This window comes from Lygodium microphyllum, chromosome 21 (assembly GCF_053477565.2).
Source record: "Lygodium microphyllum isolate KBCC chromosome 21, Lygodium_microphyllum_v1.1.10, whole genome shotgun sequence".
NCBI lineage: Eukaryota > Viridiplantae > Streptophyta > Polypodiopsida > Schizaeales > Lygodiaceae > Lygodium > Lygodium microphyllum.
Genome location: NC_141155.1, coordinates 76,089,206 through 76,233,384, shown reverse-complemented (window position 1 = coordinate 76,233,384; position 144,179 = coordinate 76,089,206). Strand labels below are relative to the sequence as shown.

At 40.2% G+C, this 144,179-nt stretch overlaps 1 protein-coding gene across 2 annotated transcripts; it reads right to left on the bottom strand.

The window, feature by feature from the left end:
• Window positions 1–42,565: 42,565 nt before the first annotated feature.
• Window positions 42,566–105,271, bottom strand: PRXIIF (peroxiredoxin IIF). 2 transcript variants are annotated; one of them, XM_087662043.1, is made up of 5 exons: window positions 105,045–105,265; window positions 43,680–43,709; window positions 43,421–43,579; window positions 43,245–43,339; window positions 42,566–43,086 (listed from the first exon to the last, which is right to left on the bottom strand). In XM_087662043.1, exons 1-5 carry the CDS (start codon window positions 105,225–105,227, stop codon window positions 42,981–42,983), a joined length of 573 nt encoding a protein of 190 aa, XP_087518169.1. In that variant the 5' UTR covers window positions 105,228–105,265; the 3' UTR covers window positions 42,566–42,980. The 2 variants fall into 2 exon arrangements, with proteins under 2 accessions (XP_087518169.1, XP_087518168.1); XM_087662042.1 differs by having other exon boundaries at window positions 43,245–43,579; window positions 105,045–105,271.
• Window positions 105,272–144,179: the final 38,908 nt, after the last annotated feature.

Genomic DNA, 144,179 nt, shown 5'->3' with positions numbered 1-144,179 from the left:
GAGAAGGGTGCCCAACTTTGAGTGGAAGCCCAAACTCAAAACACTATGTATAAATCCCAGAAAGTGAATGAATAAGCTTATTCTTGCATATGAAAACTTGAGAGCTCTCTTCTCTTTGCTTTTGTCCTATCTTCTTGTGCATCATATTGAGAATGAGAGAGAGTAAAAGTGTGAGATTGAGGCAGTGAGTGAGAGACTAGGAAAGTAAAGCTTCTCTATTGTCTCACATTCTTCTCTTCTTCCCCTTCTTCTTTTGTACTTTGGAGGGTAAGAGGTGGAGTTGAGGTGAGGTTGAGATATCTCTCTTTTTTCTTTGTGTTTCCTCTCTTTGTTGGAGCACTCAAGGAGTGGATCATTTGCAATAGAGAGGTGGAGTCAATTGAGGGAGCTACACTTGGATTGTAAGGCCAACCTCAAGCTTTCAAATGCATTTGGACTGCAATACACAAGGTCGAGAAGATGAGTCTATGGCTATGAGATTAGATTATCAACAATAGACTGTGTGAGAAGTAGTTGAGTCCAAGAGCATTGAAGCTCTTAAAACAATAGGAGTTCCATCCAAGTCCCACTTGTCACATGTGTAGCTTGATACGGTGGATACCCAAGAAACTCTATGCAAGATCAAGAGATGAAGAGAAGACTCACCATGACTCTCTTGCCCGTTTTATGGTCAAAATGGTTTAGAAGAAGCTCAAGATGATCTCTAATCCTTATAAGCACTCCCCCAAGCTCTCCTTAATCCATCCATTGTAAACTCTAAGAGTGAGAAAAAGGGAAGAGAAGAAAAACTCAAGAAAATGGGAGATGATGCCCTCTCCCACTCTCACTATATCAAGCTCACTTTGTCACTTGCATACACACACTCCTGGGTCTCAAGCTCAAGAAAATGGTAAGTGATAGAGAAGAAGATGATAGAGAGGAGAAGCTTAGATAGCACCCATGAGAATGACTCACATGCTCAAAGTAGACATACTAGAATGATAGGAAGAGATTGAGTGGGATGTGTGCATCCTAGGTGAGAGGTAGGAAAACCAAGATTGGTGGTAGATCCTAAAGGAATAGAAGTGTCCATCAAGTCCCTATTATCACACCTTTCTTAAAGGGTATGAAAATGATCTCTTGAATATGTAATCAAGACATAACTTTATGTCCTAGCACATTTGGTAATAAATTAAGGGAATAATCAAGTAATCATTGTCAAAAAGTATGAAATAATGATAAGTTTTCTCAACTTTTCTATGCATATTCAATAAGCTATATTAGATACCTTTGAATGGGAGAGTCTAGCATTTTTGTGCATATGTATCCATGCTAATTCATTTGTATTCTTACATATTTGACCTAATGAATCAAGAAACCATGCATTTGTTTCTACTTAATCAAATATTAATGGCATTACATTTCTAAATTTATATCTTTCATTAGATAATGATACTCGCAATAGCAAGAATCCTTGCAAAGGAACAAAATCAAATTATCTATAGACATGTTTATCTTGTATTCTACATACCACCATCATAAAAAGTCAAGCACCACTAGCATAAGATACTTATTATCCATCATGCTTATTGCCACACTCAATTCTCAGTACTACCTTCTTGTACTTAATTCTCACTTCAACTACCATTCTATTTCACACTTAGTTCACTATCCCAAGTATTCGCTACCCTAGGTACTTATTATCATACTCATTCTCACTACTACTTTCACACATGTAATTTACCTAAAGATTTAGTTTGAAGTATACATTTAAACTTGTCAAAATAAGGATAAAGAAGGAGAGTATATTACACTAGCAATACTCGTACAAGGGACCAAAGTACATCATATTTTTGTGATCATGGTGGGATTCACCTTCCTAGGTTATTTCTCTCTTAGGCTAGCCCTAGCTTTGTGTATGCCTACAACTTGACTAATGTAAGTATTTAGTAAATTAGAGCATCGATTTTCATTGGTGTTCTATCAAACATTAAAACCGACTACCTCTTCAATGCATTCATTCCCAAGTAGGTTTGTGTAGTAATTAATAGAAAGAGTAATCATACTTCATAAATTGTATCCCATACATACATTAAGCTTCTTTTTTTTGAGTCCATTGGAAATCACTAAAAGTATATTTTATGTGACAACATAGTGAAACATTTCTTATCCTTTTGAATTGATAATTGATTTTATTTTACCTTTATTGTTTACAGTTCATTTGTTGACTAATTGGCCAAGATGGCTCAATTAGAAGAGTAGATGATTGAAAAGGATTTGCCAGAATCTTAGTTGACTAATTGGCCAAGATGGCTCAATTAGAAGAGTAGATGATCGAAAAGGATTCTCCAAAATCTTAGTCTCAAAGAATAGTATCATGCTAAGCTAATGATGTAAGACATCAGGTAATAATCAAGAATTTTAGTGAGAAGGGCTCAATCAACCTAAAGGATGTAGAGAGGATATAGAGGTGCATCCTTGACTTTAGGAAGGTGGAATCAAGATCTTTGACTACCCTTTGGGAGTGAGAAAGAATGTAACTCATGCCTACTTAAAGGCAGTTGATTAATGTAGATTTGTGAGTTTGTGCATTTTGATTCTTTCTCTTTCTCTTTCTCTCATGGCTTTCAATCCCTATAGACCCTAGGTAGCTAGAGTTAGCATATTTAAACATGGTATTATCATTTGATGCATACTCTCTACTTTCTCAACCATTCACTCATCATTTATCAAATCCATCAATTCTAATCCACACTCATTCTAGCTCCATCAAGACATAGCCATAAGTGATATTTCTAAACATAGACAAGTAAAACAATTTATAGCTCACGATATCGGATGGAAACAATCAAGCTATAGCCTCATAAAAAGGCCTAGCATAGGAGTTCAAGAAGAATTTGTATCCCCTTCAACATTGATCAGTCGAGATGGACATTTAAGACCTCAAACTCCAAATACTTGTAGGATAGCCATAGCTAGTTTAGAGCAAGGTCTAATAGAAATCATATAACTTTTTGTTGAAGCAACCATTTCAAGAAATCTTTAGATCAAAACAAAGAGGAGTAAAAGAAGCATATTTTCCTTCAAATAAAAATTTGATGGTATGCACTACAAATAAGATACTACCAAAAGATTCGAAGAAGGTACATATTTCATTGTTGATATGCTATTGTACATGAATTCTCTCTCCATAGCAATATTAAGGCACAAATTTTTAATTTACCTTGCTCCATGTATTAAAAAAGCTCATGCTCAAATCTTTTTCAATTTGGTTAAGTGTGGAAGTTGCATGATATCCTTTATTGAGGGTGCTCTCTAGTAGAAATTCCAAACTCCATGCCACTAAAGGTACACTTAGGTTTATCTAAATTTTGGATTTCTATGTCATTAATTTGAAGTGGATAAAAGCATAAATGAGCTAGTTCATTGAGTATGAGACCTTTGTAAATAGACAAGAGAGGAGAGAGGTGAAACAACCAAGAGCACATACTCTATGGAGACTTGAGCACAAAGAGAAGTAGGGTTGAAATCTTCTTCTTCTTCTTCTTCTTATTCTTTCTTCTTCCACATAAAAAAGTAAGTCTACAACATGATAAAAGACTAATATGGAAGTACTAGAATATATGTACACATAGTAACTAAGTGTGAACTTGCTAAGGATTGATGAGGTGGGACAATGAATGTGCCATATTCAAGAGTAGACTACATGGGTGTAGTCCAGTCATAGAACCACTAGCATAACCACCATGTCAGACCTAATGAACCAATGAACACAGTCTTGCCACATCAACAAGGTGTGTATTATCTCATGTGGAGCTTGACACCTCAACACTCCCCTTTGAGCTTAGCATAAACTCATGCACTCGAAACACAGTCTTAAAGTGATGGAGTTTATTAGATCCCAAGGCCTTGGTGAAAATATCTCAAGCTTTATTTTGTGTACTAACATAAATCAAGTCAATATGTCCTGCTATCTGGAATGAAACGGTAATGGGTCTTTATGTGTTTGATCCATAAATGATATGCTAGATTCTTGGCTAGTTGAATGCTACTAAGGTTATCACAATAGATGATAGCCTTCTTATCCACTTGCAACCCCCCATACCACCAAGTAGCTTGTGTAGCCAAGATGCCTCACATGCTATAATTGCAACATCCACTTACTTTGCCTTAGTATTAGATAGTGCTATTGTAGGGTGCTTCGTGTTTCTCTAAGCAACATCACTGCTCCCAAAAGAAAATATAAACCCAGTGGTAGACCTCTTATCTGAACTACTACCAGTCCACTTTGCATCTATGTAACCATGCAAGTCCAACAATACATTTGCAACATAGAATAAGGCATAGTCCACTATAGACCTGACATAGCACAGTGTGTGTTGCACTGCATCCAAACGTGGCTTTCATGGAAGCTATATAAACTAACTATCCAAACCAAGTTTTTAGTTTAGATCTAGCCTTGTGATTGTCAAATAAATAAGCTACCCACAATTTTTTGATACATAGTAACATCCTCAATCACATCACCCTCATGTGTTACACTAAGCTTAGCATTGCCCAAATGTGTCAAGATTAGCTTACAATTAGCCATGCTTTTTGTGCATATCGAAAGTATAATATCTTTGTAAAAATCATATATCCTCCGAAGTCTTGATTATCTCTATACCAAGAAAATAATGCATATCTCCTAAATCCTTCATTCTAAATGTAGCCTTGAGAAGACTCTTCACATGGTCAATCTTTATCTCACTATCACCCACGATAATCAAGTCATCTACATATATACTAATGATCACAATATCCCACATCACTCTCACATATGTAAAGTGAGTAATCAACATGTGCTTTATGAAATTTGATGCTAACTAGATATGCCACAATCTTGTCATGTTATGCCTTGTGTGCTTACTTCAATCCATATAAGGCCATACGAAGCTTGCATACATAAGTAGGATAAGGATGATTGCTCAACATACACTTCTTCTTGTAACTCCCCATGTAAGAAAGTATTTTTAATATCCATTTAATGCATGATCCAACCCTTTGATGCAACCATTTCTATGACAATCCTCATAGTAGCCATTTTAGTGAGTGGAGCAAAAGTCTCCTTATAATCAATACCATGAGTCTACGCATACCCTTTGGAAACTAGTATTGCCTTATAGCACTCAATCGATCCGTTGAACTTATGCTTCACCTTGTAAACCATTTGTAGCAAATAACTTTCTCACCTTTGAGTAAAAGTACCAAATCCTATGTTTCATTTGCCTGAGGTGGTGTGCAACCATTTCTTCATCCATAGAATTATCCCAATGATTTCTAACCATTGCACCCTTAAAATTGATGAGCTCTACATCTTGTACAACATTATCCATGTATGCATAGTGATGAGCTATGTAGCTATCATACCCCAACCGCTATATGGGCTCTCTTACTCTAATTGAAGTGCATGGACCTAGACCACTATGAACTGCCCTAGTACCCCAACCACTATATGGGCTTTCTTACTCTGATTGAAATGTGTGGGACTAGACCACTATTAGGTGCCCTAGTACTTCTTGTATCTTCCTTACACCAATTGTCTTAATAGATAGAATCCTATACTCTTCATCCAAGCTTTGCTCAAAACTATTTGAATCCACATCAACATGAGAGAAATCTATTGATACATTAGATATAATAACAGAGTTTCCAATATTCTCATTGCCTTTTCTTAAATACTTGTGATGTACTTGGTGGTAATCTACCACTCCAAGGTCTATCATACCCATGACTAGAAGACTCCTATGGCCCACTCAATGTTTGTGAATGATTGTTGAACTGTTTTCTATACAGCCACATTCTCATGCACATCAGCCCCAATTGTATCCTACACATTGTTATACTAGCTACTCATTTGATCAAAGATAATATACTAGCTAACTCTCAACTCACATATAACAAGGTTATAGTATCTGTATCCCTTTTGCTCAAGAGAGTATTTCACGAATACACAATTTTTTGCTTTGGGATCCAATTTGCTACACAATTCATCAAGAATATGCACATAAGCAATACGTCCAAATACTCTTAGATGGGACATATTTGACTTTTTTACTTGTAATACTTCTCCTAAAGTATCATACCATGTACATTCGCTATAGATGTCCTATTCATACTATATACAAAAGTAACAACTGCTTCAACCCAATACTAATGCAACAAGTCGCTTTCAGACAAATGCTCAAGCAAGCTTTCACCTAAGATGGACCAACAGTTTCATTTTAGTCTTTTGAGACTTCATAAGTGGAAAAATTTAGGGTTAGAAGCATCATTCCTATTTGTGTTTGAGTCAACATAATCTGTGGATGGAGAGTCAAAGGCAATGTCTATTTCTTTATTATGTATTACTACTTCCAAATTGGGAATTAAGTCCAAGGAAACTAAAATCGTGTTCATTCATAATCTAGTACCTCTAGATACTTCTACCATTTCAGCCCTTGCTTTGAGTTTGACTATATCGACATCTATGAACAATCATTCTATTTGGGAGGGCTTAGGTTCCATCAAAATTTCTCTATTGTTTGATCATCAATGTTGTAATCAATGAAGTCTGTATCGAGTTCCTCTTCACTTTCATTGTTTGTTAATTCTTCCTCTTCTAGTTCACTTTCCTTCTCCATCTCCACACCCTATCTCACATTGGAGAGACAAAGAGGTCATTATGGTAATCAATTATAGGACTTAGTGGAGATTTGTCCATTTCTAGTTGGGTCCATGAAGTAGTTCCTCAACAATCAGGATATTTTCCTGAAGTTGACCACAAAAAGCATGGTTTTCATTGGCTCAATATTTTGTGAAGCTTGTTTATGGGTTGGGATAACCCTTGGTATGACTTATGATGTTGACTCAAGGCCATCCTAAAGAGGGTCACTAATAAGGCACAATCCAAGCTTGTTATGACTTGGTGGGATAGCCCTTGTGAATTTGTGAAGTTCAAGCTTGTTTATGGGGTGGGATAGCCCTTGGAATGACTTGGTGGGATAGCCCTTGGTATGGCTTGGTGATGTTAACTCAAGGCCAACCTAAAGAGAGGCACTAAGGCACAATCCATTTGAGAACTGACCATGTGTCCTATGGGTTCTCATGCTCCCTATTGATTCATGCATTTGTATGCATCTTGATGTTCTAGTTCCTTTATGAATAGCAATTCAAGAGTAGCAAGCATATGAATCCAATCCTACTCATCCTTAGGGCGCTAGATGTATCTATGGAGAGGTTGCTGGGTAGGAGAGTAATTGGTATCTCCATGCAACATGCTAGAGATTTTCATCAAGATAGATCAAAGAGGTTCTCTAAGTCTCCATTTCAATGTGTACAACTTGTTTCCTATTTTTGAGAAATATTAGAATCTTATCCTAGTCCTCAATTAGTTGTAGGTTGCATATCCAAGGATATCCAAGTAAAAGTCATAGTCAACTCCTTTCACGACAATAAAATTGACAAAGAATTGCACTTTGGAGATATTGTCTTAAGCACACCCTATAGGGAGACCTTGAATCCATTTACAATAATCAAGTTGAAATGCATTGGTTTAGTAGGCCATTTTCTTATGCGTAGAGCACATTCTAGTTAACTATGCTTATCCCAACTCTTAAGCTAATAATTCCACATCTTATGGAGCTATCAAGGGCTTCCATCAAGAGTACAATATATGGTTGGATCATTCTGACCTTATTTTTGTCCAAATATCATATTTGGCACTAGCCAATAATCCATCACGATAGGATATCCCTCTTCATCATAGCAAACAAAGAGATTCTTGCACTCCTTGTCCATCACTAGTTCGTCAACATAATGAATGGGAGCATTACTAGGAGGGTGTCTAATGACCACATCTAGATGTTTAGGGATTCTCAAGGGATTGATTTTAGCTCTTTGAGCTATTTAGCTCTACTCCTTGGGAGCCGATAAGGCAATTATTGTGGTAACTAAGGTTTTCTTGGATAATTGAGATCATAAATAAATTATTGATAGCCGTAATTTTGATTAAGTCCTAAGAGCCTTTGAGGAGGTCTACAATAAGTAGCTTCATGCCCAAAGAATCAACGGTTAATGCAAGTGTGTGCTAGCCTTGAGCATTATGAAGGGAGATAGTCTCCACAAAAATGTACGCACTACATGTTCTAGCGGTAAGGTTGTGATAGCTTCAAGGTTTCAACCATCTTGCATCAAAGATCTTGTTGATGCTTCTTTACATCCACCACAAGGTCTCACATGTCGTGCACCCTAACCTTATCTCAATTCAATTGAAGATCCTATTTAGTTATCTATGGTTTTCTTGATTACTTCTTTCCTTACATAGATCATTAACAGGGATAGCCTTGTCTAGAAAAATACTAATACTAGAGTAGTTAAGACTCAAATTTCCTACCATGGTCTCATAGATTATATCATTTTGGATGCCTTTGATGAATGCATTATTCACAACCTTGGGAATGGGTCTCTTTGAACTATGATTTTCTTAAAAAGGTTTCTCACTTTGAAGATATAGTCTCTTATGCTCTCCTCTTCTTGTTACTCAATGTTCATTAGCTAGATGATGAGGTTATCATGATAAGCACATTCCATGAAGCACTTAATTGAGAGATCTTTGAGAAATGTGAATGAGGTTTTTTAATGGCATCAAGCCCAATGAGCTAAGTTCAAACCTTTTCTCATAGGCACAATCCAAATGCTCACACTTATGTAGGATCACCCATAAGGTTGTTCACTATGCAAACCTGCTCAAACTATTCGATCAAGCTATAAGGATTGTTCCTAGCCCTATTTCTTTGCCATAAGAGGGATCTTTGCTTGATCCTTAGTCCTTGGTATATTCCTCACCTTGATCAAGAGGGTTTGAGTGAAGGGAGTTCCTACTTGAAGCATGACTATGCATTCAAACAGGTATTGATGCATGAGATCCAATAATAATCTTATAAGGAATGTTTGCCTCTATGTTCAATCAAATCATTCAGATGCTATCCATCTCTACTTTCATGTCTATAAGCTACTTTCTTGTATTGTTGTTGATGTCCGTCAAATTAATTAACAGTGTTTGTGCCTTGGTCCTACAACTTTATGAGCTTTCATTCCATGGCATCAGTAGTAGCCTGAAAGTCATCTAGGAGGGCTCATCTTGAGTTTTTGATTCTATCCATTGTGCTAGGTATAGTGCCCACAGTCTCTACGCTGACTAGTCTAATGACTTGGTTAATGAGATTATGGATAGAGGTGTTCTCAATATCAATTGGCCTACTAGGACTAGGGTCTTTGCTTATTACGAGAGATAGAAGTTCAAGTTCACTTCTCAAGCACATGCACCCACATGGACGTTTTTGAGACCTAGGCCTTGTCTTTTGTGATTTGGATAGTCTCTAGGTTTTTGAATTGTCCTTGTTTTTGGTCCCTACATCTTGCTGTTTGTTGCCCTATAGTAGGATTCGAGTATGAGCTTTGTCATGCACTAGTGCATTTGTGCAAGTGTTGGTGCATTAGGGGCATGCTAGTGGGTGTGCACTAGAGTGTAATGAGATGAGTGCTATGATATAGTCAGGTGTAAGTGTACGAGTGGATTATGGAGTATAAGGATATGTGCAGAGTATAAGGATATGTGCAACACTACAAGGGCGTGCATAAGGGGTGCACACAATGGTGACAGTATTGAAATGAGTGCAGGGTGGTGTACTAGTAGGCATTTGCACCAATGCATATGTGTACTGTGCTGTGTAGGGTGTGCAACACTACAAGGGTTTGCATAAGGGGTGTACACAATGGTGACCGTATTGGATTTAGTGTAGGTGGTGTACTAGCACGCATTTGCACCAGTGCATATGTGTACTATGATGTGTAGGAGATATGCAATGTGCACTAGTGCACATGCATAGTGCACTATGTTTTTGCTAGACAGAACTACTATTTTGAATGGGCTGGTGCGGTAGCAACTCCTGGTACTGTAGCTGTGGGAACAATGGTTTGGTACTCGTTGCTACGGCTGAGCTGGTGGAGTTTGATATACCCCATTCGATGCCTTCGTACCTTAGAATTAGTGAATTCAACTTTGCATTTTTTGCAAAAATTGGAGGATTCTTCCTCATTGTCAAAGGCCAACTCAGTAGTTTCCATCACCTATCCAAGGTTAAGCCCTGGTATTTGACAGGGGACTTGAGAAGGCCATCTCTAATCAAAAGAATCTATGACAAGAAGACCAACGTCACTTTCTTGTCGACTTAGCTACCAAATTATGGGCCCTTAAACTATGAAAACGACTTTCACATGATGGCGTAGGATAAGGCAAACTTCATATTCCCTATCTAACCTTTTGGAGTCAGTAGGAATCGATCGATTCCGCTACTTCTTTGAAGTATTCAAGAATCAAAATCAAGGAGAATCCTTCATGGGTTCTTCTATTTAAAAAAAAAGCCTAACAAAACAACCCATTGCATTCATGTTGGCTCTTCTCCAAACAATCAAATGTCCTCTGCTTACCTTGCAAGTGGTGGACTCAAAACTAGCTGCCAAGCCAAACAAAGTACTGCTAATACCTTGCGGGAAAATAGCTCGATGCCAGGATGAAAGAAAGAAGAATGTAACAAGCCAAAGAATTTCCTTCTATTTGAAATTGGATTTTCCAGTTCGATTCGTCATAGCATTCATAATGATCCACTTTTCTTAGATCCCATTGAATTCACACACGGCTGGATCTCGATAAAACCAAGATCAATCATGCTGAGTAGTGGACATAGTATGTATCCTCTATAACGATAATTTTTTTAAAAGGAGGAATATCTAAAAAATCAAGAGTATGAAGTTCCTTCATGAAAGAATAGATTATATTCTGCATATTTTCTGAATAGGGATGCATGTACTAGAAGTGCACTAGAATGTTGGGTGGACTATGCACAAAGATGTGCACTAGGATGTGTGTGCTGAGGTAGTGCAAGGAAAGTGCACTAGTGTGTGTGCATTAGGGCAGTGCATCCATGTAGTGATGGTGCACTAGTGGATGTTGCACTTGGGGGTGCACTTACTCTTTAGTTGATGAATAATAAAGTGATGGATCTTAAATAGGAGAGAGTGTGCATCATATAGAATGGTGGATTTAAGAATAGAAAACAATCTCAAACATTAAGATGCATAGACATGTGGAGTGTGAATTTAATCATAGTTTGTCAAGCAATAATCCAAAGAAACCCCCCCCCCCCCCCCCCCCCAGTAATTGAATCCATAAATTGAGTCCCTCTCCCCCCCTCTTAACTCTTCTTCAACCCTCCCTTGCAAATAGGGCAGGAGTCAAAGAGAAAAGAAGAGAGGGAAGAAACCCACTTAGAAACTCCCTTGCACCCTTCTCTTTGACAAGTACCATAAAAGCATATGTTATGCTCCTTATAGCTTCCACTCCCCTTATCATATTCTTATGGTGGGTATTGTGACAGTTTCTTCCCCTCATGTCATAGCTCCTCCCCTCTTGTAATGGCTTGGGAGGTGGTGCTAGATTGAAAGGGTGGAGAAAAGGGTAGTGGTGGACAAAGAGGTGGTTGAAAGAAGGGTATGGGGTATTGTTGGTGGTTATATAGGGATGGAGGAGGGAGAGGGGAAGGGATGGTTAGGTAGTGGTGTAGCTACAGGTGAGATGGAGATTTGTGGTGGGAAGATAAATCAAAGGAGGTGAGGTATTCATGGCAAGGGTATAGAGTGGGGATAGAGAAACTATGGTAGAGAAGAAAGAGGTGAAAAGAAGAAGAAGGAAATGGTGGAGATGAAGGAATTTAGAGAAGAGAGGACGAGAAAGATGATGGCCGAGAGAATTCATGCTTTAACTACACTTGTCGATCAAGAACCCTCATCCCCACCCATGACGAGTTTGGCAATTTCTTTGATCAATCCGACTAGATGCTAGTCTATAGAGTTCACAAATTCTAGGCCCACAATTAATAGGCAACCAATGTGCTCCAATGATGGGCTTGATTTACTACAAATAGATGTTGATGCTGCAAGGAACATGCAGCACTAGACCGATCAACATCTACCTCGTATTTGGCATGGACATTGCAACTTGTTGCAAATGATGAGATGACCTTGGCAACAATGTTGATCCTCCTAACTACACACACAATCATGCATTGATTCTAGGCTTCTTTGATCACCATGATGGTCCCCCAAAGTGTGAATGATGTGCAAGGATTGCAAAGTGCTTACTTCTACCAACAATGGTCTATGGATTTGATGAAGCATCGATCTACAAGGTGCGATTCTCCAATGATGACAAGGTGTTGAACATTGTTGCACAAGATGATGAACCTTATATTGTGCATGGTGCTATAAGCAATGATTTTGGCTTTAAGACGGCATCTAGGGGTAACATGGAGTAGGTAGCATAGCAAAAGGACACTTGGGCAGCAACCACGAAAGATGGAGTTAACCCAATAGACCAATTGCTTTGTTTATTTTTATTTTTATTTTTTATTTTTTAAAACAAAATGAAAAGATGGACATAGTTAGCTTAATGCATGACCACATGGCCTCCCTTATCTCACACTTGTACCTCATGCACATCTAGGAGGGCTTCCATGTTGGACTTCATCCTTGCACACACACACACACACACACACACACACACACACTCTCTCTCTCTCTCTCTCTCTGTGTGTGTGTGTGTCTCTCTCTCTCTCTCCACCACTCCTACTATGAATCCAAGCCCTCACACAAGTTGAGAGGGGTCACTCTTTTTCCTCCACAACTTCCTCTCCCATTCCCTTCTTAAGAGGTGGGACTTGAAAATGCAGAAGCGCCTATCATGCATTGTACAATCCATGATATTTTTAATACATTTTCTCTCTCTATTTTCTATTCACAATCAATGGTGCATACATTCCATGTTTTCTGTCTAATGTTCTTGAAAAAAGTGATTTATGCATCTTGTATACGCCTTCATAACCTCTCAATAAGTTGTGCCACAATATTCTTTTAGCCAAAGGACAAAAAACACAACCTAACTATTTGCACACGTTTCAAATTTGGCAAATACACACCACCTCTTGGTTAGCAAAATGAGGTTGCATGTAAGTGACTTCATAGCTAATGTGTCCTTGATCTCAACAATGGAACCAAAATGTTGCACTATATGAGCTCAACATGGCACCATTAGAGACATCCTTATTGTTTTCAAGGGGCATAGACAAAGTCCACAACTAGCTCTCACCTAATTTGCTCAAATGCATAAAATACAACTATTGTAGCTTAAGTCTTACTCCTAATGTGTAAATAACTTTGTGAACATTCTAACCTTTAAGTTGCTAATCAAAATTACTTACAATTTGCATGAGAGGTAGCCTAGCCCTCAATTATTCACATAAAATATCCAAGATTAATAGTATAATAGCTAAAAAAATTTATTCCAAGAAACTTGTGAAGGCATGTTGCACATTACAGTTAACAATTTTGTATGTAACGTATTTAGCTAACTCCAATAAGGCATGCATATGGACTAGGGTGCACTCTCCAAGGTATAGGGATCACCTTTACCTTGGCTCCTCATAAGGGGAGATTGGACTCATGTTTGGGCCTTTTAGTTTTAGAGAGAGAAAGCCTCTCAACCAATAAGGAGAGAGATATTGTTATGGTAAAAATGTAAAATTTTGTTTTTTAAATGCCTTATCTCATTCTTATAAATTTCTAACATAAAACATATTTAGGTGTTTTTAAGGAAAAATTTGTTGAGGTATAGAAACAAAAAGGCTCCCGAACAATTTAAGAGGCTAGATCGTGATATTTTTAATTAGTCTTACACACCCTTCCATTCTTTCTATCGTTTTCCTATACTTTTTGAATATTACATCGAAATACTCTCTCTCCATTCCAATATCTCTATCTTTTTCTTGAAACTCTCTAATATTAAATGAAGTATCTCTCATTTCAAAATGTTAAATGTGATTCTCTAAATTTCATTTACTTTGTTTTCTATTTCAATGGAAAGCATATATTCTAGATATAGATGACCAATGGTGGATTCCATGGGGGAGGCTTGGGTTGGCATAATGCAAAGAGGGGTCCCCAAGATTGTTAGAGGATCCCTTTGGTGTTTTACTAGCCCAAGGTCCTCTCACATTATGCTAGCCTAGATCCAACACAATGCAGGGGGGGGGGGGGGGGGGGCGAAGGGATCCATTATCTTGTTTAAAAAGTTCTTATCACATTTTGAGCCATTCTAGATATGAAAATCAATTGATAGGACAAAATAAACATTTTGGATGTAGAATTAAGCAAAATCAATTTTATAATTGCGTCAATAATGGCCCAAAACACGCATTTGGGATTTCAAAATGCTCAAAATGGACATCATGAGACTAAGTTATGAGAAAATGGAAAAGATACCTTAGAGGACTGGTACAATATGAGGAGGATCTCCACCAAAGTTGGTGGGGGACCTCCCTTGGTTCTCCTAGGTTGATATTGTGGGTGGAGAAAAGAGAAAAATGGATGGTGTCATTGTGTTTGGATTGGCCCAAACCCTCATCTCGGGTCCAAAAATACTCAAAATGGACACAAGAAGGCCAAGATATAAGAAATAAAAGTGTCATTTGAGAGGACCCACACAACGTAAGGGGTCCCCCAACAAAATTGGTTTTTGGGGGGGGGGGGGGGGGGGTCTCCTCCTGTTGTGCAAGTCCTCTTGAATTGACATTTTGGTGGACAATTTAGCAAAATTGATGGTGCCATTGCGTCCAAAATGACCCAAAACCCCCATCTAGGTTCAAAAAATGCCCAAAATGGACATGGAGAGACCAATATATGAAGTCAAAAAAAGTCACTCAAGAAGGACCTGCACAATATGGGGCCCCCCCACCAATTTTGGTCTCATATCTTGGTGTTCTATTATCCATTTTGATAATTTTTAAACCCCAAATATAGGTATATCTTGAATGGTCCAAAAGCCTAGTAGGGTGTTAAAAATTGCTTAACATAAACACTAGCAAACCAATCTATAAATAAGCTTGTTTGTAGTGACCTATGCAATGTGATAAGGCCTTTCCAAATACAATGGTGGACTCCCCCTTGAATTGTATTGACAATAGACCTGCACAACACAAGAAGGGGGGCACTTAAAAATCTTGAGGGCCCCTCTCGTGTTGTGTGGGTCCATGCTTGCATTGGATCCATACAACACAAGGACCCTCGCATTGTGTTGTTCCTCTTTAATAACTTCCTTATTTCTCTATATCTTTGCATGTTTCTTTGTATCATGGGTATATTCCTTATTTCTTTTAACAAGTTTAAAAAAACAAGGGGGAATGATTGATACACGATTATCCATATGTATTTTAGACAGATCTTATTGAGATTAGAGGAAACTATCTCAATAATCTAGGAGGCTATTCTATTTCTCCTATCAAGTGGTATAGTACCATGGCCATGCATATGTGTCTCAATATAGAATGATAATAGATTCCAATATCAAGTATATCAATTTTTATTCTAATACAATGGCCTTAACGTAGAAACATCATAGTGTCTCCTATTATGAGATCAACCTTTTCACTAAGATAGAGTTTGAAATGATTTAGTGTAAATTGAATATTTCTCATATGGAGAGAGTGGGAAGATCACAAGATTCTTTGAATCCTTCATCCATCAAGGTTAAGGAAGAAAGTACTCTAGCATGGAGTGATGCTTTTCTTATACTTGAGAAGAATCAAAATGTTTTTGTACAATGAATTATATCGTGATTTTGGTATCCATGATGCTATAATTAATTGTAAATATTTTAGTATCCGTTATGCTTCCTATCAATGCCACTACATGTGCTAAGAGTTTGCTTTGGCCAATGCTTGGATTAGATTCCTTCTTTTGTTTAATGGATGCGATGGAATTTGAGTGGTGATATTGTTTTGAAAATTTTATATATTTTTGCACCTCACATGTATAAGATTATGCACATTTTCACCCTTTTTAACAACTTTGATTAGAAATAAATTAGAGGTTCATGCACATTGTATACACCATGAAGGAGTTAAACATCCAAATTAGGTTTTACTTGTCTGATTGAATTTTCCTTATAGTTATGTGTAATTAAATTTCATGCCTAATGTGTAACATTTTTTTACTACACCTTAGGTATAATTTAAGCATGTTTCTCATAATTAGGTATGTAGAATTTGAAAAGTCATTTTTATGAAGGATTCCTCATTACAACATTAGAATTTGAGACACTAGAATATTCCCTTCCTCCTTAATTTACTTGGAAAATACAAATGTGTTTGGTTGAATTTATTTTTGAGGTTTTTTGCTTATATACAAGGTAGCACTACATGGCTCAGAATGTGATCTAAGGGTTGCTCTCCACTTTTATATTTCTTTGATCATTAAGAAGCAAAGTAAACAGAGGGAAGCCCCCCTTCAAGTTAAGAATAGGACCATGGATGCCATCCCATCGAATAGAAGAGAACAAATTTGGAAAGTCTTAATCCCTACTAGTGTGATGTGAGAGATTTTGATTGATTGCCTAACATATACTGCTACGTTAATGCTCCATTCAAAGGATGTGGTTATGTGTTGTGGAGCTTTACAACCGCATAAAAAGCTTGGAATGAGAAAAAAGGAAAGGATTCTAACATAAATGAAAGCCAAAACTTCAACAAACTAGAGCCCAAATATGCCCCAACAAATAGTTGAAAACTAATCTTCTTTTCGTGAATAAATGTCAACAATGTTTTGGTTGGCCATGGACTTTAACTTAATTTGTTTATTTCTACCTCTACCTTGCACTTCATGCCATCATCCCTCCACATTTTTTTATACTTTAGTCTTCATAATATTCTCCATCTTGCCCCCAAAACTCTCCCACTTCTACCACACCTCTTTTCTCTCCAAAGCTTTCCTCATCCTTAGAATGACATTCCAACAACCTCTACTTTGGATACATTAGCAATCCCCAAAATTCCATAAAGGTCCATGTAGAACATCACATTAAGCTTTCTCACACTTCCTAATAGTTTATTAAGCAAATCCATAGTAATGAACATGAACAAAGTGGATTGGATGACCGAAGTGTATGGCAAATCCAACAGACAACACCTAAGCAATTATGTATAATTTCATTTCTTATCTTTTCAACCTTTCCCTTTTGATGATAAACTTTAGGTTTCTTCATTAAATACATATTTCACCCTAGATTTTGATGCATATTTTATGTAAGGCAATGCAAATGAGTGCTAGCTCAACTAGCAAGGCATGTGAATGAGTTAAAAGACATATCTAGGTCAAATCCCTCAACTAGCAAGCTCCATAGCACACTATCCTTAAGGGTGAAAACTATGGAATTTGACCTTCAAATCCAAACTACCCTATGGAATGAAGAGTTGGGATGAAGCACTTTTCAAAAGTAGTCTAAAATTTTTAATATCTAGGGACATAATTACAAAAAGAGGAGGACTTCTAATTCATTGAAATAAACTCTCCAACTAATGAGCACTAGTGCTATTCTTGTGTTTCAAGAGTCTTTTACAAAATGGAAGGACTACTTTTTGTGAGTTATGGCACACAAGTGGTTGTCCCCATCTAGCCACTACTTCAATTGCAAAGTATTGATAGTGATGCTAAAATCATCAAGGGTGGGACATTCCTCTCAAAAGAATACATGAGTTCTTATACCTTTATTTTTTTGACTCCTCTCCTTAAGTCTAGGTCAAACCCCCCCTCCATGTGTGTGTGTGTGTGTGTGATCAACATTAGAATAGTTTCTTGGAATGTCCACTAGAGTCCATATCCTTTTGGCATCATGTAAGTAAAATGTTGTTCATATATCACACCATCCAACGTTTTAAATCATAGTAATTATGCCCATGTTCGATTCTAAAAGTTCCATATGTTAATTCTTCTAGCAAATGTGTAAGATTCTAGAAAGAAAAGGTTTGGTACATAGTGGTAGGCATTGGTAAGTCTAGTACGAAAGCGATAAAGTTATGTAAATATACAAAGGGAAGATCGGAAAACAACTCAATGATACTTTCAATTATGATTGGATATCCACCAAATGATCACAAAATACACTTTTTTTTCCCATAAAGTCTCTATGATATGTGAGCTTGCATGATCATTTTAAGCAATATTGAAGGGTGTATGAAAATTATAATAAGCAAATAATTGCAATCTTTTGGTGGCTTAAGAAGAGACTTGTGAGGTTTGTGATTCAAATCCCTTGAAGTGATGACTCCATGACGAATTATTTTTATTGTTATTTGATCCTTTAGAGTGAATAATATATGATTTTATGTGACCAATAAAGTTTCAACAATGTCTCTCACACAAAAACCAATCATGTACAATCAAATTGAAAGAGAGCGATCTACCTAATTCATAATAATCATTGGTTTCTTTTGCAATGCAAATGATCAAGGTTATCATATTATTGATTGATATTCGCATGCATGTGTATATCTTTGAGATAGAACATGTATGCATGCATTGTAAAAGGCATTAATTAATTCTCTTTATGAAAATTTAAAAATATTGATTTACTAGACATATTGGACTTTATCAATTTTAAAATTTTCTATGTAAAATATTGGAGTTTTTATTTAAAATTTTTATAGTTTGCTTGACAAAAACCTTGATTTTTTGTGAACTCAAAGCATGTGCATCTCATATAAAAAAATAAAGAGTATGTTTTCACTTAATTTGTCACAACTTACACATGAAGAGAATTCAAAATTGATAAAGAGTGTGGGTTGATTTAAACCATGGGATTCATACATTCTTTTGTTATAGCTTATTGCAATCAACCACCTTTTTCAAATATGTACCACATACACAGGATTACAAACAAGATCATGCTTGGATGATGGACTATTTGTTGTGATCATTAATATAATACAATGATTGATAAAATGTTCAATACATGTAACTTAATGCTTTTAACTCTTTATCATAAGATAAGACTCACAATCCGAATGCTGCCAAGGAGGGCACCTCACTTCCAAATATTAGTCAAGGGAGGAGTCAAGAACAATGCTAACATTATTGGTGTCCACACATAGGCTAGCCTACAAGTCAAATGACCTAGTCACCCTAAGGCCCTTCTCCTCAAGGATCATTGAAAGAGACTAATATACCTATCTTTATAGCTCCAAACTTTTAAGACTTGTCTTAGATCATTTGGTATTATTGTCACAAGAGAAATATATTTGTGGTAATCATGAGTTTATAAAACCTATGTCATAATTTTATACACTTCTCAAATGTTCATACTATTATGTATTTGGTTCTATCATTCTTAATAACATTGTAATGAAAGGATTCTAGAAATCCATCAACTTGCAATAAAATTGTTTAATAGTAAATGGTTATTTTCATAGACTGTAAATCCTTAGAAATTCAAAGATAGGAATCTAGTTGGCTAGTTGTTTTTCTTCTTTAATGTTAAGGCATTTGCACCATTATCACACTAAGGATTCTAAATAGATTGAGCTTACCTTTAAGCTTCACCCAAAAAAAAGAGATGGTAAAAAGAGAGGAAAGCAAAAGCATCAATAGAGAGGTACAATGTGAATCCTTTGGCATTTTGTAGCCCTCCCACACATATGAACGATATCATTCTCAACTAAATAGAGAGCTACATACACACATTTATTGTAGCTTCAATCTCTACAAAGAGAGAATACTATAAATATCAACACACACACACACACACACACACACACACACACACACACACACACACACACACACACACACGCACGCACACGCACGCACACGCACATGCACACGCACACGCACACGCACACGCACACGCACACGCACACGCACACGCACACGCACACGCACACGCACACGCACACGCACACGCACACACACACACACACCCTAAATGTTAGGGTAAAGGACAATGGTCAAAGGATGGGTTGGTACCCCTTGAACTAGTCCACATTGAAGAGCATATATAAATGAAGATAATGAAGAATAAGCATAAGTGAGTACTTATTAATGAAGATAATGAAGAATAAACATAAGTGAGTACTTATTACAATCTTATTGCATGCTTTGCTCTTTCTTTCTCTCACCTTCTTTCTCTCTTAATCCATTGATTTTACATCCCAACATCACTTCCTCTCAATTGTAGTAAGCCATCATCCATGGGAGCTCTTTATTGGAGTGAGGAGTGCGAGGAGTCTAGGTTTCTTGTAAGGTTGAGGAGTCAATCTTTACCGTGACACATTGATTCTTGTTGTCTGGATTTGAAAGAGATGCATATCTTATCAGCAAGCTCTTCAATTTAAGTCAAATAAGAGCTTCAACTAATGAATCCATTGAGGCTTAGTTTGGGAACTTCCATAGCCTAACTTTGAGGTGTTTGGATAGCCAATATTGATTGGAAATAAGGAAAAATTTATCGATAGAGGATTTGGCTCATGTATTGGTATGCAAGCATGTGGGTTGTTTAAGCACATGTGCAACTTCTTTCGAAAAGGGGGGGCGGGTGTTAGGTGCCTGTGCCTAGCTACCTATGTATTAGTTACACTGACAGTACCCGCATACTTGCACACCTATACATTGCAGGTGGCGGGCACCCATCACTATCACTTACACTCTTGCTCCTTCCACCAGAGCTCTTGCTTCCGCTCCATGCTTCCACTTTAGGGCTCACCTCCCATCAACTAGTATCAGAGCCATCTTCCTTGAGAGCTTGAGCCTAACCCAACATTGCTTTACCTTGTGGAGAAAAGCTTCACTTCACAGTTTCAATGGTAGCCATGGATTCTTCACCTCGAAGTATGCATTGAGCTCTATCTTCTACCTGGCTTCATGCCCCCCTTTGCAACTTTTTCCAGGGCACCACTTAGTTTTCTTGAGCACCTTAGAGTGCTCCCAAGGCCTCAATACTAATAGTAAGAGCATCAACAAGAGCAACAAAAACAAGGTGAATTGTGCCTATTGCTGTTGCCCACTCCCCGGAAATATTAGCTCCATCCTCCAACTCCTAGTACTCCTCTCAACTCTTTGCAATCTTTGGAGTCCTCCCCAACATCTTTGGCATGAGTTTGGGCATTAGTTGGAGCTCTTGGGATCAGCCATTGATTCATAGTTTTTCTGACAGTTTGCTATCATACAATTTAGGACAATACTTCATTCATTGTCTGGAGGTCACTTATGCTTCCCATGATGTCTATTTGATGCTAGATCATATGGGGATATTATGCAATGTATTGGAATGCTATGGGACTAATTTGAGCACTCTTTAACTTAGTTTTATAGAGGTTTTTTACTATTGTAATAACCAAGGTTGAAGCTCATTCAATCAATGAAATACATGCCTATTGATTTTGAGTGCTTATTGACTACTTGAATTGATATACTGATACTTATGGTTCATGTCCTATGCTTGGTTATGCTTCTAGATTGCATTTGAGCTAAGATTGGAGCTTTAAATATTGACATCGATAGTCATTCATTATTATGTATCGTTATTTGATGCTTCAGTAAAAGAGCTTTGCAAGTTACTTGGGTCAAATGCTCCTGGATATATGCTACTTGGATCTTGGATGCATGGATGGCTTCCACATGATGTTTTGAGTTTTGTTTGCTCATCTGGCATTCAACTTTCATTCTAGTGGGAGCCACTTCTTGACATTTAGATATTACATTGAGCATTTGGTTATGCATTTGATCTTGAAAGTCTTACAGTGAGACCGTGGGACTTGGTGACATGTACATGCTCTTGTCATGCTTTATGTATGCAGTTGATGCTTAGTGGGCTGATTTGACATTACTTTTGGGCCAACACCTATCTCTATCATGATGTTGTGAGTGATGTATGCATCTTGGTTGATTATGTATTGAGCTCTCATTACATTGCCTAGTTCATTGTGCCTCTAGTTGGTCTCTTCTGTTACATGTGGGACCCACTCTATTTATGATGGTTATGTCTATGGGATGTATCTCAATCTCTCACACTGATTCATTTATAGTTCTTGGTGCCAATCACATATTCACTCACTACTAATTGGAGCTATTCCCTGGCAATTGCAGTTGATCTTATATCAATGGTTACCCCTCTTTCGCATTGCTTTCTTATTGGTGTACTTCATCTTCAACATGCTATAATTGTAGTTTATTGCACTGTTTATGTGAGCAATCACCTTCATTTGACAATTATTTGCATTGAGTTTGTGGACTTGGCCAATACACCTTGTTTTCAACTTAATTTTGCAGTGGTTTTAAAGTTATTTGCAGTGATTACAACAACTTGCTTTGACAATTTGTGCACTTGTTTGCCTTCATTCTGGCTTGTGGCTTGAGGGATAATGCCATGTTTAATATTGACAAGTTGGATGGCGCCAACTACAGCTACTGGAAGGTCCAAATCTGGAAAGTTTTAGTTCAAAAAAGGCAGGTTAGGCCTTTGAGACATAAGGGTGTCAAGCCCGAACTCATTGATGCAGAGGTTGGAACTAGATGAGCTATATAAGTCCACCATTATATTATCCCTCTCTACGAAAGTGTTCTATAATGTTGTCTCTAATGGACACTCTGCATGGAAATTATGAAAAATATTCTCAATGTCTATGATAAGTAGAGCCCTGCTTCTCAAATGTATTGGTTGGTTGAAGCAACTCATAGACCTTAGCATGAAGGAGGGCACTTCTATGTTAGCTCACTTAAATGAGTTTCATTCCATTATCTGTCATTTGCATTTGTAGGGGATTGAATTCAAGGGCATTGTTCTTCCTTTGTTCCTCTTAGTTACATTGTCTGAATCATGCGATACTTTTCATATTGCTATGTGTCTCGACATACCTACTGATGGGTTATAGTTGTAGGATGTAGAGGGTGCACTCTTCAATGAAAAAGTTAACAAAAAGAATGTTGATTCTTCCCGCACCTCTCATTCTTTGATAGTTAGAGGCAATAATGGTAGGGGTGGTAATGACTGCCATGAGAGAAACTCTCAACAATCTCGATCTCAGTCATGTGGACAATCTCACTATAAGTCCCATGGCCGTAAGTCTTCATTGACTTGTCATTATTGTGGAAAAATAGGGCATATTCGGCCACAATGCCATAATATGTGCAAGAACAAGCACAAAGAAAAGGCCAAGGGTAAAGTACAAGACAAAATTAATGATTGCAACATTGCCCCTAGTAAGTCTAGGATTAAGTTTTAAGAGATTAATGTTGTGCAGACTGTTTCTGATGATGATTTCATACTTGCAGCTTCTTCTTTTGATGCTTCACAACTGATTGATGCTTTGTCATCAGGGTATGCTTAGTGTTCGCTCTGATAAATTCAAGGGCTTCTTTTCATATGACCCCTCATATAGAGTGGTTTCACTCCTATTGTATTTTGACTCGATTCCTCTGTTTGGGTAATGACCTGGCATTGGAGATAGTTGGTATTGGTGATGTTTGGTTTAAGTTGCATATTAACTCTTCATGATGTACGTCATGTATTGGTTGTCATGAAGAGCCTTATCTCTGCTGGTACTTTGGATGATGTAAGTTATGTAGTTTCTTTTGGTGATTCCTTATGGAAGATTACCCATGGAAATATTGTCATTACACATGGTGCTAGGTCTAATACTCTCTACCCCTTTATTGTATCTGGGTTAGTTGACCATATTTTGGCAATGGATGCAATTCCACATGTATCTCTTTGGCATCATCACCTTGGGCATATATCCTTGAAAGGAATAAAAATGCTTACCCATTTGCAATATCTTCCATCCCTCGACTATAAATGTTTTGAGTCTTGTGATCATTGTTTATATGGCATGTACACATGCAATGCACATGAAAAGTATAGTAAGGTACACATGGGTGAGCTTTTGGCTCTTGTTCATTCAAATGGGATACTTACTTTCACTTATGACTATATGCATAAGATCTGCGCATATCCTATTAAGCAGAAATTGAAAGTCTTGGTCACATTTCAAAACATTGGCTTGCTTTAGTTGAGAACCAGTTTGGGTATAGGTTGAAATGCCTAAGTTCAGATAATGGGGGTGAATATGTCTCTAAAGCCTTTGAGTAGTTTTGTGATGAGAGGGGCATTAGGCATTAGTTGATTGCTCTATACACCCCACCCCAAAATGGTATGGCTGAATGCATGAATAGGATAATTTAGAACTGAGTTCGTAGTATGCTTAGCTAGACAGACTTACCATAACATTTTTGCGTTGAGACAGTTACTATTGCCATACACTTGATAAATTAGTCCCCATGTACTACTCTTGACTATTAGGTTGCAAAGGAGGTATGGTATGAAAAACCTCTCTCATATGCTCATGCGCATGTCTTTGGTTGTGAGGCTTTCTACCATGTATCCAAAGACAAGCGCAATAAGTTGGATCCTAAGTCTAGGAAATGCATCTTTCTTGGTTATGTGGATGTAGGTGAGCTGGGCTATCGCCCATGGGATTCGCAGTCTCCCGGGAGGTTATCCGTAGCCATGATGCTATTTTCCATGAGGAGAAAATCCATAAGCAGCATGATCATGTTGTTGAGATACACATGGTGATATATTAGGAGGAGCCTCATGTTACTATGCAACCAACTAGATAGCCTACCACAGTAGTAGTTGATGCCCCAATGGCCCAGGTCCCTGATGCTCCATAGGATGTACATGCTTGATAGCTAGGGTCTATTAGAGATACACGATAGCCTGCACAATTTGAGTCCTTTATGGATTATGTTATGGTGACCGATGTTGGGTGGGCCTCTTACTTATGATGAGACCATGCGCAAAGGTGATGGTCACTCTTGGGAGGGAGCCATGTGGTCAAAGTATGACTCACTATAGAAAAATCATACATGGGATTTGGTTCCTTTGCCTAGTGGCAAGCATGCTTTGCCATGCAAGTGGGTTTACAAGTTGAAAAGTACCCATGGATGCCTCAAGCTAGGATACAAGGCCAGATTGCTTGCTAAGGACTTCAAGTAGGAACATGGTGTGGACTTTGATGAAGTCTTTTCTTTGATTGTGAATATGACTACCCTCCACTTGGTACTGGCTTTGGTTGCTCAACTTGACTTGGATCTTTATCAAATGGGTGTTAAGATGGCTTCTAATCATGGGGACTTGCATGATGAGATTTACATGGAGTAGTCTAAGGGCTTTGTAAAACATGGCAGGGAACACCTAGTGTGCAGATTAAGGAAGAGTCTTTATAGCCTTAAGGAGGCAGGCACCTAGGGAATGGTACCACAAGTTTGATACCTTTATGCATTCACAAGGATATTCCCACAGTGATATGGATCCATGTTTATACACAAAGAAGGCTTGTGATGGTAGCCTTATGATTCATGTTGAACTAGATGTCTTGAAAGGTCAGCTCAAGAAGAGTGTTGTGAGATAAAGGACATGGGACATGCCTCACATATTCTTGGGATGTGCATTACATGTGATCGCTCTAAGGGGCTCCTCTACTTGTTAAAGAAGGAGTACATCCAAAAGGTCCTTGAGTGATTTCATCTGCAAAATGTTAAGCGTATTGGCTATCCTTTACCTTCTCATGTGAAGGTTAGCCAGGCCAATTGTCTGTAGTCTGATGAGTAGATGGCCGAGATTCCTTATGCATCTGCAAAACGGGAAGTTTGATGTATGCCATGATAGACACTCATCCTAACATAGCATTTGCGGTGGGAGTTGTTGCACGCTATATGGCTACACCTAGCCAACGGCATTGGGATATCATCAAGGGTATCATGAGGTACTTGAAGGGCATAACAACTATGTGCATTTGTTATGGTGGCTAGGATACAAGAGTTGTAGGATACATTCACTTTGATTATGCAGGACATGCAGACAGTAGGAAGTCCACCTTTGGCTATGTCTTCACCTTTGCTAGAGATGCTATTTCTTGGATGTCCATGGTGCAGAAATGCATGGTCATATCTACTACAGAGACATAGTATATTGCAACCAGTGAGGCTTGCAAGGAGTCTCTCCAGTTAGGCAATCTGGTGGCAGACCTTGGCGTTATTGATGTGGTCCCTACACTGCATTTAGATTCTATGAGTGCTATTCAGTTGGCCAAGAATTTGGTCTTCCATGTGAAGATGAAGCACATTGAGGTGTGTTACCACTTTATTTGAGAGGTCATTGAGAATAAGTTCATTGAGCTTGTCAAGATCTCAACTCACCAAAATCCTGCAGATCTACTCACTAGAAGTCTCTCACTGAGGCGTTTTGCCTTTCTTAGGAAGTTGATGGTGGGCACTGGATGAGATGGCGTCTTTCCTCATCCTATTGTACTTATGTACATTTGTACTTTGTCACCTTTTTCTTTTTCCCTCCTCACTAGGGGCACATTCGCCTTTAAGTGGGAGGTTATTGGAGATAAAGACACTTGTGCCTAGTCACTTGTGTATTAGTTACACTGACAGTATTTGCATACCCACACACTTGTACACTATAGGTGGCATGTACCTATCATTGTCACTTCATTCTTTATTCTTTCAATGACATTTGAATAAAGGGAAGGCCAGTCACACATTGTGACTGTTGGAGTTTCCACATCTTCTCTCTCTCTCTCTCTCTCTCTCTCTCTCTCTCTCTCTCTCTCTCTCTCTCTCTCTCTCTCTCCTTCCACCATAGCTCTGCTTCTGCTTCGTGCTTCCACTTCTTCAGGGCTCACCTCCCTTCAAGGGTGGGGGGGGGGGGGGGCGGGGGAGGGGGTGGGGGTGCAGTCAGCATAGCAAGTGGGTTCCTTGCTAGAAGCACAAGGCCTATTCGAGGTTTGTCAAAATATAGAAGAAAAGTTTTAAATTTTCAAGAATTCAATGAGATGTTGATAAGCCTCAAGGCCTCGATATCTAATTGTGAGAAACAAGAGGATGTTCTTGATGGATTTAAATGTGGTGTTGGCATACAACTATCTTGATCCATTCTTGGATTTTTAGAAAATGGCCACCATGCTTTCCAGTATGAGGCCTTTTTAAGACTTAAGGCTTCTTACCAAAGCTTTAACATTATCTTTCAATTAAGCCCCTTTCACACTTGGGTCAGTTGGATTGATTTATGGGAATATGGTTTCACACTAGAACTCACTTGAACTAGTTTTTTGGAGACGTTCAAGAGCTTGGTTCACATTGCAAGATTGGAACTAATTATTTGTGAAGTCTCTTTTAAATCTCGCAAAGATTGGAATGGGGTAATTATGAGCCACTTGCAAAAACTCTTTCTACACTATCACAAACATAAACTAGTTAATTTTGAGAACTAGTTTGCCTATGTTGTGTCTGCACTACAAGAAGACAACTAGTTGCTTTGGAAGATATTAAAGGCTATTTTCATGCACATTTTTGGGGGCTATCTAATGCTTGAAAACTTGTGAGAAAATGGTGAAAATTTAGTATGCATTTATGAATTCTTGGACACCGTTTTGGTATCAAAATTTTGATAATTCAACATTGCATTTTCCATAGTTTGGCTATTGTGGTGTCACTCGAGTTACATCTATAGTTGTAAATTTCTTGGATATGCAGTCCATACTATCTTGGTTGCTTATTAGTTTGCACATATTGTAGTGTTTATGATTTTATTATCTCCATTGAAAATGTACTTTTTAACATTGAGAATTTGGATGGCACAAGCTTCTCGTATCAAAAGAGACATATATATATCATAACTTGGTCCAAATATGTGGGTTAAGCCCATTAAATTTACTAGTGTAAAGTATAAAGACATGGATATGCTTGGGATGAGATGGATGAGCTTGTACACTCTACCATTATATTGATTCTATCAAAATCAATTAATTTTAACGTAAAGGACATTTAGGTTGGTGTATATGGAGTTTGGAAGAAGTTATGCAACCTCCATGAAAACAAAGTGTTGCGTCACAAGTTTACTAATTAAAGAAACTTATTGATCTTTGTATGGAAGAGGGGATATCCATGCATAACCATTTGAATGAGTTGAATACTATCTGAAAGGTGGAGCAACAGTGAGAGCATAAACGAAAGCAAGAGGATGTAAAAGCTATGAAGGTTCAAGTAAGAGAGAGAGCAAGATGGTATGTGGAAACTCCAACCATCATAGTGTGTGACCTGCCTTCCCTTATTCTATTATTGTAGAAAGAATAAAGAATGAAGTGATAGCAATGGGTGCCTGCCATGTATAGAGTACATGTATGTGGACACTAAGTACAAAGTGAATGTGGTAAGTTAGGCACGGACAATCTTTAACCCCCAACAACCTCTCACTTAAAGGCGAATGTGCATGAGTGAGGAGAAAACAAGAAAAAAGTGACAAAGTAGAAACTGTATATATTAGTACAATTGATGAGGAATAGACATCATCTCATCCTATGCCCATCATCTTCCTAAAGAAGGATTAACGTTCCACTAGGAGACTTTTAGTGAGTAAATCAATAGGATTATCATCTATAGACATCTTGATAAGCTTTATCTACATGTCCTCAACCACCTCTCGAATAAAGTGGTAACTTTAGACCTCAGTATGCTTGGTCTTCATAGAAATATTGGATTACATGCCAACTAGATGGCAGTCATAGAGTCCAAATGCAATGTAGGGGTCATATTTGACCAAGGACCCTAACCATCGGGCCTTCTTGCAAGCCTCAGTGCTTGCAATGTACTCAGCCTCAATAATAGACAAGGCAATGCATTCATACACCATAGACATCCAAGAAACATCACCTCCAACAAAGGTAAAGACATAGCTAGAAGTGGACTTGCTATTATCTGCATGTCTTGCATAATTAGAGTGTGTGATCCACGACTCCAGTATCCTAGCTTCCATAACAAGGCACAAGTCTGTAGTTCCCTTAAGGTATCTCATGATACCTTCCCGACATCCAATGTCACCTACCAAGTGTTGTCATATAATGAGCCACAACTCCCAGGGCAAATGCTATGTCAAGTCTAGTGACTATCATGACATGCATCAAGCTGCCCACTGCAGATGCATATGGAATCTTGGCCATTGTGGCCCTTTCGTCATTTAACTAGGGATAATTGGCCTACCTAACCTTCACATGGAAGGTAAGGGGTGCCAATCGGCTTACTACCTTGCATGCGGAACTACTCACATACTTTGTGAATATTATTCTTCTATGATAAGTAGAGGAATCCCCCAAAGCAACTGCATGTTATGCACAGACAAAGTATGTGAGAGGCATGCCATGTGTCCTTCATCTCAATGCTCTTGTTGAGACAAGTCTTCAAAGAATCCAACTCATCACTCCTAGAAATCAACATATCATCAACATATAGCACCAAAATGATAAGGCTACCATCATGCGCCTTCTTTGTGTAAAGACATGGATCCATATCACTATGGTAATAACCCTAGAAATCATAAAGGCATCAAATTAGTGATACCACTCCCTAGGTTCCTACTTAAGTCCATAAAGACTCTTCCTAGACTTGTATACTAGGTGTTTCTTTCCCTTTTTCGCAAAGCCCTTGGGCTGCTACATATGGATGTCCTCATGTAGCTCCCCATGTAAGAAAGTCATCTTAATATCCATCTAATACAATTCCAAACCAATATGTGCAACCAAGGCAAAAACCAAGTGAAGGGTTGTTATCTTGACCAAAGTGGAGAGAATTTCATCAAACTAGGCAATGGAATCAAATCCCACACATGATTTTTAAGTAGTAAATTAAACTCAGATTACATGGCCCTCTCCCAGGAGTGATTATCACCTTTATGCATAGGTTCCTCATAAAGATAAGGGGCTCACTCGAATCTGTCACCATGATGTAATGCATAGAGGATGCATTAATAGTTAGAAAGTTGCGAGACTCTAGTAGAACATCTCAAAACTAGCTCAAGGGCTTGTTCATCATATCCTCTCTAACCAATATCATGGTCCTACACAACAAGCGAATCCTAGACCACTTTATCATCATCATTAGTTGTAGGCTATCTAATATAGACTAGCTATAGTATGACAAGAGGCTCTTCTTGAAAGATCACCTTGCACATCTCAATCACTAACTCTGGTTGCTTATGCATCTTGCCCTAATGATAGACAACATCATGGCTATGGATAACCTTTTAAGGCTATGGATCCCAAAGGCAATAGTCCATCTCATTTGCATCACCATAATCAAGAAAGATGCATTTGACAGACTTCGGATCCACCTTGTTGTGTTTGTCTTTGGGAATATGGCAAAATGCCTCACATCCAAAGACTCGCAAATAGGTATATGAGGGAGGTTTTCTAAACCATAGCTCCTCTATAACTCTACCACCAAGATTAGTGTATGGGGATCTATTAATCAATTGAATGGAAATGGTAACTACCTCGATCCAAAAAGTGTGAGGTAAGTCTATTTGACTAAGCATATTGCAAACTCTTTCCTTAATAGTTCTATTCATACATTGTACAACACCATTCTAGGGTAGGGTCTAAGGGGTGCTCAACTAACACTCATCACAAAACTGCTCAAAGGCTTTGGAGACATGTTTGCTTCCATTGTTAGATCATATGCATTTTAGCTTATGCCTAGATTGGTTCTCAACCATAGCAAGAAAGCATTGAAACACAAGCAAAACTTTTGTCTTTTGCTTTATGGGATAGGCCGAAACCTTATGTGAATAATCATCCAATGGCTCACCCACACAGATAGAGCCAAACTTTTAATTTGTATTCTGAGTCTACTTGCCATATAAACAATGACTATATGAATCAAAATAAGGAAATCTTTGGGGGGTGGGGAGATACTGCAAACGAGTTATTTTTATTCCTTTTAGGGACATATGTCCAAGATGGAACAGAGCTCTCATCCAAATCATCCCAAGCCTCCACACCAAACACCTCATGCTTTATTTATTTGCATTTCAAGGGTTGGATGGCTTTTTTTGAACCAAAACTTGCCATATCTGGGTCTTCCAATAATTAAAGTTGTTGCCATTCAACTTGTCTAAAAATGCCATGATAACTGCAAAGCAAAGATTAAATGGACTATTGTAATAATAATAAAATAGTCCCAAAATGAGCCCAAAATAAATGAGTTTATAATTGTAGGAAAAAAAACAAAAAGACAAAGCTCCCACTACCAAGGATATTGGGTAGCAATCACCATATACAATGCAACTTGTAGAGACAAAAAAAGCATAAACCACCAAGGTAAGAAATGTTCTCACAGACCCAAAGATGTCAGGTATATAGATGCAATCCCAAGCAAAAGAATAGCATATACATAGGCCAACTATGTATAAGAGATCTCCAAAAGCAATAGAGATTTGCCAATTTGTAACTAACTCACTCCATATGAACAGTGAAGCTCAAATACATAACCAAGAATGCATCTAAAGTTGATAAACTCATCTAAAAGGAGAAGGTACTGGGTGTACAAATCAAAGGTTAATCAGCCCAAAAACATCAATGTCTACAAGGAGAGTGTATATTGAAACCAAATGAGCATATATACACATGACAAGAGACTTCCGCTATTTCTAATAAATTAAGCTTTGCAATGAAATATCAAAATGAAAGGTAGAGCCCAACTAAAAGCACACAAGTGAAAGTAAGAGCTATGGCAGATGAAGCAATAGAGCAAGAGCAAGAGACACCATATGTGAGAACTCCAACAGTCGCAATGTGTGACTAACATGTCCTTATTCAATAGTTACTAAAAGGATAAAGAATAAAGTGACAATGATAGACACCTGCCACCTACAGTGTACAAGTTTGTTGTCACGGTGTGTGAAGTAAAAACATGGTGGTGTAGGCACTTGATTGAAAGCACACAAGTAGAAGCAAGAGAAGCAAGAGCTATATCAAAGAGAGAGAGAGAGAGAGAGAGAGAGAGAGAGAGAGAGAGAGAGAGAGAGAGAGAGAGAGAGAGAGAGAGAGAGAGAGAGAGAGAGAGAGAGAGAGAGAGAGAGAGAGAGAGAGAGAGAGAGAGAGAGAGAGAGAGAGAGAGAGCGTATGTGGGAAGTCTAACAGTCACAATGTATGAGCAGCCTTTCTTTATTCAATAGTCAGTGAAAGAATAAAGCGATATTGATGGAAAACTGCTACCTGCAATGTACAAGTGTGCATACACGGTGTGTGAAGTAAATACAAGGAGACATAGGCACATGCACCTTTACCCCCAAAAATCTCCCACTTAAAGGAGAATGTACCTCTATGAAGAGAGAACAATAAAAAGTGATAAAATACAAATGTACATAAAGTACAACAGGATGATGAATAAATATCATCTCATCCTATGCCCATCATCTTCCTAAGAAAAGAAAAACATTCCGCTAAGAGACTTTTAGTGAGCAAATCTGTAGGATTCTTGTTAGTCAAGATCTTGATAAGCTCACAGACTTGTCCTCTACCACCTCCTTGATGAAGTGATAGTGTACCTCAATGTACTTTGTCTTTGCATGGAAGATTGGATTATTGGCTAACTAAATAACACTCATAGAATCTAAATGCAATATAGGAGTAATAGTACTACCAAGGTTTGTCACCATAAAGCTTAATCATAGGGCCTCCTTACAGAATTTGTCATCCCATAACATAGTCCATAGAGGGCTCAAATTGATCGGGTTGGCGTTTATCTCTAGTAGACTATCTCAAAATAGGTTGTGGGGCATGTACATCCTATCTAACATCATGATTATGGGACATTGGAATATCAACTACAGGCTGTCTAGTTGGCTGTATGATAACATGAGGCTCCTCCTCAAATATCACCTTGCATACCTCAACTATATGCTCAAGTTGCTTATGCATAATCTCCTCATGGGAAAAAAGATAATAGCTATGGATGACCTTCCTAGCTTGCAAATCCCATAGGCGATAGTCCATCTCACATGCATCTCCATAACCACGAAAGATGCATTTCACTTATTTACAATCTAGCTTATTGAAATTTTCCTTGGAAACACGGCAAAAAGTATCAAATCCAAAGGCACACAAATAAGCATATGATGAAGGTTTTCAAGACCATACCTCCTCTATAGCATGACAACCAATAGCAATGCATGGGGATCTGTTTATCGTATATGGTAGTAGTAACTACCTCAACCCAAAAATGTTGCGGTAAGCCTGCTTCTGGTTAAGCATACTATGAACTCTCTCTTGTATCATCCTATTCATGCTCTCTACAATACCATTCTGGGGTGGGGTATAAGGGGTGGTCAACTGAAACTTAATATCCCACTCATTGTAAAATTGCTCAAATGCTTTAGAGACATATTATCCCATTATCTAACTTGATGCATTTTAGCTTATACCTAAATTGGTTCTCAACGAGAGGAAGTCAATGCTGAAAGGTAGCGAATACGTTCGATTTTTGCTTTATGGGATATGCCTAGACCTTGTGCAAATAATCATCAATGAAAGTCACAAAGTACTTTGTGCAACTTAGCTATTGACACAGCATGGGATCACATACATCAGAATGAACAAGAGCTAGAGACTCAACTATGTGTATAATGCTAGATTTCTTATGAGAAATGTGTGTTTGCCTACCATAAAGGCAATGATCAAGTGAATTGAAATATCTATGGGCAAGGGGAAAAAGATAATGTAAAAACAAGAAAGCATTTTCATTCCTTTTCAGACATGTGTCCAAGGCGACGATGCCATAAAGATACATGTGGTATATTAGCCATAGCCAAGACATGGTCCATATGCCCAGATACAAGCAAGGGATATAAGATGCTAGCCTTGGCACCTCAAGCAAAGACAAGATTCCCATGGGTGATCTTCCATGTAGAATCATTAAAAGATACATGATATCCTTCATCATCTAAATATCCAACGTAGAGTATGCTTTTGGTTAAAGCCGAAATATGGCATACATCATGCAAAACAAAAGTACTGCCTGAAGCAAATTGCAATCTAATATCACCAATGCTAATAGAAGCAAACATTGAGAGAAAATAGACGAGGTGTCAACCAACCGACTAGCATCAAGAGAAGAAGCTGTCAAGATGCAATCATCATTAGACTCAGGCTCCAAGACATTTATAAGATATCCACAACTTCTGCATCATGCTTTATATCCACTCAAAATGGATAGAATGGCTACTCCTCAGCTCAATGGGAGCACTTAACTAGCTCAACTAAGCCCTAGGAAGCTCCTTGATAAGCCAAGAGTAAGTTGGGAGAAGCGAAGAGAGGGAAAGACTCCATGCATACCTCAGGAGAAAGAAACAATGACTGCCATGAAACCTTGAGATTGAAGCTTTGAATCTGAGCTGAAGCAAAGGATCAAGAAGCTCCTCAAATAGTGGGCTCTAATACTTGCTGAAAGGTAGAGTCCGACTGGAAGCACACAAGCAGAAGCAAGAGCTATGGCAGATGAAGCAAGAGAGCAAGAGAGAGAGAGACAACGTATGTGAGAACTCCAATAGTCAAAATGTGTGATTGGCATTTCGTTATTCAGTAGTTGCTAAAAGAATAAAGAAGAAGGTGCCAATGATGGGTGGCCACCACCTGCAGTGTATAGATGTGTGATCATGGTGTGCGAAGTAAATACAAGGCGGCATAGGAACATGTGCCTTTACCTCCAACACAAAGTACTTCCATTGGAACAAAATCTCAAATATCCAAGAGCAAAGCAAGGCTCAATACATGTGTCTCATAATATCTAGGTGTCCAAAGACATGAATCAATACATTCAAGAGTATATTCCTACAATACATCTTCAAGCTTGTAAATGGGAAACCATTGAAGCAAATAGCCACTGTAAGCATGTATCCAAGGGAGCTCAAATCCAAAGCTTAGAGCTCAATGTAAGCATATGCGAGTATAATAATCAATGGAACCGAGTCCAAAGCATCTACAAGCATTAATGCATAAGCTTTCACAATGTATGCTTATTGTCCATAGGGTATGATAGCAATGAACCCTTCAATGATAGAGTTATTTGAGTCCTAATAGATCCAAATGCCTTTTCCAAGCATCAACCGGGTACTAAAATAGCATGAGTGAAGCAATAAGCATTCAAATGCATGCTTTCTAAAGAGCATATAGTAGGTCTATCCTAAACAGTAGGTCAATGGCTGACCTTAATCTCTTCAAAGAGTGCTCAAGAGAAAGCCCTTCAATGCTGGGAACAATGCCAAAGTTTTGCCAACAATCATGGAGCTCAAGTAGGAGCTAGAAGAGGTAACTAGGTCAAGAATAGATGATTGCCGCATACAAGCACAAATCACACTGGCTACTATTGGTTTGCTCCTACTATGACTGAGCTTAAAGCTCACTTGACAAGGCTCAAATGATCCCCGGGAAGGTCCTCAACAAGGTAGGAACAAGCCAAGATTGAAGGGGAGCTAATACTTACATCAAACAAGTGAAGAATGGGCTACCATGAAAGTTGTGTGAAGCTTTCTTCCTAGGTTGAAGTCAGTGTGGATGAAGCTCCTTTGAAAGTAGGTTGCTAATGAAATAGTAAATAGAAAGAATAATGTAGGTTCCAAAATCTCTTGTGTATTTATGGTGAGAGGAAGGTCAACTGCAAGAGAGAAATCCCATGAAAGAGGATACTTTAAAAGCAAGTCTCGCACAAGGAAAGATGTGGAATGCTTTTATTGAAATAAGAAGGGTCACATTAGAAAGGACAACTTTAGGTATAAGATCAAGAACAAAGGAAACCAAAAGAGTGATGAAGATTGAAAAAGTAAAAAAAAATTGAGGAAGTAAACACCATTTGCAACAACAATGATGATGGCGATGCTTTGTAAATCTCTACTCTTAGTAATGCACTCCTTATTGCTATGGATGATCGTAGGTTGCAAGATTGGATCCTTGATTCAAGTGTATCTTTTCATATCACTCCTTATAAGGAGTGGTTTTCTATTTAGGAGTGAGAGATGTGCATTTAGCACTTGCCAAAGGTTCCTCTTTTGTGCTTTAAAAATGTCGATAATGTACTAGACCTAAAGAAAAGCTTGATTAGCATATGGAAAGTTAGATGAATGTGGTTATCATGTTATCTTTGGTACTCACTCTTGGAAGATATGCACAAGGACACTTGTTATTGCTAGAGGACCAAAGTCTAGCACTTTGTACTCTTTCCATATGTCACAGTGTGAAGGATCACATTGTAGGTCTCATTTTTAGTTCAACTTTTTAGACTTTGATATGTGTGAAAACTACATAGAGGCTTATGTAGAAAATCAATCAAGCAAGGAGTCTAAATGCTTAAGGACTAATAACAGTGGGGTGTATACTTTTCATGTCTTCTTAAAATTTTGTGAGATATGTGGTATCAAGAGGGAGTTGATTACTCCTTAAAATCTAGATTAAAATGGGATTGTAGAAAAGATGAATAGAACTAAATAGAAAAGATTTCAGAGTATGTTGTCAAATGTTGGTCTTACTATGGAATTTGAGCTAAAGCCATTAAACAATTCACTTGATCAATCGATCACCTAACAAGCCATTAGATAGAAAATTTCCTAAAAAGGTGTGGTCTAGGAAGAAAACCTCTTATAACCACTTATATGTACTTAGTTGTCAAGCTTATATGCATATTTTCAAGGACAAGAGGAACATGCTTGATCCTAAGCCTAGAAATTGCATTTTTCTTGATATGGAGATTCAAGAGCGATGGGATGTTACTTATGGGATCTTGAGGCTAAAAAGATGGTCTACAACCATGATGTTATCTTTAGTGAGGAAAAGATGCATAAAAAACCCATAAAAATTGTTGAGATGTGCAATGTGATATTCCAAGAGGATATACAACCACTATATGTGTGACATGTACAACCTGTTCCACATGATCTAGGGCAAGGATAGCAATGAAATGTTGAGGTGGGAGTGCCACAACCTAGTGGCCAACCTCAAATGCGGCATATAGATAGTTGGGACAACTAGATGCTCAAGTTGAGTAGGTATTTAGAATATCTACAAGGGTCTCTAGACCACTGCAAAAACATACTCCATCTCTTGATTACCTCATGGTGACAAATTACAAAGAGTCTTCATGATATGCAAGCTATGACTAGGAATGATAGTCTTTAATAGAAGAAGGCTATGTAGTGAAAAATGGACCCTTTGGGTAAGAATGCAACTTGGAAATTTGCTCCTTTGCTTGAGGGCAAGCATGCATTACCATGCAAATAGATTCATAAGCTGAAAATGTCTCCATCAAATATATTGCCTAAGTACAAAGCAAGATTGGTAGCCAAGGGCTTTGAGGAGAAGGGTATATACTTTTATTAGATTTTCTCATTAGGTCAAGCTCACCACCGTTCATATGGTGCTTGCATTGGTTGCCATGAAGGACATGGGGCTTGTGCAAATGGATGTCAAGACAACTTTCTTCTATGGGTATTTGAATGAGGATATTTACATGGAACAATCAGAGGGCTTTATTATGCAAGGAAAGGAATAGTTTAAGATTAACAAGAGCTTATATAAATTGAAGCAAGCTCCCAAAGGGATGGTATCATAATTTTGATGCTTTCATGAGGTCTCAAGGTTGCATGTAGAGTGAGGCAACTACTGTCTATACACATGAAAGTCTATGGATAGTAGCCTTATGTTCTTGATCCTTTATGTGGATGATATGCTTATTGTCAAGAAGTCACTATTGGATGTGGATGTGGATGCATTAAAGGAAAGGTTGCATAAAACCTTTGATATGAAGTACTTGGGGAACACAAGACTTATTCTTGACATGAGGAGTATAAGGAACAAACATAAAAAAGTTCTCTATTTGTCTCAAGATAAGTACACTAGGATGTTACTTGAGCATTTGAATATTGAATATGGAGAGGAGAAAGGCTATCAATGTCTTGTTTCCTCCATATTTGAAACTTAGCTAAGATGACAGTCCTAAGTCAAATAAGTAGAAAGATAAAATGGCCCAAATACCTTATCCATCCACACTTGGTAGCTTGATGTAGACTATGCCTGCCATACTTCTAGATATTTAGCATGCAATGGGGATGGTTAGCAAGTTTATGAAAAACCTCAACAAGTAGCATTGGGAAGCAGTGAAGAGTATCATGAGATACTTGAATTGAACTAGAGCTATGTACACTTACCTTAGAAGGACAAATGCATCTACCATTGGGTATACATATGCAATATTACAAGGAATGTGAAGTCTAGGAAGTCTATCATAGGTTTTGACTTCATATTCACAAGAGATGCAATTTCATGGGTCTCTCCATTGCAATTATGTATGGCCTAGTCTAAACATCGAGGCTAGATATATTGCAACCAGTACGGTATCCAAGAAAGCTATATGGCTTACTTGTCTAGTGGGAAATCTAGGCATTATGAAAGAGGTGCTCATTTTGTATTATGATAGTCAAAGTACCATCCAATTGGCAAAGAATTCTCTCTTTCATGCAAAGACAAAGTACATTGAGGTGAAGTACCACCTCATCAAGGAGGTGCCTGAGGACAAGTAGATTGAGCTTGTTAAGATTCCTACAGATAATAACCTTGTAAATCTTCTCATGAAGAGTTTATCTTCCGAATGCTTTGCACATTGCAAAGTGATAATGAGCACTAGAGTGTATCTTCACTTGTTGTTTATTTATAGGAACATTGGCCTTTAAATGGGAGGTTGTTAGGGTAAAAGACAATGGCCAAAGGCAGTGTGCATGCCCATTAGGGGAAATTTGGACTCACTTTTGGGCCTTTTAAGCACTTTGGGATTCTACAGAATATTCTATAAGGACAAATGAGGGTGAGGCTATTGTCACAAAACTAATGAGGTTACTTTTAGGTTGAGAGGCCATAACTTGAGCATATAAACTCCAAACTTGTCAGTCATTGGTGCGTTAGAATCCTCTCATCAAGACATTTCCAATCATGTATTGCATGATATAAGTTTGAGGTATAATGGATATAGTTATCCATGGGCCCCCTTTTTTTAATAAGACGATGATATGGCAATTTTTACAAGGCCCAAAAGTGAGTTCAAATTTGTCCTAATGCCTTGTACTAGTATACACTATATAGTCACATGTAAGTGAGGATAATGAAGAATAAGGGTAACTGAATACTCGATATAATCTTTTTGTGTGATTCTCTCTCTCTGTCTCTCTCTGTCTGTCTGTCTGTCTGTCTCTCTCTCTCTCTCTCTCTCTCTCCATTGACTCTGTATTCCACCATCGGTTTTCTTACTAAAAGACATTGATGTTATGTGCCTCAATACTAGAGATACACACTTTATCCGTATCTAATTACATGGCAATTTTTTTTAAAAAGGAAAGCATAATATTATAGAAAAATAGAAGATAATTTAAACCTTTATAGCACAAAGGGTTATTTTGTATAATTATAGATATTGAGACAATTATTCGTTTGTGCCAACAAATAATTCAACCTACAAATAAATATTTTGGAAAATGGCACCTATGTTTGCATTAGGGACACTTGTTCTTAAACTCATAAAATAGCATTCAACAATATTTCTTACAAACCACTAGTTCTTGCACCTCTCCACGATCATCCAAGATTAAGCATAGTTTTCTCTTCTGCAACTTTTGAAAGAGCTTTAAATTCACCACCATAGAACTGTGTTGAAAACTATTGGAGAACACTCTAAAGATACTTTGTCTGGCAAACTAGTTTATATAATATTGTAGCTTTGTTGTGTAATCCCATTGACAACAACCCAAGAAAACCATAAACGCACGTAAAGAAACATATGTGCAGCCCATTTAATTCTTTTGCATTCAAAGTGTGTAAAATTGCAAGGATGCAAAGCAAGCCCGTTTGTCCTTGCATTTCTTGCAATTCTCACATTTGGTGACACAATGAATATATTGTGCCCTTGTTGTTCATATCATGCATCCATTTGACTCAATTCTAGATTTGGAATACATATTTCTAGCATATATGTGTAACAAAGCTACAATGCAAAGGCTTTCCAAAGAGATGGAGCACGAACATTATTGTGCCTATACTCAAGTTCGGTGATTTTATTTTACCTAGTGATTAGTGGACTATCATGGTTGGCCACATATTGGCCAAAATACATGGCTTCATTTTTTTGCATGAGATGAGTAGATGGACACAAAAAGGACAAACTAGATTAAGAGAGGCTTTTCAATAGGGGATTATATCATTACACACAAACTAATTATTAAGGAGGGTAGAGCTCATGGGAGACGGATTTATTGTTGCTTGATTGTGGGCTTTCACAAAGCTTTTGACACACGAGGGTACACATCATTGGGTGGTATAGAGAGCATGTACTCACAATGGAAGTTCTAGGAACCCAAAACTAAGTTATCACTTGATATATATTAGACACATCAACATTATTATACAAAGTGCAAGTATGGGGGCCTAGCCTTTATCATGATAGTTGATCATGCCACACATGTGATGGTTGGAGATTAATAGGCAAGACCATGTGTCCATGATTCCAGGATGATTAGATGTAAGGCTCTTGTCCCACATAAGATCATCAAAGTCCAATTACAGGCTACATCCATTATGGTAGAGGCTCTCACCAAATGATCATCATTCATACATAGCTTGTGGGAGCTACTTAGAGATATACGTGTATGGTTGGCTCTTAAGTCCTCACAATAGCTTGCTAATGAGAGAGAGAATTCATGCTGGTATTGCCTAAATATAATCTTGGTTTGAGTTATATGGCTTTAACATTGACAATTGCCATCTTTTCAACAATCTCTTAATGCATCATCTCTCGCTTTGAGCCACTCAAAGATTGGTTAGATCGTCAAACAAGACATTACTCAATTAGATGTTAGGACATCATCATGCTCTAAGATTGTTGAAACTTTGAAAGAGTGGTTGGATTCAAAACAAACCATAACAAATCCTCCATGATCAATGTCACTAACGACAACCTTATAAACTTAAGATAGAAGAGAAAGGTCATAGGATGGGACAAATCTTCAACTACTTGGGTTTCCCTATTCAGATTAATACTACATACTTTAAGAGTACCAAATGGGTCCTGGAAATATCAAGAAAGAAGTCAACATCTAGAGTTCAAATGCATTGCTTCTACATGTGAAAGCTAAAGATTCTGGAGACATCAGAATTCCCAACGCTGAGATTTTACATTCCATTAATATGTTGGGATGTCTCATTCCAAAAAAGCGGGACTCTATGATTGACAAGTCTTCATGGGGGAAACAAAGCAAAATGAGATAACTAACCCTTATTACTAAGAAGGGCCCCAAAAAAGACTTGGAGCAAGGTCGTATCCAACTTTTGAACTTGGAAGAAAGTGATGATTTTGGGGCAAAACTACTATAAGAGGTTTTGGTCTCAAGAAGTACCCTAGACTCTAATATTAGTTGATGTTACAAAGTAAGAATAAAAACTTTTGTGAGCATTAGGCCTCAAAAACTTAGTCTTCACTAAATCAATCCACAAACTCAAATTGCATGGCTTACTCTCTCAATTTTGGTAGGATCACGAACAACGATGGGAACATCCAAGATGGGATGATGAGATCACAACATTCGAAGAAGAAAATGTCTTTTGGATCAAGCCATATTATCCCCCTACACTAGCAAGTGTTTTGGGACATAACAACTATAAACATAAAAAACAAACCATATAGCCTACGTTTGTCTTTGCTATGCCATTGTGATTTAAAGCACAATTTGAATTTTGGCAACAAATATAGAAAAATTCCTAACAAGACATAGCATTATGAAGGCAAGTCGTTGGATCAAGACAATGCAAATGCATTATCATTTTATGAGGGCAAGGTTGTTGGAGGACTTTAAATTTTTGTAAGTTTTCATGGGAGTTAGTGACTAACAATTGTGCTAAATTCATAGGTGGTGGGGTGGGAAAATTGTTGCACATCCACCTCTCAAACTTGCAAGCAAAGAGGTTCTACAAAGTCAAAGCATAATTTGACATATGAGAGCCTAAGGTAGGGTGGGCAACATTTGGGATGTACCCTTAACAAGGAAGCAAATAGATCCACAAGGTAAACAAGACTCCTTCATTTGCCTTGAAAGGACAAGATATTCACTTGGGAGGGCATCAAGGGATCCCTCATGAGACTTGAGGATAGAGGTGTCACAAATGGCAAATGCCATTGTGGAATTGAAAAAAACATTAAGGTATTTATTTTGGTATCTATTTACTGAAGCCAAAGTATCTGAAGTATTTGGGAGTAAACTTGGGGCTTGAAGTAGTAAAGTGCATTGGCATAAAGTTCTGCATCATGGGAAAGATGGAATGCAAACCAAGTATAGAATGCTTGCATGCCTCCCCTTGAGGATTATAATGTTGCAGGCCAACTAGGAATCCAGGTTGAAATGCACCTTTTGAGAATTTTGGGAGTGAAGTGAAATGGGAGGAGTTAGTTTTTAAGGCAAAATAGTATTGAGGCATAGTCAAAATGTTGGCTGAGTTGAAGGTGAATGACTTGAAAGGAGTTCTGAACTCTCTTTAGCCCGAGGCCTAAATCGAGGCATATTTTATTGATACAAATATCCCTTCTCGTGTCTAAACTTTTCAGATCAAGGGGATAGGAGCATAGCATAGCAAGATAATGAAACATGAATGTGACCCTAGTCATACTTATGCAGATAGCAAACTGCACCAAGCATTCATAGCTAGTTCAAAGAGCACCAACATTGCAACCAGCTATAGATTTTCTTGTTATCAAAGTCCACAACTTGAGAAAAGGCAGTTCGCTTCATTAAAGACCAGTTCAAAATGGATATGTCCTAAGTACATGACTCGTCAAAATGTCAACTCTTGCCTTGATATCCTTTATAAAACTCCAGAACTAATGACACTAAAATTCTTGTTTATAATGTTGCCAAACTTGCAGAGATGTTTGAGAAAGCTCTTAGATAAATTCAATTGTGTTTATAGATCCTGTAGTGTTCGGCCATGTGTAAAGATGTCGGAGACTTGTGTTATGAAAATATTTGTTTAGAGAAAACACTTGTTTTGGAGAAACAAGTTAGCTGCAATGACCTCTTAGCTTCCAGCCTTTTGCAATAATCCATGCTGCCTTTTGAACTGTCCACCGTGCAACTTATAGCATTGGCCTGATAAGTTTGTGCATCCTGTAAGTGTTTGGATTTACATCTGTTCATAGAGAGTTTTTGCATCAGATACTTTGAAGTCTGATGGAACCTTCTCAACATTCAATAGCTTGATAATGCTATTTTCCACATAAGCAGCCCATCTGTGCAGACAAGGACAATACAGTCACAAATAAAGGAAACAGAAAAAAGTCAAACCCAAACCTCTAGCTTCACTTCATTCTGACATCAGTTACTTGATTAGAGAACCATTAAAACTTTGAAGAAAAACGGAGTCACATAAAGACTTTACAATAGTAACCTGTTTGAACGATGTCCCAACAGACCGCTAGACAAATCCAGGTCGAGCTTCATGAATTTGTGGAACTTTCCATCAAAGTCACCATAGAAGTCAATCTGCAATAAGATATTTTCCTCAGCAACCAAACAATAACATGTAAACCTTACTGAATGGCACTTAAACAAGAGCACACTGACCTTGTCTTTACATTGCAGCTTCTCTGCCCATGCATTCATAACATAAGGATCATTCACCGCAACACATACAATCGAGTTGACACCTTTCTCCTTGAATTTATCAGCAAACTTTGAAAAACTGGGGACATGCTGTGCCGTACATACTCCTGTAAATGCACCCTGAATCACAAATACATCTGACAGGAACATTAGAGGTATGGCCAAAAGAATAAAATAAGGAGTGGCTTGGTAGCATACTACCATAAAATAAGTCACTTACTGGAAGTCCAAAAATGACAACTTTTTTACCCTGCATCAAAACATGACGAAAAAATAAGAATATTTCAACCAGTCATGGTGCATGTAGAGTTTTGACTGAAACCATTTAGTATTGCAAATTTACGGATGATGAGAAGTTTAAAAAAGAGTTGGCAAAGAGTGCAAGGAAGAGTGCCAATCAATCATCCAATAATTTTGCAAACATAACATTTTGACCAAGCTGGTCAACTACCTGCCTGATCCTACAGTATGTGCTTCCACAAATCAGAGTGGGTGCTCCCCCCCAGACATCAGCAGATTCGGGTCAGTGCAGGTTGCACAGCTGCCATCAGTCATTTACAGTAGCTAGTCACTTAGTCAGAGGCTACCTGCTACAATTTGGCATCCATTCAGAGTACGATAATCTCCAATTCATCTCTGTGTTAGAGATTAGTCATCCCTTGGACTGCTGGCATTCCTAGGTTATAGTTAGTACACTCAGTTCTCTCGGGTACAATTACGCATTTTCTTGTCAATTTTAAGTTCAACAAACCATAAAAGGTCTAGAGTATTGCCTAATCCTCAAGGGGGAGGTGGCATCTCCACTCCCCTAGTGATGGGCAGCTCCGTTATGTAGTGGATCTCATATGTACTTGGTTTGCATCCAAGGTATTGTATGTTGATAATATTTCTACCATTGGAATCGCTATTCAATATACTAGTCACTCTGATACGGTTTGTACCTAGGCTCTAAATGTCGTGAGGACATGTATTTTTGAAACCTCTATTGGGAATAAAGGCCCTCGTGCCCTTTAATATGCTCGGGTGTGAACCCACCCTTAGCACTTGTACTTACACATATATATCTATCTAAAAACCTAAAGGTACACACTCGTCACTATACCTACAAACGTGCTCACTCTCTACTATTGCTCTCTCACACTCTCTCTCTCCGCGCACAATGAACACCTACTGTCTCGATCTTCGTGCCTAACCCATCACTACAAACTAGTATCAGAGCTATGGTTGAGGCGTTCACACTTCTCGGAGGTCGTGCAAGTCAACACATCACGTTTCTGTCAAGTGACGGTTCTAGGTTGCAGGTGCAGGTGCAGGTCAAAAACGACATCTCTACACACACGACAAGTCGTTTCCTAACCTGGCAAGTAGGTGTCAACCGGGCGATAGCTCTCAAGTGCGTGACAAGTCAGCTTGGCGACAGCTTCTGACAGCAAGCGACTGGCAGGCGACAGCTCCCGTGGCATCAGGCAGCACTTTTTTTGCAAGGCGATAGGTCACGAAGGCTGCGTCTGGTCAAGGCAGCAGATTCGTCATTTTCCTTTGCAAAATTTTTAATGTTTTCAAAGATTCCCTGCAAACAATCCCTTTGCCCACCACTGATAGGCGTTCGTGTGTGTAGGCACAGTCAAGATTTTGGGCAGATTTAGGGCTAGAAATTTCGGGCTTTTCCCAAATTTGGGGATCTTAACATAGAACTGGACATTCTGACTCAGAAATTGCAAAGTCGGTGTACATTTGCCCAAGAATTTTAGGGCTTTTCACATTTTAGTCAATTTCTTTCAATTTCACTGAAATAAGTGTACGCACGACTTGAAAAATTTGGGGATTTGTCCAAATTTGATGTGAGCAAGATGCAATAGTGATATCTATCTCAAAAATTGCAAGAATTTGCAACATTTTATACTCGACATTTTGGGCTTTTCATGTACATGCACAAATTGGACTGAAATTTATCCAATTTCTCAACATTGGTGCACATTGGACCCCATGCAATTTGGGGCTTTTGCAGTTTGGGCAAAATCTATGCAACATTTGGTCATTTTATGTACATACAAGTTGAATTTCACGCAATTTGGACATCAACACTTGGTAAAATTTGGGGGTTTTGCTGAAATTGCTCTATTTTGGCAAAATTGGCCTATTCTATGCATGACAGAGAAAAGGCACATGTGTGGTTGATGCTTTGAGCACATAAATTTTGGGGCTTTTGACCATGCGTGTCAAATTTTATGCCCGTGGGTACATGTACAACAGAAATTGCTGCTAAAATTTTGGGATTTCTCATGTAATGTGATGTATATGCCCTTGGAACAGCTGTAATCAGTTGTGGAATGCTGTACCACATGGTTTGGTGCTTCTGAAAATTTAATTACAGATCTGAAATCTGTGCTTCTACGTGGTCATTTATTGTTGGTTGGTACTTGTTTGTACCTTGGTCACTTGGGCGACAGTTTGGGCCTGCATTTGCTGTTTTTTTTGCCACATTTGGGCTGAAAATCATGGCTGGCAGCGATGACAACAGTAATCTCATGCACATAAAGAAGCTTGCAGGAGCACATAACTTTGCAATTTGGCAAAAGCAACGCTACAATATCGTATTGCAAAATAAGAAGGCAAAGCCGATCAAAACCAAAGGGGCAAAGCCCACAAATATGGAATACGACGATTGGGATGACTTAAATGAGCTTGCACGCTCAACCATAGAGCTATCGATTTCTGATGCCTTGCTATTCAACATTGAAGGTTTGGATTCTGCATATGCTATATGGACTAGACTGGAAGAACTGTATGCACAGAAGAGTGCTGCAAGCAAAGTGTATTGGCTGAAAAAGCTTATGGATTTGCGTATGAAAGAGGGTACAGCAATGTCTACTCACTTGAGTGAGTTTAACTCCATTTTCAGCCAGCTGGTTGCCTTGAAATTTATGATTGACGAGGAATTTAAGGCTACTTTCTTGCTTTGCAATCTACCAAAGAGTTGGGATACATTCAGGACTGCTATGAGCTATTCTAATGTGATCCTTTTGTATGCTGATGTAGACAGCGCTCTACTCATGGAAAAAATGAATCAACAGAACAATGCATCCAATAAGTTTTCCAGTGCTTTGCATGCTAGGGGCAGATCGCAACAAAAGGGCAAATATCATAGCAAGGGATGCAGTAAATCACGTGGCAAAGATGTTGAATGTCACCATTGTGGCAAGAAGGGTCACTTTAAACATGATTGCTACAAATGGAAGAAAGAGAAAGGAAAAGGCAAGAAGATAGATGATAGCAAGGAAGAGAAGAAGGACAATCAGCCTAAGAAAAGCAGTGTAAAAATTGAAGAGGTGAATGTAGTCACTCATAAAAGTGATAGTGGGAGTGACGTACTCTTTGTCTCTTCACACTTTGGTGCACATGCTTTACTTGCAGATACACATGATGACATGCATACCTGGATTCTTGATTCAGGTGCTTCCTTTCATGTCATCCCACATCATGAGTGGTTCTCTGCCTATATAGGGGATCGACATGGTGTTGTCCATCTTGGGGACAACTATGCATGTGAGATTGCAGATATTGGCAATGTGCAGTTACAGTTTCAACATGGCTCTGTCTTTACACTTCAGCACATACGGCATGTACCTCAACTCAAGAAAAGCTTGATTAGCACAGGGCAACTAGATGATGATGGTTTTTATACCACCTTTGGTGATGGAAAATGGAAGATCTGTAAGGGATTAAGAGTGATTGCCAGAGGTTGCAAGAGTGATACTTTGTATCCACTTCATGTATCTAGTGTGCGTGACCATGTTGTTGCCGTGACTGAGCAGCCAAGTGTTTCTTTGTGGTATGGCCGATTGGAACACATGAGTCAAACAGGAATGAAAGTGCTTTCTCCTTTGGGTTACATGCCTTGTCTTCGTTGTGCTGATTTTAAGCACTATGATCATTGTATTTATGGCAAACATGCACAAACGTTTCATAAAAAGTCTCTTTCTTTGAAATCTTCTCTAGAGTTAGTACATTCGGACGTGTGTCAAATGCCAGGATTATCTTTAGGGGGAAAGAAATATTTTCACCTTTGTCGATGATGCTATAGAGAAGGTATGGGTTTACCCTATTCGTAGCAAGGATGAAGTGCTTGACAAGTTTAAAAAATTCTTGGCATTGGCTAATAATCAGACAGATAAGACACTCAAGTGTCTTTGCTCTGACAATGGTGGGGATGTGTCCAAGGCCTTTCAGGCATTTTGTGACAGCAAAGGGAAAAAGAGGGAGCTCATTGCACCTCATAATCCACCCCAAAATGGAGTTGCAGAGTGTATGAATCGAACCATACAGGATAAGGTCCGTACGATGCTATCTTATGTTGCATTACCCCATGGTTTTTGGGCAGAGGCTGTTATGACAGCCGTTCACTTAATTAATCAGTCTCACCAAACACGTCTTTGGGGGGGAGTTCCCCAAGAAGCGTGGTCGAGCAAGCCACCTTCATATACCCATCTGAAAGTGTTTAGATGTGAGGCTTTTGTGTACATTCGTAAATAAAAATGCAGCAAACTTGAGCCAAAGTCCTATAAATGCATTTTCCTAGGATATAGTGACGAGGGTGAAATGGGGTATAGAAAAGGAAAGTAATACTCCGAGAAGATCGCATGCACAAACAATCCGAAAAGACTGAGGAGATCAGTAGGGTTGTATTACGGGAAGAAATACCTTTTTGGACAGCAAAATGTGCCCGCTATACAGTAGCAAATACCTGCTGTAAATGAACCTGTAAATGCAAAAAATGATGCTCGAAATGATCAGCCAGATATTGCCCATAATAATGAGCCACTACATGTGCAAGAACAGCCAGGACAGCAAGCTGTTAATGCTGATTTGTAGGCTGAAATGCCAGGACAGCATGCTGAAAATGGAAATTTGCAGGAACAGCCAACAAACAATGATCATTGGGTTAGGAGATCATCTAGGCCTACTAGACAACCTGACAGATTTGTTCCTGGTGCAAACAATGTGGCTGCTTATGTCGTGTTGACAGACTGTGGTGAACCATCTTGCTTCAAGGAAACAATGGATAGACAAGACAGCAAGAAATGGTATAAAGCCATGTTGTCAATAACGGAATCTCTTGAGAAAAATGGCACTTGGAACTTGGTGCAGTTGCCTAAGGGGCAGAAAACACTTCCATGCAAATGGGTTTACAAGATGAAGGTCACTTCTGGTTTCTCAACAAAGTACAAAGAAAGATTGGTTACAAAGGGGTACAAGCAGAAGCATGGAATTGACTTTGATAAGATTTTCTCTCCTGTAGTCAAGATGACTACATTGAGAACCATTTTGGGCTTGGTTGCAGTTGAGGATATGAAGCTTATACAAATGGATGTAAAGACTGCATTTTTACATGGTGATCTGCATGAGGACATATATATGCAGTAGCCTGAAGGGTTTGTTGAACAAGGAAAAGAAAAGATGGTATGTAAACTCAAAAGGAGTTTGTATGGGCTGAAACAAGCAACAAGAGAATGGTATCATAAGTTTGATACATTTATACAGTCCCAAGGCTTTCATAGAAGTCAAGTGGATCACTGCTTGTACACCAAGAAGGCCGCAGATAGCACCCTGATTATCTTAGTTTTGTATATAGATGACATGCTAATTGCTGGCAGGGATACTCATGCCTTGGACTCACTAAAGCAAATTCTTCATGGCAGCTTTGACATGAAGAATATTGGCGATGCAAATCACATTCTTAGCATGCGAATACTCAGAGATAGGTTGAAAGGATTACTCTATCTATCTCAGTAGGAGTATATCTCCAAGGTTTTACACTGTTTAAATATGGTGGAGGGAAAAACAATTGGGGTTCCATTGCCTCCATATGTAAAGCTCAGTGCAGAGGATAGCGTTACATTTTATGATGAGAAGGCTAAAATGGCCAAGATACCATATGCTTCAATTGTTGGCAGTTTGATGTATGCTATGGTTGCTACATGTCCTGACATTGCCCTTGCAGTGAGAGTGGTTAGTAGTTACATAGCAACGCTTGGCAAGAAGCATTAGGATGCAGTGAAAGGTATTATGAGATACCTCAAAGTCACAAAGAAGTTATGCATTTGCTTTGGGAAGCAAAAGGCATCTGTTGTTGGCTTTACGAATGCAAACTATGCTGGTCATGCAAATTGCAGGAAGTCCACTTCTGGGTATGTGTTTACTTTCACAAGAGAAGTAGTCTTTTGGATCTCCAAGCTACAAAAGTGTGTTGCATTGTCTACTACAGAGGCAGAGTATGTGGCTGCCACTGAGGCATGCAAGGAGGCTTTATGGCTTTCATATCTGGTGGGAGAGCTTGGCATCACAAAGTTACCTGTTCTCCATTGTGATAGTCAAAGTGCTATCATGCTAGCACGGAATCCCGTCTTTCATGCAAAGACGAAGCACATACAAGTGAAGTATCACTTCATTAGAGATGTACTTGACAACAAGAGCATTGAGCTTATCAAAGTGCATACAAATGATAATCCTGCAGACTTCCTCACGAAGGGTCTTCTAGCAGAGCAATTTGCTCATTGCAGATAGATGATGGGAGTTGAATAGATATATGTATTTTAGCTTTGTACATATCTAGACTTAGCTGATTCTTTTCTCCTCTTAAGGCACATTGCCTTTAGGTGGGAGGTTGTTGGGAATAAAGACCCTCGTGCCTTTTAATGTACTCCGGTGTGAACACACCCTTAGCACTTGTACTTATACATATATATCTATCTAAAAACCTAAAGGTACACACTTGTCATTGTATCTACAAACGTGCTCACTCTCTGCTATTGCTCTCTCTCACACTCTCTGTCTCTCCGTGCACAAGGAACACCTACTGTCTCGATCTTCATGCCTAACCCGTCACTACAACCTCAATTAACATGTGGATTAATTTTTAATGACATGGTTAAGTAAATGTTGCACATGTGAGGTGTAATTGGGATTAGAGTAAATTTACAAGCTTGGAACACTACACAAGTACTTGGTGGTATCTAGTGTCAATTGTTAGCCCAGATCATTTATTTAGCCATAAGTGTTAGTTGTCGACACTAGAGAAGTGACGTTTAATGATACCAAATGCCAGTCTAATGGTAAAAGATGACACAAAGACACTCGAGAATGACAGTTGCCTAGCCAATTCAATTATTGGCAAGATAAATATTTTTTTGGATACCAAAATAATTATTATATTAATTTTTAATTTTTGAATATTACATAGTAATATTCAAATATTAAAAATTAATATTTAATTATGGATAATGCTGAAAAAACCATTTGGTAAGATTGCCACTTGTCAAAAATATCCATACAAGACTGAAAAACGTCTTTAAAAGCTAGAGAGAGGCATTTTTAGGCATACAAGTTGCAAGAGAGAGAGAGAGAGAGAAAGAAGATGCTACTAGTTTGACCTGCAGCCATTGGAGGAGCTTCTGAGACAACCAAGGGTAGGAGAAGACCAATCAATAGCAGGTCACAACATCTACAGGCTGTTAGATTAAGTAGCAGCAATAAATGACTAATTTTCTTTAATTCTTCACGAAGAAAGTCTAAATGTTCTCTCTCCTCAGCATTCTCTCTCATCTCTCAACCTTTCTCCAACCTTGCTCTGAAGATTACAGCATTGAGATCACCAGAGGCTAAGAAATTTCAGATTTCTCTACTGTAAACCCTAATCTACAATAGAAATTAGAATTTAGCAGCAACCTTAAGAAACATGCCAAAAATTGGAAGCTCCAAGTTTTGGATTCAACAAGGCTGAAGTTGTTTTCAATCAAATTCAAGTGGAGGGACTAACAAATCAATGAATTTGGGGCATTTTTCCATCTCTATCAAAGCGGGTGAAGGCCAATTGACTGTACGAATCAAGGGGAAAATCAAATTGAAGACTTGCTGGTCATTTTAACAGCAAGGGGAGTTGGAATACTGAAAGAGATTGGGAAAATCCCATTGTATATCAGTTTCTTCTTCAATTAAGTTAAAGAAATACCAAAAGGGACGCCAATTTTGGGGCCAACAAGGTGTCCAATGTTCAAAATTGCGAGTTAGTTTGCATTTCTCAATTTGGTAAATATTGTTGCTATAACTAAGTTGTAATCAGGGAATTACCACCCATCCACGGACGGAAGGCCGGTTTCATGGTTCCATTGCCAGGATACCATCAAATCTTTTGAATTGGTGGGCCTGTGGCACTTAATTGTAGCTTGGGACTATTGCATTAATGTTGAAATTACTCTCAGCAATGAATTACAGCAAACATGTCTTCACATGGTAATATGGGATCAAGTGGAGAGGATGCATCACTCCTTGGTCTATCACATGGTGAAGGGAGAAATGCAATGACTAATGTTGGGCATGGTTCTCCGCATGGATAGGAAGTTGAAAATGTGAAAAATGACCCAAATGCTCGCACTCCAATGCATGAAGAGGTTGATGACTAGCAAGGGACTAAAGAATTCAATGATAGCTTCAAGGATCGAATGCGTACAACAACAAATCTTTTTGCTGAATTGACAAAGAGTCCCCCATTTTCTCGATTCGTAAATGCCCCAAGGAAGGACAACAAAGACAAAGAGAAGAAGATACCTTCTACAACTTCAAGACAACCACAAGAATCGAAGAAAATGCCTAAGCCTTCTTTGGAAGAGCCCAAAATGCCTGATGAGCATAAGCAGTTGATACCCATGGGGTAGCAATTGCAAATGCATAGCCAACTTGGTAGTGTCAATCCATGGGAACATGGACAGCAAGGTAATTATGCACATGCAAGCATGGGACAGCGAGGATAATTTGGTGGTGATACTATTTTTCATGCTATGGTTGGACATGCACCGCATACTGGAATGTATGGCTCAAATCCCTATGGTAGGTCAATGCATGGCTCACAACACCCAATGTATCTGGGTAATGTAAGTCGAATGCCTAATCCCATGTATGGCAGCATAGGCATGATACCTAGGGCACAAAGTGGGCCATATGGATATGTATCTACACCCCTAGGGACTATTGGATCACAAGGATTTGGTGCTGGTAATGTAGGAGCATCTGATAGTATTGGTTATCATGTAAATATAGCAAATGTACCCTTTTTGCAGCAGCCTATTTATGATAACTTGACTTCCATAGGTCCGTGAAGGACTATGATGAAGGTGGCAGAAGTGTGAAGTTTGAGCCTTTCAGTCGTGCATAAGATAGGCTGAAAGCACTCGTTTTTATTCAACAATTTGATGCGGCCTACTCTAGAGGCAACTTCACATAGGCATATAAGATACAAAAGGCAACCACATTTTCTAAGGGAAATGCATTGCAATGGTGATCTACACTTCTTATTCAAGGAAAGTCACCTACCACTTGGATCTAGCTGAAGCAAATGTTTGCTTCAAATTGGTTGACAAGTACCTTTGAAGTAGACACTATGACAGCTTGGAATCAGTTGAATTCCAAAGATTGCAAAAACTTGGATCGATATAATAAGAAGTTTTGGGATGCATTGCTACCAGTTACTTCTTATCACACGACACCTCTCCATGAGCAAGTGGAGAAGTATATTTGTGGTTTGCCAAAGTATATTTATGATTTTTGCATTAAGTCCATTATTTCCAGCATGTCTCAGCTTATAGAAACAGCTACTACAGTCGACACATTGTTGTGTGGAACCTCTCCATGAGCAAGTGGAGAAGTATATTTGTTGTTTGCCAAAGTATATTCATGATTTTTGCATTAAGTCCATTGTTTCCAACATGTCTCAACTTATAGAAACAACTACTACAGCCGACACATTGTTGTGTGGAAAGGATGCAGGATTCCAAGATAGTGATCATCATAGGTGTGCTTTGCACTTTGCACAAGGTGATTATATATTGCTGGATTTTGAAAAGGCAGGGCTGAAAAAGATGAAGGGCAAAGAGCGATTGTATCCAAAGCTGTCTATGAGATACTATGGACCATTTCAAGTGTTGGAGAGGATCACTAATGCATGCTATAGGCTGAAATTGCCTCCACACTAGCAGATACACAATGCCTTTCATGTGAGCTTTGCCTTTTCATGGTGATGTGCCAGAGGATGTATTTGCTAAAATTCAGCCTGCGGTTAAAGAGCTCGATGAAATACTAATACCAAAGCAGATTTTGGTGCACACAGAGCGAAAGATCAGGGGTAAGATTTCCAAAAGGTACTTGATGAAGTTTCATAATTATTCACCAATGGATGCCAAATGGATGGAGGAGGATGACTTGGCACACCATCCCTAGTTGTAGCAACTTTACCTTGATGCTTTCCAGTTAGAGCCAACTTTAGTTCGGACTCAATCAGGTTCAGCAGAGCAGGGGTCCAAAGTGTTACCTAATGCTCGTGAGGGAGCTAGCACCTCCACTCCTTAGTGATGGATAGCTCTAGATATAGTGGATCTCGGATGTATTCAGCATACATTCAAGATATTGTAGCTGACAGTATGTTTGCTAGGAGATCACTATTCAATGTACTAGTCACTATGTTTAGTCAGATCGGTATGGTTTTCACTGCAACTCTGAAAATGTACATTTGCATTGATTAATGATCATCGGCGAATGATTAACAAATGCTGGTTTTCAATGTATGATCATTAATATTTAGTTGTTTTCCACTAGTTTTGTAGACAGCAGCATATGTTAAGGTGCCATTGATATTTTAGCCATAGTGTATATTTGGTTTATGATATGCTATGGTTTGGTTTTGCCATATGAGTTGAGCTCATGAGAAATAGACTTGTCACATGATAATTTGGCTATGTTTTTGAGATTCTTTGTGAGTCTTATGTTATGTTATGTTTGTTGGGTCTAAAGGCCCTTTGTTCACTTCCCATGTATTGTATTATTTATTTGTACATGTGAATGCACCCTTGTGGGTAAAAACCCCGTAAACCCTAAAGTACAAATACATTTATTTATCTTTGTGTACCAACACATTGGTTGGTACACACAAATCGTCTTTTTACTCTCTCTCTCTCTCTCTATTGTCGACTTCTCTCCTACACTTCACACCTGCACATCCTTCTCATTTGCTGCTGCCATTTCTTCGCTTCCGCCTTCAACTCTCCTTTAACTGGAGCGCACGTTCGAGGCAGTTGGTCATGAGCACGCATCCCAAGACAGCTATTTGTGGGCTGTAGCAGTAGCACACTTCGTGAGCAGCTGCACACACATCAAGGCAACATTTTTCAGGTCTAGTTGTCGGTTTTTCAAGTCTGTGTGTGTGCATAGCAGCTGGTGACTGCATTTATTGCAGCGACAGCAGTCATTTGACTGGACGAGATCAGCCAACAGCAGAAACTGGTCTGCGCAAGCAGGCGACAACCTGCACGTGGCTGTGTGACAGCAGGCAGCAGCAGTAGGTGACTATATGGCAATCAAAATAGGTCAAGCACCTGTAAAAGTCCTCATTTGTGCAGAAATCTTGCTTCCCGAGCTGTATATTGTCTGAAATACAGCAGTTTCTTTAGTTTTGAATACTCTAACTGAGCACACTGATTGGATATATCTGTGTACTTGCTAGTGCAGCCTCTGTAGTGGCTGGTTGTGCATAAACAGCAGTGGTTTATTGCTGATAAACAAGGACAGCAAGTGTATTTGGTGGTTAAGCTTGGGAGCTTGTAGATACTTTGGCTTATATCTGTGATTTTTGGCAAAATGGCTACAACTTCTTCCAGTTCTGACACAAACAGTTTGATGGAAATCAAACAGTTTGATGGTCAGGGTTTTGATCCTTGGAAAGATCGTATGCAAGGTATTCTTTTCTTGAAAGATTGTGAAGATGCTTTGAAACTAAACAAGCCTGCACAAACGTTTGATGAAGATTGGGCCAACATGAACAAAAAAGTTATGGCCTATATCAAAATGGGTGTCACTGATGATATCCTTACAGATATCAAAGTCTTGGATACAAGTTATGCTATATGGCAGAAGTTGAAGACCATGTAAGAGATTACCACACCTATCAATCAAGTGCATTTAAGGCAGAAGTTGGTGAATATGTGGCTAGATGAGTCCAAGCCGGCTTCTGAGCACTTGAGTGCATTTACAGGTATTTTGAATCAGTTGAAGGATGCAAATCTTAACTTTGATGATAAGCTGAGAGTTATTTTCTTGATCATGCCATTGCCAAACTCATGGCAAACACTTGTGGTTTCTTTGAGCAAAAATCCTAGCCTCACATACGATGGTGTGAGAGGGTCTATTCTCAATGAAGACATTAGACAAAAATCCAATGGGGAAAGGTAACAAGATATCATATGTTTTCAGTGTGGTCGTAAAGGTCACAAGAAGCCTGATTGTAGATACTTCCAAAAGGAATAAAAAAGAAAGAAGAATGCAAGAGACAAGAAGAAAAAGGAGGAAAAGGCTGATACACCTAAGGCTTCAAAGGACAAAGAGAAGGTCAAAGGACAAAGAGAAGGTCAATGTGACCTCCAATGTTGTCATTGCAAAACTGTCTAATGCAAATGAAGATGTACTTTGTGCTATCAATGATGCTCTTGCTCTTCATGTTCAAGACATGCAAAATACTAAAGCAGATATTATTGATGCATTATTGACAATCGATGATGGACTGACACAGACATGGATAGTAGACTCCGATGCTTCATTCAAGATTGGAGTGTTTTGCTACTTTTGACAAAGGCAGCTATAGCAAGGTTTACCTTGGTAATAATCATGCTTGCAGTATTGATGGGGTTGGCACCATACATTTGTCTTTGAAGATTGGTCAGGAGCTTGTGCTCAAAGATGTCAAATATGTACCTCGCATCAAGAAAAGTTTGCTATTTGTGGGACAAATGGATCTGCATGGTTACACCACAATGTTTGGTGGTGGTTTATGGAAACTTAAAAAGGGCTTTATGCTTGTTGTAAAGGATTGCAAAAAGGGCACACTTTATTGCTTACAGTGCAAAGCCTTGTACGGAAAATTTCTTGCTATTGCTAAAATTGGTTTTCATTTAGAGCTTTGGCATAAGAGATTAGGTCATATGAGTCAAAAGGGACTTGAAGTCCTTTCTTCTTTGAAAAGATGATGCCAAGGGCTCAAAGCGCCACTTTGTAATGATTGTCAATTTGGTAAGCAAGTGAGAAATTCTTATTATTCTAATGTCTCTCGCAAACAAAATCTTTTGGATTTGGTGCATTTTGATGTGTATAGCATGCCTATAAAATCTATGGAAGGTGCTGCATATTTTGTCTCATTCATTGATGACTGTTCCAAAAAGATTTGGATATATTTGTTGAAAAAGAAAAGTGATGTATTGGCTGCATTTAAGTCATTTCATGCATTTGTGACCAATCAAACAAAGAAAAAGCTGACATGTCTCAGAACAAATAATGGGGGTGAGTTCACATTTGCTGAATTTGAGTCGACTTTTATGGTATCAAAAGGGAGCTTACAACTCCATACAGCCCTTCTTCGAATGGAGTGGCAAAAGATATAACAGGACATTCTGTGAGAGAGTGCAGTGCATGTTGTCCACTGCTAATCTCCCTCATGAATTTTGGGGAGAGGCATTAAAAACCATGGTACACATTTGCAATTGTTCTCCTAACATGTCCTTAAAGAACAGCATCCCTAAGAAGGTTTGGTCTAGCAAACCAACCTCATATGACCGTCTATGTATCTTCAGTTGTGATGCATTTATACATGTCAGGAATGAACTGAGAAGTAAGCTTGATGCTAAGTCCACCAAGGGTATCTTTATGGGTTATGGTGATGAAGGTGAAATGGGCTATAGGGTATGGTTACCTTAGTCCAAGAAAATTGTACATAGCCGGGATGTACTGTTCAATGAGGCAAAGTTGCTGAAAAATGCTTTGGCCTTTGATGAAGACTCTAAGAGAGTCAAATTTCAGTATGTAAAACCACCCACTATGTCAAAAAAGGAACCAATGATGCTTTACCACAAGCTGAAATTGATGATCAGCTGGTTATTTTTAAGCCAAAAGAAGTTGGACAGCAAAGAGATGCTCATGAAGGTGTTGGACAACAAGATGTAGGTGCTAGTCCACAAGATGAAGGTGCTGAACAGCATGCTGAACATGGTTTGCAACAGCCTGAAAATGCTGAAATTTATCTACCTCTTGATGTAGAGCCAGTGCCAGAGAATGTAGATCATTGGGTACGCAGGTCTACTCAGTCCAAAAGGCAACCACTAAGATTTGACCCCTCTTTGCATTATGTTATGCTGACAGATGACGGTGAGCCTCTTACTTACAAAGAGGCAAAGTCATGTAGATTCAGCAATAAGTGGGAGCTTGCAATGCAGGAAGAATACTTGGGATCTTGTACCTCTAACCAAAGGATGAAAAGCTCTTCCAAATAAGTGGATGCATAAGGTAAAAACAGTTGATGGGAAACCCAAGTACAAGGTAAGATTAGTTGCCAAGGGTTATGCACAAAAGGAAGATCGCTTGACTTGGAGCTACACCAGATGGATGTGAAGACAAGTTTTCTACATGGAGATATAGATGAAGAGATCTACATGAAACAGCCTGAGGACTTTGTAGTTCCTAACAAAGAGCACTTGGTATGCAAACTAAAATGCAGCCTATATGGACTGAAGCAAGCATCACAACAATGGTACAAGAAGTTTGATACTTTTATGATCTCTCGTGGGTTTAATCGCAACCATGCAAACCACTATTTGTACACGAAGAAGGATACTAATGGCAATCCTATTATACTTGTTCTCTATGTAGATGATATGTTGCTAGTTGGGAAGACAAAAACTAGTCTTGATCATCTCAAGGATCAGCTGAAATCAGCCTTCTCTATGAAGGATTTGGGAAATGCAAAGCATATCTTGGGCATGAGGATCAGCAAAGATAGAAATCAGAAATTGTTGTTTTTATCACAAGAAAAGTACATTGAAAAAGTACTTGACAGGTTTAACATGGCTGGAGCTAAACCACTTGGAGTTCCTTTGCCTCCATACATTAAACTTAGCAAAGCTAGCAGCCCAAAGGATGAGATGGAAGCCAATGCAATGAAGGGAGTTCCTTATGCATCAGCATGTGGCTCTCTTATGTATGCTATGGTTGCTACTCATTCGGATATTGCTCATGCAGTGGGAGTTGTTAGTTGCTATATGTCTAATCCTGGTAAAGCACATTGGGAGATTGTCAAATGTATCTTCAGATATCTTAAGGGTACACAAAGAAAGTGTAAATGCTATGGGCAAAGTGCTTTGAGTCTACTGGGATACTATGATGCAGACATGGCAAGTGACTTGGATACTCACAAGTCCACTAGCAGGTATGTCTTTACCATTGCCGTAGGAACAATTTTCTGGTGCTCTAAATTGCAAAAAATCATAGCATTGAGTACTATAGAAGCTGAATATATATCAGCTACTAAAGCTTCCAAAGAAGCTAGCTGCTATTTGGTCGAGCACACTTGCTAAAGATTTCAGCACGTCTATGAGTACTCCAGTGTTGGGATGTGGTAGTTACAGTGTTGTATATCTAGCTAAGAATGCCATGTTTCGTTCACGCACCAAACATATTGATGCGCGGTACCACTTTATCTGACAAGTTTTGGAATATGGTCTAGTCACATTGACCAAGATCACATCACAGGATAACCCTACAAACATGCTCACTAAAAGTCTTGGCAAGGCTCAGCATGAGCATTGCATACAACTAGTGGGAGTTGGTTAGAGGTGTTGGGATAAAAGCCCATTTGACCTCCGTGTAAAGTACACACACATTATTTAGTTGTACATGTGAATGCACCCTTACATGCCCCAAGTATAAATACATTTTATTCTTTGTGTACCAACACATTGTTGGTACACTCATATTGCATCGTACTTTCACTCTGCTCTCTCTCTCTCTTACTCTCTCACCAGCCGTCACACTCTCATGCTCACTCCTCGAACTTCTACTGCATCCAGCTGAGCTCCAATAACTGGTATCAGAGCTTAAGGTTCTATGCACGCTTCCCAACGCCTTCCTAGTCAACAGGCACAGCTAACAGGCAATACACAGTCAACAAGTGAAGAAGATCAGCAGTTGAGCTGAAGACAAGCAAAAAACTGCTCGCGGCAACCAAGCGGGACCAGTCCAACAAGCGACGGCAATGCAACAGGCGTGACGGGACTATGGCCAGGGCACGAACCAACAACAAGCGGCGTAAAGGCGGGCATCCGATGCAACGGGTTCAGTGGGCAAGCACAACGGTCGCGTGACGAGCGATAGGCGAGGTCGGCGACCAAGCGACGTGACGTGACTTTGTTTAAGAGAAACACGAGCAAGAGCAAAGGAACGGAAAATAGTGACATTACTTGCTATCACTATAATTAGAAGGGCCACAAGAAATCTAATTGCAAGTATTACAAGAAGAAACAAGAAAGAAAGAAGAATGTAGGAGATAAAAAGGAGGAGAAGGATAAGATAAATGCATCTGAGACAGTCAGGGTAAGGAAAAGGCCAATGTGGCCTCTAGTGTGGTTATAGAGGAGCTTTCGGATACAGAGACTGATGTATTATGTGCAGTTGATTATGATGCCCTTGTATGTCACATGCAGGATATGCAGATTACCAAGGCTGATGTGATTGATGCACTTTTGTCAATTGATGATAGTGTCACTTAGACTTGGATCGTAGACTCCGGTGCCTCTTTCCATGTAACTCCTTACTTGGAGTGTTTTGCTATGTTCAATGCAGGCAGTTATGGAAAGGTGTATCTTGGAAATAACCATACTTGCAGCATTGATGGAATTGGCACTGTACACTTGTCTTTAGATAATGGGTAAGAGCTTGTGTTGAAAGATGTCAAATATGTGTCTGTCATTAAAAAAAGTTTACTATTTGTTGGTCAGCTTGACTTGCATGGTTACACTACACTGTTTGGTGGTGATTTGTGGAAAGTGAAAAAGGGTTCCATACTGATTGCAAAAGGAACCAAGAAGGGCACTTTGTATTGTTTGCATTGTAAAGCCTTGAATGGCAAGTTTCTTGCAATTGCTGAAATTTACAGCCACTTGGAATTATGGCATAAGAGATTAGGCCATATGAGCCAAAAAGGACTTGATGTCCTTACCTCTCTAAAGAGGGTTGATGGAAAAGACTCTAAACTTGACTTTTGTATTGAGTGTCAATTTGGAAAGCAAATAAAAATTTCCTTTTACTCTGATCTCTCTCGTGAGTCCAATGTCTTGGACTTAGTGCATTCTGATGTATGTAGTATGCCCGTGAAATCGTTGGGTGTGTTAGAGTGCAGCGATGCGGAAGCGTGGGACCAAGACTGAGAGAGAGAGAACGCAGAGAGGAGAGATAGTGGAAGACGACGATCTGCTGTATAAAGTGTGCTGTATAGAAAGATATGCAGATATGTACACGGGCGCAGTGTGCGGGACTGCGTGTCTCCACCTCGTCGATGCAACCTGCTGTTCACCTTAAAGTCCGCTGCAGTCTGCACGATCTCCAGCCTGAAATCTGCAAACAGAGATGTAATCTGCACGAATCTCCAGCCTGAAACCTGCGATCAAAAGTGGGAGAAGCAGTGTTGGACATCGGCTATAAATAGCAAGAAAATAGACGCCAGAAATAGGTGCTATTAAATGCAGCCGACTGGTGCAATACGATCAAACTGCCACGTGGCAGTCCGACTGGTCAGTCTGACTGACCAGAATCTGACATCGCTAACACCCCCTCTCAAAGCCTGGGCGGGGCAGAAGCCTGAGGGATCTGGCATGTCTCCGAAGTGGAGCCTAGGGAAGCGCCTTCGTAAACAAATCTGCAAGATTGTCCTCCGTCTTGCAATACTCCACAGCTATGGTCTCATCCAGAAGCTTCTCTCTGATGAAGTGGTACTGAATCTCTATGTGCTACGTCCGGGCATGGAAAACAGGATTCCGTGCCAAGGCAATGCAACTCTCATTGTCGCATCGCAGAAAAGTAGGACGAGTCTGGGGACAACCAAGCTCCTCCAACAATCTCCGAAGCCACACAACCTCACATGTGGTGGAAGATGCGGCTCGATACTCCGCCTCAGTAGACGAAAGGGCTACCGTGGGCTGCTTCTTGCTACTCCATGAGATAACACCTGCACCCAAGGTAAAACAGTAGCCTGTTGTAGACCGCCTGTGGTCCACATCACCAGCCCAATCCGAGTCGCTCCAACCTGCAAGTACAAGATCTGAACCACCTGTGCCTGCTGGATAATGAATCCCTAAGTCAGATGTCTCCCTCAAATACCGAAGTATCTGCTGGGCAGCCTGCCAATGTACCGTCTGAGGTTCACTCATGAACCCCGCCAAGAGACCAACAGCAAAACAAAGATCAACACGAGTGTTGAGGAGCCAAATCAATGATCCAATCAACTGACGGTAGCGGGAAGCATCCGCCAAGGGAGAAGCTGAATGTGAAGTGGCCTTCCAGTTCAAATCCATAGGAGTAGAAATGGTCCGACAATTCTCCATCGCAAAAGAAACCAAGAGCTCCTATACATATCTCTGCTGAGAGATGAAAATCCCCCTCTGAGACTGATAAATCTCATGGCCCAAGAATAAGTGGAGTAGACCCAAGTTCGTCATCTCGAACGTCTAATGTAAAGCTACCTTCGTCTCTTTGACCTTCTGTGCATGATCACCTGTGACAATCAAATCATCAACATACAACACAAAAAGCACACAACCAGCCTCGGAAGTGTGTACATAAAGCTGCAGATTGGCCTTGGAGCGCCGATATCCCAACTGTGACTGAAGAAACGAATCAATCTTCTCGTTCCATGCACGCGGAGCCTGCTTGAGGCCATACAAGGCCTTCTTTAACCTGTAGACTTTCCCATCTGAAGATCCAAAGCCAGGAGGCTGCTCGACATAGATCTCCTCCTTCAAATCACCATTAAGAAAGGCCGACTTTACATCCAACTGGTAGACAGGCCATCTCCTATGGCCAGCCAAGGCAAGAACAGCTCGAATAGTCGCCATACGAGCAATGGGGGCAAAAGTGTCATGACAATCAATCCTTGGGCGCTGTGCAAAACCTTTAGCAACAAGGCGAGCCTTGTGCTTGTCCAAAGAACCATCGCTAAGGTACTTGTCAGAGTGCAGCGGTGCGGAAGCGTAGGACTGAGAGAGAGAGAACGCAGAGAGAGAAGGGAGAGAGAGAGACAGTGTACACTGAAGATCTGCTGTATAAAGAATGCTGAATACAAAGATATACACGGGCGCAGTGCGCTGGACTGCGTGTCTCCACCTCGACGATGCGACCTGCTGTCCACCTCGAAGTCTGCTGCAGTCTGCACTGTCTGCTGTCTGAAATCTGCGAACAAAGACAGAGATCTGCACGGCACCGGTCTGTAATCTGCGACAGAGAATGATCGATCGACTGCTGAAAAACGTCAGCAATAAATAGGCGAAAAACTGCCTGGAATGGGGCTCAAAACTGGGGCGCAGCCTGGTAAAAGTGGTTGCAGGCAGTCGGACTGCCACGTGGCAGTCCGACTGCACAGTCCGACTGTGCAGCAGTGCTGCTGGTCCGACTGCTGCAGCTGGACAGGCTATGATCTCTGACACCCCCTCTCAGAGCCTGGACAGGGCAGAAGCCTGAGGGATCTGGAATGTTGCCAAAGTAGAGCCTGAGGAAGCGCCTTCGTAAACAAATCCGCAAGATTATCCTCCGTCTTGCAATACTCCACAGCTATGGTCTCATCCAGAAGCTTTTCTCGGATGAAGTGGTACTGGATCTCAATGTGCTTCGTCCGGGCATGAAAAACCGGGTTCCTTGCCAAGGCAATGCAACTCTCATTGTCACATCGCAGCAATGTAGGACGAGTCTGGGGGCACCCAAGCTCCTCCAACAATCTCCGAAGCCACACAACCTCGCATGTGGTGGAAGACGCGGCCCGATATTCCGCCTCAGTAGACGAAAGGGCTACCGTGGGCTGCTTCTTGCTACTCCATGAAATAACACCTGCACCCAAAGTAAAGCAGTAACCTGTTGTAGACCGCCTGTGGTCCACGTCACCGGCCCAATCCGAGTTGCTCCAACCTGCAAGTACAAGATCTGACCCATCTGTCCCTGCGGGGTAATGAATCCCCAAATCAGACGTCCCCCTCAGATACCGAAGTATCCTCTGAGCAGCCTGCCAATGCACCGTCTTAGGTTCACTCATGAACCCTGCCAAGAGCCCAACAGCAAAACATAGATCAACCCTGGTGTTGAGAAGCCAAATCAAAGACCCTATCAACTGTCGATAGCGGGAAGCATCCGCCAAAGGAGAAGCTGAGTGGGAAGTGGCCTTCCAGTTCGGATCCATAGGAGTAGGGAGGGCCCGACAATCTTCCATCTCAAAAGTCACCAAGAGCTCCTGTACATATATCTGTTGGGAGAGAAAGATCCCCCTCTGAAACTGATAAATCTCATGGCCTAAAAAGAAATGGAGTAGCCCCAAATCCGTCATCTCGAACGTCCGATGTAAAGCTGACTTTGTCTCCTGGACCTGCTGTGCATCATCACCTGTGACAATCAAATCATCAACATATAATACAAACAGCACACAACCATCCTCGGAAGTGTGAACATACAGCTGCGGATCGGCCTTGGACCGCCGATATCCCAACTGAGTCTGGAGGAACGAATCAATCTTCTCGTTCCAAGCTCGCGGGGCCTGCTTGAGACCATACAGGGCCTTCTTCAACCTGTAGACTTTCCCATCTGAAGAACAAAAGCCAGGAGGCTGCTCAACGTAGATCTCCTCCTTCAAATCACCATTCAGGAATGCCGACTTCACATCCAGCTGATAAACAGGCCATCTCCTATGGCCAGCCAAAGCAAGAACAGCTCTAATGGTTGCCATACGAGCTGTGGGGGCAAAGGTGTCATGACAGTCAATCCCTGGGCGCTGGGCAAAACCCTTAGCAACAAGGCGAGCCTTGTGCTTATCCAAAGTACCATCACTGAGATATTTAGTCTTGAAGACCCACTTGACTCCAATCACCTTCTTCTTCGGGGGACGTGGCACAAGTGACCAAGTGCCATTCCTCTCAATAGCCTCTAACTCAGCTTCCATAGCTTTCTTCCATGGGGCGGACTGTAAAGCCTCCTTCACGGAGGTGGGCTCTCGATCCTGCATAACTCGGGACATCAAACAATAATTGGAGCACACAAGCTCCGAAGAATGCGCCTGATGCCTCCGTGACCGCCGCGGACCATCTTGCGGTCCCCACTCCTCAGGAACCCCCTCGATCCCTGAATCACGGAGTGTGTCACGGGCCCAGCGAGGAGGAGGGCGAACCTCCCCTCGTCGTTCTCCATCAGTAGAAGACTCTGGAATGTCCACTGGTGGTAACTCCTCAGAAGGATCCGGTGGAACAGTAGACTCTGTGTCAGAAACAGAATCATAATCAAATGGCACAGGCTCCAATGGAACTGTAGAAGGAGCCAAACTCTCCCCTGGATCTCCAAGAACGGGGTGCTCCTCACCCGTTGAAGAAGCCGGAACCTCCACAAACCGCACATCAGGGCTAGTATATACATCCCGCTTGACGGGATCATACAGTCGGTAGCCTTGGGACTGGGAGCTGTAGCCAACAAATACATGTTTGCGGGAAGCCGCTTCGAATTTGTCACGGTGAGCTTTGGGAATGTGAACATAGGCATCGCACCCAAAGACCCGAAAGTAAGAAACATCTGGCTTCAACCCAAAATACGCCTCAAATGGAGTCATCCCTTCCACGGCCGAAGTAGGAGATCGGTTAAGGATGTGGACTGCAGTAGCCACAGCCTCGGCCCACAGAACCTGGGGGGTGTGTCAGTGCTCCATCATGGTGCGCGCCATCTCGATCACACTGCGGTTCTTCCGTTCGAGAATACCATTTTCTTGTGGAGTATTAGTATTGGCAAACTCCTGGTGAATTCCTTTATCTGCACAAAACCGAGCAAATTCATTAGACACAAATTCACCTCCCTTGTCGGATTGCAAGGTCTTCAACTTCCGGCCTGATCGGTTCTCCTCAAAGAGAAGCCAATCCTTGAAGTGCGAGAAAGCTTCTGACTTGAGTGCCAAAAAGTAGGCCCATGTCATCCTGCTGTAGTCATCCACGATCAGCATGAAGTACGAGCTCCCACGCAGGGACTCATTCCTCATAGGGCCACATAGATCCGTAGATACTAACTCCATCGGTGAAGTAGACCGCCGCGAAGCGGTGTGGGGAATGGCATCTCTATGCTGCTTCCCCCGTATGCAGGAGACACATGGCTGCTGGCTCACCACTATATCCGGCAACCCTCGAACAAGCTGTCCCCGTGACGCCTTCCAAAGATAGTCATAGTTCAGGTGACCAAACCTAGCATGCCATAATTCAGACTGTGACTGTGAGGTAAGAAGAAGAGTGGAGAGGGCAGTGGAAGACTTCAGTTTGTAAATGCCGTTCTCCTCATATCCAGATGATAGAACCTTCCTCGATTCACGATCAAGGACTCGCACTGTAGAACTGTCAAACTCCACCAGAAGACCAAGGGAGCAAATCTTATGGACTGAAAGGAGATGGTACCCCAATCCTGGTACATGCAAAACCTCTGAAGTATGGGTGCCACCTCGCCCATCCGGAATAAGCTGCATCTTACCCCCACCTGCAATAGAAACGGAAGAGCTGTCTCCAATGAGAACCTGCCCACGCGAAGGTCGCAGCTGGGCAACACCATCTGATGAAGGAGTCATGTGCCGTGAGGCACCACTATCAATAATCCACTCTCGAGATTGGGAAGCTGCCATCGCAGCATCAGAAGCATTCGGTGAAGCGTCCTCAATGACAACTAAATGTAGAAATGCAGCTGATGAGGGTGCAGCCACCGCTCCAGAATCCTTGGTTTCCTTCTTCTTGGTGTCCTTCGAGTCTTTGTCAGGGCAATCCTTCTTCCAATGGCCAGTCTTTCCACGAGTATGGCATGTGGAATCTTTGTCCTTGTCCTTCTCCTTGTCCTTCTTGGACTTGTTATCCCCCTTCTTCTTCTTTTGGTCCTTCCCCTTCTTCTGAGAGGCTTGACCTGTCAACGCCTCCGTCTTGGAAGCATTCTGTCCCTTTAGTTGTTCCTCTTGGTCCAAGACCATAGGAACCAACTCTTCCCATCGAAGAGTAGACTCTCACCCCGAAGCAATAAGGGCAGAGTAAAATGTACCGAATCGTGGCGGCAACTGGGACAAGAGTGTAATCGCCATGTCTTCGGAGGAAATTGGCTTCCCCGCATTCTGAACCTGCATTTGTAGCTGCCTTAGCTTGTTAATGTGTTCCCTTAGCGAAGAAGACTTATTGACGGACAAGGTCCGCATCTGTACCTCCAAAGAAACCCTCTTCATCAGGGTCATCCGATTGTACATTTGATCAAGCTCCAGCCATATCTCAAGAGCCACTGTCAAGTGCTCGATGTGAGCGATCACGGCTGTAGTGCAGGATAGAAAGAGAAAGGATCAAATCCTGGCATTCAGTTTGTCCCAATGAGACTGGGCCCTGGCCAACTCCGCACGAGCATCGGAAGAGAGTTTGGACTCATATCTTACCGAAGGCCGGTCAATATCTTCCTGTACCAACTCCGCCAAATCATAGGACTCCAGAATGGCCAACATCATAACGCGCCAAATGCGGTAGTTGTCGCCGTCGAGCTTCTGATCTGTAGGAAGAGCCGGTAGGACAGGCACCTTCCGGTCCATAATCGCCTGGAACTCCAAGTCCATCTCTGTAGACATCTTCACCTGCAATGCCTTCTCAAACGCAAAAGCAGCCCCCTCTGACTGGGTAAACTCAGCCTGCTAAGGCTCTTCCGCGTCCCGAAGCTTCTTCACCCGCCGGAGGCGATGAAAAAGCAAAATCTGCACTTTTAGGTTGAAAACTCAAACTTTCTCCGCATAAAACAGCAGTAAACAGCAGCGAATCCACCACCTATACTCCTTTCCTGTGCGCCCACACTCGTTTCAGCCTTGTTCCAAGGCGCAGCCCTCCTGTCTGCCCTTAAACGCAAAAAAAACGCAAATTTGTGTCGCGATGGAAACTCCTCTTCAGGTTGATTCTGCGCTCAGTCAGCCCTCAAACACTGCTCTGATACCATGTCAGAGTGCAGCGGTGCGGAAGCGTAGGACTGAGAGAGAGAGAACGCAGAGAGAGAAGGGAGAGAGAGAGACAGTGTACACTGAAGATCTGCTGTATAAAGAATGCTGAATACAAAGATATACACGGGCGCAGTGCGCTGGACTGCGTGTCTCCACCTCGACGATGCGACCTGCTGTCCACCTCGAAGTCTGCTGCAGTCTGCACTGTCTGCTGTCTGAAATCTGCGAACAGAGACAGAGATCTGCATGGCACCGGTCTGTAATCTGCGACAGAGAATGATCGATCGACTGCTGAAAAACGTCAGCAATAAATAGGCGAAAAACTGCCTGGAATGGGGCTCAAAACTGGGGCGCAGCCTGGTAAAAGTGGTTGCAGGCAGTCGGACTGCCACGTGGCAGTCCGACTGTGCAGCAATGCTGCTGGTCCGACTGCTGCAGCTGGACAGGCTATGATCTCTGACAGTACTTAGTCTTGAAGACCCATTTGACGCTAATCACCTTCTTATTCGGGGGGCGAGGTACGAGATACCAAGTGCCATTCCTCTCAATAGCCTCCAACTCGGCTTTCGTAGCTTTCTTCCATGGTGCGGACTGTAAACCCTCCTTCACCGAGGTGGGCTCTCGATCCTGCATAACACGGGTCATCAAACAATAGTTAGAGCAAACAAGCTCCATAAAATGTGCCTGGTGCCTGTGACCGCCGCGGACCATCCTGCGGTCCCCACTCCTCAGGGACCCCTTCGATCCCTGAATCACGGAGTGTGTCACAGGCCCAACGAGGAGGAGGCCGGACCTCTCCTCGTCTCTCTCCATCAGCTGAAGACTCTGGGATATCCACTGGTGGTAACTCCTCGGCGGTGACCGGTGGAACAGTAGACTCTGTATCGGAAACAGAATCGGAATCAAAAGGCGTTGGCTCCAAAGGAACTGTCTCGGGAGCCCAACTCTCCCCTGGATCTCCAAGAACGGGATGCTCCTCACCCACTGCTATGGCCGGAACCTCCACGAACCGCATATCTCGACTGGTGTACACATCCCGCTTGACGGGATCATACAAACGATAGCCTTGGGACTGAGAGCTGTAGCCAACAAACACCTGTCTTCGGGAAGCTGCTTCAAATTTATCACGATGAGCCTTGGGAATGTGAACATAGGCATCACACCCAAAAACCCTGAAATAAGAAACATCGGGCTTAGTCCCAAAGTAAGCCTCAAAAGGTGTCATCCCATCAACGGCCGAAGTGGGGGATCGGTTAAGGATGTGAACTGCAGTAGCCACAGCCTCGGCCCACAGAAACTGAGGTGTCTGTCGATGCTCCATCATGGTGCGCGCCATCTCGATCACACTTCGGTTCTTCCGCTCAAGAATGTCATTTTCTTGAGGAGTGTTGGTGTTAGCAAACTCCTGGTGAATGCCTTTATCTGCACAAAAACGAGTAAACTCATTAGAAACAAATTCACCACCCTTGTCGGATCGCAAGGTCTTCAAGCGCCGGCCTGATCGGTTCTCCTCAAAGAGAAGCCAATCCTTGAAGTGGGAGAAAGCTTCTGACTTCAACGCCAAGAAATAGGCCCATGTCATCCTGCTGTAGTCATCTACGATCAACATGAAGTACGAGCTTCCTCTCAAGGACTCGTTCCTCATAGGGCCACAAAGATCCGTAGATACAAGCTCCATCGGTGAAATAGACCACCGCGAAGCTTTGTTGGGAATCGCATCCCTATACTGTTTCCCACGAATGCAGGAGACACATGGCTGCTGGCTCACCGCTATGTCCGGCAACCCTCGAACAAGCTGTCCACGTGACGCCCTCCAAAGATAATCATAGTTGAGGTGACCAAACCGAGCATGCCATAGCTCTGATTGTGTCTGAGAGGTAAGAAGAAGAGTAGGGAAGGCGGTAGAAGACGTCAATTTGTAGATGTCGTTCTCTTCATATCCTGATGAGAGAACCTTCCTTGACCCACGATCAAGGACTCGCACCGAATCACTGTCAAACTCCACCAAAAGTCCAAGTGAACAAATCTTATGAACCGAAAGTAGATGATACCCTAAACCTGACACATGCAACACCTCTGAGGTATGGGTACCACCACGTCCATTTGGAATAAGCTGCATCTCACCTCGTCCTACAATAGACACCGAAGAGCTATCTCCAATGAGAATCTGCCCACGCGAAGGTCGCAACTGGGCAACACCAACTGATGAAGGGGTCATGTGCCGAGAGGCACCACTGTCAACGATCCACTCTCGAGCCTGGGGAGCTGTCATCGCAACATTAGAAGCATTTGGTGTAGAGTCCTCAATGACTGCTAGATGAAGAAACGCAACTGATGAGGGTGCAGCCACCGCTCCAGAATCCTTCGTGTCCTTCTTGTTGGTGTTCTTCTTGTCTTTGTCGGGGCAATCCTTCTTCCAATGGCCAGTCTTTCCACAAATATGGCATGTGGATTCTTTGTCCTTGTCCTTCTTTGACGACTTGTCCTCCTTCTTCTTCTTTTGGTCCTTCCTCTTCTTCTGAGAGGCTTGACCTATCAAGGCTTCCGACTTGGAAGCATGCTGTCCCTTCAGTTGTTCCACTTGGTCCAAGACCATAGGAACCAACTCTTCCCACCGAAGAGTAGACTCTCGCCCCGAAGCAATAAGGGCGGAGTAAAAAGCACCGAATCGTGGCGGTAACTGGGACAAAAGTGTGATCGCTATGTCTTCGGAGGAAATCGACTTCCCTGCATTCTGAACCTGCATCTAAAGCTGTCTAAGCTTGTTGATGTGCTCCCGCAACGAAGAAGATTTATTCACGGACAAGGTCCGCATCTGCACCTCCAAAGAAACCCGCTTCATAAGGGTCATCCGGTTATACATCTGATCAAGCTCCAGCCATATCTCCCGAACCACCGTCAAGTGCTCGATGTGGGCTATCACGGCTGTAGTACAAGACAAAAAAAGAAAAGAACAAATCCGGGCATTCTGTTTGTCCCAATGAGACTGTGCCTTGACCAACTCCGCACGAGCATCGGAAGAGAGTTTGGACTCATCTCTCACCGAGAGCCGGTCGATCTCCTCCTGTACAAGCTCCACCAAATCGTAGGACTCAAGGATGGCCAACATTATCATAGGCCAGATGCGGTAATCGTCACAAACGCAAAAGCCTTCACAAACGCAAAAGCAGCCCCCTCTAACTGTGAAAACGTAGCCTACTAGGGCTTTTTCTTCCGCGTCTCGAACCTTCTTCACCCGCCGGAGGCGATGAAAAAGCAAAACCTGCACTTAAAAGCTGAAAACTCAGCCTTCCTCCTCTTCAAACAGCAGTAAACAGCAGCAAACCCACCAACTGGACTCCTTTCCCGCACGCCCACGCTCGCTTCAGCCTTGTTCTGATGTGCAGCCCTCCCGCTGGCCCTCGAACGCTGGAAACGCAGCCTTGTGTCGCGATGGAATCTCCTCTTCAGGTTGGTTCTTCACTCAGTCAGCCCTTCTACACTGCTCTGATACCATGTCAGAGTGCAGCGATGCGGAAGCGTGGGACCAAGACTGAGAGAGAGAGAACGCAGAGAGGAGAGACAGTGGAAGATGAAGATTTGCTGTATAAAGTGTGCTATATACAAAGATATGCAGATATGTACACGGGCGCAGTGCACGGGACTGCGTGTCTCCACCTCGACGATGCAACCTGTTGTTCACCTCGAAGTCCGCTGCAGTCTGCACGATCTCCAACCTGAAATCTGCAAACAGAGATGTAATCTGCATGAATCTCCAGCCTGTTACCTGCGATCAGAAGTGGAAGAAGCAGTGCTGGACATCGACTATAAATAGCCAGAAAATAGGCGCCAGAAATAGGCAGGTCGGCTGCATTAAATGCAGCCGACTGGTGCAGTACAGTCGGACTGCCACATGGCAGTCCGACTGGTCAGTCCCGACTGTGGCCAGACCAGAATCTGACATTGCTAACAGGGTGGTGCTGCATATTTTGTCTCCTTTATTGATGACTATTCCAAAAATATTTGGGTATACCTGTTGAAAAAGAAAAGTAAAGTGTTTGCTGTTTTTAAAACTTTTCATGCATTCGTGACCACTGACAGGTAGAAAGTTGAAATGCTTGAGAACTGATAATGGGGGTGAGTTCCCATCAACTAAATTCAAGTCCTTTTGTGAATTGCATGAAATCAAGAGGGAGCTTACAGCCCCTTACAGCCCTTCTTCAAATGGGGTGGCTGAAGCATTATCTATCATGCAATGATAAGAATTGATTTCTTTACAGTATGAGAGAAGAAAGAGGGAAAATCAGCCTTTCTCCATCGTTGATCAGCAGTACATGGATAGGACTTGCTTCTTGTTGCTAAAATGGAAGAAAGAGCTCGAGAAGGAGGTGTTGTAATGAATTTACAGGCTTGCTGTCCTGTAAAACAGCAGTGATAGAAGAGGGAATATGGAGGAATTTGATAATGGAGAAGTGGGGGATGATGATGGAGATGGATGGGGCCAGTTTCTGGCAATCTGTGGGTGCTGTACATGAGTTTACAGCAAAGAAAAATGAAGCTGAATGAAGAAAAACGAGCTCTTGTTTATAGGAGAGGGAAGAGCTAGTACAAAAGGGGAAAGTGGAGTAGCACAAGACAAGTGTCCAGCCACATATCATGAGATGTGACAAGTGGTGGGACTCTTGGAAACTTGTGTGACAAGTGTCTTGACACTTGTCTCTTCTCTATGGCCTTCCTTTTTGGGCTGAATACTGTCAAGAATAGAAACAACCAAATTTAGTAAGCACAGTCAAAGTACAAAATTTACTATTTTTAGAATGACATCCCTATATTTTAGGACTAGCATTTTTAGGCTAATTCGAGGCTCCTAAAATTTAGGGACCTCCTAAAATTTAGGAACCCCCCAATATGGGCGTCATATGAAAGCATTTTCCGTGTACATCGCAAAAACGGTATCAGAATCTTCATGTGACTTTCCTATGCAAAGAAATATGTATTTCAAGCTTTCAGCCCACACATGCACATTGTACAAGCATTTCATGATCATGCCATCTTGTTGATTGTAACTGTCTGTTCTGGCGGATCTAGCCTACACTTCAAGGCATCAATCCTTTCTGTGTGCGAGTCTAATCCTGATATGTGTGAGTTCTGGTCAGAGACGCCCAATCGGGCCATATAGGTGGAAGTGTGAACTATCTTTTCTCTAACCCACCACGTGGGTCCACCATAACTTGTGACCACTCATCAGTGGCCAGCTCCAATGCACTTTTCTTTATATCTAATTAGTGCAAAGGAAACAAATTTAATAAATCATTATATAGACAAATTAATGAAAAAGGATACAAATTCTGTTTCTATAGAGTTGTGACAGCCCTCTGGCTTTTATTCAGCTGTCCTCAGTTGAAAAGCTTCTTGATATGGCTGAAGAATGTCTAGATAATCCTTCATGAATTTTTCATCTACCCACTGTGCATCTATTGTGGGTAGATTTTTGAATTTTAGTAAGAATTTTCGTGTCACAAGGCCACTTCTCGTGGTTCGATCCTTGTGAAACAAAATATGTTCAGGTATGTAAGGTTTTAGCAAACTTACATGAAAAGCATTGTGTATTTTCCAATGAGCAGGAAGCTCAAGTCGATAAGAAACTTCATTTATTTTCTCAATCACTTTGAAGGGTCCAAAGTATCTATTGGAGAGATTTGGAAAAGATGAATTTTGACCGGAACCTTGTTTGAGCCTGCTTTTATCAAACTTTAGCAAGACATATTGACCTTTTTCAAAGCCAAGGTCTTCTTCGTTTATCTGCTTGCTTCTTTTGTCGCTCTTGGGCAACTTTGATAGTGGCTTGAACTTGATCCATTGCTGTTTTTAAATCTGAAGCAAACTCATCAGCAGCAAAAATCTTATCTTTAGTGCGAATAATTGGAGAAGGAATCACTTTACCCTATACTATTTCATTTGGAGCTTTCCCTGTGGATGAGTGCACTGTATTGTTGTAAGCAAACTCCAATAATGGAAGATATTTCTCCCATTGTGACTTATGTTCACTAACATAAGCTTTCAACATATCCAAAAGAGTGAGATTCATCACCTCTGTTTGGCCGTCAATTTGAGGATAAAAAGCTAAGGAGAACTTTAAAGTGGTTTCCAAATTCTCAAATAAAGCACGCCAAAAGTTATTTATGAATTTGGAGTCTCTATCTAAAATGATCTCAGAAGGCATACCATGTAATCTGAAGATATGTTGAATGAAAAGTCTTGCAGCTTGTGCGGATTTCAATATTTTATGACATGGAATAAAATGTGATTGCTTGCTGAATCGATCAATTATGACCCAAATCATATCATGACCTTGAAGTGTTCTTGGAATACCTGAGATGAAATCCATTGTGATAGATTTCCATGGATCTTTGGGCATTGGAAGAGGTTGCAACAATCTTGGAGTCTTCCGCCTATCATACTTGGATTTTTGACATACTAGACAAGCCTCAATGAAGTTATGTGTATCTCTTCGTAATGTTGGCCAATAAAAGTAGCGCTCAATTGCACTTAGAGTGGCTGCCCTCCCTCTATGCCCTGCATAAGGGGGTTCATGACTTTCTTTAAGCACCTTTTGTCGAACAGGAAACGTGACACAAAGGCGATTGTTCATGAGAAGGTAACCGTCTTTGATGAAATAATCTAGATGAGAACCTCCTTGCTGTAAATTTGACCAAATTGCTGCAAAATTAGTATCTTCATCATAAGTAGACAAGCCTCAATTGCACTTAGAGTGGCTGCCCTCCCTCTATGCCCTGTATAAGGGGGTTCATGACTTTCTTTAAGCACCTTTTGTCGAACAGGAAGAGTGACACAAAGGCGATTGTTCATGAAAAGGTAACCGTCTTTGATGAAATAATCTAGATGAGAACCTCCTTGCTGTAAATTTGACCAAATTGCTGCAAAATTAGTATCTTCATCATAAGTAGACAAGCCTCAATTGCACTTAGAGTGGCTGCCCTCCCTCTATGCCCTGCATTAGGGGGTTCATGACTTTCTTTAAGCACCTTTTGTCGAACAGGAAGAGTGACACAAAGGCGATTGTTCATGAAAAGGTAACCGTCTTTGATGAAATAATCTAGATGAGAACCTCCTTGCTGTAAATTTGACCAAATTGCTGCAAAATTAGTATCTTCATCATAAGTATTCTTCATCATTTGAAAATCTTCATGATGAGCCACTGTAATAGTTGCAATGCGAGGCACTCTAGAAAGTGCATCAGCAACTACATTTTGTTTCCCTGGAGTGTACATAATTTGAAAATGAAACATAGACAAGAAATTTTCCCATCTTGCATGTTTCTCCTGCAAATGCTTTTGAGTCCTGAAATACTTCAAGCTCTGATGATCAGTTTTAATAAGGAATTCATTGCCTAAAAGATAATGTTTCCATATCTTCAAAGCATGAACCACTGCTAAGAGCTCCTTTTCATAAATGTCATACCTTTTCTCCACATCATTTAGACGGCGGCTTTCAAAAGGCTACAGCATGGCCTTCTTGATTTAGCACTGCACCAATACAATCACCGCAAGCATCTGCTTCCACCACAAATGGTTTTACCAAATCTAGAATGATAAGAACAGGTCCAGAAGTAAGCGTTGTTTTCAGCCTTATGAAGGCTGCCTTCTCTTTTTCCTTCCATTGGAAAGAGGTCTTCTTCTTTGTGAGGCCATGAAGTGGAGAAGCCATATGTGCAAAATGCTTGATGAAGAGGCGGTAATAAGAGCATAAGCCAAGAAACGATCGCACCTCATGTACAACATGAAGATGAGGCCATTCTTGGATTATCTTGATCTTTTCAGGATCCATCTGAATCCCTTCAAAAGAGATGACATGCCCAAGGTAATTTATTTTATGCATGAAAAATTCACTCTTTTTACCATTTACCAAGAGTTGATTTTGTTGAAGTAATTATAGAACAATCTCCAAGTGCTGATGATGCTCCTCTTCATTCTTGCTAAAGACAAGAATATCATCAAAGAAAGTACCGACATATTGTCGATGCTCTCTAAAGATGCGCTCCATCATTCGATTAAAGGTGGCTGGTACATTGGTTAATCCGAAAGGAACCACCAAGAATTCATAAAGACCATATGAAGTGCGGAAAGCAGTTTTGTGTACATCTTGTGGTATTACCCTAATTTTATGATAACCACTCTTTAGATCAATGCGGCTGAAAACCTTTGAGCCTCCTAGACGATCCAAAATGTCGTCAATTCTGAGAATAGAAAACCGATTCTTCACAGTGATTTTGTTGAGGGCTCAATAATCAATGCACATCCTGAATGTGCCATCTTTCTTTTGAACAAGAAGAACCGGTGAACAAAATGGTGAGCTACTTGGCCTAATTAGCCCACGGTTGAGTAGGTCTTCCACTTGCTTTCTGATTTCTTCTTGTTGAGGACGGCTCACACGGTATGGTGCTATATTAGGAGGAGAACTGCCCGGAATAATATCAATATGATAGTCTTCTGGCCTTTCTGGGGGAAGCTGATAAGGAAGATCTTCCGAAAAACAATCTTTATACTTTTCCAAGAGCTGAAGTCGCTCTTGGTTTTCAGCATTCATATTATCTTTTACATCAGTGACATAAAGCAAACAACATTGAACACAATCCTTAATTGCTCTAGAGACTTGCATATGGCTTACCATAGGTATAGTGTCTCCAGAAACTCTAGCTTGGATCTCGTACTTCTTGCCTTTGTTGGTGAGTTTCTTTTTCTGAGAGAAGATGGTTGAATCTACTCTATGATTCCAGGGCATGCCAAGAATCACATCACAACCATCAAGGTCTCCGATACAGAAGGTATCTTCGTCACTGTAGCCTTGAATTTGAAACTTGAGCTTGCCAATGTAGGGTGTCACAGTCTTCACTGTGTCACCTTCATCGGCATTTAAAGCTTGGCGAACTTTTGCCCGAGTGTCCATCTCTTCATTCTTTAATCCAAGCTCTTTAGCTAATTGCAAGAAAATGACATTTTCATTCGCCCCAAGATCTATCAAGAATAGTGCTTGCTTACCTTGCAACTGTCCCCAAGCTTTTAATAATTTGCACATCTCTGGAGTGTGAGTTGTGTTTGCAACTACATCACTGATAGCATTGATTTTCACTAGCAACTTAGGCTTGTTGTCAGAAACCTTGCTTTGTCCTTTGTTTGGACATTGCTTCGCTATGTGGCCTGCTTGTCCACATTTAAAGCACTTCCCTTCTTTCATGAAGCGCTGCTTTTCTTCTTCGGAAATTTGCTTTGCTTGTGGGTATAGATTGGAGCGAAATTGAGGAACATTAGGAGGTGCATAGGGCTTCATCTTCTTTTGATTTGATGGCTGCTTTTGCCGTTGTTTTTGTCCTTCGTTTGGGGCTGAATACTCCTCATCTGTTATGGACCATCAGGACCATAACAGGAAATGCAAGAAATTAGCACTGCAGGGAACTTCTTGACACAATTTACAGCCATTACACATACCTAATCTTCAGGAATACCATGCAAATATGATCTACATATCGTAAACATCAATGCTGAACCACTGTCCTAAAAACAATCACACAGTTTATCATCATCATATTCACTCCTGATCAAATAACTTGCAATAGACAGCGCAAATATTCAAGACATAGATACACAGCGTTAGAACCAGACATCAACGACCAAAATCTAGTGCTGTCCTGAAGAATATCTCATTTCTCATCACGCAGGAATACAAAAGACACAAAACTCCTGACTGTCAGAAAGGCGCCTGCATGTCAGGTAAAAACCTGAATGCTTCATATGACATCTTAGGTCACTTTCCATATGTTGGTTCTACATATATGCTAGTACTAAGGTATAAAAGTACTAATATAGTGCAATTCGAGCCTCAACACCTGGCACAGCCCGGTGGATGACTGGGACAGTCAAGACTCGAACCCACAAGTATGTAGCTATATAACGGAAAGCATACAAAGTAAGAAATAACCCAAAGAATACAATTATGCCCTGCCAGAGGCCTTGCACCCCTTGGCAAGCCACACTGAGCAACCATGAGTAGAGCCCCTCTAGGATACTCATAGTCCTCTTGTGCAGTTGCATAATTGATCCTAAGTGTTAGCAGAGGTCATTACATCATGTCATGAGCAAAAAGAAGATACATATCAAAGTCAAGTAGTAAACAAACTAGGAGTGTACAGAATAATATCTATGCAAGTAGAAATCTGACACTCCGAACGTGCAGCAGCATAGTCTTCAACAGATCTACTACTAGTAACCTTAATCTCTTCATGCACCTCATACAAAACTTGCTACACAGTAGCATCCTTATCTTCCAACTTAAAATCCTTCTGCTGCAAAAGAGATGCTACATAGTCATCACTTTTTCTCTTCTCATCCAAAGCATACTGCAACTTAGCAGTAAGATCCACTTTGACAGCTTGCAAATCTGCAATTTGCTGAAGCAATGCATCCTTTTCCTGAATAAATGCATCAAACTCAGCTGGAACAAAAGCATTTTTAAGCATATTATAAGGTCTAGAAACCAAAGTGTCAAATTTTCCCATCACTAGCTGCCAAGTGTTTCTAACATCACCAATCAAAGCTTGCTGCATTCAATACAACCGAGGCATCCACATCTACTTCCAAATTCTTCAAAATCTGCTCTTCATCATGTTTAAGAGGTTGAAACCTCTCCAACAACAATTGATGCTCAACCTGCAATTTAGCATGCATATTAACAAAACTTTGCAACTCATGCATACACTTATCTTGCAACTCTTGAGTCCATTTCTCAAACAAAGCAGTTGACATTTTTCTATTATCCACTAACTGCCGTAAAGCTGCAATTTTGCCAAGAGACTCTGTTTGCAAAGCATCATACTCATCTTGCTTAATCTTCAACTGTTTAACCAAGGCATCATACTGCTTCTGCTGAAAATCTAACTGGAACTCGACCTGTTTACATTCAGCTGCAGTTTGAACACTATTTTTGTCAGCCTGCTCAAAAAATGACATCACCTTTTTCATAACAGTCCAAGCATCTGACACACTACTGACAGCAATTTCATCCACCCGAGAGCAATCTGGAACAAAGGGAACACTGGGCTGAACAACATCCACCTGCTCTTTAACATCCAAAGATGCTGCAGATACCACAGGGTGTTCAGAAAAAGTCTGCTGCTGAACCTGAGGCTCCTGCATGCTTCTCAACCAAATCTTACTGATTCTAGGTTTCTTTTTAGCATGCCCATGACCTGCAAACTTAAGAAAATCTTCATTACCCTGATTTTCATGAATTGCTGCATCATCCAAAGAGACAGAATTCTTTGGAACAAAATCCAAAGCAACTTTCCGAGCATAGGCTTCATCATAACCGACCTGCATCAAGTCCCTGTATATAGCCTTCTGTTGCTCATGGCCGGCAAAAACATTATCACTGTCAGCCTCCTTTTGATGAGAATCAGACTCTACATGTTGATCATCAACATGCACTACATTATCCACTGAAGAGAATGGCTTCGAGTCAGACACATTCCCCAAAACAACATCAGGAAATTTGGACTGTGCATACTCATAAAGAGCAGCCAAATAGCATCCCATACGCGACTTCTGAAAAACCTTCTTGGGCTTAGAGATATTAATCTCAGCCATAAGCCTGTCAAACATCAAACCTGCCCAATTTGGCATACCCACATTCTCAGCATAATAAATAACACCATAAGTCTCCCTTGCTATGCTGTCAGTTTAACGCTCAATAAACCATCGGAGCTGCAATTTTCGGACAGCATCAACTCTCTTCAAAATGTAAACATGCCGAGGACCAACAGGCTCCCCAAAGGCCTGATACATCTACTCATCACTACATTTCCACAAAGTTGGATTTTCATTCATGGGTAATGCAAATACCCGTGCAACCACTGCAGCAGTCAATTCCAAACAACCTGCAATCATGCCCTGACTTTGCCTCATCATGTCCAATTGGGCGGATGCATTAACATTGGCAACCCACCGAGACCATGGCAAACATGCAAACACACATAATCCAATGCGCTGCATCCAAGTGCTATGAACTGCATCATCCACATCAAGGACCAGGGAAGAATCAACAAACGGTGTACTAACAGCACTCGGGCGTGACAGCTGAGAAACCGACATCGGTGTTGACATGTCCTCCTTGTGTCAACCAGGCCGATCATCTTCCGACAGCTCATACTCCTCATCGTCCTCCTCCTCTTGGCGAGCACGTTTTCGAAGAACCAGCTTCCGGGCAGAGCTTCGGCATGTATGTGTCATGACGGCACAAACAGGGCGCACAGCACACGGTGATGGAGAAAGAGGAGAATCACGAAGAATGCCTGCTTCCTTCCCCATTTGAAAAGTGAAGTCCAAGTCTTCTGCAAGTGAACTTTGTTGTGTGCCAAATGTCATGTCAGCATCATGCACAAGTGACCCTTCACACATGTAACCTTCACAATTTGATTCCCTTACATTAACAGGAAAAATTAAATTAACAGGTGAATAATAAGGTTGTGGTAGTCTTTTAAGCCGAAAACCATTGACCGCAGGCTTCAGGATATTGCCCTGCAAATTTTTGAGCAGAAATATACCTTGCCCAATATCTTTATGAATAATAAATGGTCCAACATATCTAAGCTTCAATTTGCCGGGAAATTTTCCCAATCGGGAATTATAAACAACTACTCAATCCCCCTCTTCAAAAATTTTATTGCGGATGTGTTGATTTACCCAAGCCTGTCTCCTTTGCTGCGTAATTCCTGACACATAAGCAGCTAACACTCTGTCTTCCTCCAACTTTAGGAGCTATTCCATCCGATGCTGCACTGACTATTCCGGATCTAACTTATGTTCAACAACAACTCTTAAACTGGGAACCACAAATTCCATAGGGACAACAGCTTCCAATCCATACACTAACCTGAAAGGTGTTAATCCAGTTGTCACCTTGTATGCAATCCTGAAAGCCCACAAAGCAGAATCCAACTTGACATCCCAATCCTTCCTGTTATCTTCAACGATCTTCTTCAAGATACGGAGTAGGATCTTGTTGGAACTCTCAGCTTGCCCATTAGCCTGAGGATGGTATGGAGTTGACTTCTTGTGAAGAATCATATGCCTGACAGTCAGGTCCCGAATAGCTTGATTCAAAAAATGTTTACCCCTGTCACTGACCAACTTAATAGGACATCCAAACCTAGTCATAATGTTAGTATACAAAAATTTGGCCACACTAACTGCTTTATTATCCTTGAGGGCTTGTGCTTCCACCCACTTTGTGGCATAGTCTGTGCAAACCAAGATGTATTTGTTACCTGTGCCTTTAGCTGCTGGTTTGATAGGTCCAACAAAATCAATTCCCCATTTCTGAAATGGTTCAAGTGGTAATACAGGATGATCCGGCATTCTATCCCTGTCAAGAGGTTGACCTTCCTTCAAGCATTGCAAACACTCCTTAGCATATTGATGAGCATCCTTCAACACAGTAGGCCACCATAAACCTGCTTGCAGTATTTTTCTGCCTGTAATTTCTCCAGAAAAGTGACCTGACAATCCGGAATGAGCTTCATAAAGAACTGCTGGTTGCTCAAATTCAGGAACACACCTCCTCAACACATTATCAACTCCTCTTTTGTACAAAAGATTCAGAATAACCTGAAAGGACCAACTCTTCAAAGCTAATCTCCTTCTCTAATCTGCAGTAAGGTGTGCAGGCATCACTCCTTCCTGTAAGAAATGCAGTAACTGATCATAATAAGAGTTAGGATCTATAGCCTGAACTTCAAAAAGTTTAGCATCAGGAAGTTGATCAAGAACTCCTGCTTCCATATCATCATTGTCCAATCTGCTAAGGTAATCAGCTACAGCATGCTCTTTCACAGGAGTATGAATAACCCTAAAATCAAATTCCTGCAATAGCAACATCCATCTAGCAAGTCTACCTGTTAACTGAGGTTTATTGATCAGGAACAACAATGCCTAATGATCCACATGAAATATAACCTAATTCCCAAGCAAATAATGTCTAAATTTCTGAACTGAGTACACCATACCAAGTGCTTCTCTTTCCGTTACTGAATAATTCTTTTCAGCAGTACTCAATCTCCAACTTGCATAGTAAATAGGTCTATACCATCCAGGCACCTTATCTTGCATCAAAACAGCTCCCACAGCAAAATCAGAAGCATCAACAAAAATATGGAAAGGTAAATCCCATGCAGGAGGCTGCAATATAGGAGCTACAACAAGCATTTTCTTAAGAATACCAAAGGCCTTATCATGATCTTCCCTCCATACAAACTGCATCCCCTTTTTGGTTGAATTAGTGAGAGGAGCACATATATGAGATAGATACCCCCATCCAACAGGACATCATCAAACTTCTTCCCTTGATATTCAACTTGAATAGTGGGCACTTGATAATCTACCACCTCCTTTTGAGTTGGTATAACTGCTTGACAGTCAAGAAGTACCTGATCCTGAACTGATGTACTTTCAATAACCTCCTGCTGCTTTTCCCTGATCTTCAAGAGTAACTTCTCCTTGAACCCTGGGATCAAATCCAAGATCTGCTCCAATGTTAATTACAAGGAACACTTTGCTAGATAGAGCCTGAAATAGCTCTGCTGAACCTCCCTCCTGAAATTTTCTTGATTCTTTATTTTCAAGAGACTGATCCTTATCATCAGGAAACAATGTTCCTAACTTTGTCTGATCCTCAGACTCTTCAAATCTGTCTTTCTCTGCAATTTTCTGCAGTCTTTTGACCTGCTTTGTCACCTTTCTCCTGGCTTCCTCTTGTTCCTGCTAATCAAGCTTCCGGCCTGCTTGGCTTCTAGTAACCGCTAATACCATAGCTTCATCAGGACAATACTCAACTTTAATGCAATTAAAACAATCACACTGAATATGCATACTTGCAGCATTTAAGTTTCCTGACACCCTCTCCTGACCTTCTTGAACCTCTTCTTGCTGTATTCCCCTACCACTAACAACTCCTGTATCAGCAGGGATTTGCCATTCCTCATCATGATCAAGAAACTCTATTAGGACTGCTGCACTGAGGCACGTGGATGCTGTAGATGAGATGCTCTTGCAGGTCTCCCGTCATTGCGGTTCCTTGCTACTGGCATTCCTCTCTCAGTCCTATGCCTTGCCCAAAGTTCACAGTTTGGTCCCACAAAGTGTCCTTGACCTCCACAATAATGGCATGCTCCCATTTGAGTAGTTTGCTGCTGTGTTCTTAAATTTCCCCAAGGCTGTCTTGCCTGTATTCTTCCAGATCCCCTGAAAGGTCTTTGAGGCATTGTGTCAGTCATAACCTGATTTACTGCAACTGGCTGCAAAGCCCTCAGCCTTAGGCTGCCCCATTGGCATCTGCTGTGGCATCCTAACATTAGGATTGTACCAGCATGTCTTCATGGCCATTTCTTTGGCATATCTCACAATACTTTTCTTTCCTCTTAGTGTCTGAAAGACCTAAATCCTTCAGCTTCTGCTTGATCTTTCTATCTAGTTTAGTCTCCTCTGCTTTTCTTTCATTCCTGTCTTTGGTTTTCTTCCTTCTGGACTTGATTGATCCTGACTTTTCCTTCCTCTTCTTGTGTTTCTTCCTACGAGAAGTCTCACTATCAGAATCACTGGCATCATTTTCTGAATCTGAACTATTTTCACTGTCATCATCACTAGTATCACTTTCAGATTCTGAATCTGAATCTGTGTCAGACTCTAATCTTGAAGAATCATCCTCTTTATGTCTTTTTGAACGAGAAGTACCCAGCCTTCTCTCCACTCTTATAGCAGCCCTAATCATGGTATCCAATGTACCATTCTGTCCCAATTCTACATTAGCAATTGGATTCCTGATCTTGCTTTGCAAACCCTTAATGAAATAAGTAATTTGCATTTCCACTGATGGTGCATCAACATTATTCAACCTATTCAATAGGTTCCTGAACTTTTGAGCATAATCTTCCACCAACATCCTCTTTTGCTTAGTTCTCTTTATCTTCCTCAAAATATCTCCTAGTGTTTTATCTTTCTGGAACCTGCCCAAAAATGCATTCTTCAATTCATCATAGGTGTTAAATGCTGCCATGCCATAACTGGAAAACCAGTCCATGGCTTTTCCCTACAAAGTGGCTACGAACTGCTGCTCTTTAACCTGATCTCCATACAATTGATTAAATCCACTTGCTGTCCACCTTGTTTCAAACTGAGCTACATGACAATCTGGATCTTCCTTCTTCCTGCCTGAAAATTTAGATGCCCTCACCTTTGGGTTGAACAATTGATTTTGATTCATATTGTGTTTCTTCTTAGGTTTCCTTTGAGGTGGTAAAAGATTAAAATTCAAATATTTATTAACCAAAACCCCTGTATTCCTTGACAGGAATGTTCTCCCTAGAACTGCATGCTGCAGTCTTTCGAGTGCCTGTTTTGGGGGAGTTCCCTAATAGTCAGGAGGTAATACTGGTTCTTCATTATCTGATACATCTGGTATGCTGGAAGGGGTTGGAGGTGTAGGGATGGACTCTGTAGAGGTGGCAGGAGAATGATATACTGTGGAAGTGCCCTCAGCAAAACCCACCCCCAAAAGATTATGTCCAACATCTGTGACCTGCTCTTCATCCAGCCTGCCTAATTGCACCACTTCATCTATATCATCAGACCTTACAGATTGCTGTTGCTGTCTGGACAATGCCTCCCTCAATGCTCGAGATCTGCTCCTCGTGAAAATAAGATTGGAGGAATGAGGATAATTCTCTGACATAAAGACTCCCCATACAAGGCACCTTGTACATCTTCAATGCCATTAGCATCCTAAATTCCTGCAACCAAATTGTGTAAGTATTTCTTCCAAGCCGTATACCTAAATCATGAGAAATATTCTCATGAAACTGGGCAGGATCGCCAAAGTGTTATGGACCATCAGGACCATAACAGGAAATGCAAGAAATTAGCACTGCAGGGAACTTCCTGACACAATTTACAGCCATTACACATACCTAATCTTTAGGAATACCATGCAAACATGATCTACATATCATAAACATCAATGCTGAACCACTGTCCTGAACAATCACACAGTTTATCATCATCATATTCACTCCTGATCAAATAACTTGCAATAGACAGCGCAAATATTCAGGACACAGATACACAGCGTTAGAACCAGACATCAGCGACCAGAATCTGGCACTGTCTTGAAGAATATCTCATTTCTCATCACGTAGAAATACAAAAGACACAAAATTCCTAACTGTCAGGAAGGCGCCTGCATGTCAGGTAAAAACCCAAATGCTTCATATGACATCTTAGGTCACTTGCCATATGCTGGTTCTACATATATGCTAGTACTAAGGTATAAAAGTACTAATATAGTGCAATTCGAGCCTCAACATCATCATCAGCTACTCTCTTCTTATCATTCTTTTGGAATGATTTGTTGCCATTGTGCTCCATTTTCCATGTCTCAGCATGGTCAATGAGTTCCCTGAGACTAAAACAATGATAATGATTAAGAGCAGTACGAAGTTTAAAATGCAAACCTCCTTGAAACTTCCTAAGCTTTTCCGAACTGCTAATCTTCTTGAAATGTTGGACCTTCAAAAGTAGCTCCCAAAATTTCTTGGTATAGTCACCAAGTGACTCATTTTTCCTTTGCCAAAGCCGATCCCATTCCATTTTTACATCTCTTTTGAAATGAACAGGAAGAAATTGGCTTTGTATCATGCGAACAAAGAACCGCCATGATTTTGGGGCAGCATGATCATATTCCAACCCCGTCCACCAAGTATGGGCTAAGTCGGTCAAATGTAAAGCTACAAACCTAATCTTTTCTTTTTCTTTATACTTGTCACGACCATACAAAATTTGAAATTGACGAATAAACTTCAAAAGAAGATCAGGATTTCGGAAACCATCATACATACTGAACTTGATCTTCTTTTCAAGTTGAGATAGTGACTTAGACTTCTTCTTCTTCTTATGCCTTCATCCATGCCCAGATCTTGAGGTTGAAGATGATGAAGTGCTTGATGGGAATGAAGATGGAGACGAGGGTGAAGAATGTCGACGCCTTTGACGATGATGAGGTCTTCCAAGGGAAGGGTGTGACTCTTCGTCACTAGAAGAGGATCCATCAGAGTAGGCACCAGATGACTTTGAAGAAGAGGATGAGCTTCGACGCGATCTCTTTCTTTGTCTTGAAGTAGCATGGAACTGCCTCTTAGAAGTAGTTGGACTTCTTAATCGGCTCCTTTCATTGGTATGGCTTTGTCTCCTTGAAGCAGATGAGCTTCTTTCCTTGAATTCTTTGGGATTCTCAACTTTTTCTAGTTTGAGAAGTTGCTCACGAATTTGCTGATTCTTCTCTCTAAGACTTTGAATGGCTTGAAGGATAGCACTCGATTGATCCATTGAGACTCTAAGAAAAATATGCTCAAGCATTCAATGCAAGGGCTGAAAACAAACAAACTTATAATTGTAAGCACTACCAGTGTTGGGGTGAGGACCGAGCCAAAGCTTTGATACCACTACAAACGCCCCGAACAACGTAGTATGCTTAACAATTATGATATTCGCTTGTTTTCGAGATTTAATATAAAAGAGAATGAACACTTAAAGCTGAAAATGAAAATTACTCACAAAATTACAGCCATGAAAATGCAAAAGTAATGGAGACAAGATTGAGGGTTGAAGATGGGCCAAATCCCCCCCCCAAGAAATGTATTTCTGCTCAACCCAAGTCCCTTAGGGAAGAGCTCAGTTACAATCAACCTGAGAGTGAAGAGAAGTAATTCTCACTCTCACAAGATCATGCAAAGATGTACAAACACACATGCATTATCTATTATGCAATGATAAGAACTGATTTCTTTATAGTATGAGAGAAGAAAGAGGGGAAATCAGTCTTTCTCCATCGTTGATCAACAGTACATGGATAGGGCTTGCTTCTTGTTGATAAAATGGAAGAAAGAGCTCGAGAAGGAGGTGCTGTAATGAATTTACAGGCTTGTTGTCCTGTAAAACAGCAGTGATAGAAGAGGGAATATGGAGGAATTTGATAATGGAGAAGTGGGGGATGATGATGGGGATGGATGGGGCCAGTTTCTGGCTATCTATGGGTGTTGTACATGAGTTTACAGCAAAGAAAAATGATGCTGAATGAAGAAAAACGAGCTCTTATTTATAGGAGAGGGAAGAGCTAGTACAAAAGGGGAAAGTGGAGTAGCGTACAAAATTTACTATTTTTAGAATGACATCCCTATTTTTTAGGACTAGCATTTTTAGGCTAATTCGAGGCTCCTAAAATTTAGGGACCTCCTAAAATTTAGGGACCCCCCAATGTGGGTGTCATATGAAAGCTTTTTCCGTGTACATCGCAAAAACGGTATCAGAATCTTCATGTGACTTTCCTATGCAAAGAAATGTGCATTTCAAGCTTTCAGCCCACACATGCACATTGTACAAGCATTTCATGATCATGGCATCTTGTTGATTGTAACTGTCTGTTCTGGCGGATCTAGCCCACACTTCAAGGCATCAATCCTTTCTGTGTGTGAGTCTAGCCCTGATATGCGTGAGTTTTGGTCACAGGCGCCCAATCGGGCCATATAGGTGGAAGTGTGAACTATCTTTTCTCTAACCCACCGCGTGGGTCCACCATAACCTGTGACCACTCATCAGTGGCCAGCTCCAATGCACTTTTCTTTATATCTAATTAGTGCAAAGGAAACAAATTTAATAAATCATTATATTAACAAATTTAATAAATCATTATATTAATAAATTAATGAAAAAGGATACAAATTTTGTTTCTATAAAGTTGTAACAAACAAGGAGTCCATTGTCCAAAATTTTGAGTTAATTCGCATTTCTTAATTTTGTAATAAATATTGTTATTGTAACTAAGTTGTAATCAAGGAATTACTACCCATCCATGAAAGGAAGGCTAATTTCACTAAAACTATACATTTACAAGGTTATTGACGTGTATGGAACACATGAAATCTACATTTTGATGTGATGTACATTTGCAAGGCATATATGGATTACATAGATGGTATGCAATGTACATTTATAGGTGATGAAAAAGAAGTACAATTGCACACATTACATATATTTTGCAGCTGATATATACTTTACATGACTATCATGCGGTACATCATTGCTATGAGATGTTGTTTATGCTCAATTTATGTATTATAATGCCTTCGTGGTCAGAACAGTATTAGGTTTTGACATGTGGATGCATCTCTTATGGTTCTAACAGTGATTATGATTCTAGCATGTATTTTCAACAATGGCAATGAATGCTTTGCCACATTGCAGTACAATTAAGAACGATTGAAAGGATTTGAAAGGAATGGTCTATCACAAGGACGTGAAATTTTATTGCTTTGCTTAGCATTGGATTAAAAGTTAATCAAAATGTGCTAGTGTGACTTGCACATGTGAGGTACAAGTCAATTGTTTTACAATGTGCAACCTGAGACCCCGAAATATTACTCAATGCCAAAGGCAAAAGTTGTAATAAGTTATATCTAACACATACTAAGTAGCACCCAATGTCAAATTTTGGCGTAGACCAATTTATTAGCCACTAATATCAGACTAAGCATTAATTAATTAATTAATATCAATCTAAGGACTAATAACTGCTCAAGTGACACGATACTTGGAAGACAAATTGGCCTAATCAATTTAATTATTGGTTGGTGAAATTGATTTTCTAAGTAGTAGAATAATTATTAATTTAATTTTCAAAATTAACTTAATAAGTTGAATAATGCTGAAAACTAGGATAAGAAAGCTGTCACTTGGCAAAACTTACCCACACAAGTGGCAAAAATGTTTTTGGGAGTTGGTGGAAGTCTATTCTAACCATAGAGAAGAAGGCTAATGCAAAGTTAGAAAATGCTATTGATGTGATTTGCAACCACTAGGGACCAATCCTACAATAGGTGACAGCAATTTGGAGCCCTCCAAGTGCAGGTGATAGCAACCCAATGTCCTAATGTAGATGATAGTATACAAGAGGCGGCAATAACCTGTCTAGTAGTCCTAAGGTATAGATGATAGCTTTCATGGTTGTTTAAGCAAGGCAGTAATAGCTTTTCAATCTTTCTGACAATGAGACTCTGAAATTTCTCTCTCTATAACATTCTCTCTTATCCTACAACCATCTCTCAAGTTATCTCACCAAAATCCAATCATTTGAGTCACTAGAGATAGAGATATAGGAAAATCTCTATTGTAAACCCTAATTTACAGCAAAAATTAAGGTTTGACAACCACCACGAGATGTGTGTCAAATTTGAGGGCCTACAACTTGAATTTCAACATCTAAAATTAAAGAATTTCAGGGAGATTGGAGATTCAAGAGACCAACCATCGCATATCGGATTTGGGGCTTAATTTGTCTTTCAAGAAGCAAGGTGAAGGCCAATTCCCCAAGCAAACCAAGGGACAAATTGGTTTGAAAGCTTACCGGTCATTAATGACAACAAATAGCACTTGGATTAACAAAGGAGATCAGACAGTTTCAATGTACTCCATCCATTTGCAATAAAAGCTAAAGAAATACTCGAAGGGGCGCCAATTTGGGGCCAATATACTATCCATTGTCCAAGATTAAAGTGGTATAGTGTGCATTTTCAATATATGTGAGTTCTATGCTTGTTGTAATTGTTGATTAATCAGACCATTTACCACCCTATCCGGGAAGGAACGTTGGTTTCAAGGTTTTCATTTGTATAATCTACCTTCTTCATTTCAACATTCATTGACTACAAATTTCAATGTTCTTCTATCTCTTCTCTCTCCCTTTTCTCTCGTATTCATTGTCTTTCAGTCTTGTCCATACACTTCTGCATTTGCTGCACTCTAACATGGTATCAAAGTAATGTAGGACTAATTGATCGTGGGCAAACTTGATTGGGAGGATTCTTCATGACAAAAGTTTGCGTTTTCAACATTCAAAGGCTGATGTGAATAGATGAAGCACAAAGAAGAAGCGAAGTTGCTGTTTTTTTTGCAGGTTTTTGCTGTTGGCTAAGGAGAAAAGGCTACGTTTTGAGCCTTTTGGAGCAAATTTTGAGTTTTCATCGCCTCCGGCAAGTGAAACTCTTTGAGGACGAAGCAATAGCAGGCACTAGCAATATTTGTAAAGTCAAAGGGGGCTGCCCTTGTTTTTTGTGCATGTTATTCTATTTACAATGTTTACCGAAATTGATACTGAGTTTCAAGCTACAATGAACCATATAGTCCCTCTGTGACCGGCTCTTCCTTCAAATCAAAAAACATGCCATCCTACAATCTTTGATGCCTCCAAGCTTTCTGGAGATGAGAAAGTCGAGTTGATGATGGTATAAGCATATTGGGACAAATTGAATGTCCATATCCGTTGTTTCCTCTTTCTCTCCTGCACACCAGTTGTCGTTGCTCACATCAAGCACTTGACGATGGCTCATGAGATATGGCTGGGGTTAGATCAAATGTACAATCGGATGACCGCAACAAAGCGGGTGTCTCTAGAGGTTTAGATTAGGACTTTGAGTCCCAACAAGTCTTCATCTATGCAGAAGCATATCAATAAGCTTCAGCAATCGCAAATGTAGGTCTAGAACACAAGGAAGGTGATTACCTTAAAAGACATGGCAACAACTCTTTTCTCACAATTACCGCCACGATTCAGTGCATTTTAATCCGCCTTGATTACTTCAAGGTGGACAAAGACCCTTAAATGGGAGGAGTTGGTTCTGATAGTCTTGGACCAAGAGGAACAGCCCAAAGGTTAGAAAACTCCCAAGTTGGAGGCTTTGATAGGTTAGTCTTCCCAACAGAAGAAGAAGAAGAAGAAGAAGAAGAAGAAGAAGAAGAAGAAGAAGAAGAAGAAGAAGAAGAAAAAGGAGGAGGAGGAGGACGAGAAGTCCAAATAGGACAAAGCCAAGGAGTCTACTTGCCACATTTGAGGTAAAACAAGTCATTGGAAGAAAGATTGTCCAACAAGGACAAGGAGGACACCAAGAAGAATAAGACCACAAAGGACTCGAGAATGGTGGTTGCTCCTTCATCGGCCACCTTCCTCATTTGGAGGTGATAGAGGATGTTCCTCCAACGGCCATTGATGCAATGACTGGCCCTCCACAATCTCAAGATGGATTGTGGATAGTGGCACTTCCTACCATATGACTCCCCCTTCAGATGTTTTTGTCCATATGTGTCCAATGCGTGGGCAAATTCTAATAGGTGACAATTTTTCAATCTCGATTAAAGACAAAGTTGATATGCAACTTATTCCGAATGGGCAAGGGGGTGCCCACACATCAAAGATGGCCAGGTTAGAGTATCATCTTCTTTCAATGAGCAAGATTTGTGCTCTTGATTTAACAGTCGAGTTTGATAAGGACTCCTTCCACGTTCTTGATGGAGTGTCTCAACATATTCTTTGAGCAAGACATGAGGAGAATGGAATCTACAAGATGTGGCCTTTTTCTTCCTTTTCTTCTCTTCTTCTCTCTTCACAAACTCAGATTGAGCTTTCACATGCTCTGTTTGGCCATCTCAACTATGAGAACTTTCAAAAAGGTAGCTTGTGGTCAAGTTGTACAAGAATTACTTGAGCTTGGGGTGAGCCACCCGCCATGTGTATCTTGCATTTGTGGCAAGCAACATCAAGATGTAATTACCAGCAAGGCTTAATGACGGGCTAAGGAGCCCTTGGAGCTTGTTTCAACAGACTTATGTAGCCCGATGCGAACAGAGTCTCTTAAGGGGAGTTTGTATATTATGCTAATTGTTGATGATTTTAGCAAGATAACGTGGGCATACTTCTTGGAGCTGAAGTCGAAAGCATTCTCACATTTTAAGAATCAGTTGATCTTTGAGGAGAGCAAGTCTGGCAAGAAACTCAAGACCTTGTGTGTCAACAAGGGAGGGGAGTTTGTCTCCCATGAGCTAACTCGGTTTTGTGCAAATCATGGCATTCACCAAGAGTTTGCCAACATGAATATCCCTCACAAGAATGGCATATTGGAGCGGAAGAATCACAATGCAATTGAGATGGCACGAACTATGATGAAGCATCGACAGACAATTCAATGTCTATAGGCCAAAGCAATGGTCACTGCTGTCCACATCCTTAATCGATCCTCTACATCAATCATGGCCGATATGACCCCTTTTGAGGCTTACTTTGGTCAAATGCTGAATATTTCCTATTTCAGAGTGTTTGAGTGTGATGCTTATCTTCACATCCCGAAGAAAAAAAGGGACCAATTTGAGCCAACTTCCCAAAAACAGGTGTTCAAAGGAGTATACCTCGCAATCCCAAGGATGCAAGCTTTATGATCCTGTTTCACAAAACTTAAAAGGTATACACAAGTTGAGATATTTAGTTCATGGAGTTTCCAACTGCAAAGGAAGATGTTGAGCATCCCATTCTTGGAGATCCAAGTGATAGTTGGGCACCTACTCCAGTACCATTGGAGCCCTTACCTATTGAAGCTCCACTCTCAAATGGAGGAGATTGTTTCACCACCAATTTCACATTGAGCATCCCGTTCTTGGAGATCCAAGTGACAATTGGGCACCTATTCCAGTACCATTGGAGCCCTTACCTATTGAGGTTCCACTCTCAAATGGAGGAGGAGATTGTTTCACCACCAAATTCACCCATTGAGTCGGCCCAATGGATATTCCATAGACTTCGACAAAGACAAAGTGGCAAGGGGAGTATCGACCTCCTCCTTGTTGGGGTCGTGATGCACTTCATGATTCAAGGATTGAGAGAGTCCCTAAAAAGTGGCAGCCGTAAAATGGCCCACAACACTCTCGAAGAAACCAGGCACATTCCACCGAGGCTGTTTGTACTAACTACTGTTTGATGACTCATGTCATGCAAGATAGGGAGCCCACCTCCGTGAAGGAGGCTTTACAATCACAACATTGGAAGAAGGCTATGAAGCAAGAGTTGGATGCTATTGAGTGCAATGACACTTGGCCCGTTCATAGGAAGGTGATTGGAGTCAAATGGGTCTTTGAGTCCGAATACCATAGTGATAGAACTCTGGATAAGCACAAGGCATGACTTGTTGCAAAGGGCTTCACACAGTGGCCAAGGGTAGAGTTCCATGACACCTTTGCACTTGCAACTCTAATGGCTACCATTAGGCCCATTCTTGCCTTAGCCAACCATAGGAGATGGCCGGTTTATCAACTTTATATGAAGTCTTCCTTGATGGTGATTTGAAAATGGAGATCTATGTTGAGCAACCCCCCGAGCTTTCCTCATCTAATGGACAAGTGTACAAGTTAAAGAAGGCCCTTTACAATCTAAAACAAGCTCCATGTGCTTGGAACAAGAAGATTGACTCGTTTCTCCAAGGAAAGTTAGCGTATCAATGTTCCTCTTCCAGTCCCCTATTGTATGTCCACACCTCAACCAAAGGGCATGCATTGTTCATCTTGCGAATAAAGGCCCTCGTGCCTTTAAATGTGCTCGGGTGTGAACACACCCTTATCACTTATATGTACACATATATATCTATCTAAAAACCTAAAGGTACACACTCGTCATTGTACCTACAAACGTACTCACTCTCTACTCTGCTTGATCTCACTCTCTCTATCTCTCACTGTGCATAACGACTGACTGTTCATTTCCGTGCCGGACCCGTCACTACAAACTAGTATCAGAGTTGCGGTTAAGGAGTTCATACTTCTCAGAGTTCGAGCAGGAGTTGACAACCAAGCTCAGTTCATGAGTTCGTAGGCAAAAGGTCGCAGCCCAGGTGGGACAATCGACAGACAGTCTGGTTCGCAAGCCTGACGGGCTGCAGACAACCACACAACTGCAGCCGACTAGGAGACGACCACGAGATTGCAGGCGACCAAGCGACGACCACGCCACAACAGGCAGCCGACAGAGAGGCCCACTGGACAACGCGTGCAACAGTCGGTGGACAGCAGTCGACGGGATAGGTTACGGCGGGCAAAAATTATCGGGACAGGCCGCGCGTGGCGGGACAATCGAACGGGGTCAACGAACCTCGTCACATCTTTCAAACAAAAAAAAGGAGATATTCTATTTCTTCAAAATCTCCTTGAATTTTCCTTCTCTCCTCCGGGTGTTTGCGCGAGCAAGCACAGTGTGCAAATTTGCGCAGGTTTAGATCCAGAAATTTGGAGCTTTTTACGAATTTGGGGATCTCAACATGGAATGGGACAAACTGACTCAGAAATTGCAAAGTCGGTGCACATTTGCCCGGGAATTTTAGGGCTTTTCACATTTTAGTCAAATTCTTTCAATTTCACTAAAATTAGTGCACGTAGGACTTGGGAAATTTGGGGATCTGTCCAAATTTGGTGCAAGCAAGATGAAATAGTGATATTTGGCTTAGAAATTGCAGGAATTTGTGACATTTTGTCCCCGACATTCGAGGTTTTTCATGTACATACAAAATTGGGCTGAAATTTACCCAATTTATCGACATTGACGCACATTGGATCCCGTGCAATTTGGGGCTTTTGCAGTTTGAGCAAAACCTATGCAGCATTTGGTCATTTTATATACATGCAGGTTAAATTCCACGCAATTTGGACATCAACACTTGGTAAAATTTGGGGGTTTTGCTGAAATTGCTCTATTTTGGCGAAATTGGCATGTTCTATGCATGACAGAGAAAATGCAGATGTGTGGTTGATGCTTTGAGCACAAAAATTTTGGGGCTTTTGACCGTTCGAGTCACATTTTATGCCCGTGGATACATGCACAACAAAAATTGCAGCTAAAATTTGGGATTTCTCATGTAATGTGATGCATATGCCCTTGGAACAACTATAATCAGTTGTGGAATGTTGTAGCATATGGTTTGGTGCTTCTGAAAATTTATTTACAGATCTGAAATCTGTGCTTCTACGTGGTCATTCATTGCTGGTTGGCTCTTGTTTGTACCTTGGTCACTTGGGCGACAGTTTGGGCCTGCATTTGCTGGGTTTTTTTTTGTCACATTTGGGCTGAAAATCATGGCTCGCAGCAATGACAGTAGTAATTTGATGCACATAAAGAAGCTTGAAGGCGCACATAACTTTGCAGTTTGGCAAAAGCAGTGCTACAATATCCTATTGCAAAAGAAGCAAGCAAACCCAATCAAAACCAAAGGGGCAAAGCCCACGGACATGGAACACGACGATTGGGATAAGTTAAATGAGCTTGCACACTCAGCCATAGAGCTATCGATTTCTGATGCCTTGCTATTCAACATTGAAGGTTTGGATTCTGCATATGCTATATGGACTAGACTGGAAGAACTGTATGCACAGAAGAGTGTTGCAAGCAAAGTGTATTGGCTGAAAAAGCTTATGGATTCGCGTATGAAAGAGGGTACAGCAATGTCTACTCACTTGAGTGAGTTTAACTCCATTTTCAGCCAGCTGGTTGCCTTGAAATTCATGATTGACGAGGAATTTAAGGCTACTTTCTTGCTTTGCACTCTACCAAAGAGTTGGGATACATTCAAGACTGCTATGAGCTATTCTAATGTGATCCTTTTATATGCTGATGTAGACAGCGCTCTACTCATGGAAAAAATGAATCAACAGAACAATGCATCCAATAGGTCTTCCAATGCTTTGCATGCTACGGGCAGATCACAACAAAAGGGCAAATATCATGGCAAGGGATGTAGTAAATCACGTGGCAAAGATGTTGAATGTCACCATTGTGGCAAGAAGGGTCACTTTAAACGTGATTGCTACAAATGGAAGAAAGAGAAAGGAAAAGGCAGGAAGATGGATGATAGCAAGGAAGAGAAGAAGGACAATCAGCCTAAGAAAAGCAGTGTAAAAATTGAAGAGGTGAATATAGTCACTCATAACAGTGATAGTGGGAGTGACGTACTCTTTGTCTCTTCACACTTTGGTGCACATGCTTTACTTGCAGATACACATGATGACATGCATACCTGGATTCTCGATTCAGGTGCTTCCTTTCATGTCACCCCACATCGTGAGTGGTTCTCTGCCTATATAGGGGATCAACATGGTGTTGTCCATCTTGGGGACGACTATGCATGTGAGATTGCAGGTATTGGCAGTGTGCAGTTACAGTTTCAACATGGCTCTATCTTTACACTTCAGCACGTATGGCATGTACCTCAACTCAAGAAAAGCTTGATTAGCACAGGGCAGGTAGATGATGATGGTTTTCATACCACCTTTGGTGATGGAAAATGGAAGATCTGTAAGGGATCAAAAGTGATTGCCAGAGGTTGCAAGAGTGATACTTTGTATCCACTTCATGTATCTAGTGTGCGAGACCATGTTGTTGCCGTGACCGAGCAGCCAAGTGTTTCTTTGTGGCATGGCCGGTTGGGACACATGAGTCAAACAGGAATGAAAGTGCTTTCCCCTTTGGGTTACTTGCCTTGTCTTCGTTGTGCTGATTTTAAGCACTATGATCATTGTATTTATGGCAAACATACACAAATGTCTCATAAAAAGTTCTTTCTTTGAAATCTTCTCTAGAGTTAGTACATTCAGACGTGTGTCAAATGCCAGGATTATCTTTAGGGGGAAAGAAATATTTTGTCACCTTTGTCGATGATGCTACAGAGAAGGTATGGGTTTACCCTATTCGTAGCAAGGATGAAGTGCTTGACAAGTTTAAAAAATTTCTTGGCATTGGCTAATAATCAGACAGATAAGACACTCAAGTGTCTTTGCTCTGACAATGGTGGGGATGTGTCCAAGGCCTTTCAGGCATTTTGTGACAGCAAAGGGATAAAGAGGGAGCTCACTGCACCTCATAATCCACCCCAAAATGGAGTTGCAAAGCGTATGAATCAGGCCATACAGGATAAGGTCCGTACGATGCTATCTTATGCTGCATTACCCCATGGTTTTTGAGCAAAGGCTGTTATGACAGCCGTTCACTTAATTAATCAGTCACCAAACACGTCTTTGGGGGGGGAGTTCCCCAAGAAGCGTGGTCGGGCAAGCCACCTTCATATACCCATTTGAAAGTGTTTAGCTGTGAGGCTTTTGTGCACATTCGTAAAGAAAAACGCAGCAAACTTGAGCCAAAGTCCTATAAATGCATTTTCCTAGGATATAGTGACGAGGGTGAAATGGGATATAGAAAAGGAAAGTAATACTCCGAGAAGATCACATGCACAAACAGTCCGAAAAGACTGAGGAGATCCATAGGGTTGTATTACGGGAATAAATACCTTTTTGGATAACAAAATGTGCCCACTGTACAGCAGCAAATACCTGTTGTAAATGAACCTGTAAATGCAAAAAATGATGCTGAAAATGATCAGCCAAATATTGCCCATAATAATGAGCCACTACATGTGCAGGAACAGCCAGGACAGCAAGCTGTTAATGCTGATTTGTAGGCTGAAATGCCAGGACAGCATGCTGAAAATGGAAATTTGCAGGAACAGCCAGCAAACAATGATCATTGGGTTAGGAGATCGTCTAGGGCTACTAGACAACCTAACAGATTTGTTCCTGGTGCAAACAATGTGGCTGCTTATGTCGTATTGACAGACTGTGGTGAACCATCTTGCTTCAAGGAAACAATGGATAGACATGACAGCAAGAAATGGTATAAAGCAATGTTGTCAAAAATGGAATCTCTTGAGAAAAATGGCACTTGGAACTTGGTGCAGTTGCCTAAGGGGCAAAAAACACTTCCATGCAAATGGATTTACAAGATGAAGGTCACTTCTGGTTCCTCACCAAAGTACAAAGAAAGATTGGTTACAAAGGGATACAAGAAGGAGCATGGAATTGACTTTGATAAGATTTTCTCTCCTGTAGTCAAGATGACTACATTGAGAACCATTTTGCGCTTGGTTGCAGTTGAGGATATGGAGCTTATACAGATGGATGTAAAGACTGCATTTTTACATGGTGATCTGCATGAGGACATATATATGCAGCAACCTGAAGGGTTTGTTGAACAAGGGAAAGAAAAGATGATATGTAAACTCAAAAGGAGTTTGTATGGGCTGAAACAAGCAGCAAAAGAATGGTATCATAAGTTTGATACATTCATACAGTCCCAAGGCTTTCATAGAAGTCAAGTGGATTACTGCTTGTATACCAAGAAGGCAATAAATGGCAGCCTGATTATCTTGGTTTTGTATGTAGATGACATGCTGATTTGCTGGCGGGGATACTCATGCCTTGGAATCACTGAAGCAAAGTCTTCATGGCAGCTTTGACATGAAGGATCTTGGTGATGCAAATCACGTTCTTGGTATGCAAATACTCAGAGATAGATCAAAAGGCTTACTCTATCTATCTCAGTAGGAGTATATCTGCAAGGTTTTGTAGTGTTTCAATATGGAGGGGGGGAAAACAATTGGGGTTCCATTGCCTCCATATGTGAAACTTAGTGCAAAGGACAACCCTACATCTGATGATGAGAAGGCTAAAATGGCCAAGATACCCTATGCTTCAATTGTTGGCAATTAGATGTATGCTATGGTTACTACACATCCTAACATTGCCTTTCCAGTGGGAGTGGTTAGTAGATACATGGCAACCCCTGACAAGAAGCATTGGGATGCAATGAAAGGTATTATAAGATACCTCAAAGGCACAAAGGAGTTATACATCTACTTTGGGAAGCAGAAGGCATCTGTTGTTGGCTTTACTGATGTAAACTATGCTGGTCATGCAGACTGCAGAAAGTCCACTTTTGGGTATGTATTTACTTTCACAGGAGGAGCAATCTCTTGGATCTCCAGGTTACAAAAGTGTATTGCATTGTCTACTACAAAGGTAGAGTATGTGGCTACCACTGAGGCATGCAAGGAATCTTTATGGCTTTCACGTCTGGTGGGAGAGCTTGGCATCACAGAGTTACCTATTCTCCATTGTGATAGTCAGAGTGCTATCATGCTAGCACGGAGTCCTATCTTTCATGGAAAGACGAAGCACATACAGGTGAAGTACCACTTCATTAGAGATGTACTTGACAGCAAGAGCATTGAGCTTGTCAAAGTGCATACAGATGATAATCCTCCAAACCTTCTCACGAAGGATCTTCCAGCAAAGCGGTTTGCTCATTGCCGACAGATGATGGGAGTTGGATAGATATATGTATTTCAGCTTTGTACATACCTAGACTTAGTTGATTCTTTTTTCCTCTTAAGGCACATTGCCTTTAGGTGGGAGGTTGTTGGGAATAAAGGCCCTCGTGTCTTTAAATGTGCTCGGGTGTGAATACACCCTTAGCACTTGTACTTACACATATATATCTATCTAAAAACCTAAAGGTACACACTCCTCATTGTACCTACAAATGTGCTCACTCTCTACTCTGCTCGATCTCACTCTGTCTCTCCCTGCGTGTAGCCACTGCCTTTCTCGATCTCCGTGCTGAACCCGTCACTACAATTCATGCTTTATGTAGATAATCTCATCTTGTAGGTGACCATGCCCATAAGGTCAAGCAAATGACGGAGGCACTCTGAGGGGGATTTTCATCTCCCAGTATCAATATATGTAGGAGCTTTTGACTACGCTTGAGATGGAGGGATGCAAGGTCATTTCTACTCCTATGGATCCAAACTGGAAGGCTACGACAAATGTAGATTTTCCAATGGTAGATGCTTCCTACTACCAGCAATTGATTGAATCCTTGAAATGGCTTCTTAACACTTTGGTTGATTTGTGCTTTCTTGTAGGTTTGTTGGTTGAGTTCATGAGTGAAACTGAGGTGGTTCATTGGAAGGCTGCTATGAGGATTTTGCACTTCTTGAAGGGACCCATGATCTTGTATTCATTATCCAGCAAGTACCAAAGATTCAGCTTTGTTCTATAGGCTGCATGGATTTCAATTGGACCCAAGATGTTGACCAATAGAGTCAACGATAGGATATTGCTATACTTTGGGCACACATGGTATCTCATGGAGTAGCAAGAAGCAATCCAAAATTGCCCTTTCTTCTATAGAGGTGGAGTATAGAGCAACATCTTCTACCAACTATGAGACAATGTGGCTTCTAATGTTACCAGGAGAGCTTGGCTGCCCATAGATAGGTCCTATGACACTCCATTGCGATAATAAGAGTTACATTGCTTTGGCATGGAACCCTATGTTTCATACTAGGTTCAAGCACATTGAGATACAGCACCATTTCATTTGAGAGAAGATCTTGGATGAGACTATTAATGTGGTATACTATAAGACGGAGAATAATTTGGCAGATTTATTTATGAATGTGCTTCCTCTAGATGTTCTACAACAACACTCTAAATCCCTAAACCTTACACCGCATCCAAGTTCTGAGAGGTGTCAGAGATTAGTCATCCCCTAGACTAGCATTCTTAGGCTACAGTTGGTACAATCAAAGCTCTCAAGCATAATTACGCATTTTCGTGTCAGTTTTTTCAGCAATCACCATGTACAAGCACATTTTACCAAGTAGGGGCAATGGCATGTGGTAGTACGGCAACTGATCGTCATTATTATGCACCATTTTATCTGCAGTCAATTGCATTTATGGCTGGTCAGTAACTTTTTGTTGTAGGTCACCAACGTGCTGGCCTCCCTAATTTGTTTATAGCATTATTTCTAGCTATTTATATTTGGCTGCATGTCTGCCCTCATCACTTGTCATTCCAAATGGTGGAGAGAGGGATCGGATCAAGGAGATACTTCAATAGCCTACTTGTATATCTGCCTTCTTCATTTCAGCATTCATTGACTACAGATTTATGTGTTCTTCTGTCTCTTTACTCTCTCCCTCTTCTCTCGTGTTCATTGTCTTTTAGTCTTGTCCGTAAGCTTCTGCATTCACTGCACTTTGACACACTAACCCTAGTCCATTCTGAGACACAAAGGTTTAAGGTTATTGTATTCACTTTGTGTAGTCTGTTTTTAGTACTCATTCTTCTTTCATTTGGAGTAACTCTTCACCTTTGAGTTCTATCATTTATCATTGTGTTTTGTCATACACTCTTTAGTTTTTCTTCTATGCTCAAGTATTTCTTTACAAGGTTGAGAGTGGCCCGCTGCAAAACGTACAAGAGAATGCTACTGATGAGGAAAATGCAAGTTGTAGGAATTGTTTTAGATGAAACTGCAGCCCTTGAAAGCTGTGCTTGCAGAAAACATAGCATTGGAAGGTCTTGGCAGATGTAAACATAGCTGGTACAGCCTGAAATGATGTCATTCAACAATCTTTACCATCTACAGATGCTGCACTTCAGTCATGTCCAACTCCCACCTTGGTGAATAATACCATGTGAGAGTGCACAATGGAAAAGAACAAGAACTTAGAAATGATGAACTCAACAAACAAAATCCATACTATATTACACTTATTGTGTTTCTCTAAAGTTTTGGTGTGAACACTCCCTTATCCACAATCACTTTTTACCTCCTAGCTAGAGAAGGGCTTTTTCCCCATGTGAACACCGGTCAATGGTGGAGGTAATAGCAACACCTTAGGGATTGTACTTTCAAATTATTCTCACAAAGTGGATGTGACATTCCAACACTCACTTCTCTATTGTTGTTCACTTGTTCATTGTGTGTGCGTATGCGTGCATGTGCTACTGAATCCTAACCTAACAATGGTATTAGAGCCATACCTCTTCTCAACCCTTGCCACCGTCATTGCCACCATTAAGCCTCACACTTAGCTACTCTCGCATATACTAGTTGTTGTTCCAACCTATCAGCCAACACACTTCACGCCAGAACAATCTTGCCTACTACCTGTCAAATCAGTTCCCTCTTTGTTGCCTATCTACTCACACCTATGCGTGTCATTGGATCTCGTGTCCAATTGCAAGTTGATGCTCTGATACCAATGAAATGTCCCCCTAACATCCAACCTACACACGAGTCTCGAGACATGACACAAGTCATATCCACAAATAAAAGGGACTCCACATCAAACTCACCTTCCAACCATAGAGCCAAACGGGCTCACCCCCGAGCTTGGGCGCTAGCAGCACTCTCGGTCACAACCACATCCCAAAGGTTAGCACAAAGGTTAGCATCCCATACCATCAGCCCACACCATCCTGGTGTATGGATGCGTTGGCCAACATGCCAAGAGCCCAAGAGTGGTGATCGCACAATGAATGTGCACAATAGGGCCTGGAGTCCTATAAATTTCATTGCCTTTGCACATCTTGGTAGACCATTAGGCAACCCATGAGCACCCTTTATCTTATGTCCACATCCACATGTTGCCCACAAATGAGGCTACTGCAAAAGCACATCCTACACATCCTTGTGGCCATACACCTATTTGGATTTCAGATAGTGATGCCACCCACCATATGGCCCTACTCGATGGCATAGTCATTTCTCAAGGCCTTGCAACTGCGAATGTCCGATGCGATAACTTCTTCTTTGCCAAGATTCATGACATTAGTCACGTTCAATTTAATATTGACAAATGCTTGGATCTCAATTCATTAGACAATGTGTTATATCCTTGGACATCCAGATGCGCTCTAGTAATATTGATCACAATGGTCATGAAGTGACTTAGTGCAAATGCACTAAGGCCACTTTGGTTAGGATAGTTGAGTCCTGTTTATAGGACTCAAGGCCCTATTATGCACGTCATTGTGTGATCACCACTCTTGAACTTTTGACCCGTAGGCCAACACATCCATACATTAGGACAGTTCGAGCTAGCAGCATGGAATACTAACCCTTGGGATGTGGTCATGAGCTGAAGTGCTACTAGCTCTCAAGCTCGAGAGTGAGCCTATTTGGCTCTATGGCTAAGAGGTGAGTTTGATGTTCAATCCCTTTTATTCGTGCATAGGGCTTGTGTCATATCTCATCTGTAGGCTGGATTATGGATCCCAAGGGGATGTTTCAAGCAATGTCCCACTAGCATCCCATACCACTAGCCCACACCATCCAAATGTATAGATGCGTCAACCAACAAGCCAAAAGTCCAAGAGTGATGTGATCATAATGAATGTGCATCGCAGGGCCTTGAGTCCTATAAATAGGACTCAACTACCCTAAACCCAAAGTGCCCTTAGCACATTCGCACTAAGCCACTTCATGACCATTGTAACCAATGCTACTAGCGCCCATCCGGATGTTCAAGGATATAGCACAACCCTCCTTATAAATTATTAGTATCCTTAGCGGTATCCTCAAAACCAAAGTGGAGAAAATGACTATTCAACAAATGTATTGACTCCCAAGTGGCCTCCGCCTTTGAGCAGTTTTTCCACTTGATCAAATACTCAAGATAAACAATCAAACAATATAGTTTGGTTCTATGGTTAAGAGCCAATTTAGGTTCGAGCAGAATGTATTAAGCAATGTCCTCAAGCAGTAAGACTTTCTCAATCAAAATAATCAATTCACCTTGTCCCAATCATTCCAACCATAAGTGGCGAGTGGAAATTTTCTAAATCTAAAATGTGGTTAGAGCCCATGCAGTGGGTCCTTACTGCCCAAGGCCCATTGATAACATCCAAATAAAAATTTCTACACAACATCAAGAAAGAGGCGACATGGTAGGAGCCCAATTGCCTTTTATGTTTTGCGACTAAGAAACACATCTACTTCTCTCAAATGCATATAATCTCTTAAAGAAACCATTGGATTGACAATCTTTAACTATGAATAACTTAAGCCATGTCCTTACTCACCCCAAGTACAATTGTCTATGGTTGTTCATGATATGTATTCCTACAACAAAAGCATATAAACATGACTAGCTTCATCTAAGCTTAAAACTTTCATAGATTTCACTACTTACATGTACTTTGCTAGTGGTCCACCAAGTTGCATCTTCAAGGTAAATAGTGTCTATGATGACACAAGATGTGCCTCGAGAACAATCTCAACATTGATTGGACTCTACATCCACTCAAATGTCTCTCTCCATGTGCATTCAAGCTGATAAGATTTTGAGAGCAAGCCACTTGAACAAGCTTTTTCATTCTGCGTTCCGTATAGGAGCAAAATGTGAAGTTATAGATGATGTTTCTTTGTGTTTAGTCCATTTGACAGAGTTGTATTTAGGTTGATCACACTACAAATCTGATTACATTATCCACAGTTTTGTTTTATAACATACATGTATGCAAGGCTTTAAGGGTAAAATTTTCGTCATCCCAAGTAGCACAATAACTTTCTCTTGTTTTTTTGGAAAGCAGCCATAGCTTCATCTTGCCCTCAATAATCGTGACTCTATAACCATGAGAGCTCCTTTGGTGGATCAAGGAGTCTTCCAAGGACAAGCAAGCTAAGAGCAACTTCCAAGATCCTCCATGTATTGCTTCTCTGCCCCAAGCACTAGAAGCAATTAGACCTAACAACCTAATTCCAAGGCTCATTAATCACTAGCACAATGGGACTTTCAAGATAGTCCCAAAACCTTGTTATCAAATCCCTACTAGGATTTTTCTTTCCATTCCAAAGTATTATGGCTAGGGTTGAATGTACCTCGTGATCCATCTACTTTAGAGCTTGAGCTTTGAAAAGAGGTGTAAAAGGGTTTTGTGAGTAAAGTTGACTACTATCTATAATCTATCACATGATATAACATATAATATTCATTTTCAGCAAGTAGCCAGCATGGTACACGCTAGAATGCCTTTTATACACTGCCTACACTTACTTTTCTTGCATATATGCAAGCTCTAGAAGAAAGCATCGGATAAGCAACTTTATCCATAAATGACTCAAGATGTGTCCTTAATTGCCGTAGTTGCATGTATACACAATTGTTCAAAGCATTGTGATCTGTACTTTGCAAGCAGAGGATAGTAACATGGGATGGCTGTTTTCTAACTCCTTGTCCTAGTCCCATTCCATCTCCATACCGTCCCAATCCTGTCCCCATGTTAGAGCCCCCTCTCATGGTGACAAGGGATGTCAACTCCTATCCCTGTCCCCATTCCCATCCCTATCCCCAAAACCCATCCCATGTTACTACGAAGCAAAGCATGCAAAGATGACTATTTTCTTCTAAATCCAAAGGGAGATCCCATGCTAGGTTTTTTCTAAAACTGGTTTGTTTTGTTGCAGTGGCTGTATTCTTCTATAGTACTTCTCACACTCTAAAATGACCTTGTGCATTCCAAAAGGCTAAGGGAAACCAAGCAGTAGCCTCAGCATTCGTGTGTACTTGGCTGATGGTCGACCGTCCTGCTCCAGGTAGTTTGTCTATACTTTGCAAGTGGTCATCCATACCTACGTTTCAAGTTAGTATCGAACTTTTTTTTTTCTCCTTACTGGAATGGGAAGCTCTTCATTCAAAGGACGCCTGAAGTTCGTCCATTTGTCAAGGCCAAGACTGCCTTTAACTTGATCGTACCAAAAGGTCAGAATGTAGCATCCAGGGGTTTCCATTGCAAGACTTATGATGTACACATATGCAAAACACACACACACACACTCTCTCTCTCTCTCTCTCTCTCTCTCTCTCTCTCTCTCTCTCTCTCTCTCTCACAGCTAAAATGCCTTTCTGACCTTGAAAATCTCGGATAGGGGAGTGGTAGCAAAGTTGCTAGAGACTCCCTCGTCCCAAGTGCGAGCTTTCTGGAGGTGGATGTTGGCGTCGGTGTCGATCTGCGCGCCAACCGACGCGAACGTGCGAGCGAAGCGCAGCAGTGACGATGGCGCCACAGAGCGGCGAAGCACTAGTGCGGCCATGGCTCTACCGTTTGTGCTGTGTGAAACCCAAGCCTCTTTCAAACCTTTGTAATACTATTCTTTTCCACGTAAATTATTAAAATATCACAACCTTTTTAATCTTGACTATTTAGTATTTATTGTTGGACCATAGTCTTCACGTGGATTGTTCTAAATTTGTGAACACAAGTAATGCTAAACTTTTTTAATTGATTTTAGAATGTTTTTTATATTTTTTCTTTTTCCAAGGGTTACTATTGTGGGTCTCCTCTCCACCCATATACACCTAAAAGGTTTACCAGCTCAAAAGACGTTGAGGATGTAACTATACACATTATTTATACTAGCCGGCCTGCCCAACATTGCTAGCCAGACTCGCTACCTATACATTGCATAGTTGGTAAGCTTGCAAAGCTCATGAGGCTTCTCGTTTACTCTGTACTTTTGTGAGCAAAGAGAAGCACCTATACTATCAAAAGAATTACAAATAGCATGCTTCACACACAATGAATGAGTACATAATATCCTGTGGATGTGAATAGCTATTCATTAGATAGTCATTGTTAACAAATGGATTGCATGAAAAAAGGGCACTCAAGTGGTGTCACAATGTATTTAACATCTCATTGTGTTATTATAACTCTCTCGATCACATCAAAATTTGTGTACAAAAATTTACCAATCATGTGCCATGATGAAGTACATGTGCTTTGATGAACCATACACCCCTATTTTTTAATTGAAAGGCTTGGCAAAAATAAATTCCTTTGATTCACTATCTTTTGAATATCCAAAATCATGCAACCAAGGTGGCATTCCTGAGAGCAATTTGTCCCCTATTGGAGTAATATACTTATGGCAAAAGAGCTAAAGCTATAGCTCCATTAGCTTAGTTGTTGTCAATGGCAATCGAAGGAGGCACCAACTTGACATGCAAGAACACAGACCCATTTAAAAAAGTGAAATGTCCAAAACTTGCCTCCCCAACTTGGATATATAGTTCCACAAAATCCATAGACTCTACTTAATGTTATCAATCTTTTTCTATGAGTCTTGTAGCTATATGCATCTTATAGGCTAGCCATCAACTTCTATGTGCATTTTAGAGGCTAGCCATCAACTAAGGTTTGATCTATCATTTTAGCACTGGCTTGACCATGGAAAGACAATTGTGTCACAATTTTAAAGTTGTGTATACATTGTGAACATTGTAAACATATTTAATAAATGGTTTATTGATATTTAATCAAACTTGAAGCAAAATCTAAATGCTTGACTAATAAATGTGTAGTGGCCCACTATGGTCAATGTAATGATCCTAATGTAAATCATAACATATGGACCATTGTAAACAAACATAGTTGAAACATTGGGAACCATTATGTACACATGCATGGTTTGTAATCCAAATAAAGAGAATGTTCCATTAACAAAGAATCCTAGATAAAGGGTTCTAAACCAAACATGAAGAAAGAAAGCATTTCATGCATGTAGGTGGAGCTCAATAGAAACAAAATTGCTAAACATTACAAACTTGTATAAATTTGGTAGTGGCTTTGCAATTTATAATATATTAATTATTTGCCTTATAGTGTAAATTCTCTTGATTTAAAAATTTATTAGATTTAGAGTATATGAATGCAAGCTTGGGAGCATGTTATATATGCCACATAGGTTTGGTTTTAGGTTTGTGATGATATCCATCAATTACAATATATTATAGGTGTAATTTTATCTTAAATATATCTAAATATTTTTTAAGGCACACTTTTAACTTCTTGATGTACTCATATGAATATGCTTTAGTAATTGAAAGTGTATAAAATGATATCAACTACCAAAACACATGCTCATTACTAAAAGTGCATCCAATAAATATCAAGGATCCATTAGGTTAAAAGTGCATCCAATAAATATCAAGGATCCATTAGGTTGATAATCCTATACTTATCACACTAGCAATGGTAATGATGTCATAATTGATATATTTGGTGACTTTGTATAGTATTAGCTAGTTGCAAACTACTACATATGGTGATGATTTCAATGGTCACCCAATGCTAACAGGCATAGTAATGGATATTGTTAACAATGTATATTTTAATAGAGTCTAAAAATAATTGTTAGCCAATATAAAGAAATTTAATATTTTTTAATAGCCCTATATGAGTAGAATTAACAGAGTTAGTTTTAACTTTTTGTAATTTACTACTATATTGAATATGCATCAACTTGATTTTTTACATATTTAAATTTTATGAATTATGAATTGTTATAATTATCCAAGTTCATAGTTTAAAAATCGAATTATGCAATGATGTATTAACATGTACAATCTAATGTATACACTTAATTAAAACTCATATAACTCGATTAATAACTTGTTACTTAAAGGTTCATTACAAGATGAACTTGTCATTTAAAGGTTTGTTTGAATGACTCTGAAACCAAGGAGAAAACCATCAAGCCTATGTAACACAAGGAGGAGAGGTTTGGTGCTCAAGAAATAAAAACATATTTTTTTAAAGGGTGATTTGAAAATGAAAAGGGGAAGAGTGAGTCCACACACACACACACACTTGAGAGCTTTGCCTTGGGTATCTTGAACCAACTCAGTGCTTTCTTCCTAATTGTGTAAACTGGTATGAGATTGAGCTCCCTCATGAATAGCAATTTGACATCTCCTCCCTGAAGAAAAAGGAACTTTTGCCTCCCAAGTTTATCAAAGTTCAAAACATCAAAGGTAAAACTCTTCACCTACCTCAGAGAATGGCTCCTGAAATTCCACAAGACACAGTTGTTGTATTAAAGGTTCCTCAGCCTCACCTTAAGGTGTCTCCTTCACAAAGAGCAAATGTGCTCAAATTCCATACTCAACCATGTCCTCGTGATTAGATAATACATGGAAATTGCCAACATTGCAAAAAGCTCATTGAGCAAGCTTCTTCTTCTTCTATTGTTAACGTGGTTCAAGAGTTTTGAGTATGAGCATAATAAGTACAAGGCTACGCCATATCTTAGGCCACAAGATTCTGCTTCTAGATAGCAGAATTACAAGCTACTAAGTGGACTCATGTAACACTCACATATTTAATTGAGAAGGTGGATATTCTGCAACAACTCTGTGATTAGATTGTGATTTTGTGTCAACAATTAGTCAAAACACAGACACAGGTTTCCTCTCCAGGCGCATCTTCTATTTCTCCCTACAACTCAGCCATCACCATCTCTCTCTCTCTCTCTCTCTCTCTCTCTCTCTCTCTCTCTCTCTCTCTCTCTCTCTCTCTCTCTCTCTCTCTCTCTCTCTCTCTCTCTCTCTCTCTCTCTCTCTCTCTCTCTCTCTCTCTCTCTCTCCCCATCTACTCCTAATTGGACTTCTTTCTCTACCAAAAGATTGCAAAAATGCTGGAGTCCCTATTTTGCCTCTCCTGCACTAGGTTCTTTGAATATGCATTCCATTATCTCAGTATCTGCCAAAGGTAAAGAAAAACTAACCAATGAACCCGCTATAACTTCACATGTGGTGCCTAATTTGAATCAAGCATGGCATGATGACTCTTATACTGACGATGATCCAAAAGGGATTTTCAAGGAAATTCAACAAATTTATTGTCCTTCTCTCTAGTCAGTTCTGAAAGGTGACACAACAATACAACAACCTAGTTTGTTTCAACCATCTTTACAACTTGATGACACTGCAGAAGCATTGTTAGAATATCTAGAGCTTATGTTCCCTGAGGGCGGTCTAATGATGACTATAAAGTAGTTTTTGATCATATTGATAACTATGTCTTTGATAGAATTCACAGGCAAAGAGAAGCTAATCAGATACTAGACCAAATGCCACTATGTCTTACTCCAGAGAATCAACAAAAAGATGATACCCAGAGCAGAGAGTGGAATTCCACATTGACTCTCGCATGATGGGTGAGAGCCTAGAACAACATCCACCTAATGCTCGTTCTAATGAACTTCCAGCATGGTACTACAGGGATCAAGGTGCTTTTCAACAACAAGCTACTTATACACTCTCATCTTCTGATGAAGATGGTGACAGTGTTATTGATGAGGATTTTGTGCCTATTAATCCTCATAGAGCTAATGCACTGCCGGATGTTGTGCTTCAAGGTTTGTTCAATGCACATGAATCTACGGTTGTAAGTACACTATTGTCTCTTCCTATAAATGCTACAAAGGCTACAAAGGCTAAATCTATTGGTACTCTAAATGCATCTTCATCCTATGAAAAGCCTTCTTGTGCAAATTTCTATAAGAACATTGGTGCCCCATAAAAAGTTGGCTCTTTTCCTATTTGGTCCATAGATGGTAAATCTCCCGAGGAGATTAAACTGCTTATCTACATGATGTATGCATATGTGGGTTAGAGGATTCTAGATAAGCCTTAGACCAACCGCATTGATATTTTGAATGCCATGACACATGGTTTTGTTGGTGGTCTAAAACAATGGTGGATCTCTATTCATCCACAAGTTAAGCTTGCCATTGTCCAGCATGCTAATCCAGTACAACTCTTCTTTGAATTGCTTCTTGGAGAATTGGTGGGAAACAAATTAGATGATGTATTGGAAGCATGTGAAGCTTTCTTCAAATCTAAACTTTGTAATCCCATGCAATATAAGAAATATCTCATCTACATGAGAGATCTTTTATATGAAGGTCTAGGTGCTCATGACAATAGTATGAAAGAACATTTGGCATGTTATTTGTCCAAACCTATTCCTTTCTATTGCAAACAAAGAATGAAGGTTGAAAATAGAGATTTCAGTGATAATGTTAGCCAAATTTTGCAAACTATAGAATAGACAATAAAGGAAGTATGTCAATAAAATGACTTAACTTAATCAGAAGTTTCCACAATCTATCTATAGAATTGCTACTAAACATGAAGTAGACTTTGGGTGTAAACAATGTTCTTCCTCTAGCTCCTATAGTGGTGGTAATAGCTATAATGGTGGGCGACATCGCTCATATCGCTCTTCTTGCTATTCCAGAGATCACATATATTATTTCAATCAAAAAGATAGGCAAGAGCATGATTACCATTCCAAAAGATCTCATCGACATTCTCATAGACATGCTTATGGTAAGCACAAAAATCATAAAAATGCTTCTCATAAATCTCAGAATATAGGACAATAACAGAAAAAGGATCTCAAATGCTATATTTGTGGTAGCACATCACACTTAGCCAATAAATGCCCCAAAAAGAACAAACAACAAAACAATTCTGCTAAGGTAAATCTTCATTATCTTGGTGAAAACTCCTCTTCTTTTGAGAGTGACTATGACTCTGCTTATGAGAGCGATATAGCTTTTGAGAGTGACTACAGATATCCATGTCAAACCTACCAATGAAATTAAATTGACAAAAGAAAAGGTACATAAGGTACATGCTTTAAATACTAGAGGACCTATCCCTATGATTGGTGTTCAGCTAAAAAATATGCCTCAATTCTCTTTGTACGTAGATGCTCTCTTAAATACCAGCTCTAGTCTAATGATTGCTCCATTTGAGTTGTTTCCTCCCAATTGTATCAAAACAACTACTTCTATTATTGTAGAACTCTCTAATAATAAAAGAATAACACTAATCCATGTGACCCAAGCATATATGTGGCTTGGCCACATCAAGGTCCCTATCGAGATATAGCTTATGAAGTTTTTTCATTATGATCTACTTATCGAAACATATATTCTACAACATCTTGTTCCATACACCTTTTGGGCAGACCATTTCATTGTTTCCTATCTTGGGGAAAAAGGCCGATATGCCACTATTGCCCAAAATTGGCCATAGTATCTACACTATAGTTGAGCTTCCACCACAACAAAAGAGAAACATGCTCAAGAGATTCAAAAGGTAACTGATCTTCTTAAATCCTTTATACATGAAGACCCTTTGATGTATAGGGAAAAGAGAGTTAACTAACCTAGATACAAGCAAGGGGTAGAGAGTATTGGACTTAGAACCATGTGCAATGCCAAGATTCCCATGGGTAATCTTCCATCAGGAATCACCAAAAGAAACTACATTACTTGCACCATCCAAAGTGCCGACAACAAAGATAAGCCCCTTTATGAGAGCTGGTACATGATGTACATCATGAAAAGTAAATATGCAACATGAATCAAACTACAACTAGACATCATCAATACCAACTATCTCGAGTGCCAAACAAATAGATCCAGTCAAACTACGATAGGAGCGAAACCACTCTCTATGAGAGGTCACATGAAAGGAAGTTCCTAAATCTATCAACCAACACTGAGTATACCTTGACAAAGCATTAGTAATCAACTATGAAGTATTAAGAGAAGAAGCTACAAGTATGAAATCATCATCATAATCAGTCTGTACAACATTAATCTCTTCAATCTTAACACTGGACTTGCTAATGATAATATTGTGATCATCATTTTTGTCATGTACTTTATCCTTGCCTTCACGCATCTTATGGCACTATGGTCAAATATGCCCTACTTTTCCAAGTAATGACAAGTCAATGAGGACTTATAGCTACAAGACTTAGTACGAGACTATCCATGTGACTGAGAGCGAGAATGTTGAGAGTCTCTCCCACAACGGTCATTACCATCCCTACCATTATTGCCTCTAACTATCAAAGCATGAGAGGTTGTTAACCCTAGTGCAAAGAAAGAAAAAATAAAATTAAAAAGATGTAGGGAAAAGCAGAAAAAGGTGGCCGGCTAAATAAATAGGAGGAAAAAGGCCAAAAGTGCAAGGACAACCTTAAAAGTTTAGGGCAAGCGTAAAAGAGGAAAGGTGCCTTTTAAATATAAAAGCACATTCTAAATCTTTGTAAAAGAGCGATAGGCTCCCTCCTGTGCAAATTGTAAATGTAGACATGCATGGGTGAAGGCACAATACAAACAAGAAAGGAATAGGAAAAGGGGACCTAGACTAAAATGGTCAAGCGTGTAAAAAAGGGATGGGTGCCCAAAGGGGATTAGGGTTTTGTATAAAAGGCAAAAAGTGAAGAAACTCTTTTTTGTGTGTGGCTAAAACTAGCTTTCCTCCTCCTCTTCTTCTTCTTCTTCTTGCTTGCTTGAGCTTGTTCTTGAGAGAGGGAGTGTGAGGGAGTGAGTGTGTGAGGGTGAGGGACTGTGGTGGAGAAGGTGGAGAAGCTCTCCACCTTCTCCTCTCTTCTTCTTCTCTTCTCTTCTCTTCTCAAGTCTCACATGCGTTGGAGCTTGAGGATCGAGCTTGCACCTTGGATCATGAAGCTACCACAGTGCTTGAGGGAGGAGGCAACTCGATCAAGCATGAAGGTAGGCTCACTACATTGGTAGGTGTGAGAACGCATACACCTATGTGAGAGGTAGCCATTGCACTTGGCTTGAAATGCTTGAAACAATAAGCGGCTTGTGGGTCTTGGTGATTGAGTGAGAAGCTCCCACATTTTGGTTCCATTGTTGGAGATTTGTTAGGACAAACGGTTTCAAACTTTGAGTGCTTGCACGCTCCAAATCAAGCATTGAAGTAGGGTTGTGTCCCCGAACCGGGGGTGCTTGAGATAGGTAGGAAATGAGGGAGTTGCTCCTTTTCAAGTAAGTTTTTATGATTTTTTGGATTTAGGTAAGTAGATCATATTAGTGTAAGTGGTTGCTTATGATTTGGATACATTTAGGTAAGAAAAAAATCAAGAAAAACAGAGAAACACACGGTAGGGTTTCTACTATAAAATAGTAGGCCCAAAACAAGAAAAAGAGAGCTTTAAGGCATTAGGATAGCAAAGAGAGAGAAGGGGGAAGTAACGGGGCAAGAGAGAAAGGGTTTAAGAAGCCAAGAGGGCAAAGAGAGAGCTCATTTGTGTGCATTCAGTTAAGAGAGAGCTTGAGAGAGAGAGAGAGCTACAGGGCAGGAGCACAAATTTGTTCATTGATTCACATTCTTGCATCCTTGAGTCTTACAACTATGGTCTGAGTGTCAATTGATACTTGTTGATCCTAGTCAAGACCCTAGTTGCAATGTTGGGATAGGCGCCATGAGTATTTAAGTGGTTTTTCATTGTTCTAGACCCCCGAATGCCTACCGCACTTAGACAGATTCCATAGTCATCTGAGTCCCACTATCACTCAAACAGTTTGAGTCACAAGTACACTCGGACAAGTTCACTTGGACTTGGACCAAAGTCAGCCTTGGACAACCAAATTTGAACACCCCAAAATTGTCCACTCTGACACTCACATATTCAACCTCAAACAACTGAGTGCCCATTCATTAGGACCACTCAGATGACTCAAATGTTCGAGTTAGGCAACTCAGACACATGCACTCAAACAATCCATTTGGACTTGGAGACAACCACTTAGACTCAGATGAGTACCTAACTTAGACGTCCGAGTTTGCAACTCAAACACTGTCACTCGAACAAGCTGTGTAGAACTTAGATTTTGGCATATTGGACCCACCTTAGGGCATGCAAAGGCTAAGCCTAATCTAGACAACACCCCCGTAGGCCTCCAAACACGTAGAATAGCTCATATGGCCACCAAACTCACGATTTGCGATCTAGCGGCCTGGAAAATGATCACAGCGTTGACCCTTAGTCTCGTGTCTCGATAGAGACACAAACTCATTAACCAAATCTGCTACCCCTCATACCACACATCTAGGACATTTTAGAGACTAGAACAAACTAGCTAGGGTGGTTGTTAAATGCACGAAAGAATCATGAAAATTATTGTTCTAATTGGATTTGCACACTGTATCAATTAAACACTTGACATGCACTGAAAAGCTGATAGCCTAATTTCACACTACGCACTTGATTTTCAATAAGGGTAGCATGGCTCCATTGTAGCTTGTAGTGCCATCTGTAGAGAAACCAAGTGTAAGGTTTAAGGAGGGGGGTCGTAACTTGTCCCATCCTGCCAAGACAAACTGCTTGCAACCTAAAAGAGCTACACCACTAAGATCACTTTTGACGATATACAAATAGATAAATGGTCAAGCCGCAACGGGTGCCAAAAAACCTACTGCATGCCAAGGCTATTGTGAAGGAAACAATTAGATTTGGTTGCCCAAGACTACGAGTGGCATGTGTTCCCCTCAATCCAAACCCTCCAACCCATCTCCACAAAATGGTAAGCTAGCCAGAAATGAAAAACCAATTGACTCAACAAGCATCAAATCCATAGAGCCCCAACAAGTCTATTGACTAAAGCTGCAAAGCCCATTGCATCCAAACCGACTCAACCTGACACTTCTACCATTCCAACTGCTCCACAAGGAGAGAGCAACACATCAACTGAGCCGCAAGGCCAATCCATCACACAAGTGGCCGACAAACACCCCATTGAACCACACATGATACATATATCAGAGTTGAGCTATCTAGCTCAACCAAACCTCAACCTCTCGGAGGCCTCAAACCCTCCTATAAGAGGAGATCCATCCTTGCCTTGGCCTTAGACCTAGCCATGAATACATGGGATGACCTTGTCACCTATATCAGATGCTTGGACACCACATTCACCACGCTAGCCACACCAGAAGCTATGAGCGACTAGATTTAGGTCTCCTCCTCGATGAGACATTAGCAATGGAAGTGCACTCCTTGCCATGCACTTGGGAGGAATATGAGTTTGTGTTCCTCAAGATTCTTGAAATGGCCGACAGTGAGATCTCTCGAGAGAGCAAGCTTGCACACAATCGCTAATCACATTCTATCACCATAGGAACAAAGTCTCTACAACAAGCCAGGAGCTAGAAGAGTTGACAAAGCTAGCCGACTTAGGCTCTTACTTTTTGTGAAAATGATATGCTTTCTATCTCTTATGGGAACAAGAGGACTGCCAAATCATGACCAACATCGAGCATAGACATGCAAGCAAAATTGTTGAGTACGACTCTACCTATGTGGCTCGTACCTCATTTAGAGTCTTGGCCATCATGCAAAAACAACCTTTAGAGGAATATGTCATGGCCCACCCCTATTTCGATCAAATCCTGACTAACAAATGCTGACCGAGGAAGAATTGCATATTACTAGTAGGATGAACTCTAGAGACTTCTTTATTGATGTCCTGACCTGCATTGCACACGTAGGCATCAGCCCTCATGACATGGACTATCACGCCCACTTGGAGTATAACCCAAACTTCTACAATTGGTTCATGATGAAGTAAAGTATAGCACACATGCACTTCATGCCCTTCACTCTTCATCCTCCAATCCTTAGAAGGATTTTCATCATTCCCGTAGGGAGGGGGTAAGGTGATGGAAAAGAAAACATAACAAACTTTAGAACTTCAAATCGAAAAATGTTCAAAAGCAAAAAAGGACGAATAAAGGAAACCTATACTTGAAGAAAGTCTATTATTAACTTACAAAGTTCTTACTAGAGCATCAAGAAATAACCATATATAACAGTGAATGACAACAAATGTCAAGATCCAAATCTCCAATCTTAGCTCAAAAGCAATCTAGGAGCATAACCAAGTATGTAACATGAACCATAAGTATCAGTACATCACCTCGAATAGTCGGTAAGCACCCGAGAGCAGTAATCATATGATTTCAATGATAAAATAACATTCAGCTTTTCTCATTACAACAATAAAAAACCTTTGCAAAGTCAATCAAAAGAGTGCTCAAATTAGCCTCATATCATTCCAATACATTGGCAAAACATCCCCATATGATCTGACATCAAATAGACATCCCGTGAAGCATAATGACCTCCAGATAATGAATAAAGTGTTGTCCTAAACTGTATGACAGCAAATTGTCATAAATTGTGAATCAACAACTGATCCCAAGAGATGCAATTGATGCCCAATGCCGAATAAAGTGTTAAGAGGTGTTGCGAATGTAGAAGTAAGAGCTATGGTAGAAGGAGCAAGAGCAAGAGAGAGAGAGAGAGACACACGATGTGGAAACTCCAACAGTCACAATGTGTGATCGGCCTTCCCTTTATTCAAAATTCACTAAAAGAATAAGCAATAAAGTGACATGATGGGCACTCGCTACCTACAATGTATAGGTGTACGAGTATGTGGGTACTATTAGTATGTAACTAATATAAGGCCAGCTAGGCATAGGTGCCTTTACCCCCAACACTAAGCTCTTTAGAAGAGAGTTTTTCATAATAGATAAAAGAAGGGGGGACAAGGGACATCCTTCCCATACTGACATCCTGAGGTCAAAGGGCTCCAAGCAACCATTCACCTAGACAACTGCAGTGACCTTGGAGAGGAGGGTCTTTATCATGTCTGTGAAAGTTTTGCCAAAGCCCATGGCATGGAGGATGGCACAAGGAAAAAGTCCCAACTAACCCTATCATACACTTTCTCAAAATCCATATTGATCAACCAAAATCCTGTTACATAGACAAAGCAAGATCAATGGACAAAGCTAGGTTAAGCATTACATCATGTATTTTAATTCCTTGAATGATGCCATATTGTTGTAGGTGAATAAGCTTTCCTAGCATGAATTTAATCATGTTAGCCAATTTCTTAGCCATAACTTTGTAAACCACATTTAGCATGGTTAGGGGTCTCCATGTTGTTGTCTTGGTCGTCCTATTAAGTGATTTTGGGATAGGCTTCATTAGGCCAATGTTCAAAGGTTTGGGAAATGAGACATTGGCTCTAATCTAATTAAGGAGCTTGCACAAGTCTTAGCACAAACTTCCCATAAGCTTTGGTAGATCTTCGTTGTGATTCCATCAATCCCAGGTGATTTGGCTTTCTTCATCCTTAGCACCACAAAATCTAGTTCCTCCTTAGAAAAGGGCTGAGCAAGGAGAAGGGCTTCTTCAGCTCAGACAAAATTGATCTCAACCTTTATAATGGCATCTAGTCTCATTTGATATAATTTGGTGTAGTTGGAGGGGGAGTGCCAATTAATGTAGATAAGTGAGTAGTAAATGCCTTAGCAATATCACCTTCTTCTCTTAGGAAAAGGGCAGAGCAAGGAGAAGGGCTTCTTCAGCTCAGACAAAATTGATCTTCCTCCTTAGAAAAGGGCAGAGCAAGGAGAAGGGCTTCTTCAAAATTGATCTCAACCTTTAAAATGGCATCTAGTCTCATTTGATATAATTTGGTGTAGTTGGAGGGGGAGTGCCAATTAATGTAGATAAGTGAGTAGTAAATGCCTTAGCGATATCACCTTCATCTCTTAGGAAAAGGGCAGAGCAAGGAGAAGGGCTTCTTCAGCTTAGACAAAATTGATCTTCCTCCTTAGAAAAGGGCAGAGCAAGGAGAAGGGCTTCTTCAAAATTGATCTCAACCTTTAAAATGGCATCTAGTCTCATTTGATATAATTTGGTGTAGTTGGAGGGGGAGTGCCAATTAATGTAGATAAGTGAGTAGTAAATGCCTTAGCGATATCACCTTCATCTCTTAGCATATCACCATTTCCATCATCAATAATTGTAATAGTCTCACGAGCCTATTTAATTTTGAGGGACTTGAAGAAGAATGAGCTAGGCGCATCCCTAACAAGCACCAATGACCTTTCAACTATATTTTTTCAAGGTTCAATTTTAGGTTTTCGTAGGTTGTTAAAGAAATGCTCCACTCCTTTGAATAGCTGATGCAAATAACAATCACTAGGAGAAGGAGAGGGAGCCATAAGAAGACATTCTTGAGATCCTTGGGTAGATAATAACATATTTATTCTATTTCTAGCATGGTCCTTACCATGGTTCTTCATTAGCTATGTTGCAAAATTGACACCCAACTCATCTAATTGGAGATGGGGTTTGAGTTGTTCCTATTGGTTGCTTTCCAAGTGTCCCTAAGCAAACTAATAGAAAGCCTCCTTCTCAAGAAAGAAGTTGGTTGCTTTCCAAGTGTCCCTAAGCAAACTAATAGAAAGCCTCCTTCTCAAGAAATAAGTTGTTGAATCTAAAAATGGGGGGGGGGGGGTGTGGGGGCTTATAATTAGACTTATCTCCCTATAATTAGATAATACATATTATGGAAATGTGATTAGAAACAAACATCTTAGAGAGGATCCTCCATCTTACATTTGGGAGCACCCACCAAGACCCATTGTTGAGATAAGATCTATCTAAATTGGTAGCCCTCCAAGTGTCTTCATTATGCTTATTATGCCAAGTGAAAGGTAGCCTTGTATTGTCTCCAATGGCCGCAACAATGTGAATCAAATCATGAGTGACTTCTAGATCATGTCATCTCACTCTTTCAATCATGCAACCTCCCTCATGAGGCGTATCATTCTGAGATAAGGTCATATTCTAGTTGCCAAAGAGAATGGCATTGATGTCATTGAGCTACTTCTCCAAGTCCATCCATAATCTAGTACAATCAACAAACAAGTTGGGGTTGTAAATTGAGAAAATCTTTAACTATTGGGACCCTTATTGAATGATAATTGCTAAGGTACTTCCATCACCTCTCACCCAAGTCCACCAATAATCTAACAGGATCAATAGACGAGTTGGAGCTGTAAATTGAGAAAATCATTAACTATTGGGACCCCTATTGAATTGCAATTGCCAAGGTACTTCCATTACCTCTCACCCAATGAACTTTTGGGTTGAGTTCCTTCTTGAACAAGAAAATTGTGCCTCTCCTTCCTTGCTTAGAGAAATCCCCAAGAACCATGTAATCCATGAAGAACAATCTTCTCCCCTCCTCCTCATCAATTTTGCCCTCCTATAACCCTAAGAGGTCAAGCTTACATTTTCTAATAATATGCATGCATTCATCCTTCTTAATCTCTCCTTCCAGTCCCCTAACATTCCAAGAGACTAAAGTGAGCATATTCATAGATGTGAACTTCATCATTGTCTTCCTCCTCCTCATCTAGAACATTATAGAAATTCTTATCAATAAGTGGCCTATGTGCCAAATTTTTGAGCAATATCTTATGCTTCTTCGTCCCTTAGCATTGTGTCATAGATTTGGGAGCAACATTCTCTTTGTTGGGCTAAAGAAGAAGGCCTAGGGCCTTGAATGAATGTTTGGGCTCCCAAAGTATGACTGGGTGGAGCCTTATTGATAGGCTCTTTCTCCTTATTTGACACAATATTTCTCCTTGTTCTCATCTCCATGGTGTGCTAGTCTGAATAGGGGTAGCTTGATCTATAGCAACATCATCATGATTGTTGAACTAACTTTTCATGTTCTTGAGTGGGTAGTCTCTTGCATAGTGGCTCCTTCTTTATAAATAAACAAAGTGTCTAGAAAGGCAAAAAATTTGACATCCACCAACAACTCAATCCCATTGGGATCAAATAACTCTAAGGCTTTAGGGATTTTCTTCTTTCTATCCTAGAGTATGCAAACCTTTTTTTAGCTCTAAGTAATCCATTGGGGCATGAGGTTGAAGGCACATTAAGCAGCTTACCAAGGAGGTTAGCCAAGACTGAGAGCTCACCATCCATCCACACATGGAGAGAGGGAAGCTAACCTAGACTAGGCACTTTGTCCATAGGACTTCCTCAGGGTTCAAGTCAACCCTCCAAGGTAATGAATATACCAAGATGCCTTTAAAACCAATTACCAAATAGAGAACAAAATCCCTATCAAATTTGGAGGCAATTGTCGCCAAGAAAACCTCCCAACCAGCAAACTTGTGCTACACTAAGTAAGCCTTTGCACCAAAGATAGCCCATAACCATATACTAATCTTCTCCCCCATAGGAGGCTTGCCAAGAAAGTACATATAAATGCCACGGTTAACATATTTTGAATACCTTTGTTTGAGTTGTTGCGTAGGAGAAGTAGACTGGGGTCTTGAGGATTGATGTCCCTTCACCAAGGCGGCTCTTAGCTTTTGATTGAAAGGCTTCTGATCATCTCACTATGCTTGCTCAATTCCTAGGTTTTATTCTTTGAGCTAATGGCTCCAATGTAGTCCATCTCCATGTCTTCATTCCTCCTCTATTGTTTCACCAGTGCTCCCTGCTCGTTCTCACCATCTGCATTCCTCTTGCCCCCCTACATGCATGTAGGAGGCCATGTTGCCACATGGAGCACGAGTAAATTCTAATAATGACCTTTATCAATAAAGTATAGTGCTGCCGCTTTCAACAAGTTCTTCTAATAGCTCACTCATCATGGTTTTCATCTAGGAATTGTGCTTTTGTTAATGACATGCATGATATGCAATAACTCATAGTACCATGAGCATTTAATATGTATTGAATATCAATGTGCTACTTGACCAAGTATGTGGGTGCTAGTTTGAAGCTCTCATTTAATTTCTTGGAAATTGTGAACACAATAGTGAGCACTTGTAGTAGGGTCCATTCATAAGAGTCTTCATAAGTACTTTGCAACCATTTCATTTTATTCTTGTTTGATTGTTGGGTTCAATATTTGCATCATATTATTTAATGGCTCCCAAAGTTTCTTTATGATGATAGAAAATGTGACAAATAAAGTGGGTGTTCCTAATTGTCAAATTAAAGTACATGCACTTTTTGTGATATTTCTTTATAAATTGTACAGTTTCATAGTGCTTGGAAGTCTTTGTACTTAATTCTTGAGTGTAATATTTATTCTATATTAGTATCATGCCTTACATATTTTGATATTAGTTTATGACTTTAAGGTTGTCCTTTTTGCCATTGATGAGATTCCTTTAGAGATAAGAAATTTGAGTGTTTTGAAGAAAAAAGTTGACATTTGTTACGAAATTTTTGTCTACATGATTGAGCTCCCATTTTGTAATATTTTGATAAATATTTAAGCAAAAATGTTGGTACTTTTGAGGGCAACCAAGTAATAATAAGGGAAGGTAAGAGTTCTTTTAAGAAAGTGTCTTGAAATTAACCTTAAGGGGGAGTATCCTTCCACTATTACTTCTTTGTGTTTTATTTTCAAAGTCAATTACTTGAATGGAGGAATGTAAACTATGTAAGAGTGTGTTAGTTTGTATTTCATTTTTGATAGCAAATGTATTTTCAATTTGCGAACATGCTAGTTATTGATGCTCTAGGTGTGTCTCCCAATTTCATGTTACTTCAATATTTGGTTGTTGATATAGCAATGCTTTCACAACAGATCATGGTTGTCCTAATGTGAATAGATGGTCATATTTCATTTTTTTAAATTTTAACAATACATATGCTAAGTTATTAATAATGAAACATGGAAATACATTTTGAGTGGGTGTACACTATCTTATAATGGTAATAGACCATCATGTGTTAATTTATGAATTTGTGTGAATGGAATATGGAGAGAGATTAATTTGCATTCTATGTCATTTAACTCCTCTACCTTTGCAATTTTTGTATTCGAACCTAGTTGACATATTTGAATTTCTACAATTTTTTTGCTTTTAAAGTACATTTGCATTTGTTATAGACTTTGTCACTATTGCTTTTATTTTCCAATTCCATTATTGACTCATTTAAGCATGTTTTTGCTAATTTTGATAGTCTTACTAAATGTTTTTTGAAACACAAATGTGTACAAAGGTTATTTGCTTTGTTGTAATTGTATTCATTGTTACGGTTGTGCTCAATCTTTTGAGCTAATGTGCTCATTTTTGTTTATTACCCCCAATGCACTAGTTTCTTGCAAATGCAACATTTATTTTATGATAATTGAGGTATGACATTGTAAAAAAACAAACCAAGGTATTTTTTCTAGGTACAAATTCTACATACATTCTTATTCAAGCCTAATAATGTGATATGTGCATTATATGTCTTGGAAAGCTCATCTTTCATGTGCATGGATTCCAAACTTCCAATGATTAATGCATCAACAATAGAGATTGTTCTTGGATGTAAGTACCACACATTAACATGTCACACCACATAATAATTTATTTTCTTTATACAACCTCAAATTCACGAAACAAGTTTGAAGAATTGTCCTTTCAAGAGCAACATAAGGAAATCATGCTTATCATTGCTCAATCGCTTGACTACAATCCATATGCAATATTCATCTGCTCACTAAGACCACTTATTGTTGGGGGTAAAGGCACCTTCGCCTAGCCGCCTAGCCGCCCCCATGTATTACTACACTGACAGTTCCTGCCACTGCTGCACACTGCAGGTGGCGGGTGCCTATCATAGTCACTTACTCTTTATTCTTTTAGTGACAGTTTGAATATAGAAGGCATGGCCACACATTGTGGTCGTTGGAGTTCCCACATAGTGAGTCTCTCTCTCTCTCTCTCTCTCTCTCTCTCTCTCTCTCTCTATATATATATATATATATATCCGCCATAGCTCCTCTCGATCATGCTTCCATTCTTGGGCTCTTGTCTTTTCAACTGGTTTCAGGGCCATTGCATCGGCACTCACAGAGCTCTACCCGTCATCTTACATTCGTTGACCTTCAACTTGAGGTATTGGCAGCCACATCCTTCAAGGTATGCTGCGAGCTTTCTCTTTGGTTTCTCTCCAGCTTGGTTTAGGTCTTATCTAGGAGTTCTTGGACATCTCCTAGAGCTCTCTTTGCACTCTTTCAGTGCTCAGACATTGGTAGCAGAGACATAAAAAGAAAAACAGTCCTGCATTCAATCCTCTTCTTCACGTCGTTGGTTCTCCTCATTCAAGCACTCTTGATTAGAGATGAATGCTCATTCTTCATCACATTGAAGGGGGTAATATGTCCTATTGAGTGCTCAATACCTAGCAACAACCCCCGCCCCAACACATCAACATCACGTCAGTTCCCAACTCGTATTTTGTGCTATTGATAGCCATCAAATGCCCCGGCAGGTCACGTGAAGAGTGACAGTAGCAAGCACTCATTTGGTGGACATTAAGTGCTTAATAAGCACTCCGTTGTGCTTACCATCATTACTTCTCCAACACCTCAGGATTTGCAGCAGCAGTCCACGTCTATTTTTTCAGCTTGCACCATGCTTCCTCCATCACATGTGATCACTAACAGCTACTGCCACTTACTGGAATGATTCATGGGTATCATTGCAGCCCATTAACAGCTTGACATTGCTCCTACATGCATGGGATGCCTAAGCTTCATTTTTGAAGCACTATATTGTGGTTACAGCCTATCAAAAACAGGATTGCATGCTGAAATAATCCAAGACACCATCATTTTATGCTATTGAGCTTTACTGATACTAAATCTATCATGTCATTGATGTTCATCACTTGGAAAATGTTTGGCATGCTTTATGCTGAAATATTGGGCTGAGAAACACAGGTAATGTAGAGATTTTACTGGTAAATCATTGCGGGCTGAAGTACCCTGCTTGTCAGCGACATTATTTGCTCATCATTAGTAGATACTTGGATGCTTGGCTACTCATGAACTGATGTCTACACCTCATGTCATGCATTTGGATATGCTTATGGAACACTATTGAGCTGAATACTTGATGCTTGGACATTTACTTGAACTGTTATACGCAGTCTTGAAATGCTTGGTTCATGCTACTCTTTGTCAGTTACATTGTATTCATGCTCCTCTTGGATGTCGCATATATTTCGCTTGGCTATCGGATGCTAGGTGATATGCATTGGATACTTGCATTGGATTTCACTTCCAGTGGGAGCCTCTTAGTATATTCAGATGTACACAGAGTCTTATTTACACTTGATCTTGAACTTGTGGGACAGTTACATGCATTTGCTATGGACCTATGAGATGTCTCTTGCCTGACATGTTATTGGTTTGACAGTTCTTGGTACCTTCTTGCCCTTGGAAACTCATTGTTGGATGTATCTTGTTACCTGGCAGTTGCAGTGACATATATATCAGTGATTGCTTCATTTTGGGACAGTTTTACATACTACTGTCATTTATTACAGCAAGCTGAAATTTGCAGATTTTGAGCACTTCTATGAGGGCAATGCTTACTATTTGATGTTATCTTGGTTCTATTTGGTGGACATGTGCTTCTCTTGGTGAAATCCACCCTTTCAGCTAGTTTTAGCAGTGGTTTTAGTGCATTTTCTGCTTATTACAGCAACCTGTAATTTTACTTTTTTTGCTTTGATTTGGGATAGTATGGCTGGTCATTTGAAAGATACAGCTCTCTTTAACACTGCCAAGTTGGATGGTACCAACTATGGGTATTGGAAGTCCCAAATATGGTAGGTTTTGGTGCAGAAGTTGCAGATTAAACCCTTGCATTTCAAAGGTGTCAAACCTGAGGATATGGATGATGATGTTTGGATGGAAGTTGATGAGATATGCAAGTCTACCATTATTTTGTCACTCTTAGAAGAGGTCCATCATAATGTTGTTGAAGATGAGCATCAGAGTGCATGGGATTTATGGGAGAAGATTTAGGAGCTTTATGCGCAACAGAGTCCTGCGTCACAGATGTATTGGTGGCCAAAGCAGTTAATGGACCTTCGCATGAAGGAGGGGATCTCCCTTTCATCTCATTTCAGTCAGTTTCATGCTATCATGAAGAGTCTGTTGTCACAGGGTATTGAGTTCAGAGACAACTTGCACTCGTTGTTTCTGCTTGGCACCTTGCCTAAATCATGGGATGTCTTCCTTACTGCCATATGCACGAACAAGCTTGATGGGATGAAAATCAAAGATATTGAGAGTGCTTTATTGATCGAGGAAATCAACAGGAGAAACAATGATACTTCCCCCTTCACATGCATTGATCGTTAGAGGTGGTAGACATGGCAGGCATGATAATGATCATAAGGGTAGGGACTCTTAGAAGTCCAGGTCTAAGTCACGTGGTCGCAGTAAGTCTAGTGGATGGAAGTTTGATCTTACCTATCATTATTGTGGGAAAGCAAGACATATTAGACTGCAGTGCCATAAAATGCGTGATGATAAGCGCAAGGAAAAGGGAAAAGAAAAAGTGCAGGAAAAGTCTTTTGAGTGCAGTATTGTACCTGCAAGTTCCAATGTGAAGATAGAAGAGGTTAATGTCATGTAGGCCACTGATTCAGATGATGATTACATACTTGCAACTTCTTCATGCGATGCATTATAGGCTTCTGAGATACATTCTATGTATGTGTAGTGTTGGCTCTTGGATTCGGGTGCATCCTTTCATGTGACACCCTGTTGAGATTGGTTTCATACCTATCGTATCATGCCTGGTTCTGTGCATCTTGGTGATGACAGATCTCTTGACATTGTGGGCATTGGAGATGTTAGGTTGCAATTTCCTTCTGGCAATTCTTTTGTTTTGCATGATGTACGCCATGTACTTGTGTTGACGCGAAGCCTTATGTCAGTTGGACAGCTTGATGATGCATGGTATTTTGTGTCTTTTGGAGACTCTGCATGGAAGATTACTCGTGGTAGGCTTGTATTTGCAAGACGTGCCAAGTCTAGCAACCTCTATCCCTTACTTGTATTAGGAGCTACATTGGATCATGTTTTGTCTGTGTGTTCTATTCCCCATGTATCCCTTTGGCATGCTCATTTGGGATATATGTCTCTTAAAGGAATGAAAATGTTATGTGCATTGCAGTATCTTCCGCCTTTTGACTCTTTGCATTTTGATTCTTGTGATCATTGTTTGTATGGCAGGTGGACTAGAAATACGCATCAAAAGTTTGGTAAGAAACGCATGGGTGAGCCCTTGGCTCTTGTGCACTCAGATGTATGTGGGCCCATGCCTTGTCAGTCACTTGGTGGGGTAAAGTACTTTGTTACTTTCATAGATGATTACTCACGTAAGGTTTGGGCTTATCCCATAAAGAGAAAATCCGATGTCTTACACACACTTCAGCATTGGCTTGCATTGGCAGAGAACCAATCTGGGAAAAGGCTCAAATGCCTAAGGTCAGATAATGGGGGTGAGTATGTATCACATGCTTTTGAGCAATTTTGTGATGAGCGGAGTATTAAGCGTCAGTTGACCGCCCCTTACACCACACCCTAGAATGGTATGGCTGAGCGCACAAACATGACCATTCAGAAAAGGGTCAGTAGCATGCTTAGCCAAGCTGGCTTACCACAACACTTTTGGGCTGAGGCAATTACTACTGCAGTGCATCTCATTAACAGGTCGCATAGTAGTGGCATTGACTTTTAGGTTGCAGAGGAGGTATGGGCAGGCAAGCCCCCCTCTTATGATCATTTGCGTGTCTTTGGATGTGAGGCGTTTTGCCATGTGCCCAAGGACAAATGCAATAAGCTGGATCCTAAAAGTATCAAATGCATTTTCATTGGCTATGGAGATGCAGGAGAGATGGGTTACCATCTATGGGATCCGCAGGCATGGAAAGTGATCCGCAGCCATGATGTCATCTTTCATGAGGATAAAATGCATATGCAGCCTAAAAAAGTGGTTGAGGTACATAGAGTTATCTTTTAGAGGAGCCACCTGCTCTGTTCAGCCCTCGCTCCACGCCCAGCTAGACAGTGCGCAGCATCACCTGATGCTCATGGCCCAGATGCTAGACATGTTGATGTTAGATAGGATGTCGATCAGGCAGTAGAGCCTGGGTTGAGGCGTTCTACCAGAGATAGACACCATTTTGTGCCCTCTATGGATTATGTACTGGTTACAGATGCAGGAGAGCCTCTTATTTATGATGAGGCTATGTGCAAGAGTGATTGTCACTCTTGGGAGAGGGCTATGCATTCTGAGCTTGACTCATTGCATAAGAATAAGACTTGGGATTTGGTTTCCTTGCCTTAGGGTAAGAAGGCTTTGCCATGCAAGTGGGTGTACAAGCTGAAAAGTATCCTTGGACACCCCAAGCCGGCATACAAGACTCGATTGGTTGCTAAGGGTTTTAAGTAGGAGCATGGTGTTGAATTTGATGAAGTCTTTTCTCCTGTGGTCAAAATGACCACCCTATGCTTAGTCTTGGCCTTGGTTGCATAGCTTGACCCGGATTTGTACCAGATGGATGTCAAGACGGCTTTTCTACATGGGGACTTGCATAATGAGATTTACATGGAGTAGCCTAAGGGCTTTGTAGACCCTGGCAGGGAACACCTAGTGTGCAAGCTCAAGAAGAGTCTATATGGCTTGAAGTAGGCACCTAGGGAATGGTACCATAAGTTTGATGCATTCATGCAGTCACAGGGCTACAGCCGTAGTGCTATGGATCCGTGCTTGTACATGAAGAAAGCTCGTGACAGTTCTTTACTGATTTTAGTACTCTATGTGGATGACATGCTTTTAGTAGGGACAGCTCATGAGGAGCTAGGTGATCTTAAGGCTCAGCTCAAAAAGAGCTTTGAGATGAAAGATCTGGAACATGCCTCTCATATACTTGGTATGCACATTACGCGTGATAGATCTCAGGGACTACTCTATATGTCATAGAGAGAGTACATTCATAAAGTCCTTGAGCGTTTCCACATGCAGGATGTAAGCCTATTGGCTATCCATTACCTTCTCATGTGAAGGTTTCACAGGCCAATTATGAGCAGACAGATGAGCAGAGGGCGGAGATGGCCAAGATTCCCTATGCATCAACCGTGGGCAGTCTTATGTATGCCATGATAGCCACCCATCCAGATATTGCTTTTGCAGTTGGGATTGTGGCACGTTATATAGATACACCTGGCAAGAAACATTGGGATGCCGTGAAGGGTATCATGAGTTACTTGAAGGACACAACAGATATGTGTCTTTGTTATGGCAGCCAGGATACAGGAGTCGTGGGGTACACTGACTCTGATTATGCAGGACATGCAGATAGTAGGAAGTCCACTTCTGACTATGTGTTCACTTATGTTGGAGGGGCTATCTCTTGGATGTTCAGGGCGTAGAAGTGTACGGCCCTTTCTAGTACAGAGGCCAAGTATATTGCAGCCACAGAGGCTTGCAAAGAGGCTATCTGGTTAGGCCGTTTGATTGCCGACCTTGGTATGACAGATGCTATGCCTACACTGCATTCGAAATCTATGAGTGCCTTTCAGTTGGCCAAGAATCATGGCCAAGAATCCAGTCTTCCATGCAAAGACGAAACATATTGAGGTGAGGTATCACTTCGTTCGCGGGGTCATTGAGGACATGTCTATTGACCTTGTTAAGATTTCGAATGAGTAGAATCGTGTAGACTTGCTCATGAAGAGCCTGACTACTGAGCGCTTTGCCTTCCTTAGGAGATTGATGGGCGTTGGATGAGATGACGTCTTTTTCCTCATCCTATTGTACATGTGTACATGTTGTACTGACTTTTCTTTTTTCTCTCTCACTGGGGTAGATTTGCCTTTAAGTGGGAGGTTGTTGGGGGTAAAGGCGCCTCCGCCTAGCCGCCCGTGTATTACTACTACACTGACAGTACCTGCCACTGCACATTGCAGGTGGTGGGCGACCATCATAGTCACTTATTCTTTATTCTTTTAGTGACAGTTTGAATAAATGAAGGCTTGGTCACACATTGTGGTCATTGGAGTTTCCACATAGTGAGCCTCTCTCTCTCTCTCTCTCTCTCTCTCTCTCTCTCTCTCTCTCTCTCTCTCTCTCGCTCGCTCGCTCTTGCTCCATTTGCCATAGCTCCTCTCGATCGTGCTTCCGTTCTTGGGATCTTGTCTTTTCACTTATTTGTTTACTTTGTCCATTAATTTGAACAATGTAAATGTTATACTAGCAATTGATTTAGGTTTACATTGAGAACCTACCCATTGACTTGCCACCAACATTGTCAAATAAGCTCTTAATCTTTGTATTAAAGAAGAACATAATGCTCCCTTGAAAAAAAATAAAATCATGTTGTCAAACAACAAGGTGAATAGCAAAGTTTGTTCTTCTCAATGTGTTATAGTCTAAATGATAGAATTTTCAATCCAAAGAAAGTCATAACACTGAATATTACACTCATAATGACCCAAAAAAGGTTTAGTGATGACAAAATTTATTGTTTTAGCAAGGGACTTGCTAGTTAAGTCAAGTTGCAAAAATTTTGGATAGTCTCTAGTCAATGCCTTGAAAGTACCATACTTAATATGAATTTGCCTCTCAAACACAAAAAGAAAACCTAGATTTAGAGATATTTCTACAACCCTCAAAATGCATAGTTTTGATGATGTAATTATGACACTCATTGTTGCATTCTATTCTTATTTTATAATATTTTGATGTACAATACTCATTTTAGACCTCTCATTTGCCCACTACTCATGACTTATACCATGATCTTCAAAAACTAATGTGTGTTAGTAGAGAAGCTTGTTCTATAAGCTCATTTGAGTCTTATTCTCTCTTGTTGTATTTTCATTGTTTTTTAAAGGAAACAACAGAAACAAGAGTATTCCCAATGATTTTATTTTCCCTTTTACAACACTCTCATCACTCTCTGTAAACAATTAAAAGAAACTAACTTATTTGTTTTTGTAACCACAATTACTTTCCCAATTGACAATATACAATCTACTACCTTAAATGAGATTTCAAAGCCTTTTTTCATGTTCACCTACTTTTGGCATTAACAAATTTGAATATGCTTACTTATTTGTAGTAGATTGGAACTACTTTGGTCTACATATTGCTTTCTTTGAAGTGCTTGCACAAGTGTTCACTTTTGTTTGATTTGCATGATTAATTTTTTAATGTACTTCTTGTGTAATCACATTTTTAGTTGCTTCTCCAATTGCACCCATAGGATCGTATCCAAGAGCAAAATTGCTTATTGCTAGTCTTGGAGTAGTAATACTATTGTTACCACACCCACTTTTTGAGGATGCTGATAGGAGCACAAAATAAACAAGCAAGCATGATTCATTATAAGTATAAGGTGCTAAGATTTAAGATGTAACCCATTGCATCATGCAAACATTTCTCAATTTAGTAATTAGTATGTACCATTTTCCAATTGATAAACCATCTCAGTTTCAATTTTCTCACATCTAGAACCAACACTTGATCTAGTGAGCCTTATAGTGCTTCGTATTTGCAACAATCAAAACTAAATTGAATTATATAAGATCGTGATGGTAGAGCAATAAACCTGCATAAGCAAGTAACATGTATGTTATAAACAATCAATGAATACACAATCTCATAATCTAGTATTGAATTGGTAGCCATAGTGTCTCTGATAACAATGTTGAAGTGATATTCATAGCTGTAGACAACAACATAAAGTCCAATGATAGTGAACGTCATCATGCTAAGAGATGTAAACACTCTCATTTTTATCCATCAACTTCTATTTAGAAGCTCCAATTTTTTTGTTTTTGGTATGGGCTAGTGAGCACTAATTGATATTAATCAAGCTCCTCAAATAAGCTTGCCAAAAAGGTTAGTAGTAGCTATGATGAGATAGCTCTACCATTAACACAATATCAACAACATTGGTATTCCTCTCTCCTGGACTATGACACAAAAACAAATACACTACTTGCATGCTTCAACATTACTCAATAAAGTTAATACAACATGAGGTAACAAGGCACCATCCATGCCCTACTCCATGATCATGGTAGTTTAATAGAGTCAAAAACTTAGTATGTCTTGTTTGCCACAAAAAAAACATAAATAACAATGTTTAGTCTATGAGTGCTATCAAGTACAAGTAAGTGAAGCCCATTTTCAATAAGCACTACCAAGCTTATTGAAAAGATTCGAGGTAGATATGCAATGGAAGGGAAATAGAGACTAGATATGGAGGCTCAATCCATCTTCTTCATCTTCATTCTTCATTCTCTTCTTCTTTTATTCTTCTCATACTCTAAAATGAGTATCTCTAAAAGTGGATAGATAATCTTTGACTTTAAGTCACTTTACACCTGGAGTTTTTTAGTTTGATGTATATAGAGGCTATGTCCATAAGATAGGATATATTTCTCAACACTCCCCCTCAAGTTAAGAATGAGCTTGCAAACATGGTACTCCAAGTGCACTTCTAAAATACTCAAATTATCTTTACCTAATGCTTTGGTAAAGATATCTATGACTTGGTCATTGGTTTTGACACATACCATGTCTATCTCTCCATCCATGACTTTCTCTGTGATAAAGTGATAATGCACTTCAATGTGTTTTTTCCTAGCATGATAGACTAGGTTATTTGCAAGCATAATGCTATTGATGTTATCACAATATATGATAGCTCCTCCATCTATCTCAATCCCCATGCCATATAGAAGAAGTCTTAGCCATGTTTGCTTACAAGTTGCCAGTGCCACTTCTCTATACTCTACTTTAATACTTGATAATGCTAATGTAGATTGTTTCTTTGTTACTCCACATTTCCATGGCTAAACCAAATGAGAAAGCATATCCACTAGTAGATCTCCTATCCAGTCTAGTTTGCATTAGTATATCCAAATAAGGTAGGTTAGATTCCTTTCTTATAGGACAAGCCATAACTCACTATCTTCTTCACATACTTAGCACCCTTCTAACTATATCGAAGTGTGATTTGCATGGTTTTTTCCTGAATTGACTTATCACTCCAATTGCATAGCTCAAATCTAGTCTTGTTATGGTTAAGTAGATAAGTTCTTGAACATACTAATGCCTGCAACATAATTCCCATAATTAGTCATCTTCACATTTTGGTCCAATGGTGTATCAATTGGTTTACATGTAATCATCTCATACTTTTCTAGCATTCCTAAGGAGTGTGCTATTTGCACCAACCAAATTCCATGCAGCATATCTTTCGTCTCTATGCCAAAAAGTATCTTAATAGTCAAAGATACGAAAATGTGTCTTAGTAGTCCAAGATCCTTGAGATAAAATTCCTTGTGTAATCCAAGCTTTACTTCTGTAATCTCTTTCTCAAGAGTAGTTGTTATAATGAGATCATCAACATAGATGACCGCAACAACCATACCATCCACATAATGTATGACATAGAGAGAATAATCAACCATACTTTGCAGAAATCCCATGCTACATAGAAACCTGGTAAACTTGTCATACCAAGCTCTAGGTGCTCGCTTCAATCTATAAACTGACTTTTTTAGCTTGCATACATAATGTAGATACTTTGGGTATATATACCCTTTTGGCTACTCCATATACACCTCCTCTTCCAATATACCATTTAAGAATATGTTCTTAACATCCATTTGATATAGATTCCAATCCATATGTTTAAGTATACCTTGTTGCAACTAGTCTTGCTTTATATAATTTGAGTGAGCCATTTGACTTGCATTTGATCTTACATACCCATTTACATCCAATAGCCTTCTTTCCATAAGGTAGCTCAACCAAATCCTAGGTCTTGTTCTTGTTTAAAAAGCATCCATTTCTTTGTTCATTACCTCTCTCCAATCTTTGCTTTCAACTACCTCATCAAAGCATAGTGGCTTTAAGTACTATACATGAGAAACCATATATGAATAATGCTTTTTCATGTAATCATTGAATGTTAGAGCCATTTGTCCAAGAAAAGCAAGAATCTTTGTGATAGTAGGCAAATACAATACATCTCCCAATTTTTTTCCAGTACCATCTCTAGTGACCAATGGTATACTACCAATATGCATTATTTTGTGTAGGCTATTATCCCTAGTGGCTATATACTTCTTGCTTTCTTTTCAAACCATTCTTCATGATGTGTTGTGTTGTTTGTAACCCCTAGACCTTATCACTAGGCGGATCAATCATACTACTAAGTAAACGATCCATGGCAAAAGAATGTTCTCTAGCTAATCCACCTCTAGAAACATAACATGTACCTCCATAACCACTTGCATAGTGACCGTATTCAGTTCGTCCATGACCTCTAGACATAGCATTCTACTTATAGTACCATTCCTTCTCATAATGTTCAAACTGCCCACAGTAATGACATGCACCATCTCTATGAGGACTAGATTGTCCTCTACCTCTAGCGAAGGATCTCCCCCTACCTTTAGGTATAAAATCTCTTTGACCAAAAGAGGTACTAACATGAGAAAATGCATCTTCACAACCACAAAAAAGCTTTTTCACAAGTTGCCCCTATGCTTTTGGGCTCAAGCATGCCCTCAACTTAAGTAGGCCCCTTGCTTTCGACATCAACCAAGTGCCAATTCATACCACAAAGCAAATGAAAACTTTGATGTCATTCATGATTTCTAGGCTTCAATGCCTTCCCAAATGCATTCAAAGAGAGCAATAGAACCCCAAATCTAACTTCCAATATCTCTTCCAATTTGTACACCTATTTTGAGTTGATTAGATGAGGATTTGTGCTTGATGTAGTTGTGGACATTGCATTCAATGTAGACCCTGTTCTATGTGCTCCTCAATTTGATTTCTCACTCTTACTCTGATACCGACTGAAAAGATTCAAGGTAGATGTGAAATAAAAGGAAAATAGAGACTGGATGTAAAGGCCCAATCCATATTCTTTATCTTGATTTTTCATTCTCTTCTTCTTTCATTCTTCTCACACTTTATAATGAGTATCTCTAAAAGTGGATAGATACTCTTTGACTTAAAGTCACTTTTCATCTAGTCTTCCTTATTTGATCCATGCATAGGCTATGCCTATAAGATAGGATATATTTCCCAATACCTTTTCCTTATTCTCCACATGTGCATATAAGCTTTGTCAAAATTTGTTAACTTCCCCCCTCTTCTACATATATGTGTGGAAACTCTACTAAAATCCACCAAGCTTCTTCCCTCTTCTCCACACATGCACGAAAGTGCTACCAAAATCCACAAAGGTTTTTCCCCTCTTCTTTACACATGCAAAGAAGCTCTACTATAATCAACTAAGATTTTTCCTATTCTCCTCGATCATGTAAAAGCTCTACTAAAATCTACCAAGCTTTTTTCCTCTTCTCTAATATCACACAAAAACTTTATTGAAATCTGCCTAACTTTTTTTCTATTTTTCACAATTGCGTGGAAGTTTTATCAAGATTATTCTAAACGATAGACCTTGGGAGACATTGTGAAGGAAAGGAGGTTGTTAGAGAAGAAACTTCTCAAGAAGTTCAGAAAGGTGCTCCAACGAAGAACAAAGAAGATAGCATCAAGGATGTAGACCATATCACATTGAGAAATGATAATCAGGTTTGAGTTGTTTATTTTATATTTACTTATTTTTCCTAAAACACCATATTAGAGAATTTGGGAATCTCCCAAGTTCCACTTTCAAATAAGGAGTAAAGATTTGACCAAGTGGCTAAATCTTAACCCCATATTTGAGAGTGGGACTTGGGGGGATTGCTTATATAGTATCTAGTGAAAATTTCACCTTCAAGTAAGGGGATAAGATTTGACCATGTGTCTAAATATTAATCACATTAGGAATTCCCAAACTTTATGAGAATTTCCAAATTACTAAATATGTGATTCTAATTAAAAATATTACTTTAGTTGGATCTTATTTATTGATTGAAAAATATTGTATTTATTGTGTTGATATGTTTTCTTTATGATTATGCTTGTGAATTAACAAGAAGATCTAAGAGGATATGTGGTATATGTTGGATTTGCAAGACCAACTAAGCCATTGGCAGTTTGACTCACCTTAAGGTTCAACATTGATGTTGGAGTGATTGAAATAAATTGAAGGAGCATTGCTTGGTATTTAAGGCTGTGAGTTGTGGTAAAACATCACCTTAAGGGTAGAGGAGCTTAGAGGGGCTTTGAACTATAAATCCATTGACAACCTATGATAGGGATATAGAGCTTCAGATCCCCATTGATCGTTAGGGATGGATAACCTCAAATACTGGTTAAGAGGTGGAATGCCCTTGAGGGGTCAGGAGTCCTTGCAAGAGCTAAGATGGCTTCATGGATGCGAAGATCATTGCGGGGATCATAATAAAGGAATTGTACCCTAATTAAAAGGAATTTCTTTCATTGTTGATTGTTTATGTCTTGTGACTAAATAATGTGTATTGAATCTTTTGTAATGAAAAAATAAAAGAAAGTTACTTTTATATATTCTCGTAATGTAGTAGTATGCCCCTGCTAACTAGTTAACTAAAACAAACCTATTAAGGAAAGTGGGAGGCCATAGTCCTAATGGTTGATAGTTGTTGGGTGGACTTGATCAGTTATGCAACTTTCCTAAATACTAGATAGATTTGTTAAAATGTGACCCCCTAATTTGATAGGATAGTTAAGCAACTTAACATCGTCTTAGGTGACCAAAGTGTGGTTGAGCACAGGTCCTAATGGTTGTGGAAGTCCAAAAGATAGATCCACTTTGTTTGAACCAAGTGCATACTCTCACCTTTGATTAGTTACAAAGTGAGCCTTCTTAGGTGGGTGTTAGACTACCATCTAGGGATCTTTGTAGTTTACGAACCCTTGGGTCAATCCTCCAGGTTGAGGCCTTGATGTTTCATTGCAAGATAGACTTGGAGAGACTACTTGACTAGCTAAGTCTATGCATCTAAATTGGGTCTAGATTGTTGCTAGTGGATAGGTGTCTAAGAAATTATTGGATGTTGCCTCCTCTAGTTGAGCTAGGATGGGTAAATCATAGGTGATATCAATGCAAACATTTATCGAAGTGTAGAGCTTTACAAAGACAAACTTTTGAAAACATGAGAGGTAATTATTTCATTTTTAACTTATTAAAATAATTGAATATTCATTCAAATTTCTTGGGTAAACTTAGTCCAAAGAATTTCCAAGAGATTTTAATTGAGAAGTCATATTGATGTGACTTGTTGTGAGGAAGAGATTTCTCGGATTGATAGAAAGAAAGGGATGGATAAGTGGAATTGAGTTGGGAGTGAATCCAAGTGTTTGGATTGAGAGTATTTGTGGATAACTAAATTAGTTGTTAGGCTCCATGGCATATTGACTTGAGGATCTAAGACGTTTATTTTTGTGACTTGAGAAACATCGGGACATAATCATAGCTAAACTCCAAGAGAATAAACTTATTCTTTGATAGATAAAAATGCCATATTTCAATGGTGAAGGTACCCAAGTTAAAGTAGATGCAAAAGTTTTGATGAATAGTATGCACTATTATTTTTATATTTCCAAAACCAATGAAGTAAATAGATCTATGGTAGTGCAATCAAAGCTTACTACTGAAGCAAAATTGCGGTGGAAACAATGGTGCCTTGATAATGCAGTGTTAGAAGGGTTAAGGACTTGGGATGAGATATAAGCTACAATAAAAGTTTAGAGAAAAATGAATTCCTTAGCCTTTGACAACTTGACTTAACCCTAGAGTAGTATCCCTTGAAAGCATGCTTCTCAAATATCCATTACTCAATAGATTGCAAGGCTTTGAATTTTTTTTCTTAATCACTGTCTCTTGAATCAATGAGGATGGTCACTTTAGAAGATACTGTAATTTGAGCTAAGCCCTTGGCCAAAGAGATCAGTAAAGATTATAGAAACACTTCTAGTCCAAGTGGGAATGCAAGTTATTGTGGTCCAATAGCTACTTCACAATATGGTCATGTGTACATGGTAGTCGGAATTGAAGGGAATTTTTTATGATACATTTGTGACAAAGTGGGTTACTTCAAGGAGGCAAAATGCCCAAAAAGAATGTGCTATAACTATAATGAGCTCAGCCACTTTAGCTTTGAATGCCCCAACTATGAAGGGACTACTAGTTTGGAAGGTTTCCATGATATTCTTAAAAGGAAAACTCAATTGGTAAATGTGGTACATTCTATGCAACCAAATCACAATCTTACACTATCATTGGAAAGCTAGGGACTAGCTGACTAGAGCTTGAAGAAATAGTCCAGAAAATTTGATTTCTAGCTATAACCTCAATAATGGACCAATTATATTATCCAACTGATATGTATTAGAATATTATATTTGTCATTATCCTAATGATAAAGTTATAAGTATTGTGAACCACTTTGAGGGAATGTAGCCCTACCTTTTGTTGAGGTGAGGATATGCCAAATTTTCCAAGACAAAGTGGATGTAATGTACCCACCTTGATACATTACATATTATGTAACATTCAATCATAAATGTAATGAAGAATGCAACATGTTTTGTTGCACATTAGTAACTTCAAGAGTGATAATGTTTCCAAGTATTGAAGGCCTTGCTTTTATTGACTTTTTTGAGATATCGGTAGGTGTTGGGGGTAAAGGCACCTTCGCCTAGCTGTCCATGCATTACTACACTGACAGTATCTGCGCCTACACACTGCAGGTGGCGGGCACCCGTCACTGTCACTTTATTATTTATTCTTTTAGTGACAGATAAATAAAGGGAAGGCTGGTCACACATTGTGACAGTTGGAGTTTCCACATTGTGAGTCTCTCTCTCTCTTGCTCTTGCTCTCCCGCCATAGCTCTCATGTGCAAGCTTTGATCCTTCTCACCTTTCAATTGATATTAGAGCATGGTTGCTTGAGCATTTGAGCTTGGTCTATGACTCCTTCAGCATTCATTCGAATCCCTACAGCATTGGTTCTCACTCTTGGCAGCCATATCTGACTCCTTCGAGCTCCGATCACTCCCTAGCTTCCTGATGAGCACCTACACGACCCATTTGGGCACCCTCGGGGCATTCCTTCAGAGGCATTGAAGCATTTTTTTGAGTGTTTATTTTAGTTTTCATGGTACAGTAGGAAGAGGTAGCCATAGCTCCAACCATTGGAGCTCCCCCATTTCATATCTTGGCTCCTGCCTGATTAGGCTTGACAAAGCTTTGTGTAGGCCTTCTTTAAGCCCTACTTGAGTCCCCCTTCCACCCCATTAATGCCACGTGGACCAGCAACATACCCAGCAACATCAGCCCTATTTGGGCCAAGTTGAAGACTTGCAAAAAAATTTCGTTTTTTACGCCAGCCCTCCCTTGACACTCATTGGCAGCTTGAAAACACTTCATGTGGCACTTCAGAACACCCCCTTGATACTCAGAATTGGTGGTTTATCATTGGCATTGATTTGTAGACTAATTGACCTCAGTCCAGGACTGTTTTTCATAGTCCACAGGCAACCACAAATAGTGTTATATCAGCACTTTATGTTTATGCTTGGATAGCATTGGCCATTTGATGTTTGATTGGTCCTGGAATGTTAGGGGAATGTGTGCCTATTGATTGGCCATCATTTGGAGCTGATTTAGTGGCTTGAAATACTCAGTTTTACACAATAAATCATTGCCGTCATAAATTACATCAAGCATATATCTCTAGACTTTCATGTATTTTTCATGTTGAATCATCTTGGTTTGATGTAATTTTGATGGTACTTGCTGGGCAGCATCATTAAATACTTGTTTCTCACCATTTTGCCTTGGTTTTGGTGGTTTTTCGTCGTTTTCTATAGTTTACAGCAAGCAATTTTGAACTGTCTACACTGTTTCAGCTTGCAGTATGGCATCTTCTTCCACTGACAGTGCTATCTTCAACATCACTAAGCTTGATGGTACAAATTATGCCTATTTGAAGAGCCAAGTTTGGCAAGTATTGGTGCAAAAATCACAAATAAAGCCACTAAGGTTGAGTGGAGAGCAGCCTGAAACTATGACTAATGACAAATGGATGGAGCTTGATAAGCTATGCAAGTCCACCCTCATCTCGTCTCTCAATAAACAAGTGCATTACAATGTGGTTGAGAAAGCACAAAGTGCTTGGCAGCTTTGGGATAAGATCGAGAACCTCTATGATAAGCAAAGTCCTACAAGTCAAATATGTTGGCTAAAATAGTTTATGGATCTCCGCATGAAAGAGAATGTGACCATGTCAGCTCATCTGAGCCAGTTTCATGCTATTCTTAAGAACTCAGTTTCATAGGACATTGATTTCAAAGAGGATGTTACCCCATTGTTCTTGCTTGGAACTCTTAATGAGTCTTGGGATGTATTCCACACTCCCTTATGTGCTTCTACCACTACTTTGAAGTTATCTAATGCTAAGAGCTCTCTTCTGTAGGAAGAGATAAATTGTAAGAATTTGAATGCCTCTCATGTGTCTCATACTTTGAAAATTAGAGGCCGACATGATGGAAATGCAAAGAATGACCGTGGATGGGATTCACAGAAATCTTGGTCCAAGTCATGTAGTAAGTCTCATGGGAGAAATGCTAATCTGACTTGTTATCATTGTGGGAAGAAAGGCCACATAAGGTTAGAGTGTCATGAATTGCACAATGAAAGGCGAAAAGACAAGGGGAAAGAGAAAGCGTAGGAAAAGTCTTTTGATTGCATCATAGTACCTGCTAAGTCAAGTGTTAAAATTGAAGAGATCAATGTTATGCAGCCCAAGGATAGTGATGGGGATTATATCCTTGCAGTAGCTTCATCTAGTGCTTCGCAGATGACATATATACACTCTATGTATGCATAGTGTTGGCTCTTGGACTCAAGTGCATCCTTTCATGTGACACCTTATCAAGAGTGGTTCCATTCATACCATTTTTTTTCGAGTTTTGCGCGCTTGGGTGATGACAGGTCTCTTGAGATTGTTGGCATTGGTGATGTTAGACTGCAGTTTCCTTCTGGCAGCAGCTTTGTTATGCACAATGTACATCATGTACCTACATTGACATGCAGTCTCATGTCCGCTGGACAGCTTGATGATGCATGATATCATGTATCTTTTGGAGACTCTGCATGGAAGATTACTCGTGGTGGGCTTGTGCTTGCAAGAGGTGCCAAGGTTGGCAACCTCTACCCCTTAGTTATTTTTGGATCTACAGTTGATCATGCTTTGTCTATGGTTCTTTATCTCATGTATCTCTTTGGCATGCCTGTTTGGGGCACATGTCTGTTAAGAGAATAAAAATGTTTTTTGTTCTACAGTACTTACCACCCCTTGACTATTCTCATTTTGATTCTTGTGATCATTATCTTTGTGGTAGGCATACTAGGTTTATGCATAAGAAGTCTGGTATGTCACGCATGAGTGAGCCCTTGGTTTTGGTTCATTTTGATGTCTGTGGGCCCATGCCCTATCAGTCTATGGGTGGTGTGAAGTATTTTGTTACTTTCATAGATGATTTTTCATGTAAAATATGGGATTATCCCATAAAGCAAAAGTCCGATGTATTGGCAGTTTTTTAGAGATGGCTTGCTTTGGCAAAAAACTAGTATGGGCATAGGCGGAAATGCCTAAGGACAGATAATGAGGATGAGTATATCTCACGTGATTTTGAGCAGTTATGTGATGAGAGGGGTATTAAACATCAGTTGACCACCCCTTACATCCCTCCCTAGAATGGTAGGGCTGAGCGGATGAATAGGACCATCTAGGAGAGGGTTCATAGTATGCTTAGCCATGCAGGCCTACCCCAACACTTTTGGGTTGAGGCAGTTACGAATGTCGTGCATATCATTAATAGATCACCTTGTAATGCCATCAATTTCCATGTTGCAGAGGAGAGATAGATCACCGTCTATGGGATTTGCAAGCATGGAAAGTCATCTGCAGCCATGATGTAGTTTTCTATGAAGACAAGATGCATAGGCAGCCTAAGAAGATAGTGGAGATACGCAGGTTTATATTTCAGGAGGAGCCATGAGCTCCCATAAAACTAGTTGGATAGCCTACAATAGTAGTAAGTACTCATGACCAGGGTGTTAGACAGAATGTTAGGTAGGTAGCACAGCCTGTAGTGTGGTGTTCTACTAGAGATAGACGCCCCTTGATAAACTTCAATCCTTGATGCATTATGTCTTGGTTACAAATGTAGGAGAGCCTTTCACTTATGATGAGGTTATGCATAGGGGTGATAGTCACTTTTGGGAGAGGGCTATGCAATCTAAGATAGACTCCTTGCATAAGAATGGGACTTGGGATTTGGTTTCCTTGCCTAGTGGCATGAAGGCTCTATCATATAAATGGGTGTACAAGTTGAAGAGTATGCCTGGACACCCCAAGATAGCTTATAAGGCAAGGCTTGTTGCTAAGGGTTTTAAACATGAGCATGGATTTGACTTTGAAGAATTTTTTTCTCCTATGGTTAAGATGACCACCCTCTTCTTGGTTTTGGCCTTAGTTGCATAGCTTGACTTGGACTTGTATTAGATGGATGTCAAGACAACATTTTTACATGGGGATTTGCATGATGAGATTTACATGGAGCAGCCTAAGGGTTTTGCAGAGCCTGGCAAGGAGCACCTAGTGTGTAGATTGAATAGGTAGAGGTGAGTTCAAGCTCAACCGCCAAGACCCACGGACAGTTTATTGTTCAAGCATTTCAAGCGAGGACTAATGGCTACCTCTCACATAGCTGACGCGCTATCTCCCTCTACGAGTGTAGTGAGCTTACCTTGATGCTCGATTGAGTTGCTTCCTCCCTCAAGCACTTCGATAGCTCCACGATTCATGATGCAAGCTCAAGCATCCTCAAGCCTCCTCCAAGCTCTATCCTCCATAGCCACATGTGAGACAAGAGAAGAGAAGAAAAGAAGAAGAGAGAATATGGTGGAGTGCTTTACCTCCAAGATCCCTCACTCACACACACTCACTTCCTCACTCACTCACACTCTCTCCCTCAAGCACTCACAAGCAAGCAAGAGAAGAGAAGAAGAGAAAAAGAAGAGTCCAATTTGCCACACACCAAAGAATGAGCTCTCATTCACTTTTTGAACTTTATATAAACTTTATATAAAAAACCCTAAATCCCTTTTGGGTGGTCATCCCCTTATCCCCCTTTTTACATGGCCAGCCGTGGCCTAGGCCCTCTTTCCCATTGTCCTCCTCTCTTCCTAGCTTAGTCCTCCTGCCCATTCATGGTTACAAATTGCATAGGAGAAAGCTTGGCACTCTTTTACAGAGGTTTTGGCTGTGTCTTTATATTTAAAGGTACTCCTTCTTGCTTTTGGCTTTTTGCAACCTCCATGGTTGTGTCTTGGACTCCTAGTGGTTGTTTCCATGCTTTTAGCTTTCTTTTGTGCGGCCCACTCTCTTGTAGGACACCTTTTCCTTTTTTCGCGTTGCCTTTTTCCTCTTGATGCCTCGTTTTTCAATTTCTACACTTTGTAGTAAACAGAAGAAAAGTCTTTATGGCTTGAAGCAAGCACCTAGAGAATGGTGCCATAAGTTTGATACTTTTATGTAGTCACAAAACTATAGCCGTAGTCCTATAGATTCGTGCTTATAGACGAAGAAAGCTTGTGATGGATCTTTGCTTATTTTTGTGCTTTATGTGGATGACATGCTATTAGCAGGGAAAGCTCATGCTCTTAAGACTCGGCTTAAGAAGAGCTTTGAGATGAAGGATATAAGACATGCCTCTCACATACTTTACTTGGTATGTTCATTAGACATGACAGGAATCAGAGACTCCTCTACTTGTCACAAAGGGAGTACATTCATAAAGTCCTTGAGCGCTTCCGCATACGGGACGTGAAGCCTATTGGCTGTCCATTGCCTTCTTATGTAAAGGTATCACAAGCCAACTATCCACAGATAGATGAGCAGAGGGTTGAGATGGCCAAGATTCCCAATGAATTTGTAGTGGACATGCCATGATAGCCACTCGTCCAGATATTGCCTTTGTAGTTGGTGTTGTGGCACGCTATATGGCTACACCTGGCAAGAAGCATTGGGATGCTGTGAAGGGTATCATGAGGTGCCTGAAAGGCACTGCAAATATGTGTATATGCTATGACAGACAAGATACATGAGTCATGGGGTACACTGACTCTGATTATGTAAGACATGCAGATAGTAGGAAGTCCACGTCTTGCTTTGTGTTTACCTATGTTGGAGGTGCTGTCTCTTGGATGTCCAGGGTGTAGAAGTGTACGGCTCTTTCCACCACTTAGGCCGAGTATGTTGTAGCCATTGAGGCTTGCAAGGAGGCCATATGGTTAGGCCATTTGGTTCATGATCTTTATATTGATGCTATCCTTACACTACATTCAGATTCTATGAGTGCTCTTTAGTTAGCCAAAGAATCCAGTCTTCCATGCGAAGATGAAACACATTGAGATGAGGTATCACTTCATATGTGGGGTCATTGAGGGCAAGTTTCTTGACCTTGTCAAGGTCTCGACGACCAGAATCCTACAGTTTTGCTCACCAAAAGCTTCTCTACAGAGCGCTTTGCCTTCCTCAGGAGATTGATGGGCGTGGGATGAGATGACATCTTTCCTCATCCTGTTGTACATGTGTACATGTTGTACTATCTTTCCTTTTTCTTTTTTACTTCTCACTAGGGAAGATTCGCCTTTAAGTGGGAGATTGTTTGGAGTAAAGATGCCTCTGACTAGCTGCATCTGTATTACTACATTAACAGTATCTACGCCAGCACATTACAGGCGCGGCGAGGCCCATCACCATCACTTTATTTTTTATTATTTTAGTGATAGATGAATAAAGGGAGGTTGGTCACACAATGTGACGGTCAGAGTTCCCACATTGTGAGTCTCTCTCTCTCTTGCTCTTGCTCTCCTGTGCAAGCTTTGATCCTTCTCACCTTTTAGTAGGAATTCCTAATGGGAGAGAATGGAGATTAAAGTTTAGCTTATAAAATTTTTCTTAAAAAGTAAAGTGATAGAATGCCGACACAATTGCAAATGTTTAAACGGATCCGAAATTTGATTTTTGGATCAAAAGTTATGGTCGTTTTAAGTTCTATAAATTGTGCATTAATTTTTACATGCAAGCTATGTGTGAGTGCAAAATGGCCACGTTTTTACTTTTTTTGGACTTCTTAAATTCATCAAGACATGGATACTCTTAAATTTGAGTTAAAGATCTCAAAACAAACACAAATAAGCTTTGTTCTATTTGCACTAAATCTTTCATAAAAGCACACTCAATTTAGGTTTCTTTGAGCTTAAGGCAAACCTTTCTATGTGTGTGTGTGTGTGTTTATATAAATAGTTCATGGATAGCCTCGAACACTACCCTCTTGAAGAAGATACCACTCTATGGGTGCAAATGGAGAGAAACCCTTTCTCTTAACTCCCCCTTCTTCTCCACACTTGCATGGAAGCTCTATTGAAATTTGCAGAGGTTCTCTCTTTTACCCTTTCCCCCCTCTTCTTCACATAGTGTGGAAGCTCTATCGAAATCCAACAAGTTTTCCTTTATTCTCCTCAATCACACAAAAGCATTGTCAAAATCTACAAAGCTTTTTCTCTCTTCTCTAAAATCACATGGAAACTTTGCTAAAAGCCACATAACCTTTTCTCTCTTTTTCATAATTGTGTGAAAGCTCTATCAAATTTACTCTAAATGATGGCTCCCAAGAGATATTGTGAAGGAAAGGATG

What these genes read in the sequence shown, in the direction of transcription:
- PRXIIF (XM_087662042.1), bottom strand. Translation starts at nt 105,227, where the DNA reads ATGGCCGCACTAGTGCTTCGCCGCTCTGTGGCGCCATCGTCACTGCTG. An exon ending in CCCTATCCGAGATTTTCAAG is followed by an intron (nt 43,710 to 105,044) that starts GTCAGAAAGGCA and finishes GTTTTGATGCAG; the next exon opens with GGTAAAAAAGTTGTCATTTT. An exon ending in TTGTCATTTTTGGACTTCCA is followed by an intron (nt 43,580 to 43,679) that starts GTAAGTGACTTA and finishes TTTGTGATTCAG; the next exon opens with GGTGCATTTACAGGAGTATG.